This window comes from Saimiri boliviensis, chromosome X (assembly GCF_048565385.1).
Source record: "Saimiri boliviensis isolate mSaiBol1 chromosome X, mSaiBol1.pri, whole genome shotgun sequence".
Classification (NCBI taxonomy): Eukaryota; Metazoa; Chordata; class Mammalia; order Primates; family Cebidae; genus Saimiri; species Saimiri boliviensis.
The window spans coordinates 125,029,552-125,173,730 of record NC_133470.1 but is presented as its reverse complement, the minus strand read 5'-3'; the positions used below and the strand labels follow the sequence as shown (position 1 = coordinate 125,173,730).

General features: G+C 39.6%; 1 protein-coding gene and 1 non-coding gene across 2 annotated transcripts; both read right to left on the bottom strand.

The window, feature by feature from the left end:
- Positions 1-27,390: 27,390 nt before the first annotated feature.
- Positions 27,391-124,829, bottom strand: GUCY2F (guanylate cyclase 2F, retinal). The gene is made up of 20 exons (XM_003935862.2): positions 124,605-124,829; positions 118,896-119,714; positions 108,258-108,559; positions 96,590-96,944; positions 95,102-95,186; positions 91,163-91,259; positions 86,135-86,266; positions 78,100-78,189; positions 71,298-71,474; positions 66,716-66,872; positions 61,283-61,432; positions 51,669-51,817; positions 49,045-49,208; positions 48,072-48,264; positions 44,634-44,808; positions 41,191-41,289; positions 36,608-36,702; positions 30,589-30,677; positions 30,408-30,496; positions 27,391-27,484 (listed from the first exon to the last, which is right to left on the bottom strand). Exons 2-19 carry the CDS (start codon positions 119,623-119,625, stop codon positions 30,409-30,411), a joined length of 3,327 nt encoding a protein of 1,108 aa, XP_003935911.1. The 5' UTR covers positions 119,626-119,714; positions 124,605-124,829; the 3' UTR covers positions 27,391-27,484; position 30,408.
- Positions 124,830-128,307: 3,478 nt separating this feature from the next.
- On the bottom strand, positions 128,308-128,414 carry LOC120362009 (U6 spliceosomal RNA). The gene has a single exon (XR_005578015.1). It is a non-coding gene; the product is annotated as a U6 spliceosomal RNA (small nuclear RNA).
- Between the last annotated feature and the right edge of the window lie 15,765 nt (positions 128,415-144,179).

Here is a 144,179-nt window from a genome sequence, read left to right as displayed (position 1 = left end):
CCTTTGAGGGTGGATTTGATTTTAGCAAACAGCCAAAAGTCATTTGGAGCCAAGTCTATAGAATAAGGTGGGTGAACAAGCTCAGTAATAGAGTTTTTAATTTAAAAAAAAAAAAAAAACACTTTCTCTCCTTCCTCATTCCTTTCCCCACCCTACTTTCCCCTTTCTTCTCCTCTCATGTTCTCCCTTCCAACTATGACTCTGAGCCATGAAGACCAGTTTTCTTGTGTGGTTAATAAGATAGTGTAAGCATTAAATGACTACTATACAGGATCACAAGACTATGTAAGGGGTGAACTAGGATTAAACACTGTGTCTTCTGCAAATCACAGCACTAAAAACTTCAGCTAACAGGGAAACTATGATGACAAAGGAGCTTAAATAATGGAAATAGAGGAACATAGGACTATGGGTTCTTCATCTCTGAAAGTTTTGTTATATCCCTCACAGAGAACACAAGTATAGATAGCACTGCTTGATGTCAGCAGAAATGTCCCAAGACTTGGTACTTCTTTCCAGACAAATCCAAATGGGAATAGGCCAACACCTCTGAAAACTGACTTTCCAAATGGATTATAAGGATGAAACAAGAACTCTTTTCTACCCACTCCGGAAACAACAATATTGCAAGAGAGTCAGGGCTGTCCCTGGGCAAACTTGTGAAGACAGGGAAAAGTATGTCTTTGGCAACCAATTTTCCATATCTGCCTCCTCAATTGCCGTTACCACCTTCTCTTTATATCCCTATTCCCCATTTAAGGATAAGAGTTTCCAATTAGTTCATTCATGTTAAGAGGTTACATAGACAATATACATTTTAGTAGAGGGCATCGGGGCTGTGATTAATCAAAAAAAAAAAGGAAACCAGACAAGCAGAGGATCTTACCACATCAGCGAAGAGATACTTTAAGGCAAGGCCAAAGTATCCCCAAATCACACAAGTGAGGCAACATCCACCACTCCTGTGCATAACATTATCCCTAGAGTGAGTTCTACCATAGGCTTCTTTCCTTCAAGTGTTGGCCTCCATTTTAAGAGCTAGACGTTGAACCACAGAATTTCAGAGCTGCCAAAGCCCTCAAGAAGATACTATACATAATTTTAAAAATTGACGGCTATGATGGGTGCAAGGGAGAAGCAGGAAGTGTAATAGCCTGCTCCCAGATCACAAAGGAAATTAATGGCCCTACTGGGGCTAGAACCCAGGTCCCTGGCTTCCTACCACAGTGTTTTGGGTTTTTTTTCCCTCTAGACCAGCAGTGGTTTGCAGAAATGCCTGTTTCAAAGGCTTTCCAAACTGAATCACACTTCCCATGCTAGTTTCCTCTTGATACAAGAAGCTCTTGTGTTTTTCAGTGAAGGAAGGAATAAGAGAAATGTCAGAATTCTATTCCATTTCCAGAGGCCCAGCAGCTTCTCTCTTTTGAGTACAAGCAATCCCCTTGAGAACTCAGAAGTGTTGCTTTTGAATTCAAGCAGCCAGCATGCCTTTCACAGTAACTTGAGTTTGTATGTGTTATTGAATCCCCAAGATGAACTACTAGAGAACTATATTTTCATGGAGCCCAGAGCACATGGTCTTGATTAGAATGTGCAAGAGCAAAGCAGATTTCCCCTTGTGAAGGTTTGAAAGTAACTTGAAATCCAGCAATATTGTTCCAGCAGCCAATGCCTGGCTTCCAGCTGCTGCTTTGTGAAAATTCAAAACTCAAGATGGCACATGGAGTGATAGGTAGATTTGCAGAAGGCCAAGCTGGGGAAGAGAACCATAGACTGTGGTTAAAAGAGTACTAGGTTGTAACTTCCCATGGCTTCCCCTCTGTCCGAATTCCAAACCTCAACAAACTCGGGCAGAGCTGATTGCAAGCCCATCCAGTATGGAGCTCTATAGTGAGACCCATTGGACACTAGATCAACTCTTATTCCTATACAAAGCCTTTCCAGACTACTCTAGCTCACCAGAAAACCCTCATGATCTCTTAGCTCTTTCAATAAGAATATGATTACTCACTACTGAGTGCATCTTTCCAGTATTATATCCTATTTTTCAGTCTCCAGTGGATGTGTTGGATTCTTCCTTCTCGGCTATAATGCAAGACTCTTGCAATCAGAACCTATCTCTTCTTTTTTGCATATTCTATAGTACCTGACTCAATTAAGACCTTGCAGGTGACTGACCACAGGGAAGAGTTTGGGCAAGACACAAAAGCACAAATGGTCCTCTCAACTTTTGCTGACCTTTACCATCCAGGTTGCCACTCTGATCTGTACAGCTATGCTGGACATGTAAACTACAGGAAAGGCTAGCCCCTGAAGAAACCATCAGAGATAAGGCAGTGGAGGATAGGTAAGTGCTTTAGTAGAGTTAGGCAGTGAGGCCAGGAAAGTTGGATACAGGGCAGGCACTAAGAGGAGGAATGTCATTTCTTTCCCCCTTTTTATTGAGGGTTGATTACCTTGTTGGAGGAATATCTTAGAAGGAAGACTTAAGAAGAATCTAACTTCTTCTATCCTGATGCTTGTTAATTCCAGATTTGATTTGAGCCTTGTAGTTCCTTTTTTTTTTTTTTTTTAATGAGATGGAGTCTTGCTCTGTCACCCAGGCTAGAGTGCAGTGGCGCCATCTCAGCTCACTACAATCTCCACATCCCGTGTTCAGGTACTATAGCGATTTTCCTGCCTCAACCTCCTGAGTAGCTGGGATTACAGGTGCATACCACCACACCCAGCTAAATTTTTTGTATTTTTAGTAAAGATGGGGTTTCACCATGTTGGCCAGGCCAGGTCTTGAACTCCTGACCTCAGATGATCATCCTGCCTCAGCCTCCCAAAGTGCTAGGATTGCAGGGATGAGCCACTGCGCCCAGCTGAGCCTTATAGTTCTTATTTGGATACATCGAGGAGGCCAAGCTTTGCTGTTGTGGTTGTTTACGCAGCAGTGAAAGAGACTTGAGAAGGGAGTTTAGAAGAGCCAAGAAACTTATGGAAGTATGTCTGTGTGTGTCTATATGTTTGCACTCTATTTTTCACACTGTATCCTAGTGTGGATGCTACTAGACAGACACAAGCCTCTGTCACTTCTTCTCTAAAATATCACTACATGTCCCAATCCACACAGCTCCCACCACCAATAATATGGTATAATAGGTTAACTGCAGCATACTAAGTGGAAACACGTGACCTATCAAACAGGAATGAATTTTTTCCTCAAAAATTCAGAGCATTGGTAGAAAATGAACCCCAAGCTAGATGCCAAGAACTGGAAATAACTTCTCTACAAACAAGATGGAGAAAGAAGCTGGTTTCTGATTTGCTTTTGCTTTAATTGTGTCATGAATCTCTATAGCACTCAGGAAATTAGAAAAGGCTCTGACAAGTGTTTCTGTGAGATTGCTTAGAAACTATGATGGCAAATATGGTTCTGAACATTTTTTGGGGCAAGTATCACATATCTCATGGAGTTTCCTTGCTAACATTTGTTAGCCTGACCTGTCTAGGACAGCCACCTATATTATGTCATGCCCTTAGACTGCGGTTCTGAGCTGATCAAACTGCATTCAGGTACTCTATAAAGCATTATTAGAGAAGGCCACCAGAGCATGGAAGTGAGATCTATCTTTTCCTCCCTTGCATACATCATCGTGCCTCACTTAAGACTGCCCACTCATTGCAGCCAACATCACTTGCAAACCAAAAAGTAAGAGCTTGTGGAAGCGCAGTGACTAAAAGTCAGACAAAAGGGAGCATTTACAAACAATAATTAAGGGGATTTCTCAAGAAAGGTTTTAAATGAGGGTGTTGTGGCATCTGTCTGGGTGATTTAAGCTGTTTCTAAAAGTTTCTTCTTGCCCTAGGACTTCATCATCTCTAAGTTCTCCTTCTTAGAGGCCCAGATGGAAAACAACTTTCACCCAGGAGCCACGTGGCCCACTCTCACTGACTCTTCCTCTTTCACTTGGAATGTTTTGCTCCCTTCTTTAGACACATGTTTCAGCCCTGACAGCTTTGTTGAAATATGTTGGTGTTTAGGGTGCAAGGCAACAGAAGTAATTACATGTATGGGCTGGTGGGTATCCTTGTGTCAGGAATTCCTGGAGTTTGAGCCTATCTTGGTGGGCAGGATGAGCTGGGCTGAGGGCAGGGATAGAGAAACTGCCTTTGGATGAGTCTCTATATCTCTTTAGGAATCTTCCTTTGGAAAGAAATACACACACACATGCACACACCCACATACATACCCGCTTCCCAAACAGATTACAGGAAAGCTGAATGATAGACCTATACCCTTATCATTGAGGGCAAGAGGTCAAGGAAGCCAAGTCAAATATTTTCTAAATAAAGTAGTTTAAAATGACAGTACCAGTTACAGAATCTTGGGGCCAATAATGAATCTTGAAAAAAAAAAATCTATTCTAGCACCCTTGCCTGCACATCTTCAGAGAATGTGTTTATTTACTCTCTGTTCATGGAGGATGTATCTGCTGCTTTTTTTTTTTCTTTTCTTTTGGTAACAACAAAACCAATATAGTTCCTCAGATTGTTAATGAGATATTAGATCTCCACAAGCTACTGCAAGAAGGAGATTACTACTGACATGGAAGTAGAGACAGCAGTTTTGGCCAATAGGTACCACAGTGGGACGTAAGAAATCCAGCGCTCCATCTCCAGGCTGGGGCATTTAAGCTGCATGAGGAAAATTACGTAAGCACTTCTGTAAATCTACTTAGACTATACTCCTTCACATCTGCATGCTCTCTTGGAATTGCCCTAAAGTCCCTTTGGGTATGTTTAGATAGCAGAATGAGGCATCCCAGGGCAGAGAGGGCCTCTAAGTTCCTAAGTTCCTGTCATAATCCCAGTGCTCTGAATTTATCAGTTGCATACATTCTGGTTGTCTAGCTATGTGCAAGTACCATCTCAACATAGCTCATTGTCATGGCCCAGGAATACTCAAATGCAAGGTTTGCTTTCTTTCATTTCTTCTTCCTCCCTCCCTCCCTTCCTTCCTCCCAATTCCTCCCTCCTTCCCTCCTTCTTTCATTCTTTTTCTCTATTTCGACACCTCTTTTTTTAAAAAAGAGGAATTAAGCTTAATTGTATTTTTTCCATCAAAGCCAATCTTAGCCCATTTTTGTCTCTTCTTAGCTTACTGCTTCCTAGATGTCATCACATATTTGTGAAAACATAGCTTGCTTTCCATTACTGTATCATGTTTGATTTCCACTGAATTTTTACTTTCTGTGGCACTCTCTGGTCATTTCTGGACTCTTCCTGAGAGCGAAATATTTCACAATCCTAATTTACCAGATGAAATGAATCGTAAAATTGATGATATACATGAATAGTAAGTTATCTGAAAATACTTTTATTACCTAGTTTTTTTTTATAATTGTGGACTTATTTATTTATAGTTCTTTTTTATACTTTAAGTTCTGGGGTATATGTGCAGATCGTGCAGGACTGAGGATCAGAAACTGAAGCTGGTTCCTGGAAGTCTGTGGTGCACTTAGCATGGCTGGGTAGACATAAATGTGCTAACTTGTCAGGTCAGGGAAGCCCTGCTGTTCTTGCACTCTGCCCGCCATTGCTCTGGCTCAGCTTAACGCAGAGCACAGTGGCTGACCTTGTGTACTTTGGCAAGGCAACACTGTTGTAATAGGCCAGGATGAGGTTTTCCTCAAGCCACTGTACAGTCCCCTGGGAGACTGTGGATGGCTCAACCTAGCTGAAAATTCACTTCCTCTTAAGACTTCATAAAAAATTGTAAAAGGTTCAATGACTGCCTTAGAGATTGGAAAGAATACAACTGCTGTCAGGCCTCGAATACTGACCAAGGGAGGCTTTCCAAAAAGGGAAGCGTTCCTAGGTTAATGACAGGAAGTTAGCTCAGTAGTCTAGGGAAGAAGCAAAGCTGGGTGGAGGCAGTTATCCAGGATGGGTTATAGGCACTCCCCATTTCTACTGACAATAGCACAAGAGAAAGTGCCCTTAAACTGCCGCATGCCAATTTAGAGGAACTTTAAGAGACTGAGATGCTGGCAAGCAATGGCCTAGGCTTAAAGGAAGACATGGACAGCAGCTTCAGAGTGGATCTTTGGCAGCTTGGGGGCTAGATGTCTATACGTTGTGTGGAATGCAAAGACCATTCTCCAATGTAACATTTAGTACCTCTGAACAAGTAGGGGCTTGAATGGGTCAGGCCATTGTGCCCATCCAGAAAAGACTTCTTTTTATCTATCCTTGAGATAGAAAACAGAAAAATCCCTTTCTGTTCAAGGAGACTAAAGGAATAATACACTAAACAATCTGCAAAATTGCTTCCATCTCAAGGAATTGCTGAATATCAGCACCCACTCAAATAGGGTACACTTAATACATGAGCCTGACCTGAGAAAATGAAAATGCTCTCTTCCAGCATTTCTTTGTCCTTCTACAGGGAGAACCAGCTTCAGCAAGAGCTAAAGATGATTTTTCTTCTTGGAAACATAGAGTACCAGGTATCTTCAGGTTGTTCTGATCATTATGCCACAAAAATCTCTGCACTGGCTTCCCACCCTATGTTCTTTCTATCCATTTTATGATTCATGTATTCCCCCATTCCCAACCTTCCAAATCATTCTCTCTGCCATCTTTCTCTTTAGAGTGCAGTACTTTCTGCTTATCCTCAGTCTCCCTATCTACGGTTTCAGTTATGCACAATCAACCTCAGTCCGAAAATATTAAATGGAAAATTCCAGAAATAAACAATTCGTAAGTTTTTTTAAATTCATGCCCTTCTGAGTCGAGTGATGAAATCTTGCACCATGTCCCTCTGTCCCAGGTGGAGTGTGAATTATCCTTTTGTCCAGCATGTCCATGTTGTAGATGTCACCTGTGCATTAGTCACTTAGCAGCCACTTCAATTATCAGATCCAAAAACAGTGTACACAGGCATACCTTGTTTCATTGCATTTCACTTTATAGTGCTTTGCAAATTGTATGTTTTTTAAAAAATTTAAGGTTTGCAGCAACCCTGTGTCGAACTAATCTATTAGTGCCGTTTTTCAAACAGCACGTGCTCACTTTTTCTGTGTCAGCCTATTTTTAGCAATAACATATTTTTTAATTAAGGTATCAACATTGTTGTTTTAGACACAATGCTATTGTACAGTTATTAGAATATAGTATAGTATAAACATAACTTTTATATGCACTGGGAAACCAAACAATTTGTGTGACTCACTTTATTACAATATTTGCTTTATTGCGATTGTCTGGAACCAAACCTGCAATATCTTTGAGGTATGCCTGTATAGGGCTTGGTACTATCTGTGGTTTTAGGGATTCTTAGAACATATCCTCTGAGTATAAGGGGGAACTACCGTATGTATATATTCCTAACTATATATGACAAGTATATGTATTAATCAGAATAATGTTACGCTATGTTACAATAACAAATAGACTTAAATCTCAGTGATGAGGCACAACTAAAGTTTCTTTCATATATACATAAAATCTGGTGAGTGTCATTGGGGGCTTTCCTCCAATTTGGGCCATTCCAGGCTCCAACCTCTTTCCATTAGGTGATGGCACTATCTCACATGAGGCCCCAAGTTCTCTATAGTAGGAAGGGAGAGGGTTAAAGACTCCTGTGAGATTTTTTTTTTTTTAAGATGGAGTTTTGTTCTTGTTACCTAGGCTGGAGTGCAATGGCACGATCTGGGTTCACCATAACCTCCACCTTCCAGGTTCAAGCCATTCTCCTGCCTCAGCCTCCCGAGTAGCTGGGATTACAGGCATGAGTCACCATGCCCAGCTAATTTTTATTTTTAGTACAGACAGGGTTTCTCCATGTTGGTCAGGCTGGTCTTGAACTCCCGACATCAGGTGATCTGCCCATCTCGGCCTTCCAAAGTGCTGGGATTACAGGCATGAACCACCACGCCTGGCCCATCCTGTGAGACATTTTAAGGGCCCATGCTAGGAAGTAGTTTACATCATTTCTTCCAGATCCCATTGGCAAGAATGTAGTCCCATGGTCCGTATATAATTGCAAGAAAGTGTGGGAAATATAAGTTTCCTATAAAACACAGAAAGAGGAAAAAACAAGACTTGATGAACATATAATATTGTCTCTTCCAGAATGTATGTCTGTGGTACTGTGCCTCCTTTTCCATCTTGGTATCAATCCCTTGAGGAAGCTTGTTACCTCCCAACACACACACAGAGAAGGATGGGTATAACGAGGTATTAGTGAACATGAACGTGAACATTATCCCTGAGCTAAAGTAATTAATAGGTAGAGCATGACACCACCAAGGCCACAGTAGCATGTGAATCTAATCTGTGCCTCTTTCTTTAACAGTAGAATGAGGATGTAATGTTTATCTTGCAGTGTTGTCAGCATTAGAAATACCACATGCCAGACACAGATAGAAAAGACACACCACAGTGAAAGGCTTCACTTTGCCCCGTGAAGATTGATGGTTGACAGGGTGGTTCCAGAAGCATTCAAGCTGGCTTCCTCAAGATGTAGTGAGGCCTGGAGCTAGTCCCTGATATGAGGGCTGAAGATGGCTGCCTGTCTGTCACTGTCAGTTTGGGTGTATATACTTCACTTTTCTGAAGAAACTTACCTGTTTTTTCTTATACCTAGCTGGGGAGACAAGCCACCTCTGCCCCAAAGGGGAGTAAGAGCTTCATTATATAGCTATAGAATTGTTTTAAAAAATTACAATAACTACCATCTATTGGACGTTTGCTATATGCTAACTACATCACATTCTTACCTAATCTGCATCAAAACTCTCCAAACTTTACAAATGGAGAAACTGGAGCTTAGAGAAGTCAAGAAAATTGCCCAAGATGGCATAGCTAATAAGCAACAGTGCAGGGCATGGATTCAGATCTGTATGGCCTCTAGTGCCCTTATGGGGGTATAGAATGAGGGAAAAGGAGTGCTTGGAAGAGTGGGCACTTCTGTTTCAACTACATTTTTCCCTTCCTCTGCTTCAGCTCCTTCCTCAGTTTGAGCTTCCCCTTCTTTCCACTCCTCTTTAAGAGCGCAGCTCCAATAATATCTAACAAAGGACAGCAATTCAGTTTAAAAGCTACCTCTGCACTATAGAAACATCCACTCAAGGAGGATTTCTGGAGCCAAAGCACTATTGTCTGTATTAAATGGACAAATTGGTCTATTTAAAAAATAGAATATAGCTGGAAAAGAATATAGCTGGAGACCATGGTACTTAATGAAGTACTCTTCGGTTCTCAGCCCACAAACCCCAGCATGAAGCACTCTTTCAGTGATATTATGCACAGCTGTAAGGGAAACACAGGCCTGAGCTGACCTTGGTGAGCTTTTAATGGGGCATGAGAAGACGAAGAACAGGGTGAGCACGACTCTGCCACTAATCCAGCAAAGACTAGATAAGAATCATGCTGGTAAACAAGGAATGGGTTGCCAGTGAAGCCTCCGTCAGCCCCAAATACACTAAAGAAATTAACTAAAGCCAGCTTGGGACAGGGGTGGGATAGAGTGGAGAGGATGTTAGAGCTACATCCTAGGGCCTACAGATAAACCTAGTTCAATTCTCTCATTATACAAGTAATGTAGGAACCCAGTGCTCAGGGAAAGGAGAAAACTTGCCAGAAATCACACTAGTGCCAGAACCAGGACTGGAACTTTGGTATTTAGACTCTAAGCAAAAGACTCTTTTCATCTTGTCAGTACATATTGCAGGCAAATAGTACTAGAAAGACAGACAGACAGAGAGAGAGAGAGAGAGAGTGTGTGTGTGTGTGTGTGTGTGTGTGTGTGTGTGTGTGTTTGGAGAGGTGGGGAAGGGACCACACTGTGGGAAGTCTTCTCATGCTACCTTGCTCTATCCAGGAGCTATACCAGATTATTACTGGAAAACCATCTATTTGCCTGTCCATAAGATATTTCTGCTTTTAGCATATCTCAGAATGATAGTAGAAAGAATGATCCTTCCATCTTCTTGCCTTCTTGTCCCAGAAGCTTCCTATCTTACGACTTCACATCTGCTATTCTGGGAAATGAACCAATGTCACCCCAGACCAGCCAGCCAGTAGGTGCCTCCATAAAGGTGAGATTGTTAGCTCTCATGTAGACCAGACCTTTCCAAAAGCCAATGTGTGTACCAGTTCCAGTTTGTGACCATGTCTCCACAGGAATTAAGTTAATGCAGTGAGTTTTTTATGAACTAAATTTACTCTAAATCTATTCTGTCCTTTCTACCTCTTTGGAGTTAAAATGTCATTTTTAAACGAAATGATAGAGATTTTTACTTGTACAGGTTTTTTGTTTGTTTGTTTCACAAAATGAATGCCAGTCACCCTATATGAGTCCCAAATTATGTGATTTTTACTCTTCTACAGAACTCCAAACTCCGAGGACAATAAATCTGCCCCCTCTCTGGGCCTTATTAATTCTACTTGCTGCTTATTTTCTCAACTTTGCTTCCTGTCGTGAAAGGCGAATGCAAAGCACATATCCAGTGTCAGGTGTTAGTGATGATAATGCTAATCACTGCTCTATCAAATGCTTAATGAAGTGCCTAGGGGAAGGCACACACATCATGCATGTTTGTTAATGGAACTAGGGGCAGCCACAGTATTATTAATAAACTAATTGCCTCATAATGTGACACTCACACACCCCTCAGGCTCATCCACCTAGTCATTAGCACAAAAAAATAATAACAATTTGTTCCACTGGGGACAACCCAAGGGAATTTTACAATGGCAAGCCAGGGGGTGGGGAAGGTTAGAAAGGTGCTCAAGTATATCAAAGCATCATGCTATATACCTTAAATATACACAATTTTAATAAATTTTTTAGAAGAAAGTTGCTTTGGGTTTTTATAACCATTGTCGTGCTCCCACCTTAACATTCTAGTCTGTATAAAAATCATTTCTTTTCATGTGAGAGTTGGAAAGCAATACAGATGCAAAACCCTTAGAACTGGAACATGAAAACTGCAAGGCAAAAAGACAATTCCCATGACCCAAAGCCATTTGATCTCTGAAAAGCCAGTGGCAGCCACAGAAAAGAATGAATGATATGCCCATGGTCTGATGAGGTAGTGGTATGTGTTCGACTATATGAGTTTTGGTCCCTTTAAGCTCTGCCATTCTGTAGGTTTATGCATTATAAGCTGCCTGTTACAATGATCTTTGATCTTTAAACCTTCTGATTAGACAAGGTCCTCCCTGAACAGATCAGCATGTTTCTTAAAACAGTGAGTTTTACAGCTTCCCGAGTTCTAAAAACCCTGAATACAACACCATTGAGTTGCATAGTGATTATCCAGTTTGGAAAAAGATGTGTGGCATTCCCTCAAGAAACATTTCCCACTGTGTATTGATTTTAAAGTAGAATGGCAAAGCTAAGAATCTTAGCTTCCTCCGGTCCTTGGTAAAATCAAATGAGAAGTGAATGAGTAAATGCATGCAAGCGCGCTAAAAATCTGACTTTCTTGAGCCCAGTTCTGAGAAGCAAAATACAGAGAATGAAACTCTTGGCTTCCACTTGCCTTTCAGTTCTTTTTCTTATTGGTGGGGTTTCCACTGTCTTTATCACAGGCCAGATATTTGACCTCCACTCTTGCGGTACTTCTTCATTGGCAACCCAAGGAAGACAACTTATGTCATAGCCTATGACACTTGTGAGGAAATGGTAAGGAAAAGGGATTGAGGGTGCAAGGCTAGGGGGTATTCTGGATGAATGAATAAATGTAAAGATCTTATACATTTTATAAATCCTTGGCTTACACACCTTTGTCCCTTCCAAACAAACTGCCTTGATTAACCACTAAGCCATGGATCCATCATGTGTGCATGCTATTTTTCTTGGTTGCATCTAGGGCTCTTCTACTATGAGCTTTTGCTTGACTAAGTTGACAAACTTGACTAAGGCTTTTTGTTTCTGGGATAGGAGCCAAAGCAAAGTAGGCAGTAGGGTAGAAAAGTACCTAGAAAAAGGTCAAAATTTCCTTAAAGACATTGGCCTTTTACCTTCACCAAGATATCTTTTCTGTTAGCCTGGCATGGATATTTGGCTTCAGCCACAACCCAGAGATCACCAAAGAAGCTAAGAATGTTCATCCTGGGATCTAGACTGCTTTAGTACACCCTGCGGGGGTATAGCATCTCACATATGTCTCACCAAGCACCCCCTTGATGGGGCAAACATGCATTGGCACCCACTAGCAGGGAGCCATGCCACCCAAGGCTTTTCCACTTACCCTAATTGTCCTATTATCTGTAGTATCTGGCATTACCAGGATTCAAAATTGACATTCCTTGGAATTTTTAATAATCTGGATGAGTTGCCTGAGCATACAATACATAGAAAATTATATGAAATGGTACATGTCAAACCATGTACAGCTTTAACCCCTGGGGTGGAGATTGGGGAATGTTTCCAGTTTTAGTTTGTACATATATGTATTGTTGAAATTTGTCAGTATGCATGTCTTTTGTAATGTCTGAATGTATATTTGGTGACAATTTAAACTGATTGAATACAGAGGGCAAGCTAAGGCCATAAGAAAACTCAGTAGGAGAGGTGCCAAGAGCACTTACACCCCAGAGTCTGGTGTTGGTGTCATTAATATGAAGCAAAGCCACGAGGCCTCCTCCCAGGGTGGGAAAAAGCTAGTAAGATCATTTTACTCCTAGAGGCATTAATGGAACCCTTTCACTATCACCACCCACCCCTAGAAACAGAAGATCAAAATGATAGGTGTCAAGGCAGAGTTGGAACGGGATGGGCTGTGAGCAGAGAGGATGAGGAAGTCTATTTTCTGCCTCTGTTCTCTAGCTTGGAACCTACTCTTAAGTTATTTTAGACTGACAGGTCTTAGGGAAGAGCGGATTCTTTAGGTATGCCTTTTTCTTTCTTCTTTATTCACAAAGCAGCCTCAGCCTCTACCCACCACCAGCCCATCACCTTTGAAGCTCAAGATCCTTCTTGCAGCATGGAATGGTCAGTCACATTGAGGGCATTAGCCAATGGCTGTGAAGTCAATTCATTTGAAACTTTGGGGAAAAAGCAGATTTGTTTTTATATTTCATCAAAGTGACAGGGGCAGAAGGTAGAGAAATTCTAGACAGAAAAGGGAGGGGTCCCTGGTGAAGCCACATCTTCAAGCCTGGAACCATGGCCCAAACTGAGAACATTCTCATTTTCCTGCTCTAATGTTGTCTTTTCCAAAACCACCCATGGCCCACCTTGCCCCATATCCTATACCCATAAATACCCCTGACCCAACTGGCAGAGAGCAGAGAAGGAGAGAAGAGAAGCAGCAGCCAGATATCAGAGAGAAGCAGCTTGACATCAGAGGAACAGAATGATGGCAGGACTTTGCCTGGCTGGACTTCAGGGGAAGATTACCTTCCCACTCCATCCCCCTTTCAGCTCTTCTTCCTACTGAGAGCCATTTGCTTTGGCAATAAAATCCTCCATATTCACCACCCTTCAATTTTTTCTTGCAACCTCATTTCTCCTGGACACCTAACAAGGACTCGGGTGCAGGTGCAAAAGGCTGTCAAACTGACCCTCCACTGAGCTGTTAACACTTAAGCTGTCCATAGATGGCAAAGCTAAAACAGTGCACTGTCATGCCCTCTGGGACTTCAGGGGTCACAGGCACAACCCTAGATGCTGCCACAGGACCGCACAGAGTTTTGTTCCTGCCAGTGCCCAAAAGTACTCACTCTGGCTCTTGCACCCACTCACCTGTGTGCTCCCTGTCCCATTAGGGGTTGAGAGCTGCTGCAGGGAAATAAGTGAGGCACCTCTGATGTGAGGCTCCCAAAGGGGTCAAGGAAAATTTCCTGTTTCAAAACTATTCCAGCCCATAATCCCTAAAGGCATGCACAGGTGATGGATGAAAAAGGAATAAGAATCTTCGTATATACAGGGCATAGCACCTTTCACATATATTTAATTCAAATATGTTACCAACAGCTTGTTGTTTAGCTGTATTGTATTTGGGCTCAGGGCTGGTGGATACTCACCAGGACATCGAGATATTTGGTGACTTCCAATTACTTGTTAGTGTATATCCGTGGCAAGCCAGAAGAGGGTAGAAAAGGATTCTAGGAAAGAGGTCAACTACTTCCATGGGTCTCATGGTCCTAGGCCATTTGAGAGACTGATGATTGACCAAATCTTGAAGGATTAAGGGGCTTGGTTCATGAGATAGCTGAACTCAATGGATCATTAGTCTGAGTCCCTGCCTCAAATATATGGCTCCTTTCCAGGACCAGCACAAGTTTTGGTGAAGAGAATCAGTTAGGATTCTGGCTTCATTTAGACTGGCTTTTTGACCTTTAGGCACACTCTGCCAGGGAATGAGATTGGCTAGGTCCATTGCCAGGTAGTTTATTTGCTTTTGGTCCCCAGGGGTTTATCTTAGTTTGAGAATATAAGAAGATAACATGATGTTACATGGGGTTAAGTCAGTGAAAATGACATCTATCAGAACACCCAGGCTCAGTGGTCTTGGTAGGAAACATGCAAATCTAGTACCTCCTTCTTTTCCAAGGACATCCCAATATATTTCTTTTGAATCTCACAACATCCGCACGAGAGAAGTAAACCAGTGAGAAAACTGAATGCCAGAAAGGTAACATGATTTGCTTCAGGCCACAGCAAGAGCTTGCAGTAAATCTGAGGTCTCCTGACTGACAAAGCTATGTTCTTTGGACTATGCAAAATTATCTTATCTTATGATGTGATTTCCTTTTTCTAAATACTTACTAAACACCTACTGCATGGCAAGCTTTATTCCAAAAAACTGGGGATAGGGCAGCAGACAAAACAGTCTTTGCTCTCGTAGAGCTTACATTCTAGTGGTAGAGTCAATAAACAAACATAAAGGTGTAATTTGTCATGGCTTTAGATGCTATAAAAAAGAAAAAGCATGATGGATTCTGTTTTAATAAGGTTATCATAGAAATCATTCTCTATTAGGGTGACATGTGAGCAGAGACCTTAAAGAAGGGACTGAACAAATTAAGTGAAGGCAAAGTATTTCAGACAGAAGGGGTATATGCAAAGACTGAGGCAGAAGTATGCATGGTATGTTTTAGGAATAGCAAAGGAAGCCAGTGAACATGTTGTACTGTCATCCACATGCATCCTATTGTATTTGAAAGCAGACAACATTCTTCCACCTTAGTCTGCTGCTCATGCTCTCTCAGAACATGGGTGGGTTTATGGGTAATGTGACCCATGGTCTTCAAGACAGTGTGGCTGAGTTGTTCAGTCAAGGCAGAGCTGGGCTCTCCAAACACAGAGAAGATCTTTAACCCTGGAGTCTCAGTGGCATCATTAATCAAGGACTGAAATTTACTGGACTGTATATCAATTCCATTCACATTTAATATTAAGATTATTTTGAAGTTTTGTGTTAGTTTGGATTCAATCACTTTAGAAAACAAACAACATTGCCTCCTGTTTGAATCAATTCACTGTATGTTAAGAAAAAAGCAACCATAAATAGCAAACATTGGTTAAGCCAGTGAGAATTTGCAGTTTGAGTGCTGAAATGAGAATATTAAGTAAGTTCAGTAAGAATATTTGGCTTCAGTTGGTCTGGGGATTAGCAATAGAGTGTGGCTACTTCCTGTAGTTTGGAACGTGATTGGGTTCCATTCAAACTCGAGTCAATATTCAATATCCCCCAGAGACCTGTCTGTAGGCAGAGGTAGACCTTCCTGAAGCACTGATGGTATCGGTGATGTGAAACTTTTATTTAAAAAAAATTAATTCAGTGGTTTTCCTTCTGTCAAATGTTTTAAAACAAAACTTCTTTAAAAGGCTAAAACTCTAGTTAACAGAAATATTTGGTTTTGTTCATTTCATTTTAAAATCTGAGAAAACTTATTTCCACCTACCAGGTCAGACAAAACCAAGAGAGTACATGCTGTGACTCTGGTTGTTGAATGTGCTTGCCCCACCCCCGCCTTTTGACGTTCTCCTGCAGCTGCCTCATCCATCAAGTATCTGTTGAACTAAGCCTCAAAGCTGGGAAACTGTTCCCTCAAGTGGGAAATAAATTCAGAATTCTAAATAGTCCAATGCCTTGCAAAGTCTGCAGTGAAAATGTTATTTTGGTCTCCTTGGATAATTTCATATCATGTGAGTATAGTAGAATGAGAATGAGCCTTGGAATCAAAATGGGTCTGGGTTTGATTTTGCTGGTCACTTATCACCTCCTTGCCCTTGAACAATTTGCTTAACTCCTCTGAGCCTTAGTTTTTTCATTTGTAAATTGAGGTTGATAATAATACATAACTCCCTGGGATGTTGTGAAGATTAGAAGACATCACACATGTAGTTTTTGATACATAGTAGGTATATAGTGATAGCTGTAAGCATGATGATGATATTTTCTGCTAAAGGGAACAGATTAGCAATTTTCTGATTTAAAACTGACATGTTGTTAACTGGCTCTTCAGAAAATTAATGGTGCCTGGAGTGAATAACTATAGTTGATGTTTACTCCAAGAATGAGCTTAAAAGGAAGTAAAGATTTGGAAATTCCACAGTTATTTGATTTCTCATAGATAATCCAGATCATTTCAGCACCCAAACTGCAATTAAAAACCCACTTTGGAGACAATTTATCTGGTTTGGCTGTTCATCTGGATCGATTAAGAAGGCTTTTGCCAGATCTCCTTGGCATATGTGTCAACCTTGTCTTGATTCCTTGGCTCTGACGTGGGATTGGAAGACAAGCAGAAAAGAAACTCCAAGTCTTGCCCATCTGGCACTACCTCTTTGACATTGTGATTTAAAATAAGACAGGAGAAACTTCCAAGCACATGCCAAGGACTGACAGGCTGTATGAATACCCAGCTGATCTTCATATAGCCTAGCAGGACACAGATTAGCCAATGAGTTACTCCAATGAACAACACCTTGGACAGAATCTAGAAGATAGCCTATTCCAAATTGTCTTATTGCAGTCAGTTAGGTGGATGGTATATTAGGCCTCTAGTTAGTAGTCTGCCTCGCTGGTTGGCATTCAACATATTAAATCATCTTTCTGAAAGCTAAGCTTATCTCTATGTTACTGATGGAGAGAGAGAAACAGGTAGAACAGGTCAAAACTAAAGTTCTACTGAAGTTAATGTCTTCATTGCCTACAGTTGACTGAATACATTCAGTTTTCTCTTTCCCAAGATAGATGACACCACCCTGGTGAATGTCACAATTAAGTGAATTAGCACTCATTGATATAAACACAAGATAGAATTTTAAAATCAGTTAACCTAATACAATGAAAGCATTATTTTAAAAAGTTAACCTAAAAAGCCATTATCTAGCAGATCTGGCAGTTCTTAGTAGATACTTGTACTAATTGTAACTTTTCACAGTCAAAAGATTTAAGTCAGAGGAAAAGGAAACTAGTTGATTGATATGTGATCCTAAATTGATCCATAGGTTGGCAATTTCACGCCTTTCTCCCATGGGGGAAGAAAAAGATGAATAAATATATTATTCACGTAAGTATGTGAATAATATGCTTACTTTCTCATAAAATCTAAAGACTAAGTACATTTAGAGAATATAAGTCAGGAAATCCTTAAGAACATAGACTAAATAATCAAAAGTTGAGGTCTTTCCTTTCTACTGATGTGATATAACTAATCAACTGAGCTTGTCAAAAAAAATAGTCTGTGTGACTTTTTCAATCGATGCCAAAAAGGAAGGGATAAAGTGCAAGATCAAGGAGCAGGCTAGAAATGATACTGCCACATGAAGACCTAATTAGTCACTAATGATTAATCAGTTTCATAATGGAAAAGGTTCGGAATATATTGAACTGAAATACAGAAGTTATTAAGGAAACTTCGTGCATTTTCAATAGTGGATACTGTGCTGACAGTCAGTGTTTGAATTTAACAGCAACTATGCACCTGAAACAGGGAGGAAAGAAGTTCTAGTCCCAGCTCTGCCACTAGCCAGCTGTTTAAACTTAGAAATGGTACTTTCTTTTCTGGGATTAGTTTCCCAGTCTGTGAAATAATAAGGTTGAACCAAATGATCTTTGAAATCCCTTCCAGCTTTGAAATTCTGTGAATCTATTTATTGGGACCATAAAAGGAACGACAAGGTACAAAAACTGAATATTTAAAGGCCTATCAGCAGGACAGTTAAGTAAATGACTAAGGATGTATATAATTGTCATCAACCACTAAAATTTTCTGGCTCTCAGTCAGAATTCTTGTCAATTTAGAAGAATGGTGTGATTAGTTACTGAAATGTTTACATTTGGTCTTATAATTTGGGGTTGCATTTTTATTTGAAAAGGTGCTCCTAATACTTTGGGACTTCACACCATAAACCAGAGATAGCCATGCGTCACTTAACAATGAAAATGCATTCTGAGAAATGCATCGTTAGGCAATTTAGTCTTTATGTAAACATCGTGGAGTGTACTTACACAACTTTTGATGGTATAGCCTACTACACACCTAGACCATGAAGTATAGCCTATTGCACCTAGGCTATAAGACTGTACAGCATGTTACTGTATTGAATACTGTGGTCAACTGTAACAATGGTAAATGCAGTTGACTGTTGAACAATGTAGGGGTTAGAAGCACTGACCTCCCATGCAGTCAAAAATCCACATGTAGTTTTGACTTACCAGAAACTTAACTACTAGTAATCTACTGTTGACCAGAAGCCTTACTGATAGTATAAATGGTCTTATATATACCTATTACATAGCCACAAAATTTTTAAAATATTAAAAACAGTCAATTAACACATGTTTTGTATGTTATATGTATTATATACTTTATTATTACTATAAAGTAAGCTACAGAAAAGAAAATGTTATTAACAAAATCATAAAAAAGATAAAATATATTTACTAAGTGCCTGTGGATCATCTTAGAGGTCTTCGTACTTCTCATCTTCACATTGAACAGGCTGATGAGAAGGAGGAAGAGGAAAGGGTTGGTCTTGCTGTCTCAGGGGTGGCAGAGACAGAAGAGGTAGGGGAGGTGGAAGGGGAAGTAGGAGAGGCAGAAACACTTAATGCAACTTCTATTGAAAAAAATCCACATACAAATAGACCCATGCAGTTCAAACCTGTGTTGTTCCAGGTTCCAATGCATTTATGTAACTAACCATAGAAAAGGCACAGTAAAAATGCAGTATTATAATCTGATAGGACCACCATCTTATATGCAGACTGTCATTAACCAAGTTGTCCTTCTGCGGCACATGACTGTATGGAAGCTGCACTGTAGAGGGCAGACTTAGGATAACATTGGGAAGTCCAGCCATCCCCTTCTTGTTACCTGTCTGCATGTTGAATATGGCACTCTTAGAGTGATTTATACCACCAATCTAAGAGGAGTCACAGCCTTTCCACCAGGCTTGCTATCTTTCCTAACCATGTTTAACATAAGGTTTTGCCATAATTAACTATTTGTTTCCAAATATCTTTATTTCTAATTATTGTGGGAAAGCCTCATTTGTAAGATGGAGTAAAAAAGAAAAGAAATTGTGTTAATAACAAAACGGGCTTGAAATTGAGTGATTCTGATAATTCTTCTGTCCAAAGAACAAACTAAACTTCTATGTCACAGTGTGCTGGAATGAAAGTTACAAGTGTGTATATGTTTACAGCCTTTTCCCTGTCCCAGTGCATCAAGGAGAGGTTTGCTTTTGTTTCTTCAGACTCTCACAATTCCAACCACTCCCTCCTATCGTGGGCAAAATTGATTCTTGACCTCTTGGGTACAGAATCAAGAAGAGAGAACAAGAACACATGAGAGGCAGGGGTGAAAGATTTAAGCTACAATCTAAGTCAATACACATAATAAAGTGTTCAGAGAAAAGGGAATATTGAGAAAAGCAATTGTTCAACCTGAAGGTACAGGAAAAGTTGAAGGGTGGTGATGAATTGAAGAGAGAGGCACTAGAAACCCTTGGTGTACGATGAAAAAAAAAAAAAAGATAAAGGAGATTTTAATGGGTTCTTCATGGCTTTTGCTTAATGCAAAATTTTGAATTGTTTTAAAATTACTTTCGGTTGCTAGCCTAGCCTATGTCTTTGATCAAGGCACTACTCTGACACTTGTCAAGAAGGGTCCTGACTCCATAAAACATTTATTAATTTCATAAATTCATCTCTCTCTGAAGTTGAGTGCCTTGCCCCTGTAGATATGCAATGACACTTCATAGCAGATCTGGCAAATTGGCTTTTCCCAACAGCTAACCACCGAAGCCCTCCCTGAGGCTTGAGCCCTGGTGAGATGCAGTCTGGTGGCAATAGCACTATCCCTCATCCCTGACATTTGGTTAGAAATTGTAACTTTCTCCAATGTGTTGGCATCGATTTTCTCTTCTTCCATTCTCATGGCATTCTTACAAGGTAGGTGGGACCAGGATGCATATTTCTATTGTTCTTTGCCAGCAAGTAATTGGCAGAGAACACACATTCTCCTTGAGGCAACCCTCAGGGATTCAAAAATAAACTTTCTGTGATCCGAGAGGGCTGATAAGGGTCATGTTAACTGTCTATTCTTGTAGGTTCTCTGTGCCAGGTCCCTATATTAAGCCAGGTCAACAGAAAACAACTTACCGGAGCCATAATACCTTAGCTTTCTGGGGTGGGGGAAAGACCTTTAAGGGCTTAAGATTTGACATTTTACAGCCTTTTGTTTATTTCTGAAGGGGAAGAAAAAATATTTCCATTTGAAGATTGTGTCTATATTTTTTATAAAACCATATTATAATAAAAATATCTATTATACAGGATTCACATGATAAATTCCTCCTGGAATTCAGTGGCAGGAAAAAGAAATCTCTTTAGGCAGATGAACTCACAGGCATTTTTGTTTTGTTTTGTTTTGTTTTGTTTTGTTTTTACTTGATAGAGAAACATGTGACTCAATTTTGTTGTTTTCTTCCGTTTTTGCTTTAACTGCCAAGAAAGAGTGAGATTTAGTGGGCAAATACAGTGATTTATCATGGAGCTGTCTGAAGCTTCTAGTTATGCTTCTTATAACTGTTTCTGGTTTTGGGGTTTGAATTGATCTGTTTTCATGTTTTCTTAAGACTTGAAAACCACTTACATCTGTTTTAGGAAGGTGTGTCAAGGAATCGTAGAACCAAAAACTCACAGAGGGAATGGAACTTGAAATATCATTTATCCCAACTCCCATACAATGCTCAAAATATCATCTTCTCACTTCTAATTACATGATCATTTAATTTCTGTTTGAATATCCCTAATGACAGAGAACTCACCATCTCTGAGGCTCTAGCATTCATTTTCAGATAGCTCTGACTACTAGAAAGTTCTGCCTTATGTTGATTTTATGTCCCCAGCATCCATCATTTGATCCAGATTCTATATTCTGAAGCAGCCTAAAACCAAATAAAATCCTGTTCCCCATGGTATCTCTTCATATCTATTAAAAGAGCTATCATTCATGCCCCTTCTTTGTCTCTTAGTGTCCATTTCTCTTGGCTAAGTATTACAATTCATAAAATTGACTACTCTCAATGCCACAAATAAAAACCATAGTAAACAATAACTAGATTCTTTTCAATGTACAAATGAGGAATGTTTTCACTATCAAAGGTTAGTGGTCCTCAAGAAAAAAAAGTTAACCAACTATGACATACTAAAAATGTGACTCAGTTTAGCTCTTTAGTATTTTATGAAGAAAATATAAAAACATTCTACCGCTTTTTAGATAAAGAGCAAGGTATCTAACCCCTAATAAACACAAGAAATACAAAATATACTTTGTTTTTAAATAATACCTATGAAGTTACGTGTGTGTGTGTGTGTGTGTGTGTGTGTGTGTGTGTGTGTGTCTGTCTGTCTGTCTCCACAGGTGGTGAGAGAGAGGGTGATGGTGAGAGAGAGGGTGATAGAGAGATGGATGGGAACACAAGAAAAAATTAGATAAAAAAAGAATGAGTGAAAGTGCACAGAAAAAAATACATAGAAAGACATAGAAATATTCATTTATTTATTTAACATCTATTTAATGAGTGCCTATTATATGTATCAGGCACTGTGGAGAGTACAAAGATGAATTAAACATAGTTCCTGCCTTCAAGAAGCTTGCAACATTTTTGAAAATCTAGGTTAAATATAGTCAGGACAAGAAGACAAGTATACAAACAACTGTAAAATAAGTTAATGTTACATAATCATTAAAGAAGTATAGGTAGGAATTCCGAAATGGAGACATAGTTATGGTGAACAAGGAAGACTTTTGGTGGCAAGGGATATTTGACTAGACTTTTAAGAATGGGTAGAATTTGCACATGAGGTGGTAGGAGACAGAGAAGGAATTTTAGGTAGAAGAAACAGCATGAATAACGGCATAGAATCAGAAAAGTTCAGGGAAAAGAGCTAATAATAGATTTTGACTAGAGAATAAACTACAAGAAGAAGGGTAGAGAAAGCTAGGTTGGAAACTAACTGAGGAATTTACAAAACTAGAGGAACACTGAAGTTTCTGGAGCAGGAAAATTACAAGAGGTGAACTGTGTTCCCAGAAAAATACAGTTAAACATAGAAAAGATACACATACAGAAGGAAAAGAATTCGTTCTCTGGAGTAACATAATCATCTTACAATATACTTCTGGAATACTGTCACTAAAAACCATTAAAATAGTGTTGTACTTTCAAATTATAGGCATAAGTGGGGATATTTCGTATTAATGTTTGTCGTGTGGGGTCATTGACTAAGTCAACCCAAGTCTGACCAATGAGGCAGGTTCTGCAGTCTCACAACTATCCAGAAAACAATCTGACCCTATATTCCTTCTGGGCCAAGGGATGCCCCACAAAACAAGCTGGACTTATTTTTAAACCACATCAAAGATGACCCAATGAAGTTAAAACACTGCCACTAATAGTGAGCCAAAGTGAGTATATAGATTAATGGTCACCTCTACCTCCAGTGTCTTTTTGAAAGATTCACTATTGCTTGGACTACAGCAAATCCAAACTAGCTCCATCAGCTAGTCCCCAAGAGGGCTCATTCGTATTACCAATGCTACTTGAGCAATTGCTGTTCCTATGATCTCTCATTCCAGGAGGCCATGCTCATGAGAAGTTCACCTATGTCTGTTTCCCATGATGAGCTCAATCACCCCTGAAGTAAAGTCCTTCTTTGGCTAGTCTATATGCAGTGGATACACAAGTGTGCCCACAACTCAGGAAATCTCCTGGCTCTGGAAGAGAAAGGTGGTGTCGACAAGTAGTAATCCAATTCCATTCTCATCTTGCTTTAAAGTTTGCATGTTTAGTTCTCCCCTGACTTCCCTCACTATATATAGGAGCTACCATTTGGATACTGCACAGATTGAATACATTTTTGGTGTCCTCCAAAGTCAGGCATCTCCTCGTGTATTCCTGAGACTTTAGTTCCATAGGACTTGAGTTCTGTGCTAAAAGCTACAAATGAATCCACAGAGCCAGGCAGAATTAGAGATTTATTCACCATCCACTTGGGTCAGATCATCTTAGATAGGGACATATATGGCTATGGATGAGATCCTGTCTGCATAGTACAGCTGATTTAGTGATAAGGAATCTGCTGTCTTCTTTCTGTACTCTATTTCTTTCTGGATTGTGATGTCAGAAGTCACCTAGCTCAAAACACCCCAAACCAGAGTATTCCTGCCAAGCCCATGCTTGTACATACACAGTTAGGGATCTTACCTCCAGAAAGTCTAAGAAGTATTCCTAAGGATCAGAGATTTTCCTTAATAATTCAGATCTATTTTTGACTTGGTAAAGCAATTTCTTATATATTAACTAGATGGTAACTTTAAAAGGAAAACTTCTCCTCTCAGAATCTTCATATTCTCCTTCATACTATAACAGAGTTCATAGATTCCAAAGGCTCTGCCAGCTATATAATTCTACGTGTATATTCATTTGGTTGGAATTAGTCACTTTTGAAAAATCTTTAGTGGCATCTAGAGCCACTCTAATTTGTAGTGAGCCAAAGTTAATGCATAGAGTATCGGTCACTTCTGCTTCACTCTTTGAAAGCGAATCATTATTGCTTGGCCTATAGCAAATCCAAACTATAAATTAAGTAAGATTGCAGGGCTTTTACAAACCACTCCAGGAGAACCACAAAAAGACACAAATAACAGACATTAAATGTCTTATAAAAGGTAACTTGTGTCCATGTCTATGGTCTACTCATCAATTATCTTGACCTGAGAAGAAGGCATGGACCACAGAAGAGGTGAAAGAGAATTTTATTGCACAGACTCCACTATTTTAATGGGCTATAATTAACCAGTCAAATGGGAAATGCATTGATTAGGTCCACCAGCTTTGGCTGGAGAATGATCAATCCCCTGTGGCCTTTTGGCTAATTAATGCTTACTTGATTCAATTGAGTGTTTAAGTTACAATCAATTATTTGATGTCACATAGATGTGACCACCCAGTGCATGAAGTATGACTGTTTGGCTGTTTGCCACCTCCTAATCCTTGCAAGTTGATTCTAGTTGGATTAAGGACAAGAATGTGATTAAATGAGTAGTTTGGTAATAAAGTTGTTTATACTACGTCTAAGACAAGGTAGGAAAAATGAAATTCCTTGCAACAATACTTCTTGTTAGAGTAGTTTTATGTAGTAAACCAAGTTATGGCCCTCTGGTGAAGTAGCCATCTGCTCTTCTTCTTCTTTACTATGCCAAGTGCAAGAAAGAACAACTGGATCACTTGAAAGCTGCCCAAAATGTAAACAGATTCACCCTCTACCATCAAAAATATGAACAACATTGCCAACAATAAAAATAAAAGCAAAGTGGGTTAATTTGAAAATAAGCTGAGTTCAGGTATTCTTTGGCTGGGTAGATGCTATAATAACATGCAATACTCTGTGAAGTGAAGCCAAATAGGGAAGACAGAATAAAAGATCTAAAGGAATTTTGAACAATCCTAACTTCCTGTGTGCCTTTCTGTGTTTTTCTAAATTTTCTACAATGAACATATATTGCTGTTGAGATCGATAAGGGGGAAAAAAACTCTAAAGAAAAGGACTTATGTAATTCCCCATGGGATGAACATTTTGTTAAATTATATTGTAAAGTACAGTAAAACCTCAAATAAGCAAAACCTAACTTGCAGTTCATTCACATTTGCTTTCTTCTTCCAATAATCTATTTTTAAAAGATAAATCACAAGAAAGCAAGCAAATATGAAGGACGTGATAAAACAAATTTAAATTTGTTTGAAAACTTTATTTAAATTGTTTTCTAAATATTTTATTTTATACAAGGAATATAGGATAATTAGGAAAACAACTGTGAAAAAATTTTTGCTCCCTCTTAATGACCAACCCAAGCCAGTGTGTTAGTAGCAACAGGCAAATAGAGAAATAATCAGTTGTATGTGAGAATCAGGCTGTACCTCACTAAATAAATCAAATAGTACATGAGAGTAGGGAATGGTTTTTCTTCTGACCAAATAATTAAAGCACTAAGAAAAATTGAAGAAAATTTAGTTTTGGTCAACGCTGAAGGCCTTAATAAAAAATAATCTAAAGATGGATGGAATGGTTTTACAAAGGGCCTCATGATAAAATCAAGCAAAGGAAGATGTGATCATGAACAAGACAGAATTAGTAGGCTAGATAAGATAAGCTTGTTTGGCATGCTGGACTAGATAAATATTAGAGAGGGCAGTAGGGGATAGGATCAGATACGGAGTTAGGAATCATTCTCAGTGGGTTTCGTTGCTTAATAAAAAGTTTTGGCTAGGCAGTGTTCATTTTTCAAGCCCACCGTGGAGCTATAGCTCCTAGGGCTAAAGAATTGAACTGTGTTTGGGAGAATACAAATTCATAGAGGCTCTGGAGCTGTAGCCCCACTCCCACTCCCTTGCCTTCAATTCTCCTTCCATATGTATACTGCAGGACAGTGTTATCATCTCTGGAAGAAGTGAAGGCCTGTTTCTTTGAAACTTCCCTTAGGGTCTTGCCTCTCTCTAGAAGTTAGGTCTTAAAAGCTCAGCTTTTGACTGAGACCTTGATAAAAATAGAGTATGATATTTTATATCTCCTTCTCTGACATGTCTGGAAAAAGGAATTAGAAACTCAGCTCAAGGAAGTTGAAAGGCAACTTAAACCTTTTCTGCATCCTCTTGAACAGCTTTGGCATAGTAAATAGACCACCTGAGGCTGGGAGAAGTTGGATTCTGTTAAAAGATAAGTATTCCAATGGGCTTTGACTGAAGGTTGAAGGAAAACTGCCGAGAAGAGCTTTTGACTGTAAGCTCAGATTCAGGGTGAGTTGATAGTGGAAAAATTAAATATTCGTGAGAAAGGTATCGAATTATACATTAGGCATTTATTTCTTTAAAAAAGGTTTTGATAAAAAAAATTAACTGCTTTACTGGCTGATATGTTTGGGTTCAGCTGTTTTAATAAAGAGTTTTTTTATATATAATAAACAAGAGGAAAAGCTTGCTTAACTATTTTAAACATGCCTGTGACTTAAGCCTTATTGCTTTGGTCCACGTGACTGTGGCAAGCCACTACCAATAACCCCTTGAGTGGAACCTGGAAAACTAAAAGCATAAAGTAAAAACAAATGTTCAAGGGAATTTATTTTAGAAGGGGTAGAGTGTTGAAAGTCAGGGTGGGCAGGAAAAGGAAGGGAAAGTACAAAACTTTAAGGGACTCGCTCAATTCTATGATTTTTATGTATTTTGCCCAGATAATATCTCTTACATTTATTCTGTCATGTTCAGAATACTACCGTCAGCCCCAGTGAAATACTCATCTAGCAAGGACAATCCAATTATGTTGCCTAACTTAGGAAAAGAGACCATGACAGTTTTGGAAAGATTTTGAAAAACAAGCAATAAGAAAACAAAGAAACTTCTTAGCCTTCAGTCATCTAAACAACACAATTAACCAGACTCTTCTCCTTCCTTCTTCCTTAAGCATTCCAGCCAATTGAGGTCACAGTAGACTGGGATTCAGATGTAACTTTGCTGGAAGATTTTTTTTTCCTGGCACTAATCTCATAGTATCTGAGTTATAAATTATGTTCATTAAATACTTTCTAGAGATTCAAATGAAATAAAAAAGAAAACATAGTGCCTCCTACTTTTTTTTCTTGAAAATAGAGAGCTTCTCATCTTAATCCAAGTTGGGCTTGCTATTTTGGAATGACTAAACTTGGAGGTGGCTCTCTACTCTTCCTTCAGGTTCACATCTGTTGCAGTTTACATTCATATGGCCTTGCTGGTGATGGCTGGGTACTGAGCAAAACTTTTGAAAGTTACTTCCCAGCGTCCTGCTCACACCAGAATTAGGTCGTCCACAGAGGTGTAGTCATTCTCAAGTATAATTTCTTGCCCAGGCAGAACAATTTGTTGAACTGGAGTGAGCTTTCCCATTGCCTCACCAAGAGAAGATTCAAATCTTGGAGCCCTTTGCTCCTGGGCAGGAGAAAGAGAAAACAGTAAGCATATCTTATATATCCTATATATCCTAGGCCTTTCACGCTTTCCTAGGGTTTCAATAGGAATGATTCCAAGCCCCTTACCACTACTGTATTCCATAAACAGCTTGCAAATTGCTAAACTTACCTGGATTGTTAAACAAATAAACATTATTACATGTCAGGTCTGCATAATTAAACATTGCTATTTACAAGGGTTTTACAAATTTAACAAAAGAGAGGGCATGTTAATATACAGGTGGTCTTCAGCTTACTAATGATGTATGTTCTACACATTTGTAAGTTGATGATGTGGAACTTGGAATGCCTTCTTCTGTAGTAACAGTGCTATATGTGTGGTGGTCAGTTTTCTGGCCAGTCCACAAAGGCTGATTTAGCACACATGGAGCAGAGTAATATCAAAGCTCTTGTGGGGATCCTGGGTCCTGATAGCAGAAGGAAAATGTACTTTGTTTCCAGTCTTTGAGTCCAATAAAGACTCAAAATATCTAAAAGAGGTGGAATGTAAGCTAACTTTTCCACCTTCATACTTGTTTGCACCCTTCTCCTGTTTCCCAGGGATCCACTGCTTTTCTGTTTTCCCAAGCCTGCCACTGTTACCCTCCATTCTTTGAAACTGCCAACTTCCCCATTTCTCCTTGTCCTAATCAAAATGAAACTGCCAAGTCCTCCTCCTGAACAGCTAGCTCAGTTCACCTTCATTATGATACAGGTGATTGTTTCTCACCCTCAAAAGAGCACATCTATGATTAAAAGAGGGGCTTGTCAGCCCAAAATTAACCCCAGTTGGTGAAATTTCATGGAAAGCAACCAGATGATACAAAAATCAGGCTTGAGAAGCAGTGGATATTTGGGGACACAAGATAAGAGTTACCAAGTGAAGAGAAGGGCCCTGCCTGAGAGGCAGCCCCCTGTAACCACTTCACCAAAGCTGTGACCCTGTATGCTCCCATTCTTCTTCCCTATCTGACCTCACAGGGCCCTCTTAAATGTTTCAAGTTTCTCTCACGATGGTGGCAGAAGGTCAGTGGCATTCATAGGTATCATAGGTCTTTTGTAAGTTGCATCTATCCTAGTAAGTGTCAGCCTGTAAATTCACAGAAAGTTGGAAACATTCTGGAATAGGTGATGGTAGCAAGTAACAGCAACATAGAAGTGCTTGGATTTAGGACAAGCCTTGTGAAGTTTGTCAGGGGTGACTTTCTTGGGGATTTTTGTGATTTATGTAGGCCACCAAGGCCATGTGGTCAATTAGCATGCTGATTGAAGCACATGTGTTAACAAGGCCAGGACCAGAGGTAGAATCCTCTCTTGAGCCAGTGGCTTCAATCTGCTCCATATATCTACATTACACAGAAGCTGGCCCTCTGTCAAAAAGGTCCAGATGAGTGAATTTACAAATGACCTAAGCAACATTCATCTGCATGTCAGGAACGTACTACCAAGCACATAGCCAATGATGGTAAGTCAGTTGCAGTATTTTCTGCTGTAATTTCCAACACATTCTTAGGAATGAATGGGTTCTTGTACAGTGCCTATAATGCCACACTACCCTTCCAGAGGGATAAATCCTTCAAGAGCTACCAACCACTTTCCTTTCCTGCAGCGAGAGAGAGAGAGAGAGAGAGAGAGAGAGAGAGAGAGAGAGAGAGAGAGGCTAGAGAGTATATGTCTGGATCTGTGTGTGTTTCTGTCTGTGTCCGAGGTTGTTCCTGGTTTCCCTACTCACAGGAAAGAATGTTTCTGGAAACTGCAAGACTGGAGAACAAATCCCAGCCCTAGGTGTCAGGGAGTCAGAGGGTGATGCAGGAGGCTGCAGAAGAGCCACATACTTAATACAGAAGTCTTTTTGATGCATAAATGTTTATGACTAGTTCAGCGTACCTGTTATTGTTGCAGAGATGAAAATGCAATGGGGTTTCCTTAGGACAGAAACAGTCACAAAGAATTGACAAAGTCATCAGAGGACAGTAGGAGAATATGAAAGTATGTGGATGCCTTTGGTAGTTGCTGCTTGAAATGTGATTATTCTGGGACATGTTAGAGAATAAGGGAGCAGGAGTATGTGGAGATGCCTTAATGTTTACCTTAGAATCTTGTGATTTCCAAGGAGATGTGGAGGGAGCAAAGTGATCCCAGATCAAAGTTTCCATTGAAGAAAGAATAAGAAAGCAATATTTTTAAAAAGAAAAAAAAAAGCACAATAAAGAAGAGATACTGAGAAGAGCCCAAGAACACAATGAATTCCTCAGAGATAAATATGGCTAAACAATGTGGAGAGAATTCTTGTCAATTAGGTGGTTGCTGCTGCTTCAGAATTATACTATCCTGGAGTGGAGGAAGGATGGGAGAAATTGTCCAGAATACAAATCAGGCAGTCAAAGAGTAGACACCCTTATTTTGGTTGGCAAGGCCAACCTTGAAAGGGATCAGGCAGTGCCTCTGGAGGAAATGACATAAACATCCCCTCCAAGATGGTCTTGCCAAAAAATCCCAGGAATAGCAGGTGGTCCTATTCCTATTGCCTAGACAGATGTAAGTTTCTAAAGACCTGATGTGACTCACCATGTGGCCCAGGTGCTCATCAATAAAAGAGACAGGTGCACCTGCCTGATAACTAGAGAGCAAGGCCAGACTTGTTAACATTCAAATATGTGATCAGGGCAAGAGGCAAGGGTCTCACTTAGGCCAGGGCAGACAATTTCACTGAGGAGCAGCTCACGCTGCAGCAGGCCTCTACACAACAAGGTTTTCACTCATTTTAGTAGAGCTTGGAAATTCTCCAGCTCCATCACACTATATCAATAGAGAGTAGGCTGACACTGGCATGCATGCCAAAGGAAACCCCAGGTTTGAAAATTTGGCAAGCTGCTGTGCTCTGTTTTTCTCCTGGCCATTACCTTATGGCTTGTTTCTCACCAACTGCCTTTCTGCTTTTCTTCTTTGGAAGGCTGCAATCTCCACTGGTTGCAGGCCATGGCCCACTTGCCTGTAGGGCAGGGGAGACATCAAAATAGGTAGTGAAGAGAGTGTGGCAGAGTATGGCATAGGAAGACTCTAGTTAAATGTGAACTCACTTACCCATCTTTGCCCACTGGTGGGGGCACAGGAAGGGGCTTTGTGAAGCCTTTTTTCCCAATCAGCCAGAATGTCTCCTCTGTGCCTTTGCCCTTATTATAGAAAACATGAAAAATCTTAAGCATGCTATAATCAATTTTCCGAAAGGTTGCAAGCATTCAGGTTGGCTCAGAAATTGCCTCACCACACTCTGGAGTCTTCCTCCCTACGGGGCTATACCAGAACAGCCAAATGAAAAGTGAACACCATATATAGCTGTCATCCAGATGTTTTGTCTACTGCCACCATACAGCTTCATCACTGGGAATGTGTGGATGTTTGGCTTCACAGTAGCCAAAATGTCTGGCTGCTCAATTAAGGATTTTGTTTACCATTTGTGCCCTGATCTTTTGGCATCAGCCAAGGCATGGTCTTTTGGATCTAGAGTGCATATATTCAGATTCTACCTAGCTCCTTACCCGATCATTCAGTGGCTCTCACAAAACCCAAAAAGAGAGGATAAATGGAAAACAGCCTGTTAAATTTTAAGCCTAAATTATCCTGGCTGTTTTGAAAGGTCTACATTTCTGCAGTGTTCTTTTCTTCCAGCCAAGGGACTCTTAACAGGTAGGGCAAGACCCCAAGTTGGCCTCCATCTGTAGCTCAATTGCTTGGTTGACAAGAACCATAGGTCTGAGAAGTGTAAAGGAGTATAAACTCAAGCTAGTCACCCCAGGACCTGAGTGATGAGCTCAGAAGAGCCGAATTTTCTGCCTCTGTTTTGTGTTCCTCTCTTTTCAATAAACCTTCCTCTCAATATGCTTCTCTCTCCTTTCCATTCTCTTTCATCTGTTCTCTCATTTCCTCTAATCCATAAGAAAAAAATGTGTTTACCAAGACTGAAAAAAGTAATGGGATGTGTTTCCAACTCGTTAATCTGAAATATGGTCTCACTCTCAGCAGCTCTCACTTGGAGCAGTTCTAAATTGTTTAACTTAAAAACTCCAATTAGGTTTGCTCTCTTTAAATATTAAATCCAGCATTTCCTAATTTATATCACATATATTTATCCCTTAATAATAATGACAACAACCATAATAATTAGCACATTTAATTTGAGAATCTCAAGCATTTTGCAAATATTTGATTCAAGGCTTAAACAAGCCTTCTATGAGGCAAGTAGAAACTGCCAACCACTATAGTCCAACCTCCATTAACTGGCAGCAGATTCTCCCTAAGCCTCAAATTATTCAAATAATTGAAATATTTGAGCCCACTCTGTTTTCAGAAGAGGTAAGCAACTTGAAAATATATTCCATCACTCATTCTTGCATTTATTCCACTCCTCCTATACTAGGCCTGGGAATACAGAGATGGCTCTGTCCTTAAGGGGCTCACAGTACAGTTAAACACAACCATTAGGGCATGTTTTAGGTTCTAAACACACTAAGCCCAACTCCTCTGGTTCCAAAGCTTTTTCTTTTTACACAGAACCTAGTGCAGTGTCTTATACAAAGAGTTGCCCTGTAAATAATCAAACTGTTTCATTAATTAGAACTCTCAACCCTTGTGCACTTGGAATACTCAAGGTGCCATTAGATCTCGTTTTGTAAAAACATACTATTAAAGCTCAAACTCAAGGGCCCCCCACCCTCAGCCATATTTGACTGTTTGTCTTGAGATTTAGAGGCTATCAGGAGAGCATGCCAATCCCCAAAGGAGCTTTGTAGATGCCAGGATTTTCCAGAGATTTGGATGGGTCTTGGGACACACTGGGATGCCAAAATTAATGGTGACAAAAGAGGATGGAAGTGTTATGGACTCAGGAAAGCTTCCAAATCAAAGAGTATGCAGGGGCTCTCGGAGATTTTGGAGCCCATCCAAAAGAATTCTTAGAATCCTAGCTCTCTGTTTACCTGTCTGACTTCCACAATTTTGCTAAAGGGAGAGAAAGAAGGAAAACAAGTATGACAACAACTAAAGCTTGAAGCAAATTCTTTGACCCAATATCAATTCATAAGCAGTCCCAGAGATCCCCCAAATAATAGCATCTTACTTTGCCAAGATGCTTATAAGACATTTTGGTATCTCCTGTCTTATTTAATCCTCACAAAAATCTAAAATGTAGGTTGATTATTAATCTCATTCTGTGAATGGGGACACTGAGGTTCCTGGAAATTAAATGACTTGTCAATAAGCAGGCACAGCTGTGACTTGAACCCAGCTCTACTAGACTGCAAATTTTAAATGCTCTTCCTTCCATACCACAAAGCTTCTCCAACATACTGGAGTCAAAAGGCAGATCTAGAGGCCAAAAAGCAACTATTGGGAAATTCGAAGTGTGTGAGATCAATGAGCTTCCTGATAACCACAAATCAGATGAGCCCTCTATGTGGACAAACAAAAGCATGGAGGGAGAATAAAATCATTTGCCTCATGTCAGACATTAAGTCAGTGATGGGGCAAGAATTTGAGGCCAAACTTTCTGACATTCATGGATCTGTCAGTACAGTCTCACTATTTCTTATTTCATTTGCTGGTGTGTGTGCATGTGTATGCTCATATGCACACACAACTGCTTGTGTGTATAGCTATGGGTTGGGGTATGAGTGGAAAAGACTGGAGAAGATAAAATAAATACTAATGCTTAGGAGCCTGAGAAGCAAATATTGTTTAATCCCAGAATTCAAAGACAAGTTCAGAAAGTGCCCACCTCTAGAATGTAAATTAGTACAGCCATTATGGAAAACAGCATGGAAATTCCTCCAAAGTTAAAGTAGAAATACCATATGATTTAGCAATTCCACTTCTGGGTATTTACTCAAAGTATTGGAATCAGTCTAGCAAAAAGATATCTGCACTCCTAGGTTCATTGCAGCACTAGGCACAATAGCCAAGTACTGGAATCAACCTAAGTGTTTATCAACAGATGAATGGATAACAAAATGTTGTATATACACACAATGGAATACTATTCAGCCTTTAAAAAGAAAGAATTCTATCACTTGTGACAATGTGAATGGAATTGAAGAATACTTGCTACGTGAAATAAACCAGGCACAGAAAGGCAAATACTACATGTTCTCACTTATATGTAGAATCTAAAACAATTGAACTCATAGAAGCACAGGGTAGAATGGTGGTTACAGAAGCTGAAAGTGGGTGAAATGAAGAGGTAATGGTGTAAAAACACAAAATCTGTTCAGTTAGAAGGAATATGTGTGATTTTTTCAGCTCTATTGCATATCGTGGTGAATATAGTTAACAATATTGTACATTTCAAAATCACTAAGCAAATAGATTTCAAATGTTCTCACCACAAAGTAAAATTTTAAGTATTTGAGGTGATGGATATGTTAACTAGTGAGATTGAATTATTCCACATTATATTAGTAAATCGTAACATTACTTTGTACCCCATAAAATATGCAATTATAAGTTGTCAATTTACAATAAAAAATTATGAAATATTTTTTAAATGTCTGCCTCTGGCAACAACAACATAAACTGGCTGAAGAGCAATCATTTGAAAAAGTCTCCCCAGAATGTAAATCTACCTAAAAGTTTCTGGTAAATACACAGCTCTATGTACCTAAACATATACAAAAATCTCTGTAAGGAGCTCCACATTTATCAAGAAAACAGGGACTGAAACAGGATTCATGTATGAGAAGAGGTAATACAGTAATATCACTAGCACATCAGGAGAGAAATATTGTAAAAGCAGAACTGGCCAGTTAGGCATTGATAATTTGTTGCCAATATACTACAAGAGGGGGTTGAAGTGGGCCAAGCTTCTCATCTCTAAATGAGTCCTCCTACAAGCTACTTCAGCTTCCTCACTTCAGTCTCTTTCTTTGTAACCTCAACCCAGCCAATTAATCAACTGCCCTATGTTCTCCTCCTTCACCCAATTAATCCATGTTCTTTATTCGACTAAGGGAAATAATGTAAAGTGTCATCACCCCAGTGAAGGAGATGGAATGGAGGGAAAAATGTTCTTACTGGATACAAACCTTGAGCCCAAGAGAAAAGGCTGTAATGGAGGAATTTCAAGCATCAGCCAGCTGGAAGGAAAAGACATTTCTATCCATCAACGGTGAAATCACACCTGGCTCGCCATCAAATGTGATCTTTCTGCCCCATGTACTGGAGCAACTCTTGCTTCCAGTAACACAGAGTAGATGAGGAATGAAAATGTTGAATCAGAACTTCTGAAATATGCTGGTGACATGGTCTTATTAGGGGTATATTGCATGTCTCCAGTGGACCAGAAACCACATGTCCCTCAGCCACTATGATGCAATGTACAACACCTGCTTCTGGTGGCGAGGTAGAGGGTACAGACATAGAAAGGATCTCTCCTCCTCTCCTGACTTTTCCTTGGACCTTACTTCCTGTCCTCTTTCTTCTTCTCCTTGTGCCTTCCTTTCCTCTGAGGCTCTCTCTTCTCTTCCCTCTTAATATATCCTCCTCATAAGGACCCTGCCACCACAATAACCTAGGCCCAAAGTGGCATCAGGGAAAGGTTCTTCTTCCAACTTGCTGCAAAATGTTTCCAAATTCCCTGGTGTTGGGGAAACCATGACGCTGCAAAGGGCACTTTTGAAGTGAGTCCTGGTTTTATACTTGAAACCCCCAAAGATGTGAGTGCTCCTGAATTGAATTTGTGGGACAATTAAAAACCATAGGAGCAGGAACGTGTTTTCATTTTTCAGTTTCAAAAGTGACAACTCTTAAGCTTTTAAATGAGGAATCTCTGCCCAGCAATAAAGAGGAAAAGGTCTTCTCTGCTGAAAAACCACAGAATGTATAGAGGGATCACAAAAGTTTTGGACAATTAGATTCGTTGCTCAGGTAATATCCCTGTCCCCGTCATTTCACTGTCTAAGTTCTCTGCAAGACGTGGGAAAGGAGCCTCTGCCTCCTTGTAAGTGAGTCATCCAACCTACTGGAAGATACTAATGACCTATTGGAAGGAAAAAACTAGGACTAGCCATAAGAGGAAGTTATCAACTAGAATTAGACCTTCCAAACTTTAATGTCTAAACTCTAGCTACATGTAACTTGCCACCATTTAGAAAAGGAATGCCAAAGTCAGAAGCTAATTGTGTATCCCTTAGTGCCCTGCTCTTGCTTTGCACAACAGTAATCACTAAGAAAATCATCTTCAACCAGCATGGTGTCATGAAAAGTTCACTAAAAAGAAAGTCAGACTTCCTGAGTCTTGACCTGATTCTGCTATTAGTTGACTGTGTGACCCTGCTCAAACTACTTCACCTCTCTGGGCCTTGGTTCTTCATCTGAAAATGAGGGAGTCAGATTATTAGACAACTCAGGTATCTAACAACTGGGTCAGCCAGTGGTCTTTGGGTCATTCAGAAATAAATAAATAGAAGGTAGTGGAAATGGCAAAAAAAAAAAAAAGTAAAGAAAAAGAAAAAAAGAAAAGAAAACTAAAATTATCCTAATCCTGTATCTCAGGTCAAATAACAACTCTAACAGGGGAAAAGGTGCTACAAAGTGTTTGCCTGTCATGTCAACTGACTTTGTTCCTCCTGATTTCTTAGGGAAAGGAAAAGTTGCTCTATAAATAGTTTGCCAATGGGTGCCTTCCACCCAGGAAGGGTGGTCACTGAAAAATTGGGCAGAAAATCCAAAGTCACAAATACTGTGGCTTATTGAACAATGTCCTGCACTGCCAAAGAGTGGGAAAAAAATGTAGGTTTGAAAATGTGAATAATAGTGCAGCTTATCGGAAAGCCAAATTCTATGCAGTTCTTTAAAAGAGAAAGATACAACCTGCAGTCTGAAAAATGCAGAAGGAATCTCAATATTCCTCCCCACTATGCCCATATTTTAAAGAGAAGAAAACAGGTGAAATAGAACAATCTTTTGGGAACCCCAAATGGAGCTGAAGATTCTGCCCGAATTGTAGCTGTGAGTCTCAGACTCCCAGGTAAACTCTTTCAACAAACCATGACGCCTCCAGAAGTAGGTGTTTCCAAGTAATCTGGCTCAAAAAAATAACATGACCTTATACCTTGAGCTCTGTTCTTCCTCGAAGCTCCACTTCATAGCCCTCACTCAGATTTCGAAGAATTGTAACAGTGCTGAGACTGACATGAATGCGGTAAGCTGTAAAAGAAAGGGATACATGATTTTGCCTCCTTTCTCATTGGTAAAATTAAAGAGAAAATATCAATGTAGTAAATGTCTTCACTTGTAAGTGAACTAGACCATTAGCAATGTCCTGAGAGAGGTTTACTTAGGGTTTCACAGGAGGAGGACGGGGAGTGATGGCTTTCCTCACCAGGACCAAGTAAGGCATTCGTTGTAGCACCTATCAGCCTCCTAGAAATTATCTCAGATGAAAGGCCAGCATCCACTGTACTCTCAGCTGAAACGTGACCTCATTTGAAGAAAGTTTGACTTCAGCAGCTGATTTCACTGGTTGCTGCTATGGCCGAACTCTCATGCTTTACATATCTTTTTTTAAAAAAATTTTTAATTGCATTTTAGGTTTGGGGGTACATGAGAAGAACATGCAAGATTGTTGCATAGGTGCACACATGGCAGTGTGATTTGCTGCCTTCCTCCCCATCACCTATATCTGGCATTTCTCCCCATGCTACCTCTCCCCAACTTCCCACCCCCTATCTGTCCCTCCCCTATTTCCCCCTGAAAGATACCAGTGTGTGATGCTCCCCTCCCTGTGTCCATGTATTCTCATTGTTCAACACCTGCCTATGAGTGAGAACATCTGGTGTTTGATTTTCTGTTCTTGTGTCAGTTTGCTGAGAATGATGGTTTCCAGGTTCATCCATGTCCCTACAAAGGACACGAACTCATCATTTTTGACAGCTTCATAATATTCCATGGTGTGTATGTGCCACATTTTCCCTGTCCAGTCTATCATTGATGGGCATTTGGGTTGGTTCCAAGTCTTTGCTATTGTAAACAGTGCTGCACAATGAACATTCATGTGCATGTGTCTTTATAGTAGAATGATTTATAATCCTTTGGATATATGCCCAGTAATGGGATTGCTGGGTCAAATGGAATTTCTATTTCTAGGTCCTTGAGGAATCGCCACACTGTCTTTCACAATGGTTGAACTAATTGACACTCCCACCAACAGTGTAAAAGTGTTCTTATTTCTCCACATCCTCTCCAGCATCTGTTGTCTCCAGATTTTTTCATGATCGCCATTCTAGCTGGCGTGAGATGGTATCTCACTGTGGTTTTGATTTGCATTTCTCTAATGACCAGTGATGATGAGCATTTTTTCATGTGTCTTTTGGCCTCATATATGTCTTCTTTTGTAAAGTATCTGTTCATATTCTTTGCCCACTTTTGAATGGGCTTGTTTGTTTTTTTTCTTGTAAATCTGTTTTAGTTCTTTGTAGATTCTGGATATTAGCCCTTTGTCAGATTTGTAGATTGCAAAAAATTTTCCTATTCTGTTGGTTGCCAATTCACTCTAACGACTGTTTCTTTTGCTGTGCAGAAGCTGTGGAGTTTGATTAGGTCCATTTGTCTGTTTTGGCTTTTATTGCCAATACTTTTGGTGTTTTGGTCATGAAGTCCTTACCTATGCCTATGTCCTCAATGGTTTTGCCTAGATTTTCCTCTAGGGTTTTTATGGTGTTAGGTCTTATGTTTAAGTCTTTAATCCATCTGGAGTTAATTTTAGCATAAGGTGTCAGGAACGGGTCCAGTTTCTGCTTTCTGCACATGACTAGCCAGTTTTCCCAACACCATTTATTAAACAGGGAATCCTTTCCCCATTGCTTATTTTTGACAGGTTTGTCAAAGATAGGATGGTTGTAGATGTGTGGTGTTGCCTCCGAGGCCTCTGTTCTGTTCCATTGGTCTATGTCTCTGTTTTGGTATGAGTACCCTGCTGTTTTGATTACTGTAGCCTTGTAGTATAGTTTGAAGTCAGGTAGTGTGATGCCTCCAGCTTTGTTCTTTTTGCTTAGAATTAACTTGGCTATGCAGGCTCTCTTTTGGTTCTATATGAAATTTAAAGTGGTTTTTACATATCTTAAGAGGCTAAAGGATGTCTTTTCCATATGCATTATTACAACTATATCTCAATATTACTGTACTTAAAAATAAAACATCAGTGAGAAATATCCCAAGAACTCTTTCAACAAATATTTTGTGAAGACTGTACATTTATAGCTGACCTGTGGGTGAAGGCACCTAGCTGTGTATACACATAAATGTCCTATTTTCCAAGCAATGATCTCAATCTGGAATAAGAGGTCTATGTGGGGAACTACCATGTTAAAATTCTATTTAGAACCTAAGAGTAATTATTTGATGAAGAATAATCACTTATTAACTCAGGTAAGATCCTTGACCTTTCTAAAAACTGTCACCCTATGAAGTGAAAACTTGTCGAGGTTGAGTCTTAAATAAAGTCCAAGACTAATTTTCACATATGCTTGAGAAAATCTTTTTTTTTTTTTTTAATGCTGATTACAACCTAAGTAGGATGGAATGGCTGGAGAGAACTGCAAGAAGTTTCTTCTGTGTATACTGACAATGACTTTCTTTCTCTCAACAGCTGGGTACTGTTGTTTGTTTCTGTCTTCCTCATTAACCCATGGTCACCCAAAGCCCTTATTCAAAAGGGTTGTACTCTTTCTAAAATACACATGCCCAGCCAGTATATTCCTAGTCAGTCCTACGTGTGCATCCCACAAGCATCTGGTATCCAGGAAGCCTTTCAGTAGAGTAATCCTGATGGTAGGGAACACACAGCTTAAAAGAGAGATAGCTCATTCCAGCCACCATCCATTTGTATGGTAAGGAGAATCACTCCAGGACTGGATCATGAGTCACTTCCATTCCAGAGTCTCAGTGGTTTCAAATGGGCACAAAGGAGATATTTATTAAATAATTTTTTAATTAGTAGATATGTGACATGTCCTGATTTCATATCCAATGTGAGGAGAGGCTACCTCTCTACAGATCTCCATTCATTGTAGAATTTAATGTCATATTTGGGTCATAGTCATTAGCTTTTAGAAAATTACGTAAACTAGCTCCTTTAGCACAGAGATAACGTGTGTGCACTTCTTTGTATGCTTCACAATAACTTCCTTGAACAGTCAGTGCTTAATAAACACTTGCTGTGGGTGATTTACTACATTTTCTTCTTCCTAGCTGATCATTGGACAAGGTGCTGTCTAAATCTCAAAATTTAATTTCTGCTCTCAACTTTGTATTTCCAATGTGAAATGTGTGGAGTTTTGCCTGGTTCAGATCAGAATATGACTTCAGCCTTCTACAAGCTTACATCAGTCCAGAGTACAGTGCCAAATCTGCATTGCAGTTCCATGATCAATTTCACTTCATCTTGGGTTGCACTTCAAGAGCAAAGTCATATGCAAAGTCATATTCATGCAGCAATTCCTGGATGAGTACTTTCATGGCCTCTGCTATATCTAAGGAGTTTGAAGACTTTACCAGATGTCAGAAAATTTATTCTGACAACAGCTTCTAAGTTCCGTACTGCCTCCTTAATCATGGCTGCACAGGCTAGATTGACTAAGACTGGACCCATTGTGTAAGCCTGTTTCTACACATGAGTGATGGGGAGTGGGGTCAGACAGGGCACCACCCACTGTGATACAGGCCACCATAACATCAGGGACTAGTTTGAGTATATTGCTGAAGTTTGGAAAGAACTTGTCTTGCCAGAGCCAGAGCTTCTAAGGGCTTAAGTGTTTTTTTCCCTTCTTTTGTTGTAAAATCCATGAAAACCACACATAGAATTTCATGTAATTCTCTATGTTTTTCCTATAATAGCATTAAAGAATGCTTTGCTCAACCATGATATAAGCAAAAGGCACATTGTGATTCTGTAGTGGCAGTAAATAACCAAGAAAGAGTTGAGCCAGCATCGTACAAACAACAGACAAATGGCATATGGTTTGCATAGTTTTCTTCCCAAAGAAGCAGAGAATGAATGGTATCTCTGATACTATGTGTATTTTAATAGAAGCTAAGGGATTTATATACAGGGAAGTTGCAATAAATTATTTCAGAATTCCAAGTTCCTTGGATTGAGGGATTATTGCTAGCTAAGTTCTAGCGGGCTATTTGATGAAGCCAGAACTGCTGGTGTCCTAAGTGGTTCAAAAAGGGGACTGCAACAGCAAACAGCAACCAACTGGGAGGCAGCTGGCTTCAGTGTGTCTCCTCACACTAGTGGAAAACGGAGAATGTCAGTCCCTTCTGTAGTTTTTTTCTCAACATGACTCCCACAAACCCACAAGCCCAGCCAATTTTTGTCTTTACACAAAATATTATTTTAGTTGTTTTTTTTTTTTTTTTCAAATTGACTGACTGTTTTGGTATCACTAAGCTACAGCTTCATTTCTAGAATGAGAAAGGTACATGTTCAGTCCAACATCACCCCCTACTGGTTTGCCAATAGAGACCAGGAAAATGTGTGATAAATCGTACTGATCTTCTCAAATCATGTTTTATTTTTCTTTAAAACATTAAAACATTAGGTATCCTGCTCTATTTCACCTCTCTGAAGAAGAGTCACCTTCTCAATAGTAGGATGGTGCCATTCTATCCATCCCTCTATTAGGTACTCACGTAAGCCTGTTGATTCCATCCGAGAAGCTGTGTTCACAGTGTCTCCAAACAAGCAGTATCTGGGCATGGTGAGGCCCACCACTCCAGCAACAACTGGCCCTATAGAGTAGTAGGGGGTTGGAATTACAGTCAATAGGTGTGCACCCAATGCTAATAGAGGAATGCTGCAAAGAGGAAGGAATATATCTTTGTAAAAGAATAAAAGTTGCCATCATATACCTCTGGGAATCTGAAGGAAGATATAATGAGTAATGAACTCTTTGCCCTACAAGAAAGCAAATTAGTAACAATGCAGACATGACTACCCTTCTCATTTATATCTTCTTCCAAGTAACAGTTACACCAGAGGTGCTTATATTTGTCAACAGGGACAAATAAGTATCAAACCCAAACCAGAAAATCCTAGGCAGGGACTCAGGGTCCAAACATGTTTGCTGTAAGGAAAAAATGGGACTCTTTCTTGTGCCTTAAGATTGGAAGAAAGGTTTTTCATGAGTTTATCTGGCTCCCAAACTGTGTCTATAAAGAGAATTATTCTAAAACATTTCAAAAAATCTGAAAACAAATACAGTTGGCTTTCAGTTATCTGTGTTGGGGCATGGAAAAGCAGTATGTATAAATAATCAAAGAATATTTTGCTTTTAGAATTTTTTTGTTCTTACATTTTAATATGGTTGTTTTACGTGTTCAAGGTAATTGAGAAAACTTCAGTGGTCATACTGAAAAGTCAGTTTGGGACTAGCCAGAAAGTTCTTCACCTTAACCTTTCTGGTTTCTGCTCTGATTTTTTTTTTCCCTAAAAAGAGATGGGAGTCTCACTATATTGCCCAGGCTGGTATTGAACTCCTGAACTCAAGTGATCCTCCCACCTCAGCCTCCCAAAGTACTGGGATTACAGGCATGAGCCATTGTGCCTGGCCTTTTGCTCTGTTTTTACAGATAAATTTTCAGAACTATCTTTTTGCTGTTTCCTCAGTTAAAGAAAGCAAGTGTTTTGCTTCCAAAGTTTTTTACTGCTGCAAAAAAAAATAAATAAATAAACGAGAAATATAAAACTTATATTTCTCATTTTAATTCACTTCTCGCTCATTCGGAAGCATCAGTTGAGCACTGAGCTAGGCACCAAGGGGAATAAAAAGTAAATTTAACACATAGTCTTAGTTCTCCAGGAATTTATACCTAATTGAAAATAAGATACTATCAAAGAGGAAGCAACTAAGCAGTAACCCAAGACAACATATGGCTGAGGGATGATAAATAGCACAGACAGAGTGCTATAATAATTTAGAAAACGGGAGGAGGTGCTTATTAGGACCTTACACAATCAAGAAGGGTCAATTGGAGAAGGTAGGATTTAATCAAGGTCTTGATGAGTGAGTAGAATTTGAATAGTTGAAAAGGGACATAAATCAAAGGCTTGTGGTTGGTACTGAACATGGAATTTAAGAAAGCTCTTAAAGTGAACAGTCTGCCTAGTTCACATGGCTGGGGAGAAACTGGAGACAAGGTTGGATTAAGTGAGTTGTACAAGATGGAGGATCTTAAACCACTAGAGAATATTGAGGAAGGAATTATATGATCTTTTTTTTCAGATCAGTATATAAAATGCATTGAAAGAGGAAAAAGTAAAACCATGGAAACCCTTTAGATGGCTGCTGCAGTAATCCAAGCACAAGGTACTGAGAAGGAGGTGATGATAGGGAATGGATGGCCATGAAGAAATAATAACAGACATAAAAAAGAACCAACAGACTTGTTGGCTCTCCAATTGACAACCATGAGAAAATTGGCATGGGCTTGTGAGTTTATGCTGATTTGTGGGAAAAGATGACTTGAAGTTTAAAATATGTTAAATTTGAAATAATAGTGAATCCTTCAAGAAGAGGTACGCTGAGGGGAGTTGGAAATGTGAAACTGAAGCACAAATGACAGATGAGGGCTTTTCTGTAAAAGAAAAAAATCAAACACCTGCTATGTGCTAAGAACTCTGACTATAAACATGAGTAAGATATGGTTCCTGCCACTAAGGAGCTTAAAGTCTAATGGAAGGAGAGACAAGGGAACACAGATTTCTCTGATGACTATGAGAAAGATGGATGGTAAAATGCAAGAGCAAGAAGATGGTAATGCAGTGATTCAGGCAAAAGATGTGGTGTTCCAGGCTTGGATTGTGAGAATGAAGAAGATACAAGAGAGATCAATAAATATTTAAAAGGTAAAGCGTTCAAGACTTAGTAATTAGTTGAATGTTAAAGGTCAGAGTAGGGAAAACTCAGAGTATGACTCCCAAGACTAACTGGAGTAACTAGGTCCATGGTGGTACCACTAACTGAAATAGAGAATAAATATAAGAATAATAGGAAGTTTGTATGGGTAAAAAATACTCTGTTTTAGATGTGTCGAGCCTAAGGTCCATGTGGAACATTCAGGTAGACATATCAGCAGGAAGTTTGATATATAAGGCTGAAGCTTAAGGGAGAAGACTGCACTAAAGCTGTGGAGTTGGAAGTCATCACCATGCAAGAGGTAGTTAAACCACAGACATGAATGAGATCACCCATGAGAGTACGTAGGAGGAGAAAAACAGTGAATCATGACAGAACATTGGGGAATACCAATATAAGGGACAAATAGAGACAAAAGGAATGATCAGACAATGAACGGTGGCTGTGGGTTGAGTAATAAATTAGAGGTGAGACATGCAGACAGCAAAGAGATCACAAGACCGAGAGCTTTAAAGAAAATGTTAGACAACAGGAAGAGTCAAGAGAACCATTAAATAAAGTGAAAAGAGGCATTCACAGAGTGAGGAGCATGTCTTAAAAGCCAGTTAAAGAACGTTGTAGGGAGGCTTGTCATGAATGCCAGATGCTGGACTGGGGAAAGTGGCGAGAACTGAAATCAGATTGCAAAGGAGCTAAGGAGGGAGTGGACAGTGAAGAAATGGCACAGTAGATGTCATTCATTTTTAAAAGAAGTTTGATAGGAAAGGGGTGAAAAGGATAAAGGAAGAAAAGCAGCCTAGAAGAGCAGAGGAAGAGAAAAAGGTGGGGAGTGGATACAGAAGCAAGAGAAGCTAGTAGTTAATGAATGTAGAAGAAAAATGGTTCAGAAATTAGGATTTTAACTAATTAAATGAATTATCCTAATTATAACATACACCTGTTGATCTTGTAGCATAGTCAAAGATGGAAATATTGGCTCTAACCAAAATGGTAGACTAAAAGGGTTTAGTGCCTGGAACGAGGAACTGCTGCCCACTGCGTTAGTGCAGGTACTGGAAAGACAGTAAACTTGGGTAGGCATAAAGGACACTGCATGCAGCCTGGACACCTGGATAATCCATTGGCCAGGAATCAGGAGAGAGCTACCTTTTTCCCTTGCTTTTTTAGTCTTCCTAGACGCGCATAAGAATGTTTCCTCTTGCTTTAACTGGTTATTACCTGAGTGCAGGCCAATTCGAATTCGGACGGGCACCTCTGGCATGTGCCGCATCTTGAAAGTGCCCACAGAGCTCAGGATATCTAAGGACATGTTTGCAATCTCAGCTGCATGCCTACTGCCATTCCTCTTTGGGAGGCCTGAGGCCACCATGTAAGCATCTCCAATGGTCTCTACCTGGGAATTAGGAAAAACAGAATTAGCAAGCAACTTATTTGTGCTTTTTGTTTTTTTTTCTTCACAGAGCTGTAAGGGTATGATGGAGGCCAGGTGGTCTTCTTGTAAAGTGAGAAAGGCAGAGGGGGCTATCAGTGGTCCAGAAGTCTGGCTGCATGTTAGAATTGCTTAAGGAGCTTTAAAAATACTGAAGTCTAGACCCCACGCCAAGAGATTCTGAAATAAGTGTAGCTATCTCACAGGCACATGATTGACCTTAGAAAAATATCAGGCTCGGAGACATTTGTGGGGAAGAGAAAGGGGAGATTTCTGGGACTGTCCCTAGGGTGTCCATAGGGGAGCATCTTAGGAGAAGGTGCCTATGATGCTCCCCAGCAAACATTTCTATAGATTAATTGGGGTAAATAAGCTAGGGCAGCCTTAAGGCAAATATAGAGAAAGGAGAAGGAAGAACAAGCCTGTTGCCTCTGCTTTTCCTTGCCAATATGATGAAGTCAGTTTTGCAGGCCTATTGGATATGAGAACTGAGTCTTTTCCCACCAGTTACATCCTCCTCTCCTACTGCTGTCTCCCTGAGGAGCAGCAGTACTGGCCTTCAACTGCTTTGCAGGGAATGATTAGAGCTAGACACTTGGAAATGAAGGCAAACCTATGCTCCTCACCTTCCCCACAGAAGTGTGCTCATTCTTTTAGATAACTAGTAAGTTGAAACTTTTCTGGTAAATCCAAAAGATAACTAAGCTGAAAGAACTTTTGATGAAATGTGCCAGTCAGACTGTGCTACTACAAGTTTGAATCCAGTTTAAACTCATGTTTTCCTAGAGAACTGCACTTGCAGAATACAACAGCTAAGAACATGAAACTCTGGTTATACTATCTTGGTTGGCATCTAAGATTCAACACTTACAAACTGTGTGGCCACGGGCAAATCACTTAATGTCTCTGTACTTCAGTATCCTTATCTGTAAGATAGTGATAATGATAGTAAAAACTTCATAGGGTTTTCAAGGACTAAATAATTCAATATATGTCAAAGCATTTAAAACCTAGCTATTGGATGATAATATATATTTAGTTCAAGCTACCACCATCATCATCATCATCATCAAATAGGTACATTTTGAAACCACCCTTGGAACTGTGGGTATGATTCAGCTCCAGAGAAAGAAGTTTAGCAATCAGCAATAGGCTCCTCATCATGAATTTCTATAGCCAATAACAATGATCCTATCAATATATAGGACTGTCTGCTTCAGCATGTTTCCGACCAAGTTCTCCCTTACCGTGTGCAATTTGAGGAAAGGATCCCTGCCCTCAGATAGGCATGCCAGCCTGCACACAGGAAGGAAATCACAATGCAAATGCTATACGGAAGGGGAAAGTCAGTGGCTGGACATTATCAGAGATTAGTGGCTGACCCTTTAGCTTTTATGAGTCAGTCAACCCAGGAGTCCCTAAGGATATGGATGAGAAGATTAGAAGAGCAGGGAGCATGGGCATGCATGTTTGTGTGTGCAGACTGCTGTGGAAAATTGTGAGTTTTATCAACCAACATAAGGATGCTGAAAGGGAAAAGGAGGTTTAGAAAGTGGTGCAGCTGAGATGCAGGTAGTGGCAGAAGAACTGAAACTAAATCACTATCTTCATAATTCTACAGTAGCCTTCTCACTTCCATTTCAGATTATCAAGTACCAGAGGAGGTGATTCACATTTTACAGGTAAAGGAAATGAAAATACAAATAAGTTGGGTCATTTGCTGCTGGTTCAATTTTTATTTCCTTTGCTCTGTGTTGTTTTTAATAAACAGGGATGAAAAAATAAATTTCACTTTTGGATTTATATAGCCCTGCTCTGTTCTGAGAACAGCCCATTAACTACCTACTGCAACCATTACTACCAAAATATCTAATGGCCTTATTACTAAGACCTTCAACAATTGTCTGAACAGAATCAGCTGGATTGATTAAACCAATATCTGTGTTACAGCCCACGCTGAATCATCTTTGATTTTAGTTTCAACTGAATTAGCTTTCAGTGATTTGTTTTTCTCTTCAGGCTTCTTGACTTCAACAAGTTAAGACAGGTACTCTGATTCCATGGATTTTTCCTGCACCGTGGTTTCCATGTGTGCTTCTTGATTAGCTTGCAGCTCCTGCTGATTGACAGGTATGATGTTTATTTGTGAGCCCTATTTCAGTGGCTTGGCCTAGCCCCGAGGCTCTCTACCTGACCTGAAAGGGCCCTGTCTAATCTGAGATAAACACACTTTCTTGTGTGTGATTTGAGAGCTAGAACATTTCAGACTACTGTGAAAGATCCAATGAATGGAGCTACTCATTCTCCAGCTCTACTTTGGTCCTAGGACAAAGAAGCTGTCTAAAGTTTAGGTTGCCTGGGGCATCTTTCTCCATCAATGAGACAAGTATACATGATGCAGACAACGTAGAAATGTCCCTGCACAGCTATGAGATTCTTAGTCATTTTTTGCCTAGAGACAAGATAACATATATAAACAAAGGAAAGGAAGCATGGCACCAAAATGAGTCAATGTAGTCATTTTGCAAACTCTAATAGAAACAGTAAAAATTCACAGGTTGGAGGAGTGAGAGACGGTGGGAACAGGGGCTTAAAACTCTACAATTAAACAGGGGCTTAAAACTCTACAATTAATCGCTTCCCTAGACCTCAGGCCATAGGCAGGCTTTCGGTTACCCTGTAGCAATCACAAAAAGCCTTAAGTCTAATATTCCCCTGCTGTAATGCCAAGTTCCCTCCTGGATAAAACAGTACCCAAAGGAGGAGAGCAAATTTTTATAGCATGTATTAGATCTACACAAACCTTCCCAAGATGAACTCTGTAGCAGTCACCAACTATGGGCAAAACACCAATACTTCTTCTTTAGCCCTTTCAGTGCCTAGTATAGTACTGCCTACCCTATGAGTACTCAGCCACTGATGTGCAATAACTCTCTTGGTCCCAACATCTTCTTAGTCTCAATTCTAGAAAAAAAGCTCAGAAGAAATCTGACTGGCAATCTTTTGTTGGGTTGAAAGTTGTTATTTTGTAAACTGGGAAATTACATGCATTCTATCTGGCCTTCATTTCCAATGACATACCAACAGAAGGGGTGTACTATTTAAATCTTTATTCCTAAAAAACAACATTCCATAAATTATATATTTTTTTCAGTTTTAAAATATACATGGATGGGCCTCATATAAAAATTTCACTATGGAATATATTTTTCTGCTAATTAACCTACCTTGTAGACATCATGACTGCCAATTATCGCATCAAAGAGTGTGTACAGGTCATTCAGAAGATCCACCACCTCAATCGGCTCACTCATGGCTGAAATGGTTGTGAAGCCCACAATGTCGCTGAAGTACAAGGTGACCAGGTCAAAGCCCTCAGGTTCAACTGTGCAGCCCTTTTTGAGAGATTCAGCAACTGATCTGAAAAGCAGACATAGCTATTCCTAAGAGGACACTGGCCTCCCTTCATGCCACATACACCTGCTAAAAATACACCACATAAATCTCTAAAAATCACTGCTAATAAATGATGAGGAAAAAAGTGTGACATGGCTGAAAATATTAATTTGCTAATTTATTCTACAAATACGTATTAAGTGCTTACAATGGGTCAGGAACTGTGCCGGGTGCTGGAATACAGCACTGGACAGACCTGGTCTGTGACTTAGTGTGGAGTGTTTTCAGCTCTCTATACTTCTAACTCATCCCCCTGGGGAATGCTCCCAGGTGATTGCTTTTTCATGCGGCTAGTTTCCTCAATTATCTCCTAGAAGATGATGTCATAACATAATAAGGAGCGTACCCTGGAAAATTTGGAAATTACAGCAACATATAAGGTTTTCAACTAAGAGAGAAAAGACCTGATAAAACGACCTTGCTACTTTCCTCTAGGAGCTCAAAGATCTGCTTTCTTTTAATTGGTCAACCTCCTAGCAAAGTCACGAAGTGACATACAGAAACACCAAGGCACAAAAACTTAAATGACCAGCATGATCTACAGGTAGTGGAAAATTAGAATGTGTGCTCTTCTCCCTTGGTTTCCAATTCTACTTTGATTTGAAGGTGTGACTCAAGCCCACTAGGAGGAGAGAGGGTGCAGGACAAGGGGAGGAAGCAGTTAGTTGGTGGGTAATTTTTTTCTTTTTTTTTAATAGAACACACTGTTATAGGGATTCACACTCCTCAGGTGTTCTCACATACGGTGGTAGCATCTGTGTCAGAAGCTTTTCCGTTTTCTGTTTTTCAATTTCTAGCTCTTCAGTCCGCTCCCGAATCAAATCTTCCAAGTTGCTAGAATATTGCTCCAACATCCGAAGCATAGAATCAATGATATTGGTCTTCTTCCCTTTATTAAAAGTTTTAAACTGGAAGTAAAATAGAAAAGGCAATCAGAAAATGCTTATTCCTCGAACGCAGAGATGATCGGGCAGGTCCCCTTATCACAAATCCATTTCACTAAGATGCCAGAACAAGAAAGGTGAAACCAGATAAAAATAGGAAAAGTCACCACCCACTCTCACTGTCACCCTGACCCATATACAGAGTACTGCACCCCTGCCCCTACCCCACCACCCCCATACCAGTAGTTTTTCCCCTACCCTTCTGGTTCTTTCAAGTCTGAGCAAAGGTGCTCTGAGCAGGCTCCTTCAGTTCTGAGATGCTATCACATGAATAATAGCCACTTAAAAGGCAAAGGATTTGGTATTGAACCTAGGCGAATTGTGTGTGAGGGAAGGGGTAAGAGGGCCAAAAGTGCCATTTTACTCTTCTGGATCATCAGTCTGCTAAATCATCCTTATCCTCAAGTGCTACTCTGTTGCCAGTTTTTGAACAGTGAGAGGTTCCTTGACCTCTTACAGAGGGCTCAAGATCAACATGATAACATCAACCCCTATTTCTTACCATGGAGTCCAAGAATAGTAGTGTCTTCTAGCACCTGTCCTGCGAGTCAGTTTGAGTCATGTAAAATTCAACTGATTTTGCCCCCATTCTATCCCCTGATGCCTTAGAGTTGTCTGCATGTCACAAATTTTCAATATGTCCTTTTAGGACCTTGTCTATCTACAGTAACAGGGAGCCAGGCATAGCATTAGAATCATGAGGGGTAGCCCCTCTGTACTGCTATAGTCAACATGCACATGGCCTTGTTCACAACAACAAAAAATAGGTGGAGGTTTGGCTAACCAGAAATCTAGGGCTCTGTCCCAATGAACCTCTTATATATAGCTGGTCCGTACATGCTCCACCTAGCACCCAATGCCCCAATGCCAACACTAGGAGCTTCCCTTCTGAGCCTGGTTCATATCTGCACGTCCACCAAAGTCCTGGTGATAACCTCCTAGCCAGTTTAGATGCTTTGGGCTCCCCCTATTGCCTAACCCAGGAAACCTCCCTCTCCTCCTCCTCCCATTTAAGTTCTATTAACTGCAGGAAGTTAGGAGGGTAGCCTTGTCATCAGACAGTCTAAACTTCCACTGAAGCATTTTAGTGAGGGCAGCTCTAGCAATGTCTTGTTTGAAAGTCTCGTGATGTGCCCTCCCCCCGTCTTTCACTGGCTTCTCTGCTGCCTTCTGAAATAACATCTCTAGCATCAACACAGGGGCAAATGCTCTTTCTTCTGCCTTATGGTGAGGTTTTAGAAATTTGACCTTCATGGTTCTTCGCCTTTTCCATACTATTGAACACCTGTTTGAGTGTCCTCAAGAAACTCAGCCAGACTAATGGAGGCATTGTTAGCTGGGGACACGGATGACTTCATATGCAGGGCCCCTCAGGCTTTCAATCCAACTCTTTCTTTCTTTCCGCCTCAGATACCTGCCACTCATAAAGCATCTCGGTGCTGTACTCCAGCCAGGCACAAAAACCTCTCTGCCAGAGCTGACACAGCACTTATGGAGAGCACCCTCAGTTTTGGTGTCCTATAATTTCAAGAAAGCCTAAACTGCATGCTCCAACATTGGACTTGCACCTCAGCTTCGGTAACAGGGCTCACCCTGTCCTTTCCTTCACTCCCCTTCCCTCCTGGTTGCTGGACCGTGAACTCCACTTCCAGTGGAACATCTGCTATATACCAGTAATGTGCTGAACACTTTGCATGCATTATTTCACTGGATTCTCACATACAAATGGGTAAGATAGGCATACTTATTTTAATTTTATAGCTAGGGAAACTGAGATATAAAGAGATTAAGTAGCTCCTTTTATGATTCTACCTCTAGGGAAAGAATCACACTCTTTAGAAATTCAGTATCTTAAGTAGAATGGTTATCACTTTTCATGTACCCCATCGCCTGGGAACTTAAGGAATCTCCTGCTTTTCCACACCACATTTGCACGTTCTCTTTCCTTCATCTTGAACACCCTTTCAAACACTCATATTTTTCCTGACCTTTCAAAAACAACCTGAAATTGCCTAATTGGTACACTCATCAAAGTTCTCTGGGATCTCCAAAGTAAACATGGCTCTGTGAGGAGCCTCAGCTCTTCCATGATACCCATCATCTAATAGTTTCAATGTCATTGCCTTAAAAATACCTGATGATTCAATTCCATCTCTAAAAGGTTGATTAGGGATGTGGATGGTCTTGCACAGAGATTCAGATGCAGAAGAAAACTAGAGCCAATCTTTGGGCTCTTGGAGGATGTGCTGATGACACTCCAGCATTAAGGGCCTCAAAGTTGCCACTCCCAGGCTGTTTCTTCAAGAGGAATGCCCCTACGTCTTGCAAGAGGTTAATTCCACAATATGACAAGGACCGAAGGAGTTAGCCTTGTGTAGACTGACTTTAGGATGGCTCCTGGGCAATAAGATTCAGAGTTTTTACCTGGTTAAATATTTCATCAAAAGTTGGCCGTTGTTCTGCAGCCTCAGCCCAGCACTGCTTCATCAGCTGGAGACATTCTGGAGGGGCATGCTCAGGAGGAACTACTGGTCTGTACACAGGAGGAGGCTTCTTAAGTCTGTTTATGATTTCTGTCCAGATGCAAGAAGAGTAAATTTACAAATCATGGGGAAAAGCACTAAGATTTGGCAAAGGTAACTGACTTTTAGCCATGAAGGAGATGGTTAGGAGATAACACAGAAGGGCCACCTCATTTGCTCTCTCTTAGGTGGCCTGAATATAGATTATATTTGAGCAAAATCTACATGAGGCAATGAGGGAGGGGTGAGAAATTAATCAATTGGATGCTTGGTATTATTTAGACACAACTTTATTCTGCTTTTGCTAGGTTTTAGATACTGCCTATGTGATATCAATTCTAATGCTGTAACTTCAGTGACCTGGCTCCCCTCACCCATCCCCAATCATCTAAGCCTTCCAATCCCCACAATAGACCCACTTACCTCTTCTTACAAAGCCAGGCCCAGCCCAGGTCCAGATCTCTACCTAGTGTCTAGGCAAAGTGAATTAAGAACTGCAGTCAACAGTTCAAGGCCTCATCAAGATCCTCCTGGTTGCTGGACTGAGCTCCACTTCCGTGGAACATTTACTATGTACCAGTAATGTGCTGAATTCGTTGCATGCATTATTTCACTGGATTCTCACATAAAAACAGGTGAGGTAGGCACTCTTATTTTAATTTTATAGCTTGGGAAACTGAGACATGAAGAGAGTTATTTACTTCATTTACTAGGTCACATGGCTAGTAAGTGACAGAGTTGAAATTTGAACCCAGGCAATCTCAATCTGTTACACTGTCCCGCTTCCAAATGTCTCAGACTTCAACTGGGAATTCTTAGACTCCCTACTTAGACCCAACAGCCATTAGTGACAAAAGGCCTAGATCAGTCAGACTGACCTTTTTACAAAAAGAAAAACTCCCTGGCAGCAGGAAAAAAAAAAAAAATCGTTATCGCTCAATATCCCCAGCAACCCACAGGGGGCCTCAAACTAATCTCTCGGCTTTCAGCCTACCCTTCTCCAAACCTTTTCTAAAACACAGATCTGGCCCTGTCACTTTCTTACTCAGAAGCCTTTTATGACTCCCCATCACCCGCAGAGTAAAATCCAGGCACTTGCCCCTATCTCTTCAGGCTCATTTCTCATCTTTAGTCCCCTCCCCACCAGCTCCGATTCTAATCACCACATCAGGAACCAAGCTTTAGTTGCCCCACCAGTATGCCCTTCCCACCCCTGAATTGGCTATAACACTCCAACAGTGCTGCTTTATACCCTAATATGAGCCCCTTGCCTCCATAAAAGAATTTCAGCAGTTGCCTCTGACTTCTCAGCTCCTTGTAACATCACACGTTCTGTTCCTTTAACCCAGGTCAGGCTGTAACAGTAATGGTTTCTCCGTTACAGCATCTTGTTCTCAGTACAACGGATTCCATGAGAATGTACTCCCTGAAACTTGACTGCCCCATTCATTCTCTGGCAGATGGAGTCTTTGTCCCTTTCTCAGAACACCATCAAATTGAATGGGTCACCTCTCTGCTTAGGCACAGCATGATTCATGCCCTTGAGGATCTCACAGTCCAATTGCCATAAACACTGGCAAACAATATAAGTGCTCTAGCTGAGATAGGCACTTGTGAGTACGGAAAAGGCACCTGACCCATGCTAAAGAAGTCATAGAGGGTTTGCCAGAGAAGATGACATGAGTTGGATGAGGCAAGGTTGGGAAGAGGTAGGAAAATTCCAAATGTTGTGAATAGTATGTGAAAACGCACAGAGATGGGAGAGACCATGATACTTGCAGGGCCCTGCCAGTCATGTGGTTTAGCTGGGATATGGAGAGTGACAGAAGATAAACCTCAAGAGGTAGCTAAGGGGCAGATGTGAATGACCTTGTATTTCATGGGAGGAGTCTCACCTTCATTTAACAAGTGATGAGGAACACTTGGAGGTCTTTAAGTAGAGGAATGATGTAGGACCCTGAGTGGGACAAAGGCTAGCTAAGTGGTTTTAGTTTTTTTCTTTTTTTTTTTTTATTTTTAAAAGATTTTATCTTTAAATTTAAACTTCCAGAAAAGTTGTGAAAATAGTACAATCACCTGTACACCTTCATTCAGCTTCCCCTATTGTTAATAACTTACAGAACTATTGTACAAAGGAAATTAACATTTATACAATAATATTACCAGGGTTTTTATTTGAATTTCATCAGTTTTCCCTTCATGTCCTTTTTCTGTTCCACAATCCAGTTCAAGATCCCATATTTCATGTAATTGTTGTGTCTTTGTCTCTTTCAGTCTGTGATAGTTCTTCATTCTTTTCCTGTCTTTCATGACTTAGATACTTTGGATTCATCCTAGCCAGTTATTTTGTAGAATGTCTCTCAGCTGGGGTTTGTCTAAAGTTTTCTTATTATTTTCTCATTATCAGATTGAGGTTATGTATTTTTTTAATCAGGAATAACACTGAGGTGACATTGTGCCCTTCTTAGTGTATCATGTCAAGGCGTACATAACATGGATGTGCCGTATTACTGGTAATAGGTTTTTTTTTTTAATTTTATTTTAGGTTCTGAGGTACATGTGCAGGTCATGCAGAGTTGCTGCATAGGTGCACACATAACCAGATGGTTTGCTGCCTCTATTCCCCCTTCATCTATATACAGCATTTCTCCCCATGTTATCCCTCCCCACCCTCCCACTGCCCACTGTCCTTCCCCTAACCCTGCCCAACTGCCCCCGGTATGTGATGCTCCTCTCCCTGAGTTCACATGTTCTCATTGTTCAACACCAGCCTATGAGTGAGAACATGTGGTGTTTGGTTTTCTATTCTTGTGTCAGTTTGCTGAGAATGATGGTTTCCAGATTCATCCAAGCTCCTACAAAGGACACAAACTCATCATTTTTTATGGCTGCATAGTATTCCATGGGGTATATGTACCACATTTTCCCTGTCCAGTCTATCACCGATGGGCATTTGGGTTGGTTCCAGGTCTTTGCTATTGTACACAGGGCCACATTGAACACACATGTGCATATGTATTTATAATAGAACGCTTTATAGTCCTTTGGGTATATACCCAGTAATGGGATTGCTGGGTCAAATGGAATTTCTATTTCTAGATCCTTGAGGAATGGCCACACTGTCTTCCACAATGGTTGAACTAATTTACACTCCCATCAACAGTGTAAAAGTGTTCCTATTTCTCCACATCCTCTCCAGCATCTGTTGTCTTCAGATTTTTTCATGATTGCCATTCTAACTGGCGTGAGATGATATCTCATTGTGGTTTTGATTTGCATTTCTCTAGTGACCAGTGATGATGAGCATTTTTTCATGTGTTCATTGGCCTCACATATGTCTTCTTTTGAGAAGTGTCTGTTCATATCCTTTGCCCACTTTTGAATGGGTTTTTCTGTTGTTGTTTTTTTGTTTTTTCTTGCAAATCTGTTTTAGTTCTTTGTAAATTCTGGATATCAGCCCTTTGTCAGATGGGTAGATTGCAAAAATGTTTTCCCATTCTGTTGGTTGCTGGTTCGCTCTAATGATTCTTTCTTTTGCTGTACAGAAGCTCTGAAGTTTAATTAGATCCCATTTATCTATCTTGGCTTTTGTTGCCAATGCTTTTGGTGTTTTAGTCATGAAGTTCTCGACTATGCCTATGTCCTGGATGGTTTTGCCTACATTTTCTTCTAGGGTTTTTATGGTGTTAGGTTTTATATATAAATCTTTAATCCATCTGGAGTTAATTTTAGTGTAAGGTGACAGGAAGGGGTCCAGTTTCTGCTTTCTGCACATTGCTAGCCAGTTTTCCCAACACCATTTATTAAACATGGAGTCCTTTCCCATTGCTTGTTTTTTTGTCAGGTTTGTCAAAGATCAGATGGTTGTAGATGTGTGGTGTTGCTTCCAAGGCCTCTGTTCTGTTCCATTGGTCTATGTCTCTGTTTTGATACCAGTACCATGCTGTTTTGATTACTGTAGCCTTGTAGTATAGTTTGAAGTCTGGCAGTGTGATGCCTCTGGCTTTGTTCTGTTTGCTTAGAACTTTTTTGGCTATGTGGGCTCTCTTGTGGTTCCACATGAAGCTTAAAGTGGTTTTTTTCAAGGTCTGTGAAGAAGGTCATTGGTAGCTTGATAGGAATAGCATTGAATCTATAAATTACTTAGGGTAACATTGCCATTTTCATGATATTGATTATTCCTAACCATCAGCATGGAGTGTTTTTCCATCTGTTTGTGTCCTCTATTATTTCCTTGAGCAGTGGTTTGTAGCTCTCCTTGCAAAGGTCCTTTACATCCTTTGTTAGTTGTATTCCTAGGTATTTTATTCTCTTTTTAGCAATTGTGTATGGGAGTTCGTTCTTGATTTGGCTCTCTTTAAGTCTGTTATTGGTATATAGGAGTGCTTGTGATTTCTGCACATTTATTTTGTTTCCTGAGACTTTGCTGAAGTTGCTTATCAGTTTGAGGAGATTTTGGGCTGAGATGATGGGGTCTTCTAAATATACAATCATGTCGTCTGCAAATAGAGACAGTTTGACTTCCTCCTTTCCTAATTGAATAACCTTTATTTATTTTTCTTGTCTGATTGCTCTGGCTAGAACTTCCAATAGTATATTGAACAGGAGTGGTGAGAGAGGGCATCCTTGCCTCGGGCCTGATTTCAAAGGGAATGCTTCCAGCTTTTGCCCGTTCAATATGATATTGGCTGTAGGTTTGTCATAAATAGCTTTTATTATTTGATGATATGTTCTGTTGATACCTAGTTTATTGAGAGTTTTTAGCATGAAGGGCTGTTGAATTTTGTCAAAGGCCTTCTCTGCATCTATTGAGATAATCATGTGATTTTTGTCTTTGGTTCTTTTAAAGTGATGGATTACATTTATGGATTTGCATATATTGAAACAGCCTTGCATCCTGGGATGAAGCCTACTTGATAGTGATGAATAATCTTTTTGATGTGCTGTTGCATTCAGTTTGCCAGTATTTTATTGAAGATTTTTGCATCTGTGTTTATCATGGATATTGGCCTGAAGTTTTCTTTTTTAGTTGAGTCCCTGCCTGGTTTTGGTATTAGGATGATATTGGTCTCATAAAACGAGTTAGGGAGGATTCCCTCTTTTTGTATTGTTTGGTATAGCTTCAGAAGGAATGGAACCAGCTCCTCTTTGTATGTCTAGTAGAATTCAGCCTGTGAACCCTTCTGGACCTAGACTTTTTTGGCTGGTAGGCTATTGATTGCTGCCTCAACTTCAGCCCTTGTTATTGGTCTATTCAAGGTTTCAACTTCTTCCTGGTTTAGTCTTGGTAGAGTACAAGTGTCGAGAAATTTATCCATTTCTTTCAGATTTACTGGTTGTGTGCATAAAGTCATTTTTAGTAATCTCTGCTGGTAGTTCGTATTTCTGTAGAATTGGTGGTGATAACCCCTTTATCATTTTTTATTGCATCTATTTGATTATTCTCTCTTTTCTTTTTTATTAATCTGGCCAGCAGTCTGTCTACTTTGTTGATATTTTCAAAAAACCAGCTCCTGGATTTATTTTTTTTTTGAAGGGTTTTTTGTGTCTTTATCTCCTTCAGTTTGGCTCTGATCTTAGTTATTTCTCGTCTTCTGCTAACTTTTGAGTTATTTTCATCTTGTTCCTCCAGCTCTTTCAATTTTGATGATAGAGTGTTGATTTTAGATCTTTCCTCGTTTCTTATGTGGGCATTTATTGCTATAAATTTCCCTCTAGACACTACTTTAAAGGTGTCTCAGAGATTCTGATAAGTTGTGTCTTCATTCTGATTGATTTTGGAGAACTTTATTTCTGCCTTCATTTCATTGTTTATCCAGTCGACACTCAGAACTAAGTTGTCCAATTTCTATGTAGTTGTGAGTTTTAAACTCAAGTTTTATTTGAGTGAGTTTCTTAATCCTGAACTCTAATCTGATTGTGCTGTGATCTGTTAGACTGTTTGTTATGATTTCTATTCTTTTGCATTTGCTGAGGAGTGATTTGCTTACAATTATGTGGTCAGTTTTACAGGAAGTGCAATGTGGTGCTGAGGAGAATGTATATTCTTTGGATTTGGGGTGGAGCATTCTGTATGTGTCTGTTAGGTCCGCTTGGTCCAGCTCTGTATTCGAGTCCTAGATGTCCTTGCTAATTTTCTATCTTGTTGATCTGTCTAATATTGCCAGTGGAGTTTTGAAATCCCTCACTATCATTGTGTGGGAATCTAAATCTCCTTTTAGGTTGTTAAGAACTTTCTTTATGTATCTGGGTGCTCATGTGTTGGGTGCATATATATTTAGGATAGTTAGCTCTTCTTGTTGGCTTGATCCTTTTACCATTATGTATTGCCCTTCTTTGTCTCTTTTGATCTTTATTGGTTTGAAGTCCATTTTATCAGAGACTAAGATTGCCACCCCTTCTTTTTGTTGTTGTTGTTCTCCATTTGCTTGGTAAATCTTCTTTCATCCCTTTATTTTGAGTCTATGTGTATCTTTGTACATGAGATGGGTTTCCTGAATACAGCGCACCAATGGGTCTTGACTTTTTATCTAGTTTGCCAGTCTGTGTCTTTTGATTGGGGAGTTTAGGCTGTTTACATTCAATATTAATATTGCTATGTGTGAGTATGAGCCTGCCATTTTGTTACTGGCTGGTTTTCTTGCCCGTTAGTTGACTCAGTTTCTTCATTGCATTTTTTGTCTTTGCCATTTGGTGTGCTTTTGCAGTGGCTGGTACTTGTTCCTTTCCATGTTTAGTGTTTCTTTCAGGAGCTCTTGTAAGGCAGGTCTGGTGGTGATGAAATCTCTCAGTAATTGCTTGTCTGTAACGGATTTTATTTCTCCTTCACTATTGAAGCTTAGTTTGGCTGGATATGAGATTCTGGGTTGAAAGTTCTTTTCTTTCAGGATGTTGAATATTGGCCCCCACTCTCTTCTGGCTTGTAGGGTTTCAGCTGAGAGATCTTCTGTAAGTCTGATTGGCTTCCCTCTGTGGGTGACCTGACCTATCTCTCTGCTGCCCTTAGCATTTTTCCTTCATTTTAACTCTGATGAATCTGACAATTATGTGCCTTGAGGTTGCTCTTCTTGAGGAATATTTTTGCAGAGTTTTTTATTTCTTGGATTTGAATGTTGGACTATCTTGCTAGGCTGGGGAAGTTCTCCTGGATAATATCCTGGAACATGTTTTCCAACTTGGATTCATTCTCCTTGTCATATTCAGGTACACAAATCAAGTGTAGGTTAGGTCTTTTCACCTATATTTCTTGGAGGCTTTGTTCATTTCTTTTCACTCTTTTTTCTCTTGTCTGGCCTTCTCTTTTTATTTCATTGAGTTGATCTTCAATCTCTGATATCCTTTCTTCTGCTTGATCAATTCGGCTATTAAAACTTGTGTTTGCTTCACGTGGTTTTCATGCTGTATTTTTCAACTCCAGCAAGTTGTTTATGTTCTTCTCTAAGCTGGTTATTCTAGTTAGCATTTCATCTAACTTTTTTACAAGGTTTTTAGTTTCTTTGCATTGGGTTAGAACGTGCTCCTTTAGCTCAGAAAAGTTTGCTATTACCCACCTTCTGAAGCCTGTTTCTGTCAATTTGTCACACTCTTTCTTGGTCATGTTGTGTTCCTGTATTGATGAGGAGTTGTGATCCCTTGAAGGAGAACAGGCATTCTGGTCTTTGATGGTTTCATCTTTTTTGCACTGTTTTTTTCCCTTCTTTGTGGTTTTACCTGGCTCTGATCTCAGGGAGGTCGCTTGTCTGCCTGTCGAGGTGCTACTGGGTTTCCAGGGACTCCTTAAGGTTACCAGGTAGCCTTCTTGTGTGTTTTTTGTTTACACTGGGAGATTAAGCCCGCCTCTTCCACTGACCTGGAGGTGCTGCTGGGTGGTCAAGAACACCCGTCCCGTTGCTATGTAGGCTTCCTGTGCTTTGTGTTAAGACATGAAGCCTAGCCATGCCTCTTTAATGGTGGGTTGCGCCTTTTCTCCACGGAACTGGATCATTCAGGGTTCAGCTCAGACTGAGGCACTGGCTGTGTAACCCACTTGAGTTAGTGCTTCAGCCCTCTGGGGTTTGTGGGGTAGGGTGGAGACCCACCCAGCCACACCGTCTGTCTCACTGCTTTCAGCTCCCTCTCTCTCTAGTCATGGGGGAGGGGCCTGCCTCTCTGCTCCATCTGTCTTCCCACTTTCAGCTCCCTCTCTCCAGGCAGGGGGAGGGGGTGATAGCTCGGTCCACAGTATCTCCCGGTTGGCTTATGGGCTTATGCGCTTGCTTAGATATGTGCAACAATCCGGAACACTGTCCTGGATTATTATTCAACTCTGCACTTGTAATTCCCGCACTTGACTGGCAAAAATCTCCTGTTCTGTGGATTGCTGAGGCTTTGGGGAAAGTACTGTATCTGGACTGGGGTGCCGAGGGGGAGCCTCCAACTCACCAGTCAGATGCACTTTCTGGGTGAAGCAGCACCCCTCCCCACCTCCATCTGCCCTGGCTGGGCTTTGCTTACCATCTGACCAGACCCATTGAAATGCACCTGGTACCTCAGTTGGAGCTAGGAGATCTCTCAATTTCTGCGTCTCTCTTGCTGGGTGTTGCACACCGGAGTTGTGTCTATTTGGCCATCTTGTTCCACTCTTTGGTAATAGCTTATTATTGGTAATCTTGATTGCTTGGTTAAGGTGGTATCTACAGGATCCTCTACTTGTAAACTCTATTTTTTCCATTTGCAATTTGTAAGTATCTTGTGGGTTCATAGTTTGAGAATATATATATCCTGTTTCCCCTCAAGCATTTGTCTACTGATTTTGCCATTATTGATGGATAGCCTAATAGCCAAGTGTCTTGGTGGGAGATTAGGATGGAACCCTGGGGCATGTCACAGGGAAAAAGTGGTAAGGCCTTGACATCCAGGAGCATCACGAGGGATACTAAAATACTTGGCAGGGAGTGTCTCAAAGGAGTAGAGGGGACTGTGAAATTCAAAAGAAAAACAAAAAAGCATTGACATCAGTCCACTAAGCCACTGATCTATGTCATAGTCTGAAAAAGGACCAGCTTCTTGGGTGGGAAAATTTCTTCCAGATGCCTAAAGCTCTCTGGCTATAAGTCCCACCTGTACATAAGTTGGGCTGCTTGCAGACTAACAAGCTCTTAGCACTAACACTCTGCTCTGTTGCCCAGGCTGGAGTGCAGTGGCACAATCTCCCCTCGCTGCAACCTCCACCTCCCAGGTTCAAGCAATTCTCTGCCTCAGTCTCCCAAGTAGCTGGGACTACAGGCACCTGCCACCACACCTGGCTAATTTTTGTATTTTTAGTAGAGACGGGATTTCACCACCTCGGCTAGGCCACTCTTGAGCTCCTAACCTAGTGATCCACCCACCTCAGCCTCCCAAAGTGCTGGGATTACAGATATGAGCCACTGCACCAGGCTGCACTAACACTCTTCTGGAAAATCATGACAGCCTGAGTTGGTCTGATGATCTCAATCATGGTGGACCCCTGGGGCCCTTTTCTCACCTTGCACTTACCTTGAGCAGGCAAATCCATCATGCAGAATGGGGTACCCCGGACCATCACTTCTTGCATGATGATGGCAAAGCTATAGACATCTCCTGCAAACGAACCTAGCCTGCTGCCTCTTGGGACTCTCAATAGTTCAGGGGCAGTCCACAGCAACTCTAAAAAGAAAGCATTGTGTGATGAATGCAGGGAGGATTAACTGACAACATCTGGAATGCCCTCAAGGGCTCTGAGCATGCTGCTTTATTGACTGCCTTATATTTTTATTAGACAGACTGCCATGCTAGTGCCCCCCACTCCCCTGGGATCTGAATCTATCCTTCTAAGGAATTATGAACAGAGAAAACATACTATTCTCTAAACCCCAGGACCATGCAGGCAGAGATAGCAGCAATGTGGGGAAGGGCACAGAAGCTCAGAGTATAGAAACTCTCTGGTGTTTGCTTTCTTGAGCCTGCAAGTAGCAGTTGGCAGGTTTCCAGGGAAAGGCAAGTATGCTACCACACTGGTTTCCATGGATTTGCTGTTTGCTGAGATCTATATGTGTTTGATAATTAGATTGTGCTGGGACTAAGAGATTCACAAGTTGCTTTCTCTAGGTCTCCCCTAAAAGGATTAGAAGAACCCCAGCCTTCCTGTTCCTTGCAGTGCAAAAGGTGCAACAATTCCTTCAACTCAGTTCTGCAAATATTTATTGAGGGTCTACTATCTCCCAGGCACTGTGCTGGGTGCAGAGGTGGTGCCAGAGATGAATCAAACTTGAGGAGTTCACAAACCATTAGGAAAGACAGACATATGTGCCCCTAACTGCAATAAAAGAGAGACAGGGATGAGGGCCACTATACACTAAAGGGAAATGAATCAATTAAAGGCCAAAGTTAAACACCCATTGTGTGCTCTGCTGCATTTCATGCCCCATGGGGGGCAAAAGATTATTTCTGCTTTCAGAGTTTATGGCAGTGACAATGTCAGAAACTTTTCTTGGGGGGAGGCACTGTAAGCAATATATAAAGAAATATATTTTAACAATATAAATACAGTATTCAAAAGCTAGAAGAAGAGTGTTTTAGATTGAATTATATAAAGTTGCCATTTCTGTGAATCAAAAACAGGTAGATGTCAGCCATTTTTCGGTTGCAAACTAATAAAGAAAAAACTGAGCTGATTAAATTAATCCAAGAAGACTTCCTGAAAAAGTTAAATTTTAAATGTGCTTGTTAGGAAGGTCAAGGATGCAACTTTCTGGAGCTGAGAAGGTAAGGGCTTTGCAGGGAGAAAGAACAGTATGTACAAAAGAACAAGAGGCAGAAAGGAGCAAATTGTGGGTGGGGGGGTGTAAGCTGATTAACTTGGCTAAAGAGAAGGGCTCTGTTAAGGAATAATGAGAAATGAGAAATGAGGTTGATGAAGTGGGGGAGGGCGGGTGGCTAGAAGAATGGGAGCAGAAGGTGAGAGGCCCTGAGAGCCAAATGAAGGCATTTGGAGTGAATACAAAAGGCAGTAGGGGTGCTGGAGCTGGAGAGGGAATTGATGAAAGCCCTGTTCAGGAAAATTAATCTGGCAACCTGCACAAGCTGGATTGAAGGAGAAAGGCTACAGTCAGGGAGACCGCTAGGAAGTTATTGCAGTAAGAGTGGGTAGTGAGGGGAGGGGCCTAAATGGGGGTGGCGGTAGCAGCAGCAACGTAGGGACCCAGATACATTGGAAGGCTACAATGGAGAAGGAAGTGACAGGGCTAGGGATAGGCTCCCTGTGCCTCGAGAAGGAGAGGAGTTGGAGTAAATCACAAGGTGACATCCAGATAGTGAGTTTGGAGACAAATGTCTGCTATGGGTGACGGTATCAGGGGGAAAGTGATGGCTAACTTTTCATCCTGTTAAATTTGGGGTATTGGGAAGAGAGCCCGAAACAATGTCCTATGAAATAGGAAGGAGGGTGAAAGGTGTGAGATTATTTTGATTTGTTAGTGAAACCCAGGAAAGAGAAATCCACCATGGAAATTCTTATTTTCAGCCACTCTTAATCAAAATGGTGAAATAAGAAATTCCAGCTTCACCCTCAATCATGTACCCATCTTCTCTCTTTGCTCTTTAAGTGTCCCCAGCCTTTGTCTCTCCACCAGGCCCCTCTGAGCTTCCACCCACCATCCACCACTCTCCCACACCCATGAAAGTCTCCAGCACACTCACATAGTGATTGTGTCCCTATGTCTCCCTGCCTAGGGCGATTGATATTTACAAATAAAATGGAAAACAATGAATGATACTTGAGTGACTGAATGTCAAAGGAACACATTTACAGTCATGGGATTTTAGGCGCCATGGTTTTGGAGAGGAGTGCAAGAGTGAATATTTGAGGAGAAAAAATGGCATGTGGCTGCTTCTTTTGGTATCCTTTCTCCCTGCAAATTTAAAAGCACAAAAAGGAAAAAGAGGGCAAAATTCTCTGGTAAAAAGCTGGGTGATTAAATAGAATCATTACCAAATAGTATTTTCAAAGAGCACTTACATGTATGTTGTTAATGGCTAAAATGAGGCTTTTCTGCACTATACTTATATAATTGAGAGTGGACAGTAATGAATATACTTACAACCCACCCCCATTTCCTCACCTCCACTTAGAACCAAGTAACAACCACTAACTACCATTAGTGTTGAACTCTCCGGAAAACTAGAGAAATTACTTTGGCTTGTTTTTTTTATCTGCTGGAGCTAGAACTAACTCAGCTTTGCGAGGGTGATCGAATGGACTTTGGAGAGCCACTGCAGTATAGTATAAAAGAACACAGAACTGGAAGTCCAGAGACCTGGGTTCAAAATCGTAGCTTGGCCACTAAGTAGCTCACCTTTCTGAACCTTGGCTTCCCTATCTATAAAATGGAAGTTGAGCCAGATGACATCCAATGGCCTTTCAGTTATAAGATTATTTTAGCATTATCATCTAAGGTAGGGAGACAAGTTCCTTTATTTCATTTTTTTTTTTTTTGGTTCATTTGTTGATTCAACAAATATTCTGTCAGGAACTGTGAAAGGCATTGAGAGAGGCAAAGCTGTTTCCTGCCTTCACAGAGCTTCACCTCTGCTTGGGTGGGGGCAGAGACGGCTAATTGAATGAGTGATACTAATGACATATGGTATCACAACAAAGTTAAGGGCCCTGAAGGATCATAAAGAGGGCAACTTAGCCCAGCATAGGGGTTCTGGAAAGCCTCGTGAGGCAATGGTACTTAAGTTGAACCCTGAAGAAGGAGTAGAATTCAGCCAGACCCAGTTGGGTATATGAAAGAATGGGAAGAAAACAGTGTTCCAGGCAGAAGACGTAGCTTGTGTGGAGATTTGTTAGCAAGAGACAGCCTGTTGTAAGTAAACGCTAGAAGGAGTTCATCATAGCCAGAACATAAAGACAGAGGCGGGAGTGTGGTTAGCATAAGAGGTCAGCAAGTACCAGGCCATGCAGGGCTCAGCTCCTAAGCCATGTAAAGGAATTTGAACTTTATCCTTAGAGCAATGGGAAGCCATTCAATAGAGTTAGGCACAGCTGTTACATGATCAGATTTGCAGTTTAGAAAGCTCCCTCTGGCTGCAGTGTGTGAAGAATGGACTGACCAGCCATACTGCTGCTACGATTTGGAGAATGGAGTGAAATGATAAGACTGACATAGTCCCTCCAAAATCACAAAACCAGAAAAGAGAGCCCACCCTAAGACTAGATTTTCTTAAGTTTCAAAGCTGCCAATCTGGAAACTAAATGGAACTCTTGAGAAGCTAGGAATTGCATTTTATAGAGAATTGATTTTGACAGAATGATAAGTACTCGCCATCTGTACAGGATAAGGGCTAGACTTCAGAAAACCTGAATTTGAAGCCTTAGAACTGCTGCTAAGTCACTGCAGATTTGGAGCAAATCATGAGCTCCAATTGTCCCATCTATAAAAGGAGACAACTGACTAGATGATTCCCTAAATTTAATAATTCCCAAGTCTTATAAAGAGCAAACATTATGCCACCAGTGACTGGACTGTCTGTCTATGCATGTGTCTCTCTCTGTGTGTCTTTCATTCTTTTTTCTTTTATGTAGAAAATTCATCAGTTTTAAAATGCATGTCAAAGATCATTTTAAGAATATGGATATATGATGTAGTTTTGCATCTCTCTCTCTCTCTCTCTTTTGGGCTGTTTGTTTCTCTGTCTTATTATGTCACTATCTCTCTTTATGCTTGCAATATTGGTTAAAACATTTAATGCCCACATTTCCTATATGTATTTCACTATATTTGTTCCCTCTCCGTTTTTTCTGTCTCTTTCATCTATCAGCTCATTCTTCCCTGGTTCTCACGCCACGCACCCCCAATCTCAGATTTCTCCTATTTATTTGATCTGTTATGCCTCCTACAAGCATTGTTTAGTGCTATCATTGGTGTACTAGATAGAAGACAAAAACACAAAATGGACATTGTTGGTGTGAAAATTGATGATATGAATTGGAGTTATCTTGTTATATCCAATTGAATTGGAGTCCACAGACCACAGGAGAAAAAGAAAAGTACTTGGGGCACAAGTGCCTGCCCAAGGATAATCATGCAAGCCACATGCCAAAATGACCTTCTATAATCTTAAGATCAATTTTACCTAGTAGCTGCTGAAACAAACTGTCGTAATCCTCAGACTAGTTTTACCTATGGCCATCACTTACCAATCAGAGCTTTCCTGCTCCCAAAAATTTTGGTAGTACCATTGAGTTTTCTTTAAAAAACAATATATATCATTTTACATTTCAATAAAACCCCCAACCTTTCTGTGCTCTTTGGACATACCAAGGGCCACCCTGGTCTGTATGCATGCCACAAATTGAAATTCTGTTTTCCCAAATAAAATGTTTCATTTAAAGATTTCTCTCTATATTTTTATTTGATTTTGACACAGCCATGCCCATTTATTAGCTAAAAGGCCATAGGTCTGCCTGAAGCCTTCCCACGTAACTAACCCATAGAGCATTTATTTGCTGAGAGATCACTCCTCGCTTCTTCCTCCCTGACGGAGACAGTGCTGGTATGCTGTAGTGACATCCCATTCTAAAATGTACCTTGTGGGGGTCCAGTTTCCAAATTACCCTCTATTCAACTTGACAAGTATTTATTGAGCACCTACTGTGTGCCTAGCGCTCAGCAAGTTTTTCCAGGGACTGCTGGGGTCTCCAAACAATACAGCCTAATCCTGCCACAGCAGGAACTGAACATTATTACACTGGCTTTGTTCAGAAAGCTGGGCTGGGCCGAGGTTACAGCAGGCCTACTTCATTCAAGTCCCTTGGCTTGGAAATGAGACTAGATTTTCAACAAAAGTGAAGAGTCGAAATCAGCCTAAGGCTTTAATTCAGTGCATATTTTCATTTGAACTTTGGAGTTACTTTGTGTGCATCAGAAGGTACAATTCATTGCTTACCTTCCACAGAAGATTCCTCTTCAGAGAGTCTCAGCATTTCTAAGATGTCGTTAAAGCCATAATCTGTCACTTTTAGTACAAAACGCCCATCTACCACACAGTTTCGAGACTTTAGCCTCCCATGAACAAACTCTCTGTGGTGTAAGTACTTCATGCCCTGTAAATGACAAAACAGGATTTATTTAGCAACTAATTTAACTTTTTATGCCTTTAACACCACTTTCTGAGATTGTTAATGGCATGTACTATTATGATCCAGAACTCAGCTTTTTGCTCTTCTATGCTGACAAAGTAAATATTTGACAACATGAATCCGTTTTCAGATCCTTTTTAGCTCTAAAATTTTATGCTTTGATGAAGAATGACATCTTGTGTGTGCAGAGAATTATGTGTCATTAGGAGATTTATTAACATTCCAGATACAGAATGGATCCATGTACATATAATTGCCAGGAATGGAGATTTTGATTTTCCCCAAAAGGTTTAACCCACTCTCATCCACTATTGGCAAGAATGGAAACTGGGACAAACTTGTGCATGGGCAATTTGGAAATAGCTATCAAAATGTAAACTATGTGTACTCTATGATCCAGGGATTCTACCTTTCCCCCAGAGAAATGCTTGCATGTATACACAAAGGGACAAAAAAAGAATGCTTGTTGTAGCTTTGTTTTTATAATAGTATATAACTGGAAATGCACTAAATATCAATAAGGGACTGGCTAGAGTGTGGCACCTTCACACTAGGGAATATTCTGCAGCACTTAAAGAGAATAAGACAGATCTGCACGTAGCTGACATAGAAACAACTCTAAGCCATAAATTAAGTGAAATATAGTCATTGCAGAACTATGTGATAGCATGTATATTTAAAAAACAAAAATGTCATCTATAATGCGTATAAATACACATGAAATTAATTACAAGGTTGGTTACCAGATTGTTAGCAGTAGTTAACTTTGGGAGGAAGTATGAAGAAAGAGGGTTGAGTAAATGTCATTAAAAATCATTTGATTTTTAAACTTAATATATTATTTTTGTAATTAAAAATAGGCAACCAAAAAGAAGAAAGCTGTCTAGTACTGATCACTTGCTTGGCAGCCTTCCTATGGTGTTCAAATGTGACCAGGACTCTCGTTCAGATGGGTTTAATCATTCTGCATATACATACATTCATATTCTAGTACAATCATTTCAGAACTTTGTTTCCTACAAGTCCTTTTAAGTATCTGGCTCTTTTGCAGTGGTACACCCCTTTGTACTTGGATGCTTTTCACTCTGTGCTCTTGGATAGTCTGCACTCTTCAGTACTTCTAAGCAGAGTCTACAGTGGGCAAGATTTCCCCCATGTTGTCTAACAGTTGCTTTTCGTTCATCATGGCACTGAGAGCCTTGTCATTTAGAAATCCCTTAACTCACTGGGCTTATCTTATAGTGTGAGCAGAAAAAGTACTAGATTAAGAATCAGAAGATTTGGATTTTATTATCAGCCCTGCCACTTAATAGTTGGCTGAGAAATAGTTATTGAGTACCTACTATATGTGCCAGACACTATATAACAACATGTACCTCATTTAGCTTCCCTGAGCCTTTGTAAAAGGAAGCTAATCACACCTATCTTAAAGAGAATTGGAATGAGAGAATGTCTTTCCCTTTCAAGGTCTGTGAAAAAGGAATAGGCTAGCAGAAAAAGGTCAAGACTTTGATCAATAAGCAAGAAGCCCAAAAAGTCATTGAGTATGCAGATCAGCCCTGTAAAAAAATGCATATGTACAGAATTTGCATATCATTCCATGGCATTCATGGGATCCTCAGAAGTTCATCCATGGACTAATCTATGAACCCTACCTTGGCTGTTAGGAGTCTTTGGCTCAGACAATGAAGGTGATGCCTGATAGATCCACTGGTCTTTTGGTTTTCCAGTGGCGCTGAGTTCCATGTATACATCTGTGGTATGTAAAGACCTATCACCTAGTTCTAGACTGAGCCAGCTTTTAAAAGGGTGAAAACTAGGAGGTAGGGCTAAGCAGCACCAAATGATCTGGGAATGAGCACTTTCTCACATCTACAAAGCAGAGAAATTGGATGAAAGAAAGACTGGCTAAAGCCAGAAGCGTGCTCAATGGCAATAGGAAGGAAAGAAAAATCTGGACCTCAAATTGGGGAGAGGACAGGCAAACCTTTTCTGTAATTGTATCATATAACACATATGGACAAAAGGAGTGTGAGGAGGGTGGTCGGGGCAAAATGGGAAGCAAAGTGATATAGTTTAGTTGTGTCCCCACCCAAATCTCAACTTGAATTGTATCTCCCAGAATTCCCATGTGTGTGGGAGGGACCCAGGGGAGGTAATTGAATCATGGGGGGTGGTTCCTCCATGGTATTCTCATGATAGTGAATAAGTCTCACGAGATCGTATGGGATTATCAAAAGTTTCTGCTTTTGCTTCTTCCTTATTTTCTCTTCCCGCTGCCATGTAAGAAGTGCCTTTTGTCTCCCACCATGATTCTGAGAGCTCTACAGCCATGTGGAACTATAAGTCTAATTAAACCTTTTTCTTTTCCCAGTCTTGGGTATGTCTTTATGAGCAGAATGAAAATGGACTAATATAGTAAATTGGTACTGGGAGTTGGGTGTTGCTGCAAAAATACTTGAAAATGTGGAAGCTACTTTGGAACTGGGAAACAGCCAGAGGTTGGAATAGTTTGGAGGGCTCAGAAAAAGACAGGAAAACATGGGAAAGTTTGGAACCTCCTAGAAACTTGTTGAATGGTTTTGACCAAAATGCTGATAATGCTATGGACAATAAGGTCCAGGCTGAGGTAGTCTCAGATGGAGATGAGGAAGTTGGGAACTGGAGCAAAGGTGACTCTTGCTATGTTTTAGCAAAGAAACTGGTGGCATTTGGCTCCTGCCCTAAAGATTTGTGAAACTTTGAACTTGAGAGAGATGATTTAGGGTATCAGGCAGGAGAAATTTCTAAGCAGCAAAGCATTCAAAAAGTGATTTTGATGCTGTTAAATGTATTCTGTTTTAAAAGGGAAACAGAGCTTAAAAGTTAGAAAATTTGCAGCCTGACAATGCAGTAGAAAAGAAAAATCTACTTTTTCAGGAGAAATTCAAGCTGGCTGCAGAAATTTGCATACATAGCAAGGAGTTTAATGTTAATCTCCAAGACCATGGGTAATATGTCTCCAGGCCATGTCAGAGACCTTCTTAACAGCCCTTTCCATCACAGACTTGAAGGCCCAGGAGGAAAAAGTGATTTCATGGGCCAGACTCAGTGTCCCTGTGTTGTGTGCAGCCTAGGGACTTGGTGCCCTGTGCCCCAGCTGCTCTAGCCACAGCTAAAAGGAGCCATCATAAGGCTTGGGGTTTGGCTTTAGAGGGTGGAATCCCCAAATATTGGCAGCTTCCATGTGGTGTTGAGCCTGAGGGTGCACAGAAGTCAGTAACTGAGGTTTGGGAACCTCCACCTAGATTTCAGAAGATGTATGAACCTTTGCTAGGGCACTGTGGAAGAAAAATGGGAGGTCAGAGCCTCCACACAGAGTCCCTGCTGGGGCACTACCTAGAGGAGCTGTGAGAAGAGAGTCACCATCCTCCAGATCCCTGAATGGTAGACCTACCGACAGCTTGCATTGGGCACCTGGAAAAGCCATAGACAAAATGCCAGCCTGTGAAGGTAGCCAGGAGGGAGGCTGTAGCCTGCAAAGTCATAGGGGCAGAGCTGCCCAAGACCACAGGAACCCACCTCTTGCATCAGTGTGACCTGGATGTGAGATCTGGAGTCAAATGAGATCATTTTGGAGCTTTAAAATTTGACTTCCCCAGTGGATTTCAGACTTGCATGGGCCCTGTAACTCCTTTGTATTGGCTGATTTCTCCAATTTAGAACAGCTGTATTTACCCAATACCTGTACCCCCATTGTATCTAGGAAGTAACTAGCTTGCTTTTGATTTTGCAGGCTCATAGGCAGAAAGGACTCGCTTTGTCTCAGATGAGACTTTGGACTATGGGCTTTTGGGTTAATGCTGCAGACTTTGAGGGACTGTTGGGAAGGCATGATTGGTTTTGAAATGTGAGGATATGAGATTTGGAGGGTTCAGGGTGGAATTATGTGATTTGGCTGTGTCCCCACCCAAATCTCAACTTGAATTGTATCTCCCAGAATTTGCATGTGCTGTGGGAGGGACCCAGGGAGAGGTAATTGAATCATGGGGAGCTGGCCTTTCTGTGCTATTTTCATGATAGTTAATAAGTCTCACGAAGTCTGGTGGGTTTGTCAGGGGTTTCCACTTTTGCTTCTTCCTCATTTTCTCTTGCCACTACCATGTAAGAAGTGCCTTTCACCTCCTGCCATGATTCTGAGGCCTCCCCAGCCATGTGGAACCGTAAGTCCAATTAAACCTCGTTTTCATCTCAGTCTCAGGTATGTCTTTATCAGCAGCGTGAAAACAGACTAATACAGAAAGTAAGGAGTGAAATGATCACAATGATCTGAGGAATATAAAATATCCCAAAATATTAAAGTTCTAATCTACAGAGAAAATCCAAGATTTCCTCAGTCTTCCCATTAACCTTGATGAGATCCAGCAGGAGTGATGATTTAAACATCCAGTCAAGTTTCACATCTTGATTTGTCAGTATGTCTTCTAGGCTCCCTCGGGAACAGAATTCTGTCACAATGGCAAACATCCCCGAATCATAGAAGAAACCCAATAAAGGGTTAATATTCTCATGACGCAAGTCCTTCATCTGGAAATAGGAGGGAAAAATAAGAATGCTCAAAATCAAGGATCTCTGTTTCTCACTAAGATGCTAGAGAAATATGAATGAATTAAACCAAAAATAAGCAGAAAGGAGGAAATAATAACAATAAGGGCAGAGATCATTTAGAAAAACAGACAAAATGTAGAGAAAATTAACAAAATTGAAATGTTTTTCTTTAAAAAAAGTAATAAAATTAATAAATCTCTAAGAAGACTGATCAAGAAAAAAGTAAAAAGTATTAATATCTAGAATGAAAAATCTAGTATCACTACAGATCATACAGATATCAGTAAGATGAAAAAGGAATTTATAAAAACTTTATGCTAATAAAGTCAATAACAAATTTGACATTTCTTGAAAAACACAACTTATTAAACTTACCACAATATGAAATAATAATCCTAGTAGCCCTATATTTAGCAAAGAAATTGAATTTGTTTTCAAAAACATCCCACAAAGAAAATCCAAAGACCAAATGATTTTATTGATGAAATTTATTAAAAATTTAAATAATAAATAATATCAGTATTACACAAAATCTTTTAGAAAAAGAGAAAGACTTCCAAACTTGTTTTGTGAAGCCAAACATAACCCTGACTGACTTTAAAAGTACAGACTAATTCTTCTTAAAAACACAGATGCAAAAATTCTTTTAAAAAATTAGCAAATATCATGCATTTCTCCCAGTGCCTGATGTAGGTGACAGGGGAAATGGAGACAGCAAACCACCAAGGCATGTGTGTACCTATGCAACAATCCTGCAATATCTGCACATGCATCCCAGAACTTAAAGTACGATAAAAAATAAAAATTAGCAAATATCATCTAGCAATATATTAAAAAGATAACATATGATGACCAAGTGGAATTCACCTTGGGAATATCAAGATGTGTTTAATACTTCTTTTAAAAACTATGTGAATTATTTGTTAATAAGTTTAATAAATCTCTAAGTTAACAGAATAAAAGAGCAAAATCATAGAATAATTGCATTAGGTAGCAATATAAATATAAAACCTATTTATGATTAATAAATCATAAAAACTCAGAAATGTGAAAACCTTCAGGTAACATCAAACTTAAAAATAAAACATTGATTTCTTTTCCTCTAAGGCCAGGAACAAGGAAAAGATGTCTGCTCTCACTGTTTCTATTCAACATGTATAATAGCATCAAAACTTTGATAAGAAAAAATAAAGATAACTTAAATAAATGGTGACATATACCATATTAGTGGACTGGAAGACTCGGTATTGTTAGGATGTCCATTTTACCTAAATGTCTCTATAAATTCATTGGAATCCCCATCAAAAATTACAGAAAGCCTTGTGGAAGTAACAAGCTGACTTCAAAATTTACTTAAAATTTAAATGACTTACAGTGTCCAAAACAATCTTGAAAAAAAAAGTTGGAGGCTTACACCACTTGACTTTAAGATGTACTCTATAGTTATGATAACCAAGGGAGTGTGATATTGGCATTATGATTACACCAGTGAGTGAACGAGACAGAACACAGATTCCAAAACTCCATGCACACATATTTATTCAGTTAATTTTTCACCAAGTTACAACACTAATTGAATGGAAAGCTTTTTAAAGACAATTGTTACTGGAACCCTGGGTATCTGTATGCAAAAATGAACCTTGATCATTGTCTCAGTCGGTACATGAAAAGTAATTCAAAATGAATCATGGGCCTAGACCCAGAAGCTTGAACTAGACAAGGATTTCTCAGACAGGCCACCAAAAAAAAAAAAAAAAAGGAGAAAGGAAAGAAAGACAAAAGAAAGAAGAAAGAAAGAAAGAAGAAAGGAAGGAGGGGAGGAAAGGAAGAAGGAGAAAAAAAGAGAAACAAGAAGAGAAAGAGGGAGGACAAAGGAAGAGAGGGGGGAAACTGAGGAGGGTTGGAGGGAGAAATAAAATGATAAATTGGACAATTAGACTTCCTTGAAACAAAATGTTGCTCAACAGAAGACATCATAGACAAGTCACAAATTGATAAAAATAATTACAAAATAAATAGTTCAGCAAAGACTATCCAGGATATATAAAGGGTGTCTATAATTAAAAAAAAAAATTCCCAATGTTTAAGAATGGGCAAAAATATGAACAGACTCTTCACACAAGAAGATATACAAGTGAACTGTAAACACATTAAAAGGGTGCTCAGCAACTTAGTCATCAGGAAAATGCAAATTAAATTATAAGTTGCCATTTCAAGCACACTATAAAGGCAAATATCAGACAAATGTTGCTAAAATTTAGAGCAACTGGAACATTTCCAATGGGAATGTAAAATGTCTTAACTGATTTGGAGAACAGTTTGGATGTTTCATATAAAGTTACACATAAAACTACTCTATTTTATGTGTATTTTATGACCTGGTTCTATTCTTATGTATCTACTCAAGAGAAGTGAAAATATATGTTCACAAAAGACATATGTAAAAATCCTTATAGTTTTCTATGAAAAGATGGCCAACACTACTAATTAATAGAGAAATGCAGATCAAAACCTCTTAGAGATATCACCTTAAACATATTATGATGGCTACAGGAAATAAGTGTTGTCAAAGATATGGAGAAATTGGAACACTTGTGCACTGTTGGTGGGATTGTAAAATGGTGCAACTGCTATAGAAAACAGTATGGAAGTATATAGAAAATATTAAAAATGGAACCATGATATTAGCCAGCCATCTAACTTCAGTTATATATACAAAAGAATTAATAGCAGAGTATCAAAGAGGTATTTCTATACCCATGTTCCTAGCAGCACTATTCACGTTAGCCAAGAGGTGGATGTAACCCAAACATTTATCAATGAACAAATGGATAACGTACAATGGACTATTAGCCTTAAAAATGAAGGAAATCCTGTCACATGCTACAACATGAATGAACCTGAGCACGTTGGGATCATACAGAACTAGAGTTTTGCAAGTGTGTCTGGCCAAAAAGACAGAAATATTAATAAAAATGTGTTCAAATGATAGATTATAGGATCTGAATTGGATAGTAAAGTAAACAAAACAGAGACTTGTGAGTTTGGAGAAAGCAGAGGTCAGTAGACTGGAAGACCTGATATAGTCAAATATGGGCATGGTTGGGATAAAAGGAGGTTGAATTCAGAGAGTGTGATGAATTTATAATTTTGAAGGTGAAGCATTTTTAGTAGCAGTTATAGATGATGGAAAAGCACAAGGTATTAATATAATGGTAGCAATATTTGGCCAAACTAGAACGGAAGAGAAGATTATTAAGATGATATGGCAAAGAATGAAATAGTCAAAATACATAGTTGTCCGCAGTCCATTGTTGTCCAATTGATGTCACCAACATAACATCAGGTCTTGGAGTAGAGAGGAGGGCCATGATCCATATCTCAAAATATTCAGTAAATTAGGGGTTGTGAATAGGGAGAATAGATGGAAGTAATAGGAGATGCAGAAGATGCTAAAACAGAGTGGCATTTGCCTCAAAAGCTTGTGAGTGTGTATTTAAAAAAGGGAAGAGAATCATTGTTTGGGAAATGTCATCAGTAAGCAAGGGGTACAATTTCACCACATGATCATGATCCTTAGATACTGAGGCATAATAACAACCACCACTGGAGAAGAAATGGCTCCAGAGAAGATAATATTCTCAATAGAGGCTCTAGAATGGCCTCCTTTTTTTTTTTCCCCCCACAAAGTAAATACTTTGTTTCACAGCAACTGCAATTTCTTCCTCTTCACATTTTTTAAAGAAAGAGAATCTCTAACAACTGAGAATTTTCCAAAAAGAACTACAGGATACTTTCCATTTGCCTTTAAAGGAGTACAGGGAATATGCCAATCTGTTCCACATTATGGGGAAGAACACGAGACTAAGAGATACAGCCTAATTTTCATGCACATGCTTTTGCAGAAGTTGTGATCTTAAAAGATGTTCAAAATTATCAGTTCTGTGGCCTTCTGACTCTGGCTATTTGTTTTTGAAGGACATCCATCCCATTATGCACTGCTCCTTTCTGTATCTGGCTCACGAGGATCTACTTTCCATCTGGATCCTGGTACCCAACCGTAATGTTTTAAGGTCATAAATACACATAAGTAGTCAAGGCAGTGCTGGACTCAGTGATAATATGATCAGATCCACTTTCAGCTTCATAAAAGCCTTCAACTAAAAAGCATTAGAACACTTCTACATGGCAAATTCTAGAAAATCCTGGCTTTCTCTCTAAATTTGAGTTACACTCTGTACCTGACGTCATCACACAAGTCAGCAAAGGGAACACATAAATAGATGTCATGAGGATAATGGGAGGGCAATTTTTCACTGTCGGAGAAGAAAATTACAAATATGGAAAAGTTAAAAAAAAAAAAAAAAGAATTAACCCTGTGTCACTGGATTAGAATTAGAGAGTTTAGTATGAATTTATATCACTATAAATCAGGCGTCCCCAAACTTTTTACACAGGGGGCCAGTTCACTGTCCCTCAGACCGTTGGAGGGCCGCCACATACTGTGCTCCTCTCACTGATCACCAATGAAAGAGGTGCCCCTTCCTGAAGTGCGGCGGGGGTGCGGATAAATGGCCTCAGGGGGCCGCATGCGGCCCACGGGGCCGTAGTTTGGGGACGCCTGGTAAATGAATGAATGAATGAGGAAGAGAAGATTCTTTCTTACAATAAAATCTCAACTAGTAAATGTACAAAGAATGATGGAATACGACATTTATCAATGCATGCCAAAATTATTGGGTAAAACTTTGATGAAGAACAGGATATTTACATAGATTCAAAGTATCTCTCCCAAAATTATATATTAATTAAAATGAGATAAAAACAGTAACTCTCCAGTAGAGGAACTTGGCAGACACTACCTAAATTAAGTAGTCAAGTTAACATAACCAATAGTGGGATGATCAATATCATCCTGATAAAGTGCCTCCTCATAAAGTGCACTGAAAAAGACACCTAACTTCTGTAGTAATCTGGCTGAAGATGCATAGTTTAAATGAATCTTGAGGGACACAGGCAAACTGAGATTGAGGAACAGTTCATCAAATAATTGATCTGAATTCTTCAAAAATATCAAGATGAAGAAAAACAAAGAAAGTCTGAGAAATTATTACAGATTAAGAGGAACTAAAGAGATATCACAGCAACTAAATGTGTGAGTCTGGATTGGAAACTGGCCTGGGGGAATATAAACTGTATCATACAAGACCATTAGTAAAATTAGAATATGGGAAGTAGTTTAGATAATAGTATTGTAGCAACGTTACATTTTCTGATTTCGATCATTATACTGTAGCATTTTTAGGAAATACACACTGATGTATTTAGAGGTAAAAGGGCACAGGGTCTACAACTTACTCTCAAATGGCTTAGAAAAATAATGTAGATAAATAATAGATAATAAAAAACAACCAGGCAAAATGTAAAGAATTGCTGAATCTTTGAATTATTCTTGAAGCTTTTCTGTAGGTTTGACATTATGTCAAAATTAAAAGCTATCCAAAAAAGGATGTCATTAATACAGTCTACCTTGGGTCAATACCTATCTTATTATTTTCATACTTTTAGTGTATCAGCTGTCCCAGGTTTGGCCTATTTTGGCTCCATAATTTGGATCTAGACTTCTGTTCAGCATCTGGATTACCAAACCAGTGTAGAATTGTCTATTTTAGTTCTGACCTTGATCCCCCTTCTGGACTCATGTCTCATTATCTTACCTTCATCTCCAGGCATTACAATCACATGTAAGAAAAATACCAAATCATGACATCTCATCCTGACCTCTAGGGCATGTCCTATCTTCCACAGGCCACACATCTTTCATTTCCTTTGTTTTCTCACTTGTTCAGTGCTTGCCTCATTCAGATTTGTTGGAATGATTTGAAATTGCCTGCTCCACAAAAGTAGAGCAATTTATAATTGTCTTTTAAAACCCCACTTTCAAGAGTCTGAAGGAACCCAAGACAGCATTCATAAGTCTTGTATGGACTCAGTTCAAGGAGGAGCCAATATTTTACAATGATTTAGGAAGGAACATCAATATCCCTGCCTTACCTACAGGCTGCTTTCCTAAGCAAATCACTCAAGGACTCCTTGAACATAATTAGTGGGATTAGAAAAAAAAAACAAAATGCTTTTTAAATAGAAATTACAAGGTGACTTGAAAATTAAGATTTGGAATGATTATGGGATATTTACTTGATAATAATCATAATAGCTACCACTTGATAAAGAAGCTGTGCACCAGGAAATGTGCAAAATGGTTTACATGTATTGTCTCTTTAAATCTTCATCCAACCTGGAGGATAGACATGAATATAACCCTTTTACAAATAAGGAAACTAAGGCTGAGGAAATTTATATGACTTGCCCAAGTTAATACCGCTCTTAAGTGGTAGAACTGAGATTTGAGTGCTTCACGTCTCTTTGACTCCAGAGCACATATCTTTGCCATTGCATGATATGATCATACCAAGCCAGTAACAACCCTGCGGTTGCCCTGCACTGATTTGTTAAGGTGTCTTCCTAAACAGCTCTGATGTTAGTTACTCTGGAGAACAGATTGATTTTAGTGGGAATTTACATAAATGAAGGTTTCTCATACCATTTCGAACACATCACTTGCACTTGATTTGATGGACTTAACGTCTCCAAAGTCTCCAGAGGGGAGCTTTTTCAGCCACACCCAATCACCCTAGAAAGAAAAAAAGAAAATGAGTAGTGATGAAACTTAGTTGCCAGCAGTTTTAAAACAATGTCCCTTCCACATAAAGGGTTTATAGCTATACCACCAATCCAAATAGACATTTTCCTTCTCTCCCACCCTCCACCTCACAGACATTCTGCATTCTGAACTGAAATGAGGTCATGCACAGAAGTTAAATTTTTAAATTACAGTTACTCAAGACAGGGAAACAATTGCAAGTATGTAGACTCCAGAAAAGGAATGATACCACTCTTTACAAAGCCTCTTAACTAACTGCAGAAAGTGCTAGGTCATTTCACTTTTTCATAGCTAAGTGATGTAGCACCAGGTTCTCCGCGATTAATGGTGTTGGTCAGTGGTTGCAATTCCCACTGCCTTGAGGCGTCTGTGAAGGGAAATGTAGGGTGGGAGATGTAGTGCAGCAAATGTTTCCTGCATTTACCTTGATCCATTTTTCTCTTGTGAGACAGGCCATTTGTGTGTGTGTATGGAGGAGGGGGTTGTCTTACGCTTTAGTCATAAACCAATTGGCTTAAATCTAGATTAAACTTTTTTTTATTTGAACGCTCAATGTACTACCATAGTAATGTGAGTAATCTAGAGTCTTCCAAAAGTATATTTCTGACTTATTAAGTTAAAAACTGCTATTTTAAGGCTTTTGTCATGTTAAAAAAACAATTATTTTATTGTTTCACTTCATCACCAGCGCCTGATAGTTTTCTTCTATGTGCATAGCCTTAAGGATTCATCAGTCATCAAGCCCTATTTAGTTTCTGTCCAACCCAAATTTTTTTAAAAACAATACAAATATAGATTCTTTTTTCTCCATAATAGTAATAATGCCTTACATTTGCACAGTGCTCTCTACTCTTCAAAGTGCTTTCACATCCATTACCTATAGCCTGGAGATTCCATTTCAGGCTGCACCAACTTGTCATCAAGTAGAGATAATAAAGCAGAGAGCTCTGTGCAGTCAAATTCCAAAAATAAGAGAGTGTAACCACTCTCTTATTAAAGAATATTTCCAGCTATGGCACTGCATCTGGAAATCTGCCAGAGGCAAAGGCTAATGGAAGCTGCAGGCTTCTGAGTTACTTGCCAATACTTTGTATTAGCATTTACTAGCCAAGGAGCTCAAAGCCCTTTAACTAGGAAATGGTCCTCAGAGACCTTCAGCAGCTGAAAAAAAATACTTCACTGGCGAGCCTCAGTGCCCAGAGAGTTCAGAAGGGTAGTCCTGGATCAGTGCCTGCCTGCAGCAGAATGGTCAAAGCATTTGATCCAGTAAATCTCCAAGTGTGGTCCCTGGACCAGCTGCATTAGCATCACCTGGAAACTGGTTAGAAAGGCCAATTCTCAAGTCCCACCCAGCACTTAGAAAATCAGAAATCATAGGATGAGGTCCAGCAATCTCTTTTTAACAAGTCCTCCATGTGACTCTAATACATGTGAAAGTTTGTGACCCACCATCCGAGCCTTTGCCTTTTCCTCACATTTGTGGTACTCTCCTCATACTCTCTTCACTTACTTCTCAGTTTCTTTCATCAAAATCTGCTCTCAGTCAGGGAAGCCTTCCCCGCACCTTGCAGCTATGTTACTGGGCCCATGGTCATTGCTGGCCACTATGGCACCTTTGTGCTGGTTTCAAGGGGTATTTTCTCTCAAATTTGAAAAACCTTAACTTTGCAAGTATATTACCACACAGGCTGTGGCAGCCCTGTGATGTTAGGCAGCACACCCTGGCTGTATACATACACGTACCATACTCTGATTTATGGACACATCCCCCAGACACCAGGGAGCACATTCTACTAGCAGCATGGATGCTCTGCATATCACCAAACTATCTTCCCAGTGAAGCCTCTTTGTCAGTTTTGGAGTCAGGCTTTAGGAGTGGGAGTGAGAATTCGAAATTGGGCCTCTGAGAATATTAGGCAGGAGAGAAAAGCAACCTGAAGAAAGTTCTGGAGCACAGTCGAGATAGCACATACATACCCAGCTACACATGGGTTTAACAGTGATCATATACGTGCATAGCTGGGAGTGCCACTATAGATGCAGATATGAGAAGGCTCTTCCACCACCTCATTCCAGAACTAGGTTGGGAAGCCAGAATCTCTGTGCCCACTTTGGTACCACTCACACATCAGTTGGTATATGTCTGCAATGTGAATATTGCCCTCTTAGATGTAGTTCCCTTTTGCAGTACACAAACTGAACATCAGAACTTGCAGTCCTGGTGCCTGGTAACTGATACCTCCTTCGTAGAGCCAACCCTATTGCAAATGCGGGCTAGCCTTCTGTCTGGCTTATTAACTGCCACGAGCAGCTAAGCAGAGCTTTTTCCTGCCAAATCAACAAATATGAGAGGTAAAAAGGGTCATAGGTATCACTAACCTAAGCCATTCATATTTTGATAAAGAATCTGAAGACTTAAGAGATTAAGTGACTTTCCCAAGGTTAGAAAACTAGGTAGTAACAGAGCCACAAACTGATCCAACGTCTTCCATCTCCCACTTTGCTGCTCTTTCCTCTTGTTGGGCTTTCTTTGGTTTGGGAGATTTGTGTGTGTTTGTTTTAAGATTTAAATAATTCTCACAAACTTTGTAAGCAAATTTTTATTGAGTCTGTGTGCATTCTACTTCATGGATAATGAGAAAAAGGGAGAAAATGGGCAAGTTTTATCTTCACCACACATGCACTATTTGTTTTGCTTTTTTCTTTTAAGAGAGAATGATAAAATACTTCACTCATCACTCACTTTTTAATTAAGAGCAAGAAACATCAAACGCTATTCACTAAACTTTTTAGAAGTAATTTAAAGTCCATCAGTGTTAAACTAAAGCCATAGTGTATTAACTAAGGGGAGAGAGCACTAGATTCTAGACCTGGCTCTGCTTCAAACTCAAGGGTGGCCTTAGACAAGCCGCTTAATCTGCCTGAGCCTCAGTTTCCTCACTGACAAAGCTGGACTTATTAGATGACTTCTTAGGACTTACTAGATGATTTCTGGACTTACTAGATTATTTTTTTTAGCTCTGATGATCTGCACTTCTGTGATTAAAAAGAAAATATGGTTGACGAAAGAGGGGGAGAGCTCTAAGGGACATAGAAAGTAAGAAAATAGAAAAAAATGCTCTAGGAAAGAGAGATGAATGGAGAGAGAGAAAGATAAGACAAAGAGGAAAACATAGGGAGAAGCAAAGAGGAAGAAGGAGTCAGAAAATGAAGAGGGAAGATGAGTTCAATTGGTTCTCTCTGAATGTGTCAGGGTTACACTTCCGCCCACCACACCCCATCTCACCCAGACTATAGCTATTAGAGCAGATCATGACACGTCGCCACTGCATCTGCCATTCACAGTTATTTCGGCCTGGAAGCCAGCTCATCTGGATTTCCTTTCACATTTCAAAGGTTATCTGTGAAATAAGGGCTGGTTTTCCCATACAGTTTCAGAGGTTATGCATCTGTGTGTACAATAAAAATGTGAATTTGTGTAAATGTAGTACAATGTGATGGCATGTCCTAGGGAAACCTGTCTTTTGCTATTAGGTATCTGCTACTCCAGGCACATTATCTGGAAATTTCCGGTCTTCCATTGATAATTTTTATGAAAATTTGATTTATTTTAAACAGAAACTAGACAATGAGTCTTCTTTAAAACATTCTTAATAGAAGACTGTTTCAGAGGACACACAACATCTTTGTTTCATCTGCTAATTTGATTGGCTTGTGTTTCCTCCTAGAGTCCACTTTAACCTCTTTAATCAGTCCTGTTTAGTCAGGCCAGTTTTCTAGCCTCGGCTGCCTTTCTTCACACCCTGCCATCAGCCTAATATTGACTTCACCTTGTAGGTATTATTCTCATAACACCCTCCTTTTGTAAAAATAAAGGCCCCATTTGGCCTACACCATTTAGAAATACTCAAGATCTGACTAACAATAGTCATTCTGGGAACTAACTCACCTCTCTGCCTCCTTCCAAAATGAGAAAATATCTGACAGACTCTTAAAGGCCAGATACATATGGATGTTTATTTTTTTCCTTTTCTCAATTTTACACTATAACCTCACCAAATAAAAATACCACAATTTAACACATACATTATTCCATAGAATCAGAGAATGATAGCATATTCAGCCAGAAAAGGCCTTAGAGATCTGTTAGACCAGCAATTCTCAATCCAGGCTGCACATATCAGAAAACATTTAAAAAATACCAATACCTGGCCCTACCTCATGCCAACTGAATCAGAATTGCTGTGAGTAGCGCCTGGGAGCAGTGATTTCTTAAACTTCCCAAGGAGATTCCAATAAGCAAGCAAGATTGAGAACTTAGTTCAACCCTTCATTTTACAGATGAAAACCAAGATTATTGAGATTTACTTCAGAATCCCAGAGGTATCAATATATTTCTAAAGCCATCAGCTCATTCCATTTGACATTCAAAAGCCATCTGACTACCCTATCTTAGGTCTTTGAGAGAGTAGAACTGACAATTCCCCAATACCTCCAGTTTACATTTGAAAAAGATCTCCTCTTTGATTGAATTAAGTCCAAGGCAAGATATAGAGACTTCCTGCCACTAATTTAAGTCAAAGCCCTCATGTAGACTGAACAAACATATGCCATGCCAAAGTTGGTGTTGAAGGCCTGTAGTCCATTTGTGCTGCTATAACAGAGTACCTATGACTGGGTAATTTATAAAGAGAGGAATATATTTTCCACAGTTCTGGAGGCTGGAATGTCCAATATCAAGGTACCAGCAGGTATTGTTGTCTGGAAAGGTCTGCTCTCTGCTTTCAGGATGATGCCTTGTTGCTGCATCCTCCCAAGAGTAGGAACACTATGTCTTCACATGACAGAATACAGCATAGCAAGCTAGCTGAAGACTGTATGAAGCCTCTTTTATAAGAGCCTTAATATCATTCACAAAGGAGAAGCCTTTGTGGCCTAATTACCTCTTAAGGTCCTCACATCTTAATATCATCACATCAATCTGTGAAATCAAAGAAATCATGTGTTAAATACAATGGTGAAATATGCACAAGATACACGTTTCTTTTCCAAAAGTGAGAAACAGGCAAAAAGAAAGAGGTAACAGGTCCAAAGTAAGTCCAAAATCCAACAAAACAAACAACATTAAGTAAGTCTGAAGAATAATCTTTGACTCCATGTTCCAACTCCCGAACACACGGGGGTAGGGGTGGGGGTGGGGACCCCTACAGCCCAAATGGATTCCACTTTCATGGCTTAACTGGGTGCAACCCATGCCACAGCTCTCACAGATTGGAGTCAGTATGACTGCAGCTCTCCCAGACTGGCATTGCATTCTGGTGGCTTTACAGGTCTGGGGTGTCAAGGGTGGCCATGGCCCAAAGCCCCACTGAGCATTATGCTAGTGGGGGATTTTTGTGGTGGCCCTGACTCCACAGTTTTCCTGAGTGTTGTCTTAGTAAGGACTCTTTGTGGTGGCCCAGACCCACAGTTTCACTGGGTATTGTTCCAGTGTGGATTCTCTACAGTGGCCCTGCCCCTGTGCCAAGTCTCTGCCTGGGTCCTGAGGCTATCCAAGACATCCTTTGAAATCTAAATGGACGTAGCCATGCCTCCATACCACTTGCACTCTGAGAGCCTGCAAAGTTGGCACCACGTGTTTGCTACCAAGATTTATGGCTTGCATCTTCCAGAGCAGTAGGCCAAGCCACACCTTGGCCAACCTGAGCCACAACTGGGAATACCAAAGAGCCCTGCACTGAAATATGGGAAGCAGAGATTTGAGTCAGCTCCAGAAGGCAAGCCATGGGATCTCACAGGTGACCTGGACTGCATCAGTGTCCTGGGCCTCTCCTTTGAAACCAGTTCAACCCTCAAGGCCCTGGCACTCTGGGCCTGTAATGGGCATGACAGCCTTGAAGATCTCCAAAATGCCTTTGGGGTCATTCTCCCATTCTCCCATCGTCTTGATGAATAGCATCTGGCTTCCTTCTATCCATACAAACTTGCTTATCAAACGATTTTTTTTTTTTTGTCACACTCTTGGTTTTCTCTCCTAAACATGCTTTTTCTTTCTTCACATGGCCAGGCTGAGAATTTTACAAATCTATACGTTCTGTTTCCCTTGTTTTTTAAAATAAATTCTATCTTTAAGCCATTTCTCACATTTTTCATCTTACCATAAGCAGTTAAGAAAAGCCATGCAGCACCCTGAATGCTTTGCTGCTCAGAGATTTCTTCCACCAAAAATCCTCATTCATTGCTCACAAATTCTACCTTTCACAGAGTCCTAGAACATGGACATAATTCAGCCAAGTTCTTTGCCAATTTATAACAGGAATGGCTTCTTTTCCAACTTTGTTCCTCATTTCCATCTAAGACTTCCTCAAAATGTACATATTTTTATCAGTGTGGTCGTTCTGTTCACAACCACTTAAGTAATTTCTAAGAAGAACCAAGCTTTCCATACAGTTTATCTCTTCCTCCAAATCCTCACCAGAATTGCCCTTAACACTTCATTCACAGAAATCAAGACTTTTTCCAGCATTCCCTTCAAAAGTGTTCCAGCCTCTACCCATTACCCAATTCCAAAGCCAATTCCACAGTTTTAGGTATTTTTTGTAACAACCCACTGCTCTGGTACCAATTTCTGTCTTAGTCTGCTAGTATTGGGTAATTTATAAAGAACAGAACATTATTTCTTACAGTTCTGAAGGATGGGATGTCCAAAATCAAGGCACCAACAGGTTTGGTTGTCTAGTGAGGGCTGCTCTCTGCTACCAAGAATGTTGCCTTGCTGCTGCACCCTCCAGAAGGGAGGAATGCTGTGTCCTCCCAGGGCAGAACGTGGAAGGACAAATTAGCCAAACACTGCGTGAAACCTCTTTTATAAGGGCCTTAATTCCATTGATGAAAGAGGAGCCTTCATAGCCTAATCACCCTCTAAAGGCCCCATCTCTTTAAACCATGACCTTGACCATTAAGTTTCAACACCTGAATTTTGAGAGGGACACATTCAAACCATAGCAAGGTTCCTTGTTAATTATTTAGTTAATGGAGGAGAGTATTCACTTGAAAAATCCAATGTGGACAACAATCTGAAAACTCATTCTGTCCTGTTTCGGACTTTCTTTGTAGTTACTCTTGAAGTTGAGAGTGTTTGCTGCTCTTGGGGGTATCTTCAAACAAAACAAGGAAACCACACTGAGAAGGCCTCACTTAGAAGGAACAGAAAGGCAATCTAGTTTCCCTTTCACCCCCTGCTTAACTCTTTCCTGCTGAGAAGAAACAGTTCATCTCTCTGATGCAAGATTTGTTCTGGTTGCCAAATCCCAGTATCTTAGATCAAGTGGTACAGAGTGGCCTCTTAAAGCTGGAAAGACAGAAACCACGGTGGAATAAAAAAGAATGTCTATTTTCAGCAGTAGAAAGTAACTTTTTACTCCTAGAGGCAGAATGGGTGGAGAAAAATAAATAACTGAATAATTTTTAAAGTTTCAACATCAGAAGATAACAAGTGTAGGAAGAACAACTAGAATTTGAAGAGAAATGTACCCCAAACCCTGCCCTGCACAAGCATGTCTCTAGACATCTCATTACAAACAATAGACTCAGGGAATCATTCCTTCTATTATTATCTATATATCTTCTGGAATGAATGACATATTTAAGTGTTTGGGTCTCAAGAACTTTTTTCTACATCCATAGGAAATACATGGAGTTGAAAGATCAGCGAAGTTATAAATAAGTAGATTTGTTGCGGAGGAAAATAATTGCCAAGAATATCAACCAAACAAATCCATAAGCGGACACAGACACCAAACTGAAAAGTCTTGCCAAAAGCCCCAGTATTTTTACCCAAAGACTAATTACTAAATCATAGCCTCATTTTAAAATCCAAGAAAGCAGGAGATTAGACAGCCATTAAATGTCTTACCTCATAAATCGCTATGTTGGAGTTTTCATATGTAGCTGGAGTTAGACTCCCTGAAGAAAATGAGAGTCTTGGGGACCTCCCGCTTTGGACCTCTGAGGTAATCTGGAAGCTTACACTGGCACGACTTCCCCTCTGTGAGAGGATTAGGAAAGCAAAGTTAGGAACAAAATACTCACGATTTGGCACAGAGCTTATGTGAATTTTCTTTTTTATTCCTAAGAAAGTAACTATATGAGTTATCCCTATAAACATGAGATTGATTAACGTTCCCTATCCTTCTTAACTTTTTTTTTAGTTCAGGATTGGTGCCTTGTTTAACCACCATGAACCACCAAAAAATATAAAGGCTCTTCCATCTCCTAGAGAGGATTAGAATTATAGATGGGGGCAAGAAAGAAAGCCAGTCATAATTTAATCTGGGACCCTCACTTTACAGACAAAAAAGTAAGACCAAAAAAAGATGAAATAAGTTTCCTAATACCCTACAGAGAGTCAATTATTTAGTTACAGGAATTGTTGTTTATACAAATTTAACATTTTTTAAAAAATCAACAGCAGACCTAGGACAGCATCCCACCTTGCTGAGTGAGTCTCAGGAGTGGCTCTTTTTGTGATACTATCCAGAATGGCATCCTTCTATGTGCAGCTAAGATTAATGGCAGAGGGTATCCCAGAAAGCAATAATGGTAGAGAGGTAGCAGATCACATGCCTATATATAATTTATTAGTTTGATGCTTAAATAGGTCAAATCTCTCTTCCTTTATTTTTCACTTGCACACATAAGTCTGGTAGGAAAGGGCTGGGAACCGCACAGTTGAATGACAAGAGGAAGAGTTATCTGCAATCTGTGTTAACCTTTAAAATTGAACTTCTATATCTCCAGTTGAACCAGTAGACTTATTTCACATGGAGACATATAAATCAACAGGTTCCTCATATTCTCCATACCCACAAATGTGCCTTTCTTAGAATTATAGCAATCCAGAGCTAGTAGTTACATTTTGGTATTTTCTAGGACTGCCCCCATCCTCAACTCCAACATCCTTATTTTATAATTAGGAAACAAAGACCTACAGAGGTGCACAAGGACGGGGACAAGAATCATGGTATTATATTTTCTGGTCCTGTTGTCTTTCTACAACTACATTATGCTTTATTTTACTTTGCTTGCCAATAAAAAATAATCTTAAGTAATTCCCAATACTCTACCCCTTAAAAGTCTTTGATTAACTAAAGGTTACAGTTGAGTTAGCCCAGAGTTAAGCTTCTTCCATGAAGATTATCACGATCAAAGTTCCAAGACAGTGGTAAACTCTATCCAGTCCCCAATGTGCTGAAATCTCAACAGCTCAAAATTCAGACAAGATGTAAAACTTGACCCTTCACATAACCCTTGCAGCAACCTGAACTCTCCCCAACAGAGCAAGGTCTGGGAGGAATCTACTTCCCTTTCATTCTTTATTTTCATATCTCAGCAGGAGCACCTAGATTTGTATACTGAGATATAGACCTCTCCATGAAGGGCAAAGGAGAAACAAGAGAATTGCCAAAATCTACATACATTTAGACTTCAGCTTTATTTTCTTCCAAAAACTTCCTTTCCTAACCTGACTTCTCCTGACCTGCCAATTTTTCTAGACTGAATTAATTTTATGTTCACTAAGAGTTTACACTTTCAGACATTCCATTTGGATGGAATTCTTGGCTTGGCTTCTTGACTGATTAGGCACAGCCAGCTGCAAGTTTGTGACTACACAGCAATTAAGGAAAATGTATGCTTCCCCTGTCTTTTCCCATCAGAATCTCTGATACAAGCCAAATGCCAAAAGGGATCTGGAGGCCAAGAGCTATGTTCTTCTAGGGGTAATGCCATCCTTTTCCAACTGGGACAAAATAATAAAAATAAAATAAAACAAAATAATTAATTTAATTTTTTTTCATTTGCAAAAGAACATTCCCTACTATAAGGCTACCATTCCTTTATAGCAGTATACCAATTCCTTAGTAATAGCCCTGCTACTATTCATTTTTCTCACTCATATGGTAAAAAGTGATTATTTTTTATTCTCGTGTCAAAATTTATGCACAAGTGAAAAAAAATCTATCATGATGAGCAAGATTTTAAAACCCTAGGTACTTTGTTTACCTGAAGGTAGCACTACTCAGCTATTTATGGTAATTTTGTGAGTGCTGGTATGCTTTAGTCACCTAAATATGGTTTATGTCTCAGTACAAATGAGAGGAGGCATAGGTGGAGATCTTATAGACTACACTGAACTATTGCAAAACCTGTACAAAAAAAAAGGTTCAGTCAGTCTAAAATTGATCTATGTATATTATTTTGATACATTAGAGCTAAAACATCTAGGCAACTTATATGAACTGTCATTTTGACATGGATACCACCAAAGAAGTAGGGATTTTACAAATAGGTTAATTGCTTTTGACTGAAACTTTAGTATTTTTGCTACATTAGACAATAACTTCTAGTTATCTACTTTTACTACTGAACATCCATTTTTTGATAAAACGTCTTGTCACAAAAGTGAATACTTTTTTTATTAGTATTGGGTTATGTATTAGGACTGCTTCAGAGCTTGTACTTCAACATCTATGCTTTCTACTTCAGGCTGGAAATTTTATACAAGACATATTGAGTATGACAAATCCAGACAAATTCCACTACCATGAGTCCTAGGGTCCTTTGGTGGCTCCAAAAATGGAGACTAATATCAATAAGTTTTTATGCCACAAGGGTTGAGTGTAGCCTTCATCCACAGTGGCAGTTTTGGCTTTCAGTAATACATTTCCAGGAAGACAATATCAAACTTACAAAAAGATCTGATGATTTAAATAAATAAAAATTCTGATTATAATTGAGAATTAAATGAAACAGTTGAACAATTAATTTGACTACAACTGCTTAGGGTAGTACTATGTAAATCCATTCTCACCCAACTAACTAATTAAATATCTTTCAATTTCATATTCAGGAAAACAACCATTTTGGTCACTGAGATAACAATTAATTCTCCAACCTGGTACAGTTTTGTATGCCTCCTCTCATTTTTACTGCAAAACTTGTTCATATCAGTTGCCTAGACGTTTTAGCTCTGACATATTAAAATAATATACATAGCTCAATTTTGGACTGAATGAGCCTTTTATTTGTATAGGTTTTGCAATGGTCCAGTGTAGTCTATAAGATCTCCACCTATGCCTCCTCTCATTTGTACTGAGACATAAACCGTATTTGGATGACTAAAACATACCAACCCTCACAAAATTGCCATAAATAGCTGAGTAGTGCTACCTTCAGGTTAACAATGTACCTAGGGTTTTAAAATCTTGCATAGTAAGAGTAAATTCCACATGAAAACAATATAACATGTTTGTATACTCTTCCTACATCCACTACCATAATATAAATTACAGACTAGTGTCTTTACTCTGGTGACATATACTCGCACAAGGAAACACACTAGCTAGCTTTGACAGTACTCTTCCCCACATATTCTCTTCTCCAAGCTTCTGTTTATGCTGTTTCCTCTGCCTAGGACGCCTATGGGGTCAGACAGGTAATATAAAGAGGTGAAATATGTTGAGTATAAGTCAATGTAGAGTGGTGGGAATTGTATCAAACTGCAGAGTATGCCTTTTCCACAAAATGTAACTACTACTGAGTTATAGCCAATAGTCATGATGAGATCCAAGATTGACAGATATTCCAACTTTTAAAGAAAACTCAGAAATCCAAATTTTTATATGTAATTTTACAATTTCAAACTTCTGGCTAATTTTTTTAAATAAGTGTGAGGGTGAAACAAAAGTGGTTACCAGTTTGTGACCTGTGACTTAAACCCTATCCTTCCTTCGTTAAGACTCAGCTTTTGTGCTGAGTTTCTGAAAAGCCTCCCTCCACTTATCTGCCTACTCTGAAGTCCTACCACATTTCTAGTTTCTTTGTACATCATGGTATTGACTGTCTCACTTATGTGGTATGATTTGTCTCTCTAACTTATCTGTAATCCTCTTGAAATCTGGGACTATATGTCATCTTTCACAAAGCCTGGCCCCAGGGGTAGGACATAGTGGCAGGTCTTCAATGAAGATCACCAATTCTATTATAATCACAACCAGAGAAGATCTTTTGGTGCAATTCAACTCTCTTTCACTCATTGATTAATTCACCAAACTTTTACAAGCACCTACTATATTATAAGCATTATGTCAGGCTAACATTTAAAAAAATATATTGCTTCCCTTGAAGAACTAACCATCAAATATTGACTCCAAATATACAAAGAGCTACAAAAAGCAAAAGCTAAACTATAGCTCAAAGTGCACTGCATTTACTTCCACAACACTCTTCTAAGGCTGTACTATTTAATAAAAACGTAACATGAGGCCGGGCGCGGTGGCTCAAGCCTGTAATCCCAGCACTTTGGGAGGCCGAGGCGGGTGGATAACAAGGTCGAGAGATCGAGACCAACCTGGTCAACATGGCGAAACCCCGTCTCTACTAAAAATACTAAAGATTAGCTGGGCATGGTGGCGCGTGCCTATAATCCCAGCTACTCAGGAGGTTGAGGCAGGAGAATTGCCTGAACCCAGGAGGCGGAGGTTGCGGTGAGCCGAGATCGCGCCATCGCACTCCAGCCTGGGTAACAAGAGTGAAACTCCGTCTCAAAAAAAAAAAAAAAAATGTAACATGAACCATATATGTAATTTTAAGTTTTCTAGTAGTCGCAATTAATAAACAAAAAGAAACAGGTAAAATTAACTTTAATAATACACTTTAACTAGATATATCTAAAATATTTAATTTTGACATTTAATTAATATTTTTATTTTTCAAATATTTTTAAAATTAATATTTTACGTTTTTTACTGTCTTCTAAACCCACTGAGTATTTTACTCTTACAGCACATCATAATTCAGACTAGCCACATGTCAAGTGCTCAATATTACTGTGGCTTCTGGCTACCATATTGGACAGGGCAGCAAAAGAAGGTGATATCCTTACCTTACTGCCAAAGTGGGGATTGATAAACGTTACATCGTCCAAAGTCAGTAGAATTCTGTTGGGTCCTTTGATCAACTGGATTTTATTTATACGACGCCTAAAACAAACATGAAATCAGAGGGACTCAATGTTTTGGCAAAGCCAGGGTTAATTTCCCCTAAGACAGTACTTAAAGAATATATAAGGTAATTGGGAGTATAATCACACATGGTTCTTTACCATAGTACTCACAGGAAATGAATGAAGCAACCCTGGCCCTCACAACTTGCAATTGCAAAGACCAAAAGAAAAAAATTAAAATGCTCTTAAGAGGCATCAAAAGAGCAGTGTGAAGGCACTGCATCGAATGGTTTCTCAAACTAATAAAATGATGATCCCACATCAAGGGCACATTCAAAACATCTCTGAATATATTTAAGGAGCTCATCACCCTTTCTTATATGCCATAGTATTTATACTAATAATATCAGGGCCAAGAATTATTAATATCCATTTTATAGACAAAAACACATTAGAGAAACAAAACAAAATTGACCAAATTGGCATGAGATCCCCTAGCCTGAGGCAGAGCTGGGACTTGAATCCTTGCTCCTTGGCTGTGGGCCCAGATTTCTGCCCGTAAGACCACTTGTCTTGTAAAGTTGCATCTATGTGTTGCCAAAGCAACAGTTTGAAAAGTGGAAAAATTCAATCAGTTGGTTGCTTTGTCTACATGATTCCAAACAAGTAGGCTGACTGAGTTTTCTTCTTTTACTGAATTGCTCTCTTGTCTGAGCATTACAGACACAGTTTAAAACTGATTCTCTCTAAACATGCCCATTAATTTGCAGTGAATGTAATTATTTTCTGCAAATCAATTAATAGACACATAGGAGTTTATGATGTCTACTCACACAGTCAGGTAGGTCTGACTGGGCAACTTGAAGACCTGGAGGGAACCTTGATTAGTCGGTACACTTGTTTTGTTGTTTTGTCTTGGGGGCTCTGACAGCTACAGTTTGGCTTCGCTTTTTCTGTAACCCCATAATGGTTACTATGCGGAATGTATTAAAGCCAGGAGCCATGGTGGAGAAAACAACCACTGAATCAAAATGCTTTGTCAAGTTGCTCTAAGGAGAAGTTTACGATGTCCCTGTAACTTTAAGTATCAGCAACTCAGTTTTTTCTCAGTGATTCCACTGGTTTGTAAATAAACAATGTGTTTGTAACTGGTTTGTAAATAAACAATTAATGTGTTTCTAATTGTCTGCCAACAAATATGTCCCTTATCACTGTGGGAGCTGCTGCTCTGCAGTGAAAATTAAAAGAGCCCTGTAGTGGATTATTGGTTAGAGCACATGAATCTTTTGACAAAGTAAAACATTACTCCCTAACTTACCTGTTTCATATGTGTGGCAAATTGTCTTAAAACAGGCACACCTGTACAAATAATCATGCTACAGAATACACTGTAGTAGAAAGCAAACTGGACTCCAAATCCAGAGACTTGGGGTGCAGTGCAGATTCTGTCATTAATTAGCCAGCTCCAAGTGACCTTGGATAAATAATTTAGCCTCTTCATGGCTCAGTGTCCTCATCTATCTAGCAGAATAATAGCCCTTGCATTACACACTTTAAGGAGTTGTTTTGAAAATCAAATCTGATAATGTATGTGAAAGTGCTCTGAAAAGCATGAAGCACTACGAAAGTATCAGGGCTCATTATTATCATTATCATCATTAGTATAACAAAGCATGGGAGAGCTTCATAGAAAGGCAATGCAATCTGGTTCTGGAGGAGTAGGAAGAAAGGAAGAGTTCAAAGGATCCTTTGTTTTGAGGTGGTTGCGTTCTTTGCATCTTTCTTTCTGAAAAAAAAAAAAACCTTAAACAATCAAAACATACAAAAAAGAAAGGAACAGAGAGTTACTCTCCTGCAAGTAATCACCATCTATTACAGAATCTCATCAGCCGCTCAGCTCTTCTGATTGCAGCCGTGGTGGGCAAAGAGAGGGAGAAAGGCAGCAAAGAGGGGGCATCTTTTGTGCTTTGTTAGCTGAAGAACCAAGGACCAAGGGAGTCTGGGAAATGATGTACCTCTTTCCCATCTCTCCGTTTTCTGTGACCACTTGAAGTATGAATTGTCTCAAACTCATTTTCCTCTCCAATTATTTTCTTCGCTAATCATGTCCCTCTCCAATCGTTTTCCTCTCCAATCTCTGCCCTTCAGCCCACAGGCTTCAAACAAACCCTTCCCCACTGTGTTTTTTTTCTTTTTTCCTTCCTTTTCCAACAAGTGCACACTAGGCTCCCTCGAAGCCCAAAGAATCGGTCCGTATAGTGGGAAAGGCCAGTGAGAACTGTCATTTGGGGGTTGACAAGTAACATAAACAACTGAACGACTCCATTTTCCACATTGCCATGGGATGTTTTAGCGTTAGGTAGTCTGTTACTCCTCACATCTCTCTAGAGAGGAAAGCTTTTGGATTGGATAGAGTTTCTTTTTGCTAAGAATCTAATGATGTTAATGAAATACTTTATTATTTGGCAGCAGCTACGTTAAAGGTATTAAATTTCTGTTCTTATCAGGAATATGTCACATTTACAGAAATCAAAAGAAAAACTTCCTTTCAACTGGTGTCTTTATCAAGTGTGTTTTAACAATTTATAAGCTATCTACCATTTTGTGTGGCTTTATCAAATTTCTAATACTGGAGCAATTGGATAATAGAAGTTTTTCACAGCTATGCCAACATTTTAAACACTAAGAGTAACACCTGTTATGGTTTTGATCCAGTATTTCACAGACTTATTAAAATATTAGAGCCGGAAGGACTGTTAAACATCATCTAATCCAATTTCTTCATTGTGCAAATGAGAAAATTCTGGCCAAGAAAGGTTAAGTGGTTTGCCCATGATCACACAGCAATTTAATACACTATAGAATTTCTTTCTTAGAACTCACCAAAATAGCCTCACTCCATTCCCTACCAATCCATGCCATATTGTTGTCAGGACCACCCTTACTAAGAGGTGACAAAGATGTGGGAAAGTGGGATAATTACAATGTATTTCATTTTTCACTTTCCTCCAATTGTTCTAGTGTGGAAAGGGTCCAAATGCTAAAATGCAAGGTTTATAAGAAAGAGGTGTCATGTTAAGCCATCTTCAGTCACTTTTCCCTGATTGTGAAATAACTCATTGGATTATTTAGTCATTTACTAAGGGATCTGAGGGAGGAAGACAAAACTTGATAACAATAAACATGTTGATGATTAGACAGGATAACTTTTGTCCAAGCAAGCAAGATGGTAGAAATCTGGAATGTGATACCCTGGACAAAAGGCTTGAGTATCAAAGTGAACATCCTGGGCTTCCAACAATCAACAGGAGAGTTCCTTGTGCCTGAAAAGGGGTTCAGATTTTACCATTTATTGAGTGCCTCCTACGAGCCACATGCAGTTCTAGGTGCATTACTTACTTTAGTTTACTTAATCCCTATTATAATCCTATAAATTCATACCATTATTCCTAGAGCTTGGATTCTAGCAAAGTCTGCCCAATTCTTGGAATTCATTAAAATATCTCAACTCCATTCCCTATCCTCACACATCATCTGGGCAAGGGGATGGTTATAGGAGACTCTGCTAGCGGGAAAGAGAACAAAGATAGGGAGTAGACTGGCCCTGAAGTACTAGTTCTCTTATTTCACCATTGTGTTCAGGGCCAAATTTATTCACCGGCAACAACATTAACAACACAGCTGAGGAAGTTATTCTTGGCATCATGAAAACACTTCACTTTAAATGGGGCCTGTAGGAATGGTAAACTACTATGGAAAAAAGAAAATCAGTGGGTCATGTAATGAGGCAATTGTACTGAAACGACTTCCTGGAAATCAATATTAACAAGGCTATTATGGGCTTGTATTTTTTATATACAAAAAGAACAAAAAATGTACCTTATAAAGTAAGCAAATCCATTAATAGACAGCAGGGCTATAAGCAAAGTAAGGCAGACCATCATGGCAAAGGCAGGGTCGATGCCTGCAGAGAGCGAGAGGAAGAGGAAGAATGGCATTATCAGAGAGAGGCAGTAAATAAAGGGCACCACAGAGTGACTCCTCATGCTTTCTGGTGACTCTAAAATCAAGCCACATCTACCTAACCTAATTCCATTTTATCTCAGCACAGTCTGTCTTGTTGACTTTATGGACACAGAAAGCAATTTTACTGTTCTGAAACAAAACCACTCACCATTGTGACAATAACAAATCACATGAATTAAGGCTGACCAGAGTGTTTCTTTGGAGGAAAACGTCCACGAATGGAAAATTTTGAGTACCTTAATTTAAGTTGGACAGCAATAGAGTTCTTAAGAATAAATATGTTATCTTACCTGTGAAGGGTAAGTACTATGTTGCCTTCATAAAATAAAAGGCCTTTTTAATTCACCTGAGTCCATAGACCTTGTAAGTTGTAGATGAAAAACATAGTACTTCTCCTTCAAGGTGGGGGTAAGTCTGGTTTTGATAATTAGTGTTTTCATCTGAATGTAAATTAGCTTCGATAAAATCTAAATATTTGGATAGATTAATAAGATTTTTGAGAGAAATATTATGTGAGTGAAGACGTAGTTGGGCATATCATGCTAAAGCAAAATAGAAATCAAAGCCCCTTTCAAATAGATTCATTTGGTTTTAAAAGAGATACAATGTAAAAGGTATACAATTGCATAATAATAATATGGGTCCTTCCAAAGTTCCCCTCTGGCTTTCAGAGATTTGACAAAGTTTCCCCTCTTCCACAAGCTAGAGGAGTTCCATGAGTCAATCAAACTGTAAGTATTTACTGGATGCCTACCGTGTTGGGCAGCATAAGAATTATTAGCTATGGTCCCTACCCTTAAGGAGCAATATATTTGGGAGTGGGGGTGAAGACACAATCAGTACACAAGAAACAATTGAAAAGCAATTTTGTGCTAAGCTGTGAGGTATAGACTTTTATTTCAATGGGAGTTTAGAGAGGAGAGAGTATAGGTATGATATTTCTGTGGTGGGACCTGATTGGCAAGATTAGGAAACATGAAGGGATGGATAGGTGGCCTTAAAAGCAGGAGAAACGATCATAGATCATAGCCTACAAAAGAGCAAGAAGAAGGCAAATGTCTTCCTCTTTTTAGAGTAACCTCTTTGGGAAAGAGTGAGATTTATTTTTAAAAGAGTAGTGGGGAGGCTTTTAAATTGTGGATGATAATTCAAGGCTGAAAAGTACCTCTCATTGTTCTTATTTTAAATTAACTAAATAGAGTGCCAGAAATGTGTCTGTCACCCTAATGCAAATGACTGATTTTATGAGTGTTTCAATATTAAAATATGCCTTCTCCTAAAGAGGTTCCCTTGTAACCCAAGCTGAGCCACATTGACTACTAGTGATTTTCCATTCCTTACCTCCATGGCAGATCTTCCCTTCTGCAAACCAGCATTTTGCATCTGCTCTAGGGGGCCTGCCACCAGGGAAGTGAATAGGGGTTCCTCCGAAACGTAGCAGCTCCGTTTCCATGTCCACTGTGTAGGTGCTATGGAGTTCCCATTCTTTCCAGTTGGTGTCCAGGATTACATATTCTGAAATGCCATTTCCATTTGAATCTGTCCTGATCAACTGGTTGAATCCATAGAACTGCATGTTTCTGGAATGCTGAACCAGGCTGGCAGCACCAGCCTGTCCATTTTCTTTCATAGCATTATTCATGGCTTTTGCGATAAAGTAAATTGAATTGTAGATGGTTCCAAACAACGGTGAAACCTATTTTTAAAAATTACAATTATCTTGAGCCCTGGTCACCCTAGAGCGATCTCAGAGTATATTCCAAGCCTGTGTTCATTACTATGGGCTGCACGTTTGAGTGGAGTGGAGCTATGAAGACCCAGAGGAAAAAAATTGTTTCTAAGGACTTGCTTGGTTTCTCCCCTGAATTTTTCTGTTTTTCTCCCCCAGGCTGTCACATCTTTAAAGATATCAAATATGACAAGTTTATGAGCAAACCAAGTCATACACAATATATTTTTATGCTCCTAAACTAAGAAAATGATTTAGAATTATAAAGGGCATTTAAGAAAACAAGTATAGAATAGACAAAAGGAGTTCAAAGGAAATATACCAGGTTAATTACTGGTGCATTGTGCATGGTAAAATCATTTTGATGGCACTACTAGAGTGGTAGGTGTGTGTGGAGAGACTGTAAATAATGCGTCTCCACAGTCCATGTCTGTATCCTGTCTTAGCTCAAAATGGCTATTTTTCTAGACACACGCTCCCCAGAGAAAGCAAACATTAGAATTCACTTTTAAATACATACTTACACATACACACTCACAGGTATGCACACGCAGACATCCACCCTGACACATATGCACCCAACTATCTAGAGCCAAAAGTTTCTAGAGTATAGAGAATGTGATTTTTAATCAGAAAACCTATTGGTATACAAAGTGCCAAAGCTCCAACAGGAAGCCACTGTAAAACAGTAAGACTGCTAGGGTGGATAGCATAATTATGCGTGCTAAATAAATATGGTAAAAGCAACAATGTTCTTGTACACTACACCAGAAGTACTTGCTTATTAACCTTGTAGGTTTATTTTTGGAACAAATCTTGTATCTTTTTTCCAAAAAGGTAGAGAGGATGAGCAAACAATTCCTCCCTTCTCTGTACCTCCCCCCACCTGGCCCCTCACACACGCGGCCATGGCTTCATGGTTTTCCATGTCACTTCACTTCTAGGGTGGAGTTCAAGAAAGCTATGGTCATGCCATTTTACTGAGCATCAGGGAAAGCTGATACTTGTTACTTTGGTTTCACAAGGTCTAGAAAGCTAAGCTCCTGTAACAACCTTCATGTGAAAAAAAAAGGCTTAAAACTGAGTGAATCATTTTTTGTTGGAAATAGAAGTCAAGATGCAGAGAGGTGTAGCAGCTAGCTGGACACTGCCATGTCTTGTAAATGTAGAGTGGGGGTTTTCAACTCCAGCTGCACATTAGAATTACCTGAAGAGTGTCAAAAATAGCAGTGCCAAACCCAACCAAGACCAACAAAAAGAGGTGCATTTAGTTTGAGATCCCAGCAATCCGCATTATTAAAAGCTCCCCATAGATTCTAATACTCATGCATGGTTTTAAGACATCAGTAGAGAAGAAGGTATCCTGTCCTATAATTAGTGCCCAATGCCAGAATGTTTGAGAAAGTCACTTATCACCTTTCTCTGTGCTTCAGTTTCTTCCTCTGTGAAATGAGAATACAGAATCATAATGTCTAAACCTTATAAGTCATCTTGTCTATGTAACTTTATAGGTAGAAAGGGAGATGCAGAGAAGTTACATGACCTGTCGAGTTCACCGACCTGAGCATAAAATAAGGAGTAAAATCCAAATCTCCTGTTTCTTGGTCTAGCATTCTTGATTGAAATATATGTCCCCTGTGGTCCATTCTGGATCTGAGCTCCTGTGGAAATTCCTAACACTTGGTCTATTCCAGGGGCCAAATTTAGCTTGTAGACACTTTTATAGCCTGTATAAGGGTTCTCCTTCATCTCGCTGACCTCTCTCTTCATGTTGAAGTGCCCCACAGCTCAGTCCTTGGTCCTCTTCTCTGTGCACACTAAGTTCCTTGGTGATCTCTTTTGTTCACATGGCTTTAAGTACTATATAAATCTATCCCATAACTCTCAGATTTATACTTCCAATTCAGCCCTCTATCCTAAATTCTGGAATTGTATAGGCAATGGCCTACTTTTATATCTCTACTGGGATGTTAAAAATTAACATATCCAATGTTGAACTCATGATCTTCAACCCAAATCCTTCTGAACCATCTACAATGTCTCAGTCTATGTTAATAGCTACTCCATTCTTCTAGTTGTTCAGGCCAAAAACCTTGCCCCCCATAACAGAGCTAACTACTAGCAGAGCAGAAATCAATACCTCAGTCTCCAGAGAGTTTTATTTCAATGATCTTTCTTCATCACCCTGTCTCAAGATGTACTCTGTAGAAATAGATCATGAGTGGATGACACGTGCTGCCAAGGTATCCACACTTAGTTACCTAGCACACGCTGAGCTCCCTTAAGAGGTTTTCATTATTTCCCCTCCTGACATTCTCAGATGTTCCATATGATTGTCTTTGGAATTTCTGCAGGACCCTGAGTGTTTTCTGGGGGCTTTGGTAGGTTATGACAGTAAGTGAAGGATGGAAAGTGGAGTATAAAATCAATACAAGTAAAACAAATAAGTGAAAAAAAAAAAAAAAAAACAGGGCAGCAAGCTCCTAAAAGCAGACAGAATGCTAGTGTTCTATTTTGAAAGGCACAGAACCTTCTGGGAAAGAAACTGCATCTACCTGCAGCCAAAAGTGAAGATTTAAACTCGAAAACAACACTCCCACCTCTGAGTTGATCCAGCACACTGGGTTTTCAGCTGGCCAGGCTGTCCTGGCCTTTGTGCTCTCAGATTGACCCATTGGAGCTGACTGACAGAAACTCCCCAAGATGACAGAAACCTGAAGGCTGTTCTTCAGGATTATCTCGCCTAGACAACACATGTACTCACAGCCATAAAAGTATGGTAGAGACGAAAAGAGCATAGCTATAGCAACAGCATTCACTTGCAAAAGAGGGGCTGTCACAATAGCCCACTGTCACTTCCAGGACTTAGAGTGTACTGTAATTGGTTTGAGTTCCTGTTTCACCCATTGTGCCCTCAGCAAAGGGAACGACCTCTTCCCATACGTGGAGGGCACAATCTGTTAGCATCACTCACAAAAAGTCTCTAGTTGCACTTGCCACAAATAATGAGAAAGAGAAAAGGTAAAGGTTGGAACACAGGAAGAAGAGGCATTCTCTACAGGCCTCTATCCCAGCTTCTCACTACTGCTCCAAAAAGGTAAGACAGAATTGGCAGAAACTTCTGTCAGACAGGTGACCTTGTTGACATCACAGTCCAAAATGGTGAGACCACTGATGACTAAGCCCATTGTTTTTACCTACCGTATAGACCTGAACCTGAAAGAATGAATTATGAATGATAATTAAAACGTATCACTGATTTTTATTCTGTGACTTTAGATAGTTCTACCCTAGGCTTTCAAAGTTTTTATCCAAGAGAATAAAGTCTGGATCAGGAGCAGTAGTATCTGAATTTGTTCAGTATAATGGTTCATGCTGCTGTTAAGTTGACTATCATCAGTTCAGATTTACTGTGTCTGAGAAGACACAAACCTGGCTCCCAAATAATTTTGTGCTCACAAGTGTACATTAAAACGTGCCCAGCTTGAAAAGCCATCACTTAAAGGACAAAATGGCAACATCAATTTTGAACAAAAAGTCAGGCACCGGCACAAATCAAGAAACCAAAGGGTAATTGAATTCTTGGTATTAAAGGTAGTACCTCCAACAATGCATGATCTCAACCCTTGGGCTTAGTCAAGAGATGGATAACAGACCAATGTATTTGATTTGAGGCACACAAACACAATACCCTTATTTTGTGCAGAATGGGGTAGAACAATCTTCGCCACTGTGAGCTGCAGACCACCTTTGCTAATAGCCTTGTTTGGTGCGCCCCATTCTAGAATGTTCCCGTCCTAACCATATCTGCTGCAGCCTAGCATCTGCCTGCCAGGTACCCATATTTAGGGCAATGCAAAACAATAGCTATAAGGAGCATAAGGTCCCCAAGCTTGCTAAGAAATCCAGCGGATTTCCTTTGCTTAATCAAATAAGGGTACATTTGGAAAAATGTGCAAAATGTATGTTCCAGCCATTATACATTTGTGGCCAATGGAATTTAACTGAAAACAAGCATTGCGTATACAATGAAAAGGAAGAATCCAGGTGTCAAACCCTAATTCAGAAGTCTAATGTGTGCCAAAATATAAAGGTACAAAGTTATAATTCTTGCCCAATAATCCTGAGACCATATGAAGATGTTCATCACTGGTGTCCCCACCCCTTGAGTCTCTCTGTTCTGATTTATTATTCTCTTTTCACAGGTCCTCATAAGGGCCTAGTACCTCCTACATTACAGGAAAACAATAAATCTATTTGAATCAAATTATTAGTCACTTAGCAATTTTACTTTGCTTGAGTAAACATTGGCATTAGATATTATTAGCACAGTGGAATAAAACACAACAAGCCTAATGTGTGGTTAAATTGTCAGGTTCTTGTGGCAGACTTGGACTGAAATCCCAGCTTTACTACTTGCCGGCTGTATGACCTTGAGCAAGTTACCTTGAGCCTTAGTTTTCTCAACCATAAAATGCAGATATCAGTATCTAATTTGTAGGCTTCATCTGAGGATTCCATTGGATCATTTATGTTAACTACCTGGTACAGAGTAAACACTGAATATACAACAGCAGCTATTGTTTGCATTTCAGAAGAGGAGTGCAGGGCTCTGGTAACACCATCTTGGAAGTACAGTGTTCAAGTCCCTCGTCCTAGTCTTGAACTGCTGACCAAGAAGTACGAGAGTCCCAATTTTAGATCCAATTTCCTTAGCACCTAAAATGGAAAATCTGTTCTCCTTCATTTGGGGAAATATCTCTTTTCTATTTTAATCTCTATTATTACCCCTGCAGAGTGCCTGACCCACAATAATAATAACAATAACAAGTTTAATAATAATAATAACGGCTAACATTTGTTAAGCGGTTATCAAGTTCCAGGCAAATGATTTAGTGTGTTAATTTATTTAATCCTTACAAGAACCCTGTTAGGTAGGTACTATTGTTATTTTCAATTTTTAAAATGAGGAAAAGAAGACATGGAGAGCTTAAGTAAACTTATGGCAATCTGCCTTCAAAGCCCACGCTCTTAACCTTTATATTACATCTGAGCTTTATAAACAGTTACTAACTTAATTAATAGGCTTTGGTAAACCCTTTTGTGACTTAGTTTTTCTTCAAGACTTTTCAGATTTCCTGATTAAAGATAATGCAATCAAGATCTTTTTTTTTTTTTTTTTTACTTCACTCTCTTTCTCCTCTCAAACATCACTCTCAAAGAGAACAAGGAAGAGGAACACTAAATCTCCATAGGTAATGGTATTAGGAAACATCTGTAACCCTGTACCATGGAATCTGAAAATGAAAAGTTGCTACAAACATGGCAACTAATTTAGCCAAGTCGAGAACAGTCAAAACTAAGTGCCTGCAGAGGGAATTACTGATAAGCAACAAGTCAATGTGCCCCGTAAGAATCCTGGAAAATCTTAGTGATTACAACCACCATGTACTGTAGAAGTGAGGGTGAAGCCAAACACTAAAAGAGGGAGAGCTCTTTGAATGTTAAGGAACAGGTAGACATGTCCCAAACCCACCTCTCCCTAGGAGGAACAGATGTCTATAGGAAACAGATTACATTGATTCAGAGCAGCTCCAGAGCTGGGATACTAGACAAAAGGGAAGTTGGAAATGAAGTGGAGCACAAAAAGCGATGATGACGTTAAAGTCTTCATGCTTAACGGTGAGAATCCCAGTCTCCTTCTCCCAACATTGCTTCTGGAATACTGACACCTATGATTATGACTACCAAGAAGATTATAAGACTCTTCTCTGAAGAAAAAGACTAGCTCAAGAGCCAATGCCTACAGATATTAACCAAAAGAGACAAACAAAAATAACTGGTTAGCTAATTGCCCTATACTGAAGCCCACTTGTCAACATACCCATCATGAACATAAACCTTCAAATCTGCAGACATCTATGGAAAACCTCCAACATGAAAGTGCAACATGAAAAATTAGGAACTGTAGAAAAAACAGAGATGAAATAGAGAACAGAAGAAAACTTCAAAAAAACTATAATGAATACCTCAGGGTAATAGGAAAAATACTATATTGATAAAACAGAACCAGAATGCTATTAAAATAATCAAACAAGAATGAACTATTGGAAATTAAAAATATAACCAAATCATTCTTAAGAATTAATAAAAGTGGGCCAGACATGGCAGCTCATGCCTATAATCCCAGCACTTTGGGAGGCCAAGGCAGGAGGATCACCTGAGGTCAAGAGATCAAGACCATCCTGGTCAACATGTTGAAACCCCGACTCTACTAAAAATACAAAAATTAGCTGGGCATGGTGACACGTGCCTGTAATCCCAGCTACTTGGGAGGCTGAGGGAGGAGAATTGCTTGAACCCAGGAGGCAGAGGTTGCGGTGAGCCGAGATCGTGCCACTGCACTCCAGCCTGGGTAACAAGAGCGAAACTCTGTCTCAAAAAAAAAAAAAAAAAGGAAAAATAAAAGAATTAGTCAAAGTGTTAGAACACAAAGATGAGAAACTCTCCCAGGAAGGAAAACTAAAAACAAAAATATGGACCATGTAAGATAAATAATAAGGCAATTAAAAGATCAACCCAGGAAATCTTATATACAATATATTGTATAATATTTCCAGAGAGAAGAAGGACAATGTTGTTGAAGAAATTATCAGATAAACAATAGAAGAAAATTTCTCAAAGGAATCAGCTTCTAGATTGAAAGCCTCCACCAATACAGCATATTATTTGTCAGAGATTCATGTATCATCATGAAATTTCATAGCGTCAGAAATAAAGAGAACATCTTAAAAGTTTCTGAGGGCATAAAGAGGAATGAAAATAGGTTGTATCAAAAGATTAGGAATAAGAATAACATTAGTGTTCTCAACATCAACAGTGGAAATTGGAAGACAATGTGCCATGTCTTCAAAGTACTGAGGGAAAATGATTTCTACCCTAGATTTATGTACTCATTCATAATATCAATCAGTAGTGAAGATGAAATAATGACTTTTTTGACATGCAAAATCTCAAAAATGTACCTCCTGTAAAAGCTACTACAAGATGTGCTCCACAAAAATGACAAATTAAACCAAGAAAACAGATCATAAGATTCATAAAACAGTAGACCCTGCACAGAAGAGAAAGAAAGAGACTTTTAAGAATGACGAAAATAGAGAACTAGCATAATATTTATATTTGTGCAGCAGCCTTAGGGGGCAACATGTTTAGATGGGAATGAGAAAACAGAGAGCCCCAGGAAAAAAAAGAATGAAATTGATAAAGGATTTAACAGGCTTTACTATGTATAAAATTGTTTTGAGGGGATTTTACAGCCGTATCAAAAAGTGTGGAAAGACTTAGACATTCAAATTAAGGTACCAAATTAAAAAATAAAACAATAACCCCAGTAAAAATCAAAAGTTACATGTGACAAGAATTACAACCATAGCATATCACGTGGATCAGTAATAAATGATATTTATGTAGGTACTACGTTAAAAATACTAAATATAGATTTAACTAAAAATTGTGATATACGCATATATAATAGGAATGTGGCAAATAATGCTCAAAATTGATTAATCAAGAGTCACCAGTAGCAGCACAGCATTTAGGAACACACAAGTAAATACCAGCATAAAGAGCTTTAAAAAATGAAAGTGGTTGCTTCTGACGAAGGGAAGAAGGAAGGTCTTACGGGCTGCTTTGTTATTGATATAAACCTTTTAGCATTTCTTGACTTTTAAAACTATGTGTAAGTATCACTTTCATAGCTTTCTGTTCATTTCATTTTTTACTTGTTAAAGAAACAATGGTATAAATTAAAAGATGTTGCAAACCACTGCTATAGACAATGTTCCTTATATATATAAATTTCTGTTGGAAAGTTATTGGGCAAAGGAGAAATATTGCCATCTTGTTAATGCATTTGCTTAACCATATATTATCTGTCTCTCTCACTAAAAATTAAGGTCTATAAGGGTGGCAACAAGTGATGTGCTAGCAAATGTTTGAAAACAGCTGTATAAAAGGGGGAAAAGCTCTCATTTGTAGCATTTGTCCATTTCTTTGGTGTAACTACTACTATCATGCCTGATTTCAAGCTACCAATTGATGTCACTGAATGCAGAGCTGGGAAAAGATGCACAGAATCAGATTTTCTGGACTGGCTCTAACATACCATTGCTAGAAACCCTGTCCATCTTGCTTAGTGTTCAACACAGTGCCTAGCACAACACAGGTGCTCAATAAATAGTTGTTGACCTGTTCATCAAATAGGGAAAAAATAACAGAAGCCCAGGGATAGACAAATATCAAACCACATAATTTGATCTAAGAATATACCATTCATAATTTTGAAAGCTGGAAATACTGAGAGCCTCTCTGCCAGTAGTCATAAAACTTCAGTAGAGTAGGAAGCTAAAGTCAGATTGTAACTTAGATGCCAGGCCATCACCAATCAATAAGGTTATCCTAATCTCAAAGGAGAAAAAGTGGAAAGGTAACTGTGAGCCAGGCACTCTGATAGTCACTTTTTACATGTTACTTTGTTCAATTTTCATGGTAGTTCTAGAAGATATAGCTCACTAACACATTTTACACGTGGAGAAACTGAGACTCAAATATCTACATAACTTGCCCAAGGGCACACAGCTAGTAAAAGTGAGAGCTGGGATGTAAACCCACGCTTATCTAACACCTTATCATATGCAGTTTCTGCTATACCGGCTACCTTCTAAAGTACCTTTGAACAAGATAATTTAGGGAAAGTGGGGGTTTTGTTTATCAGAGACAGGAACATAATTATCTCATCCTTTTATCATTCTTCAGTTATGAAGGTCCAGACTGAGCACATACGAAGTGAGGGGAACAAATGCATCCAAACAGGCTTTTTCAGAAGCTCTGTGTTCTTTGTTGTAGCTCTTCTCTCTATTTCCTTGTTTAAAGCAGAGTGCAGGCTGCCTAGCAACCAAGCTAATGGCATCTTTTTTTTGCCTTAATTACCTTATGTTTTCCACAAGCTCAAAGGGATTGACGCAAATATCAAGAGAAGGTCTGAGTTTTTATGTGAAAATACCTGTTCATATATATATGTGTGTGTGTGTGTGTGTGTGAACAACACACATACACATACATACATGTGCACACATATACCCTCTCCTTCCTTTGATCCTTTGATTAAAATAGAAAAATTACTTCCATTGTATATATGTGATGCCATATCACTGGCTAAAAAGTACAAAAATTCACCATCTGGTTGCTTGCCTGTAAACACATCAAACAACTGGTTTGACTAACAATTCTGAGCAATTTGAGGAGTTCTTGCAGTTCTTGACTAAACTGACCAGTTGTTTTTAGCTGTGTGTGTGTGTGTGTGTGTGTGTGTGCGTGCGCGCATGCATGCATGCGTGTGTGTCTCGTAAAAGGGAGTAATACTTACTATAAACTTATCAGTAACAATAAAGTCCAAATCTAGTATTGTTAATATCTCCGTTATTAATTTTTTTATTAGAACAAGAATCAGCAAAATCTTTGCTATTACTCCTCCAGGCAGAAAGATACATAAACCTAAGTTTCATTTGAATCACTATTCAGACAGAGAAGCAGCCCACAGGATAAAGAAATAAAGGACCGATGAAAAAGAATATGAATATCAGACACAATCAACTGCCTACCTAACAGCCTTCTTTCTTGCTAACAGAATCTCAATTTTGTTCACATTTTGCCAGCAGCTATATATTTTGTTCACATTTTTCAATCATGGTGGTCACATTCCTTCTTCTAGGTTATTGGTTTAGACATGGGCATAGGACAGAAACGTGACAAAGAAAGTATGGGAAGAATTCTGCTTGGTGAGATTCTGAGAAAAATTTCTTCAGTCTTAAAAAGAGACACAAGAGAAAGACAGTCTCTACTTTCACCTCTGGACATTTCTACCTGTATGTGATGTCTGGAACTGTGGCAGCCACCTTGGGACCATAAGAGGAACCGGCTCATTAGGGCAAGCTTAGCATGCTGTAGCTTGTAAAGTGGAAAAATGAAAATAACCGGGTTCGTTGATTACATTATTGACTGCTGAATTAACCAACCCTGGGGCCCTCCTATCTTCAAATTTTGAAAAAGAATTATTATGTAAACCATTTTGTATTGAGCTATTACTTACAGCCAGAAGCAATATGACTAATACAGTATTCTAGCAAATGCCAGAGTTTTAAACTTATGTACATGATGTTCTAAGTACTTTTGAAAATGCCTGCTTTCTATATCTGATCTCCAGTGCAGAGAAATCTCCCTTTGTATTTTTTCCAATCTAAATGGCTTCTTTTGCCTCCCCATCTTCCTCTCATATTCCTTGTCTTCATTTTATTCTTCCTGTTTGTTTTTTTCTTTGTTTTCCTTTCTTTTCTCTACTTTCTTATCTTCCTTACTCCTTTTTCTTTCTCTAAGCCTTCAGTGGCTATGATTGGAATCTGAAATATGTCTATACACACATTTATGTACACATATATAAATACTATGTCTTGTATAGCAGAAGGGAGATCTTCTCCCCCATTCCAACTGGCCTGCCTTCACCCACTTACTCATTCCTCCCCACAAAGGAGAAGTTATTTAATCTGGCTGGTTAGTTTGGAAGGAGAACTAAGATTGTATAGCTCAGCCCCTCCTGTCTTCTTTCTTTTGGGAGCAGACTACCTAAAGGAAGCATATGCTCTGCTGTTCTTCTCCAGACTATACATTTTACAAAAGGCCTGCTCTCATGGGGCAGGACTGCAGTGGTCCAGCAATGCGATTGACTAGATGGAGAAGTTTGTTGAATCCTTGGGTTCAGTATTGGGAAGTTCAAATGCTTACAGGTAGAAGCCACATTGTCCAATACCAGTGTTATCAATAATAAAAGTAACAGTTTCTTATATACTAGCTCTTTTGCCTAATTGTTAAATTGGTTCAGACCTTACATCACAAACAGGGCTTCTTTTCATTAGGCTCCCTTGAGCAGCACCAGTATATATTAAAGTTTTGTTTTTCTGTTCTTAAATGTATTTATTCTCCCTGACTATATAATGTCATCGTGGGCTGCTTAAAGATTAAAAAAAAAAAAAAAAAAAAAAAAAAACTCCAACAATGTGCCTTTGTTTTACAAATGTTTTCAGCAAACTAAAGATGTTTTTAATTTGTCAGTGGTTGCCTGCCATTGATTGGGTTTCTTATGGAATTGAAATTTGGTATGAAAGTAATTTACCATGCTGATGTTTTAGGTTCTCAGCTTATGATAACTCACTAATGTGCACTTACTTGATCGAACTCCAACTTCTCAGGAATTTCACCTCTTACTGCTGCCTCTGTAAAGGCTTGATAGAAGGTTTTTTCTTGGGACTCCACTGTAATGGTCAACACTGCATCATAGGCTTCCCGGAGCTTTGGGTTGTTCCTTAGGACCTGGTAGGGGGTGTGCTTATAAGGTAAACTGTAGAGCAGGGCATCATAGGGAACAAAGACGTAGGTTCCATCAGTCATTTTCAGATCATGAGCACATTCCAAGAGATGCATCTGAGTCTCTCCCCCAATCAAAGCTGAATGCATACACATGATGATTACTGAAACCAACAAAGCAAGGAGGTTACGGCAGCAATCTGTTAGTAAAATATAGTACCAAAAACTACAGATAGGAAAAATAAATGTGTTCTAACCAATTTGTAAATGGTTTCTTCTGGCTCTAAGATAAGCAAGATGTTGTCCTGAGCTGAGGCTGAGGAATGTTCATGGACTCTGGATTAGGGATAGTGACAAGAGAGACACGCCCACAGGCTGCAGAGCCTAATACTAGACAGGAACAAGAACCAGCATAATAAATAGGAAATAGCATAAAAAGAGGTTTTAAGGTGGGAAAAATTAGCTTTACATCCTAACACCACCAGTTTTAACTGTGTATCCTTTGTTAAATTATTTAACCTCTAGCTGTCTTGTCCATAAAATGGAGGCAACAATACGTACTTACGGAGGGGTAGTGATGATTGAAGAAAGGAGACAAGTCATCTACTTAGTACCTAGCACATAATAAATAGTGGCTACTATACACCTAAGAATTAGAAGAGAAAGTAATAAGAGAGGATGGGAGATGTTACCACAGCCTCTATTGCTTTTTATTGTCCATCTCCTATACACATGTACTCTAACAGATTTTAACCAACTGTTCTCATCCTTACCAAGGTCATTATAGACAATGAATAGCACTAACTCACTCACCTCTAAATGTTACTGCAAGTTGAGTACTCCCTATACAAACTATTTAGGACCAGAAGTGTTTCAGCTTTCAGACTTTTCCTTTATTTGGGGTATTAAGTATAATATTTGCATTATACTTACCTGTTGAACATGCCTAATCCAAAAATCTGAAACACTTCAATGAGTATTTCCTTTGAGTGCCATGTTGGTGCTCAGAAGTGTTCAATTTTGGAACATTATTTCAGATTTGCAGATTAAGGATATACTGTCTGTAGTATTATGGGTGAGAAGTTGAACTTTTTAAAATCTAACTTCCCTGTAATTGGAATTACTATGCATTCAATTTAATTCTTCCTAGACTTATGAAATTATGTTATTTGGCAAGGTTATGCTAGAATGGAGTGGATTCAAGGGGACCACGGTTGAAAAATGGCAGCTAGATCATGAGACTGAAAGTCTTATATCCAATTTTGCCCTTGGCATGCTAAATAAGTTTAGTTTAAGCCCACTTGTGCTTCAGTGCTCACATCTTTAAAATTTAGATTCCAATGAATTTTACAGGTACATTGAGTAGTTTAATTAGATAATGCCTGGCAAGTATTCTGAGCTCCTTGAAGAAAGGCAAAGACTCTATTGCTACTGGTAAATATTAATTATACATGTTTACACTGAACCTTTAATCTCAGAAACTTAAGTGTGCTTAACTACATTCAATGACTTGTCTTTGGCATTTTACATATTGTTTCAACTATTTTCAAACACCATTTTTACACTTGCTAAGCACCCTAAAGAGTTTCCCTTTGAGATAGAGCTGATATGTTTCTTTTTTAAAGTGTAACTAATAACTTACAAAGTTGATTTAAACATACCATATACATAAGCACACACCACAGCATAACATGAGTTTTCAAATGACCATTAGTAACTCCTTTAAAATAATTACAATAAGGGGTGCTGCGTGTATTCCGATGTTCACACTTTTTTTAGAATTCTTGAAGGATATCTTTGGAGGCTAGTTCATGAGCCACACAAGGAATTCAGCCTCACTTGTTTATAATCACACATTGTATAATGGGAAAATGGAGTGCCAGAGAGGTTTGACAATGCAAGAGTTGGATTTAGAGAAAGTAGAACTGAAGACCTCTCACTGTCTACCTTTGGCTGCAACATTAAAAATAAATTAGTTTGGTCAAATTAGTTTAGTCACAGGTCCATTGAGTCGGGGGAAATGAGTTTAGTCAGGGGTTTCAGTTGACCAGTTTGTCCAACTGTATCCTCGTCAAGTAGATCAGTATTAGCATCTCTCTTCTGCAAATCAAAGATTGAATGATTTCTTCAAGGTTATTCAACAATGATACAATTTGATTGAATTTACTTAAAGGGATATTAAAGTGACTTTACTGCATGGAAAATGTTCAATAGAAATAGTGTTTGGTGCTGATTGCAATGCAGCAAATACTTTAACATATATTACATGTAGTAGATGCTATTATGATGTGCCATCAAGATACACACTTCAGTACTGAAGCACTCATTCCACTCGCTGCTGGATGTGTTAGCAGCTGATAGCTGATTTTTCTCTGAGAGTTGATCTCAGCTAAGGAAAGGCACCTCTCTCAAGGTTACATCCTCTCAGTAGTGTGCTGGGGTTCACTTTTGCTGGTTTAATTTTCGGAGATTTTGTGAGCCAGTTAACATCATATTATTAGCTTGATATTGACCATTGTGGGAATTATTACACTATGGAAATCAGCAAACACTACAAATCAGAAATTTTTTCCCTCTAAATATCTGACTGTTAAACAATTATTATTACACACTGTGCCCCTTTCCATGGGTGAGACTGAAACTAATGACTGTTCCGCATGGAGGTAGAACAGCCTAGACTCCTCATCTTAACTCTGGACAATACTAAAGGGTCATACCAGCTCTAGAGCTCCTCCTAAGACTGGTTGAGGCCTTTGCTGACTGCGCTGCAGTTATTAATTCTTTCTGCACAATCCTACTGTCTTCTCTCCCTCACAGTTGTTCTCCTTGAAAATACTCATCCAAAAAGCTTCCAACACTCAAAGCTCCATCTGACAGACTGTTATCCAGGGAAACTGACTTCTGACACTGTATTAGAACCCCCACCTTCCCCTGACTTGACTTCTACCCTGGCACTTACAAGATTTATTGCTCTTATTTACCTATATCAGCTTCCACTACCAAACTGTGAGCTCTTTGAGGTCAGGAACTGTGTCTTATTTATTTCCGTATCCTTGTACATATTATGCACACAATGATGTTGTTTAGATGAATTTTGTAAACTAACAGCTTCTTCAGGAGGCGAGCATGTATACTTGGGTATTTTTTGTGGGTTTCTTGAGATATGAGACGTGGGCATATTTTGATTGTTAGGATGGAGGAACGATTGAAAGTGATATTTGCTTCCAATTGTAGGTAGACACTTCCATGCCTGTTGTTCATGCCTACTGTCATTAACTAGGCCCAGTACCTTACCCTCAACCCTGAATCTCTCGTCTTTATTTTTCTTTCATTGACCCACACTGACAATATTTCAAAGGGTCCAATTTTTATAACTGAAAAGACCCTTTGAGACCAAGTAGGCCAACCCATCACCATCATTTTATAGATGAAGAAATAGGAACCAAGAGGGAAAAATCACAGACTCCTCTTTTTTTGCATGGCAATATCTTGCTGTTGAACATGATTAAAGCAGAAAGCATAAATACTGAATTCAAACAACAGCATCTTAATTTAATAGATTGAGTGCTTCGTGAACAGGGATTTGTAGATACATCTGTTCTACAAGATAATTTTACTAAATAGTTTTATTATGTTAAAATTACATTCATTAAAATGGGATTTGACCTGTAAGTTGTTGTCAGGAAAGGATTAGTTTACAGAAACCTTACATCCTAAACAAGGCCCGGGTCAACAGGTGGTCACTGAATAATACTAATTTGTAAGTTTCCATCCTGTCAAGCTACTTTATAGTCAAAACAAGGACCAGGAAATATACCGTTCTGAGATCGCATCTCACCACTGTATGACACTAGCACTTTATCTGAGCTACTTGAGCTGTCTAGTGGCTATGTGTTCATATTGTGGCACCAAACATAGCAGGCTGTCTAGGACCCTTTCTTTCACCCTCGATGCTAGCATCAGGAAATGTCATGAATCTCTGGGAGAAGCCAATTTCCATGTCACTCAAAATTCCTATTTCTCTTCCTAAATTAGAATATTCTATCAAATGTTTTCTTGAGGAATATGAACTGTGTTTCTGAAAAGGCAAAGGTCACTTTACTTTCTAAAGTGACCTTTATTAAATCAAAATAGTCTATTAAATCTTTTCTTGAGAGAGAAGAACTATGTTTTTGAAAAGGCAAAGGTCACTTTATTTCTCTCAGATTACTGGCTATGATGTCCTCCATGAAGGAAACTGGGCCTAGTTTCACACCTTGCGAGATGAAAATGAGTCCACTTGCTGCTGTTAAAGAAGTTCTTAGGAGCCGTATTCATATTCGTGATCCATTGATATTGCTCGCAATCCACAGAAACATCCCCCCATTCTATTGTCTTCACTCTTTATTTTAACTGCTTTGTGATATTTCCTGCCATTGACATTCATTTTAACAGTTGCTAAGAGGGCAGGGAGGGGAGGCAGAGCAGAGGAGGCGGGCAGCATGAAGATTTATCCCAAGTCTTACCTTCTCTCAGGATTCTTTCCTATCTGGCCATATTGTAAAGTAAGTAGATTCCTACCCTCTCCCTCTCAGTTTTCTCCCACCCAGCCTAATAAATGGCGGAGTAAGAAGGTGGGAGGCTCTGGAACGTGCATGTTTCCCAGGCCCCATCCCCAAGTGTGATTCAGTGCAGGAGGCCCTCAAAGTACACTTTTAGAGCACTACACGAGGTGATGTGTGGCTATCTCTATCAGCTAAGGATATCCAACACATTTTTGGCCATAAGTCCAGAAGTTACCACTTACTTAACTGCCACTGGTGTTGAACTGGTCCAAGTAGCTCAGCATGATGGCAGATAAACATTACATTCAATGACCATTCCATCCACATCGGATCATGATTTTTTTACAGACTCAGTTAAACTTCTATTGGAATTGAATTTGTTGCCTTAACATTCCTGCCCAGCTTGAGATAAGTTTTTGTATTTCTCCACACCTTGAAACATATGCTTTCTCCTGCTTTTTCTAAACGGCCATGTACATAAGTCCTCTTAAATGCAAGAACTCTAGATGTTTAGAGATTTCCTCTTGTATCAAGTCTTCAATAATTCGATCATTAGTGATCATTTGCCATTCATGAAAGCATGTTGTCCTCTTGCCATTTATATTTACTTACATTTAGTGTTACATTATACCAAATCCTACAACAAATTCCCTATTAGCACTAAGGCTCTTGGTCATAGTATTATCAGTATCACTGTTGTTATTACTACGGGAAAACAGGATTGACACCTGGTATGTTGAGGCACATAAAATAATTTTATCTATGGGTCCAAAAGTTAAGAAAGGAAGATGGCAGAGCTGAATTATACGCCATATACAGAACACAGGATCTCAAGTGAGTATGCTTTAGGTGCATACCACAAGTGGACAGGAGGTAGTATAAATTGGTCTATCATTGGACCAGTGGTTTTCAGTGTGGTCCCTGGATGAGCAGCATCAGTATCACCTGAGAATGTGCAGTATTAGAAATGCAAATTCTGGAGCCCCACCTCAGTGTTCCTGAACCAGAAACTCTGGAGGAGGAACCCAACAATCTGTTTCAATAAGTCCTCCAGGGGATTCTGGTGTCCACTGAGATTTGAGAGCCACTGCTAAAGACTACTCTGAATATATATTCTGGCTTACTCATTCACTAGCTGTGTGACATTGGGTAAGTTATTTAACCCCTTTTAGCTTCAGAAGTCTTATTCATAAAGTAGATAAACAATAATTGTCCTTACTTAATAGGGGTGATGCAATAATTGGATGACATAGTCCATACAAAGCCCTTGAAAAATTACTAGCACATAGAAACCTCCCAATAAATACTATTACCATCATTTTTATTGCTATCTTTTTCTTATATACAAGAATCTTCAATAAATGAGAAGCACTCATTCTGTCCCAGGCAATAAGATAGCAATCAGATATCTAATTTTGGAAGAACATGAGAAGGCTATTCCAATGGTGTCATATCTACTTAACTTCATATTGTAATGAAGCATTCCCAATTTGGAAGGATTGAAAGGAAATCCCAAATGCTCCAGCATCCCAGTAAGCTTAAATTTAAAGACTTACACAATCAGCCCAGCACAGGCCTGATCAGCAAGAAGATGAGGAGAAGAAGGGAAGGCTTAGAATAGACATTTGGAAAGATCTCTAAAGAGCTGCAGGTAAGACCTCCGGTTATCCTTCACAGGAATTAGAAGAGGAACTCCTTCTGAGTGAATGCAATCCCACAGGTACTATGCTTGGTCAGTATATGCCCTTTTGTGCCATTGGACAAAATCTTCCAACAGGGCTCATGATTTGAGGAGCAGAGATTAGGCTGAATTTTGGCCCTCAAGCCCAATCAGGTAGGTTTCCTTGTGCAGGGCACAACCTACATAACCACACACAGCAGCCCTGATTATAAATTAGGGCCTTTGTCTTTGATTAATATCTATCCTATTTGACTTTGTCAGAAGAAAAGATAATTGGTAGTTGTTCCCAAGGCTTAAGATAATTGAGTTAAGAATCTGGGAAAGACTGAATCCTCCTACTCTGAGACTTTATTTATTCCTTCTTTGGTGTTGATAGTGCTTACACCTACCTACTTATTGCTGTGAGACTCACAGGTATTATAAAACTTGAAAGAAAATGTCTATCTCCTGGATACTCCTGAGAATTAAATGAGATCCATCTGCAAATGCCTTTTAAAATGTAGAGAGCTGTTTCCACATAAGGTAATAGTATGGTTGCTTTTATTGTTTCGATGGCAGCATGTAGTAACACCTCTGCTGTTTTCCCACCCAAGAGCTCATGACTAGTATTATCGCTATTATTAACGACTATTAAATATATTATTGCATTGATATGTAAATGCAACTTAGACCTCTTTCTGAGAAAGATGCTTTCTCTAACTCCAGTAAGGTGCCAATGATAGTTACTAATTGGAAATATTAATTTATAAGAATCAGCAGTGTCATACCAGCCAGTAATAGGCTGCTCCTCTCTCCCTTTTCACCACACTACCACCATCACTATGACCACCACGGCCACTGTCACGTGGCAATGCCATCACTGCTTTTGCAAATAGATCAGAAAAAAAAAACAACCTTCCAATTATTTCTACTACTACTACTAAATATTTCTAAGCCCCTCCAAAAGAAGGGGTCCCTTTCCACCATCTTTTGTACATCACAAAGTGTCCTCTCTGAAGGTTTGCTTGAGGGTCCAGTGTTAAAAAGTAGCCTCATATCCAGCAAAATAGGGAAGAGGTCAGGTTCTGCCTTCCTCAGCCCTTCTCAGCTGAGGTCACACAAAAAGTTTGCAAGGTCTTTTGAACTGACTGCAGAAGTCAAGCCATGGTGACCCCTGTCACCTGCGCATACACCTCCAGATGGACTCCTGGAGCCAGAAAATCTGAGTCAACCTTGTGACTCTGGACTCTTTGGCCTGATTAACTGACCTTGTAACATTCTACCATTGTTCCTGCCTCAACCATTCCCGCCTCAACTGATAAGCCAACTTTGTGACACTGGACCTTGGACCTTGTGACACCCTGCTCTGGCAACACTCCCCCAGCTTGCAAAAATCTGCCCTGAACTGTAACTTCTGTAACTTTCCACTGCCTACCCCAAACCTATAAAACCAACTTCTATCCCACTGCCCTCCACTGACTCTCTTTATGAACTCAGCCCACTCGCACCCTGTTGAATAAACAGCCTTGTTGCTCACACAAAGCCTATTTAGGTGATCTCTTCATTCAGAGCCTGCCTAACAAAGTTTAGCATCTTTTTAGTTCTTCTCAGTCCAGATAGATAACAGCCAGAAACACTTAGCAGCCTCAGTTCCAGTAGTTGAAGGGGCTGGAAAATTAGCTAAAGATTTGATCTGGTATGTGCTACCTGTGGTGTGTTGCAGTCTTCCTCACTGCTATGCTGACCCAATCTGTACTCATTGGCTTCTGGCTCAGTTTCTCACCAAATCTCCAATTTTCTAATGGGACCAAAGATGTGCCCTGAACCTTAGGCGACTTGGCTAAAATTCTGATAATCTATTTTTGTTCATTCTCTGGATCCTGCTTTACATGTTCCCATGGGCTGGGACATTGTTTTCAACAAATGATCAAGTGGACAACAAGGGCAATGTCTATCTTACTTTAACAGTCATTCCTCTTCCACCATTCCCATGGTCACACCTCACCCACCAGCTGGCATGCCCTCAGATACAGATACGTGGCTGTACCAAATATGGGTACTACACACCCCTTTGAACAAAGCACAATGAGCTGCCTGAGGTTGTAATCAGGCCACAACCCAACCAATGACTCAGTTCCTCTGCCCCCACTCCATCCCATTGTGACTCACGTCACTGAGATCCCAGCATGCCTCATCTGAATCTGCCTATGTTTTGTCAAAAAACAGAGAGAAAATCCTGGAGTGCAAAGCTTTTGTCGTCACTCTCTTTTATCTCTCTTTCTGAATCCCTCCTCCACTTCCTGTTGCTGTCCTCGCTATTAAAGGTCTTCCTTTGCTCCATAACCATTCTCTGTAGGTTTTGTTTCCCCCAATCTCAACGTTTTCATTACCTTGGTGGGCAGATCTGTACTGTAATAAAGAAGACAATCTCACTAAGAGAAGTCACATTAAAACAATGACTGGGATCTTAAAGTGAGAAATAGTTATTTGCATTATTATTAAATTAAAACAGCATTTCTCAACTCTGGCTGCACATTACAAGCACCTGGGAAGATATTTAAAATATCTTTGTTGGGCCCCACCACAGACCAATTCTAGTAGCATTTCTGGAGGTGGCATTGTGGTACCAGTAGTCTTGAAAAGATGTCCAGGTAATTCTAGCGAGCAGCCAGACTGAGAACCCTTGAACTAAAAGAATCTCTAATTATAAGGCAATAATATGTGCATTTGCTTCCTCTGTGCCTCAAAGAGGTTGTGGATGGTTAGCATTAATCCTAATTCTTCTCAGTCTGACAGCCCAAAGAGCGTCAGGGCCTGGATTTATTTAACATTTTATGGTAGAGGCCAAAATGTCATTTCAAAGTATACAAATGGGTGGGATGCGAAACATTCATGGAATATAAACTTGTGGGAGACATTGGGCATCATTAAGATTTGTAACATATTACAAAGTTATAATACTAAATATATTAACCTGTTTCTGGCATGGCTTCCTGGAAATGGTTTTATATCTTTCAAAGTAATTCTATGCTCTGCTTTGAAAGTATCGAGCTCTATTATGAAGCAATAAGAGCCACACTAATTGCTTAACATCATGGAATGTTGTACACTGGAGCTGGAAGCAGATTACCGTAGTTCTCGAACTAAAAACTACTCTTGCCCTTATCCTCTTTTAATGATCATAATTAAGGGTTCAATACTGAAGGCACCTGAAAATTTAAAACAGGCTTCTGGTTATAGGCCAGGCCTTAGTTGGACCACTCTGTAACAAACTCATTGTTAAGGGAATGACTGGGACAAGGACTAATACTTGAAGGAATCAGTTTGTCAAATAGTTTCTGAGATATCCATCCTAAAGTGGTGGAGTGGCTGCAATGGGCGAATGAGAAGCGTTCACATGAATTATAGCCATCTGCAGAGGAAGGTAAAATGGAGATTAAAAAAGTGGAATAAAAAAAAAGTCAAAACCATGTGTCACAAGTGCTTGCAATACATGTAAGTAAAAGAGATCTGATTCAAGAGCACCAGGAAGGGCCCCTTTTTTCCAAAACCCACCAAACTAACTTTGAGAATGATAGCTTTAGTGGATCAAGTCCTTTGCTTCACATTTGTGAATTGTCTCTGCAAGAATCATTTTTGAACATTAACCTTCCAGAGGAAGAGGAAATTGTTAAAATTTAAACAGTCTTCTTATTTCAATATACCTTCATTCTTCAGCTAGGTGCCCTCCATAGCAACTAGCTGTGTGGTACAGAAAGAAAAGCCCTGCTTTGAGAAGAGGCAGAGGTATGGACATTTTGGAGTCCAGAGAAGACAGATCCTAAATGAGTGTCCCATACGGACACTGGGTACCTTTGAAGGAAAGTACCCAGAAAGGAGTCAAAAGTAAATCTCTCCTCAGTGACTAGAACAAACAAAAATGAAGCCATAAGAAGACCCTCACCTCCCCACCCTATTTTTGACAGGTCTGAAGCTACGGGGGTCCTAAGGGCAGAAAGAAAGGATATATGGATACATTGCTCTTGAAACCATTCTTCTCCACTCGGGTGCTGAGAGCGGGCACTAGCATCCCCAGGCATTTGAATCACAGAGGGTTTTGTACCTTTATTCAGTTCATAAAATAGACTCTGCTGAAGCAGGGCAGTCTTGGGACCTGAGTGTGATTGAAAGAGGGCAAATGTTTAAAGGAGTGGGAAGGAATGTGCTACCCTAGGGTACGAGGGGAGGAAACCTTTTGGAGGTTTTAATCTCTTTCCCTGAAGTCACGTTTAAATTTCAACCGTAAAAAGCACTCACTGCGAATTCTGTCTGCCTGGTGAATCCTCTGGAGGGCTTTCCGAATGCTTTGGCTGTCTTGTCCTGTGGTCAGGACGACCCCTACAGGTAAGCCGTGGCTCCGAAGAGCACTTGCGACTCGATTGGCTGTATGCACCCAAATATCTTCATCTGAGGAAATGACTCCAGCATGAGCCCACTGGAAATATTTCATGACAGTTACGAGCACCCGGATGGGAGAAGGGAGTATCCGAGAAAAGGTCGGGTAGCTATTTTTATTGTCTAATTCATAATTCACACAGGACCAAGAGAAAATCCCTTTGTCCCAGCTGTTTCCCAGGAGCGAGGCTGCCTCGCAGTAGCCAGGGTTTGTAGGTCCAATAAATCCTGAGGCCATCTGGTGGTGGGAAATAAAACTGGAGAGCGCCCTCGAAGTCTGGCAGTCTTCATTGAGAATCACATATTCAAAAGAGTAACTCAGGTCAAAAGATGGGTCCCGGTTTATTCGCTCAATGGCTAATTGCGCAGCAACCTCAGGCAGGGCCTTTGAAAACAGTGAATCACAAGCCCAAGGGCCCACCACCCCTATCTTGTAGGGGAGTGTCCACACCTGCCGAGGAAGGGATATGACAGCTAGGAGGCACAAGCACCACAGGAACTTAGAGGATGCAAGGCCATGGTGTCCCAGCAGTTTCCTGAAAGCCGCAAACCGGAATACAAGGCGAGAAAAACTACAGAATCCCAGGAACATAGCCCTCCTGCTTCCAGCAAGCTAATGACGAGATACTGGAGAGTTAGTTATTCTGCTCTCCCAAGATGGACAGTGGTGTTTCCAAATGCCTGTCAATCAGAGGAAAACGTTTGTTACCAACATTATTTCTGAAGCTTCCGGAAATAATCAGTCGTGAAAGAATAGCAAAGGAACGGTAGCGCCCAACCCCTCTTCCTGTATCCCTTATCTCCATACATGGCACATCCATCCACTGTTTGCCCACTTGATTCTTTCAGAAAGCTGGAAATCACTGAGAATCCTTCTTCTCTTCCCCCACATTCAATCCATCACCAATTCCTATTGGTTCAGCTTCAGTAATAGCTGCCCACCTTACAGTGTTGTGAAAATTACATGAGTTAACACAAAATAAGTGCTTATAACAGAGACTGGCAAGTCATTAGCATTATACTAGGCATAGCATTATCATTATTACAGTTTTAAATATGTCCGTTTTTCTCTCCCATACCATTCTCTTGGAGGGAAATAGATGTAAACAGATGATGGCAATGCAGAGTAAAAAGTGCTTATGATTGAGGTAGCTCAGAGAGAAAAAGAGGATCACCAAAACCCAGATTTCAGGGAAGGAGAGGAGGGAGGAAGAGTACTCTCTCTGCGTTGAGTACTGAAAAAAAGTTAGCCAGGTGAATGGGGTTGCAGGAGTAGTTTGGTACTAAGATACTAAGAGCCTTCCAAACAGAAGGAACAACATGCAGAAAGACTCAGAGGTAAAGGACACATAGATACATAGATAGATAGGTAGATAGATAGATAGGTAATAGATTTTATATATATATATACATATAAATATACATATATATATATATACATACACATATATATGGATTCTTAGAATTCTAAAGCATTTGTTCTGCTTGAGTTTGTAATGTCAGTGAAGGCAAGGGCCGGATCGCCAAGATATGCCATGATTTAATCGTGTAGGCAATGGCTTTAAGCAGAGAAATGGTATTATCAGATTTCCATTTTAAAGGATCACTCTCGCAACAATGTGGAGAATTAGTTGGAAGAAAGCAAGACTGGAGGCAAAGAGACCAACCAGTATGGAGTCTGTCATAATAACCATAGGAGAAATGACGACAGACCAAGAGAGCGGTAGTGAAGACATAGAGGAATAGGATCATTTTCTCCAAGGTTAAAAATATCAAGGAGATTTAAAAAATGGAAATAACCAGAACTTGCTGACTGACAAGATGTAGAAGGTAAGTGAAAAAAAAGGAGGACTCTAAGATGATTTTGAGCTTTTCAGACCCAGGGAACTATTTGGAAAATGGCACAAGTCTCTGAGATAGGGGACATTGGAGGAAGGGGGTGGGAGAGACAATACATTCTTATAGAGATGTTGAATTGGTCAACAAGTAGCAATATCCAGTAGATAATATCACATACTGGAGCTCTTAATAGAAAGCTGGAAAAGAGTTATAAATTGGAGTGTAATCAGTTGATAGAGGGTAATTTAAAACAAGCCTTTTGTGGAGTAAAAAAAGAAGACAAAGGGCAAAACCCTGAGACCCCACAACACTTAAAGGTAGGTCAGAGAGATGTTAATAAAGTGAATCCTTAGTAAATCCTTAGTTCTTATCAAAGATCAAAATAATGGCATGGCTTTCTTCAGGGCTGATAATCAGCACTGGTGTGCATCAGTCAGGCCCAACCGGTTGTTTATGGGCAGCAACAATTCTCTGTGCCAACCCTATTGGTTATTATCTTGACTCTCACTTCTAATTTTATGAGAAAACTTGACTCCTGAAGAGACCAATCTGAGGCATATCTAGTGGATCTTAAAGCCCTTTCACAAATAATATGCCCCAACACTCTTATATTGGTGAAAGTTGGTTTAAATGAGAGTCAAGAAAGTCTTCGGGTAACCAACAGCTCACAAAACAACATGAGCCAGTGGCTGAGGCTTGTGTGGGATGGGAGACGACTTCCAGTGTGTCTTTGGGAACAGTGGAAAGATGGTTCTGGGCTGATTATATGCATAAAACCTCCAATTTATTCCTAGGCCCTCAAAGATAATCTAGTCTAACCTGCCTCCAAAAAAATAGATCTGTTCTGTGCACTATGTCGAATGTATGAGAATGAGATACAGGATGGATAAAACGTGAGGTGTTGACCCAGGCTTCAAAGGGATCCCAACCCAGAACTATAGGCTGAGTGAGCTCTAGCCGAGAGCCACATGCTTCTCTTCCCACCTTCTTCCAGTCTCCCTCTTTTCTCTTCCATGTCAAAATTTGGGAGCCAGGACACTGTAGGAGCCATGCCTTATCTGGAGTCACATGGGAAGGATCTCTTTTTCTGGTCTGTATTGTGACAAGGATATTGAACTATCTGATATCTCCGTCCTTATAGGCCTCACTCTTTTGACCATTAGAAATGGTCAACAGTTGAGGACAGCTCTATATGGGAAACAGAACCCTATTCACAGCCACAGGGAAAGAAAGCTGACATACTGCCTCTTCTTCCCCAAACACATTCATTTCCTGGTTTCTTTCCCAGTATCTGTGCGTTTAATCCAGAAATCAGCACTTATAATAACAAAGTCTAAGATTTACTGAGGTCTTGCTATGTGTAAAACTCTAGGCTACACCCTTTCCCTGTATTGTCTCATTTTGAAAGCTGAATTTAAAAAACTCATCACAGTCCTTTGAAGTAGGTATTATTAGCATTACTATTTACAGATAATGAAACTGAGGCTCAGAAAGGGTAAGTAACTTGTCTAAGGGCATACCATAGTAGAATAAAGATTTGCGCTCCAGTTGATTAAGCACTGTGCTAGATAAAAGTCCTGTAGATAACCCTTCATCTATGAAGTCAATGAGACCACCATTATCATACCTTCTATATTACTCAAACTGAATGTGAATCATTCATTTTCAGTTTAAAGAAGTTCCTGGGTCCCCCATGAAAGAATAAATTAGGTAGAATTGGGGAAGGGCAGAGTAAATTGGGAGGAGCCATCAGACATTCATTATCCAACCAGAAGTAATTTGCCACGAGTGTTCAAGCCTAGCCCTGGGACTGCCCACTTACTCCTCACTCCGGGCACAATGCTGCAGAGCTGGGGGTGGGGAGCACCAGTTCCATTATATTCTATATAATGTTTGTTGAATGAATACTGAAGAGGAAATATGGAGCACGAATAAAATGTTTTGTATTACTATGTTCTTTAAAATGCTCTATTTTAGGCCTTAATCAGGACCCACCTTTGGCAAAATTATCCAGGGGTAAAGTTTGTCTTCAAACCTCTAGCACAGTACTGCCCTCTCATTAATGGAGAGAAAAACAACTCCAGAGAAAGAAACTCTTTAAACAATTTGCACTAATATGTAAATGAATGATAATATCAGACACTTTCCCCTATTCCTCCTCAAGTAGTGGTGGTTTGTTTTCTCATTAGGAGTGGGGACAAGTTTATGCCAAAATAATTGATCTCTAATAATATAATGTCTACTTTAAGCATCAGTGGCAGGTAGGCAAAAGAGGATGGACCACTTTTTGAGTAAAAAAAAATGAAAAGACTTTTGCTGCCCCTCAGATCAAAGTAATTAACTGTCCATTCTAGGTTAAAGGCTGGCATTTTGTGTTATAATGCAGATCACTCACTCCTAAGCACGATACCCACCCCGAATTCTAAAAAGTTGGCTTTTTTATATCATTTCTCAAATGTGTACATTTACAACACAGGTCCCTCCTCAGGCCACATGCCAGAAAGTGCTCCTTGCCATTCGTTCTCAGTTGTTGTTGCTCTTTTCCCTTCGTTAACTGCAAGATAAACTGTCCCCTTACACTTTTTTCTGGTATCTATGTCATGCATTTGGTGATACTTCTAACTCTGTTGATTGCCTGGACAACCAGAAAGTTTTAGGTTGCTGTAGGATTTAGTCTTGATCCCCCAATTTAAGATTGTAGAGAAGGAAACTTATTCTTTAAAAAAAACAAAAACAAAAACAAAGAAGGAAAGGAAGGAAGGACGGAGAGAAGGAAGAAAGGAAGGAAGGAAGGAGGGAGGGGGGAGAGAAGGAAGGAAAAGAGGAAGGAGGAGGAAGGGAGAGGGAAGGAGGGAAGAAGAGAAAGAAAGAAGGAAAGAGGGGGAGGGAGGAACAGAGGGAAGGAGGAAGGAAGGAAGGAGGGAGGGAGGGAGGGTGGAAGGAAGGAAGGAAGGGAAGGAAGAAAGAAAGGAAGGAAGAAGGGAGGGAGGGAGGGAGGGAGGAGGGAGGGAAAGAAAGGGGCAGGAGAGGCGGAGGATGCCCTAAGCCTCCACCTGCTGATTTAGGTTTAAGGAAAAACTTAGCTCACTAAAGGCTTTCTAGGGTCAATGGAAAATGTGGATATAACTAAAACAAAGTGTGTGAGGTGTGAAATTTTGGAGATAGAATACTACTGACACACAGTTATTCTGGGGCCCTTGCCTAGGTTACTCAGGTATGAACACCTGCATGGGATCAGGTTTCCATGGGAAGCAGGTTTCCATAGGGATGCGTCATTTCATTTCAGGTAGTTTTCACAATCTGTTGGGAAGCCTGGCTTCACACAGAAAACCACTGTTCTTTAAACATGTACAAAGAAACACTATGACAAATATGTCTGAAGGAAATGGTTCCTCATACTAGCTTGTCAAACCAAGGACTTCAAGGAATGATTGATTGGTGTTTCTAGTTACAGCCTGAATCAAGTTAACAGCTGGTATAAGACAACATCAGGATGAAATAAAGAATCATGAGAAAAACTAAACGAAAGCGTGGGTGAGAGCCTTTGCGCTCCAATCTTGACTTAAAGTATCTCAAAGGCTCTCTTTACCCCTTCTTTCCTTCATTCTTTAATTGTTTTACTACATATTGCAGTAAATTTAATGTAACTCAGGGTCTCAGCTCACAGGTGGGCTGTGATATTTTTTTCCCCAATACAATCTTTCTTATAAACGAGAGCTGTCAACTACTCACCAAGTAATTCACCGTTCAAATGTCTTCAGTTTACTGCCTGCGCATGCAGACCACTGGCATAGCTACCTCAGGGTGTCTGTCCATTTCTTTGCATCCTCTACGCATTCATAATCCTGTCAAGGACTCCAGTCTGTTGATAAATTCTATTAATATGGTAAATAATTGAAAACGTTAGTAAACGTTTTGAAAATCACTATTCAGCATCCGCAGACCAAGACTTGGATTAGGATTTAGAGTGACACTTCTAATCCTTTAAATTGATCCCACCTGTAGCAGAGTTAATGCTGACCTAAATGCAATGACCCAGAGATTAACAAACAATTAGAGTCCTGTGGATAAATCCGTGCTCCACAGACTATTGCCTTCTTTTACCTTTCAAAGTCAGAAACGAACTCTCAGATTTTGCCTCTGTGTTTTTCCTTTTTCCATTCTGTCTAATAACCAGCAATCGCCCTTTCTCCAAGACAGTTCTAAATGCCAAAACATTCATCAGCTGTGATTCCAGCTCAGCATATAAAAGGTGATGCAGGCTGGCTCCCTGCAAAATTCAAAGTAGGTGAATTTTGTCTCCTTCTCTTATTCCCCTTAAGTGCCTTCACTGCCTTTCCTTCCAAGAGAGACTCTCTACTCCCCTCTACACCTTTGAACAGAGACATCATTTCCCCCATACTTTAGATGCATTCCTTAATCAGTCCTTCTCTGTCCTGGGCATCATTCACTCAGGGCACTGTTCTCAATTCCCGAGGTGACAGCTGAGGTGTTAAGGGCTAAAAATGACTTACATTAAATGAGAAATGTGTTTTAATAATAGTTTTATTGAGATATAATTTATCTACCAAAAAAGTATACAATTTAGGGGTTTTTTTAAGTACATTCCAAAGCTTATGCAACCACCACCACTTTCGAATTCCAGAATATTTTCATTATCTCCACAAAGAGATTTAAAAATTCTTGTTTAAAAGTCACTCCCCATTTCTCTCCTGCTCCTAGCCCCAGGCCACCACTAATTTACTTTCTCTATGGATTTTCCTATTCTGGACATTTCATATAAATGAAATCATACAATATGTGATCTTTAGTAAGTGGCTTCTTCCACTTAGCATATCGTTTTCAAGGTTCATGCATGTTCTAGCATGTATCAGTACTTCATTTCTTTTGCAGCCAAATAATATTCCACTTTATTGGATATGCCACATTTTATCTATCAGTTGATGGAAATTTAGGTTGTTTCCACCTTGGGCTATTGTGAATATTGCTTTTATTACCTTTGTGTAAAAGTTTTTATATGGACATATTGTTTTTATTTCTCTTTGGCATATACCTAGGAAATGGCTGTGTCATATAATAACTCTATATTTAACATTTTTTGAATCAGCAAACTGTTTTCCAATGTATATGCACCATTTTGCATTCTCATCAGCAACATATGAGGGTTCTTTTTACCTACATTCTTGTCAACACGGGTTATTATCTATCAGTCTTTTTATTTTTAGTATGATAGGCATTTTATATGTACGTTATCGTATTTTATATTTATAACAACCATGAAATAATATGTTATATTACCCATTATATTACATATTCTTTCCATTTTGTAAATGAGATATTACCCATTCTTTCCATTTTGTAAATGAGAATGCCAAGACAGAGATTAAATTAGGCAATAATAATATTTACTAAGTATCGTATTACAATAATAATGAGATGATATGACACGCGTTTCTGGAAGCCCTATCTCCTTTGATCTTCACAGTGACCCCATGAGATGTCCAGAGAGGTTAAAGTAACTTACCAAAAATCACACAGCCACTGGTCAGTAGAGACAGAATTTGAACTCAGACATTCTGATTCTAGTATTTAATAGAGCCAAAAAGTTTAAACCTAAGACTATTTGGCATCAAGGAAGCTCACGTTTATCCTTGATATATTCCACTAATGCACCTCTTCTGCTACCCCTCCAAAGACTACTTGCACTTTAATAGGGTTTCCAGAAACACACCATGACTACCCAAAGGGAACAATCCCTAATTGTAGAATTTCGGGTGACCTGATGGAAATACTGGTGCAAGTAGGGGCCGGTTACCATCCTCTATCTACTACTGCATGGTGCCATGGTGTAAAATACATGTACCTAGCATGTATTTGTAAGAAGGTTCAGATGAGGACTAGGATGTTCAAGTGACCACCATTCAATGAATGCTCCAAAATCCTGAATAGACATGAGATTCTAAATGTATAGGTAGAAGTCACTGGGAATTAGCACATAAATAAAATTTCTAAAGTGAATTTGCTTCTTTTGATTAGAGTTCCACAAACACTTGTTGCTCTATGGGCTTTCCATATACTAACTCAATGGATCATCACAACTGTCCCATGGGGCAGGTGTTAGTATTATTATCATCCATATTTTATAGATGAAAAACGGAGGCACAAAAGGATTAAGTAACTTGCCCAAAAGCATACAGCTAGTTTGTGGTGGAGCCAGCTATGAAAATAAGCAGTCTAGCTTTAGAGTCAGTGCTCTTAACCACTGCCTTTTAAAAGAAATCTCAGTATGAGCTCATTGGATTTATCCATACATTCAAAAATTCCCACTGGATCTCTAAGTTTTAGTTACAGTATAATTAAAGATGAGTTTAGAACAGAAATCTAAAACCATTTGGGGTCCTTATGAATCTAAAATTATACAGATACTTCAAATCCATTCATGAGTACAAATGTAAAAATTATTCCTACACACCTTTTGGAACTGCTATGTCAGAAACATCAGCACACTGTATGATTAGGTGGTGACCTCAGTGTTATCATGAACTTACAGCACCAGAATGTTCATGGATTCTACTAGATGTTGTTGGAACTCGTATCAGTTCCTGTCTATGTTACCAGTATTGAAGCCTAACAATTTACAGAATTTCAGCATCTCTGGATGATCCTTACTTCCTAAGGCGCCATGAAATGAAAGAATCCAAAATAGTAACCTCTCCCTCCACAAAACTGTGAAGGCAGACGCATCACTTTAGCTTCCCTCTTACCATTAGCTGCAAAGAAAAAATAATATAGCCCTTTTGCATTTAATGATTTTTTTACTACTGAACACTACAAGGAACTCGTAATTACATGCATCATGGGAAAGGGCCTTACATAATATTAGCCTAGGATCCTTGTATTCCTTTGGAGACTAAGATGCATGGCTGGGGCGTGAGCTATAAAAATAGGTTCAGAATGGTGTGCTTCTAGTCAATCATCCAGCATAAGGCTTGGACAAGTAGATCCTTGCAGCCAAGAAATCACATGAGAACCTGGGAAACAGGCGGGGTGTTGGACGAAGATAAATTAGAATGAGACAGGAAAACTACAAGAAAGGATATGAAACAAACTTACATATTTTGCTTGATTCCAAGGAGGGTTCTGAACTGTGATTCTCCACCTTCCTTTATACTTTTTACCTAACCCTATCTGACAGGACGTTCTTTTTCTAATTCAGTAGTAAGAACAAAATTCTCTGTCTGTTTATAGTACTCGACAAGCAGTTATAGTACTCCACAAGACATATATTGGTTCATAAAAGTAGAATAGCTTTGGGCAACAGGCAAAATGATAATTTCCAATTATTGAGCATCTCCTTTCAATTGGCACTGTTAGCATTACTTCAGTTATTTCTCATAGCATCCCTAAGAGGTAGGGAAAATTCTTTTTTTAAGGAAAAAAAAAAGAATGCTTCACGAATTTTCGTCTCATCCTTGCTCAGGGACCGTGCTAATCCTCTCTGCATTGTTCCAATTTTAGTATATGTGCTGCCAAAGCGAGCACGGTAGGGAAAATTCTTATTTTCACTTTAGAGATAGAGAAAGAAAACAAAGCACAGGGAGTTTACGTGCTTTGGCCAGAGTCACACAGATGATAAATGGTGGACCCGTGATGCAAATTCAGGTAGTATGGTTTGGTTCCACGGCCTGACGCTGAATAACTTTGCTATACAACTTTAGGACGCAAAGTAGTTATTTAAGTGTATTATGCTTGTATATTTACAGTATACGTTATTTCGTTTACGTGTGTGTGTGTGTGTGTATTTATGGCATTATAAATGGGTTTGCTTTTCTTCAGTTTAGACTGGAGAGGTGACCCAGCTTTCTGCCACATTTAGCCCGGAAAACGTGACCAGAATAAAGCTCGGTGCTGCCCTCTAGTAGTCAGCTCCCACACTGAAATTAAAGCCACGGCTGTAATGACACTACATGGCCGCAGGATGTCGGTATTTTACCATTATTGTCAAACTCCTCCACGATCAAATTTTTTTTTTTTTTTTTTTTTTATTTTAGACGTTAATACGGGTTGCTTAATTGTTGTAAAAATACGTTAGAAAATTCAGAACAGTGAAAAATAGAAAAACGTTTTGTTTTTATTAAATATTGTGTTTTTCCAAAGTTATATTCAAACCAGTCATACAATTTTGTAAACTTTTTTTTTTAATTTGACATTAAAACATACCTATGTTCTCACAAAGGGCACAGGACTTGGAGTCAAACTGACCTGCTTTCAAACCCCATATCCATCTTCTCTAGCTATGTGACCTGAGGTTAATTAATTTTCCTAAAGCCTTAGGTTTCCTCAAATGAAAGAAATTATGATAAACAGAACTATTTCCCAGCACTGTTGTGGGGATTAAAAAGAATGATGCATACTAAGTGTCTCACACAGTGGGTGCTCAAAACATGGCATTTCTTTAGACCATGCTAATCTCATGGCACTCTTGTTTTTGGAGGCTCCACTCTACATTTTATCACATATACTTTGACATCTACAGTCATATCCTATGTTCAATAAATATATTTTTTGCTAAAAATTTGAGACGATTTTAAAATTTCACCTTTGAAATTTATTATCAGCTAAGCTTCTTAGCAGAGATTATATATACTAAAGAATTCTTACAAACTGATACAATCTAACCAGCCATTTTTCCAATGTGTCAAAATTGTTCTGAATACAAAATACAATAATCTATAAAAAGTGATGAGTTACATTTTTGACATTTACTTAAAAATTATAGACTTTGATTTTACAGTTATTTTCATATTTTGAAGGAATAACTTTTCTCAAGCTTCAAACCCCTTTGGCAGATCCTTGAGAAGTTCATAGGCCTTAGGCATTGTGCTTGTAGTGTGCAATGGATTAAAATAAAAGAATCTGGTTAAAATTATTATCATTTCACTTATACATTATTTTATGGTTACAGAATATTTAATTTTGTATATGTTCCAACATGTACTCAATTGTTCCCCTAGAATTATATATTTAGGTTGTTTACAAATTTTTCCTATTATAAATGGTGCTGCAAAGCATATCTTCAAATACAAACCTCTTTTCAGCATATTGGGATTATTAATTTAGGATAGATTCCCAGAAGTAAAATGACTGAGTCAGAGTATACGAATATCAGTAATGTTCTTAACATATATTGTCCAATTACTTTCCAAAATATTGTGACCAATTTATGCTCTTACCAATGGTCAATAAAGTAAAAGTTTCCATTTTATTACCCTGTCACCAGCAAGTTGTCTCAAATTTACATTTATCAATTGTAAAAAAAAAAGATATTTGGTATTAACATCTATTTTTCTATTACTATTGGTTATTTAAAAATTATTTTCTCATAATTTTATATAAGTCATACGCATTTTCTGCTTTGTAAATCTTCTCTTTGTCTCTTTCCCTGCTTCTAAGGTCCAGTGGTAGACAGAGGATCCCCCAAAATTAGTGTTTTGCACATCTTATGCAAAAGCAGGTAGTTAATAATACTGAACAGTGCTTATAAACTATGCTAATACTATGGATTGGCTTACTTCACTTCCATTCCACCCTGGAATCTTCTGTAACTTCGATTTGGCATGTGGATTAGATGTCACCAAATAGATGTACTTATATGAAGTTTGGCCATTAAAATTGGGCTGAAAAACTAGAAAGAGTAGTCCTATCTGGATATATGAGGTTTTCTACAGTGTTCATTTTCCACCTTCCTAGGTATCAAGAGGAAGTGAGGTGCTTCCTCTACCAAAGTCAACAACAGCAGCATCCTGATCTGGTTTCTAATCGCTTGGTCACACCTATTGCATTGTCAGAAACAGCTGCAGCAGCTGCAGAGGTGAAAAGAGCAGGTTCTTGATTCTGGCAGAGCTCTACAGGTGACATCAAAGGTAATAATCCCTTAAAGTTTCAGTTCTGTGTTTTTCTGGAACAATGCTTGTGAAATAGACCTTTAGACCTTCCAGCAATCCTGTAAGTACTCAGTACCCTCTTTTAAATTCCTTCCCATAAATTGTTAGGAACTTTTTGGAACATATTCTAACAGCATATATTACAACATAAAAATATGTATACACTTTGATCTAGCAATTATACTTGCAAAATTCTCTTGCACAGAAATAAAGTATTAGCATGCATTGTCACCAAGATATTTACTGCAATTGTTATTTTAGTGGCAGAAAACAACCTAGAGAAAACCGGAATGCTCACCAATAGGGGGTGTGGTTACATTCATTACAGAACATCCATGCTACGGCATACTATATAGATCAAACTAAAAAGTAAAAAAATTAAAAAAAAAAAACAGAAAATGTTATCCATTCATTAATCTGAAAGTATGCCATGATACATTTAAGGAAATGATCTGTATAATTCCATTTTTGTCATTAAAGAGGTGAGGGCATTTCTTTCTGCTTAAGAAACTTAGAGTGGTTTCTGTTTTTGCCCTGAACCCTGACTGATACACACACTCTCATCATCATCATCATCGTCAGTAAACATTATATATCTGAGGTGGTGCAAACAGCTGGTTTCTAATCCAGTTATGAATCTCATAAATAAATATACAGGAAAATTCTTGGAGGCCCAATACTTATTAAAATATTGTACCACACAAGGGGCGTCTGCTTTAAGATAGAGCAACTTGTAGCAAACTAATGCTGTTGCTGAGAACAACTAGAAAAATTGAGTGAAATACTCCCCCAAAAGTTCCTTTTTGAAGGCATCAGAGAGCCAGGGCTTGAGAGGTAAGAACCCAGAAAGAAGGGAAGCTCATCAAAATAGCACAACTTTCTGCATGTTGTTTTGCTCTTGAGGTATTTCTCAATTCTTGGTCCAGAAACTGGGTAGACAATCCCTCCCATGAGGCAGAGAAGTCAACAGACCTTTAGATAATATCACAGGACTCAGAGTACAAAAATTGGAGTTTAAGGTCAGCCAAGGCCAGCCAGGATTTGAACAGTCATGAAACTGCAGAGAGAAGCAGGACAGACAAGTGAGCCTGACATGTAGCACAAGTTTTCCACTCCAGGAAATTGCCAATTAAGTTGCACAGGGCAAAAGATTAGAAGCCCTGCAGAGTGGCTAAAAAGTAGACTGGAGTTTCGGGAGGATTCACAGAGCTGAAGAGACAATAATTGGAATTCATAACTTCTCAAGGAGGAGTGTCCTTGGGAAACATCTATCCCTGGTTCTCATTTGGGACCCCTGGAGAGCTATATCTTAGCAATGGAGTAAACTAGAAATAGGTTGAGTCTAGCAAATACTGCAAACCAGCCTCAGGTAAGCTCAGTGGCTGAAAGGATTAAGATAATTTATCCTTCCACTGCCTAGCAAAAAACCGGGTGAATCACCTCTGGAGCACATAAGATCATCTAGAGTCTATATACTTTTTTTGGCACAAAGTCTGGCACTCAGTAAAAAATTAACTAATGTACCAACAAACAGCACCAAGAAGAAGAAGAAAAAAAAAGCAGGCAACAGGAATAGACTTAATGACCAAGTTATTGTGGTTATATGACATGGACTATAAATATTCAAGAAAATGAAGGGCAATGTGGAGAATTTCACCAGAAAATTAGAATCTGTAAAAAATAACCACATGAAAATTCTGAAAATGAAAAATACAATAAATGAAATTAATAATTCAATAGTGGGCCACACAAAGTATAAGGTTCACCGCTACTTTGTAGGATATTCTAAGTACCTGCTATGTTATTCCCTCTAGAAGACTTCCTTCCTCCACTGTTCGTAGCATTTGGGGACTGCCAATCAATATGCCCTCCGCTCCTCTGATCAGGAAAGTGGCGGGCACTAGATCGAAATCAAGACAATTGGATTCACCTAAGAATTTGAATCTTGAACTAAGCAATGCAAAGATGAAAAACACAGCTGATTCATAGTGCCAATGGCGCCCTGGTGATATGGTTTGGCTATGTGTCCCCACCCAAATTTCAACCTTGAATTGTAATAATCCCTACGTGTCAATGGTGGGACCAGGTGGAAGTAATTGGATCATGGGGGTTGTTTTCCCTATGCTGTTCTCTTGATAATGAGTGAGTTTCATGAGATCTGATGGTTTTATAAGCGTCTGGTATTTCCCCTGTTTGCTGTCATTCTCTGTCCTGCCCCCCTGTGAAGACGTGCCTTCTGCCATGATTGCAACTTACCTGAGGCCTCCCAAGCCATGTAGAACTGTGAGTTAATTAAACTTCTTTTCTTAATTAAACCTTTTTACTCACATTAGTAATGTGAGAAGGGCCTAATGCACCTGGAAAAGGAGCTCAATAGTTCCCTCCATATAGATCCTGGATGATGTCATGATTTCCATCTTTTTTGAGGCCTGCTGGTTTAATTATTCCTTCCACAAGCTAACTCGTTGTCTTCCACATAAATTCCTTGGCTAGCCAGTGTATTAATTTGTGTAAGTAATACATCAACCCCCAAATTTCAGTGGCTTTAAAATATAAGTCTATTTCCCATTCATGTCCTACCCAGAGCGAGTCAGCAGTAGCACCATATTCCAGAGTTACTCAGGGACCCAGGCTCTTTCTATTCATTGGCTCTGCTCTCTTCTAGGTCTTAGAAATACTCTGCATTCAAATGACAGGATAAAATGTGGGAGATGTTTATGGAAAATGGCACATATCAATTCTGCTCACATTCCATTGCCCAGAATTTAGATACATGACCATACCTTGGTGCACGGTAGACAGGAAATGTAATCTAGATGGGTGTCCAAACAGAAGAGAACATAATGTGTAAGAGCACCTGCAGTCTACATACCACAGCCAAGGTCAGTTCTGTTACTTGCTAACAAAGGACCATAATCAATACAGATAGATAGGATTTTAACAAAGCTTAAAGAGGAGAGCAACTCAGAGAGAGGAACTGGTGTAAACAAAGAGAATGGAGCATCATGTGGTTTGGCTGGAATGTTGAGTGCATGATTCGGAGCAGTGGGAGACCAGTGTAAGAGATAGATAGGGTCTTGAATGCCAAACTGAATTCTGTAGGTCAGGAGTTGACAAACTATGGTCTGTGGGAGAAACCTAACCTGATCCCTGTTTCTGCAAGTAACATTTTGTGGGAACACATGCACACTCATTTATTTATGTATTGTCTATAGATGATATTCCTATACAATGGCAAGATTGAGTAGTTGTGATAGAGAATATATGGCCCACAAAGCCTACGAATACTTACTATCTGGACTTTTACCTAAAAAGTGTGTCAACCTCTACTGCAGGCAATTGGGAACCACTAAAGGAAATTGATGAGATGAATAGTATGTAAGATTACAATGGCACCACTGCATAGAGGTAAACTGGAAAGTGTGAACCAATTGTTTGGTTTGGGGTAAAGGATCAGAGAGAGGGGTCACATAGTCAGGAAACTATTACAACAGTCTAAGAAGTAACAATTGTAGTTCCTATTAATTGAGTGGCTACTACTTGACAAGATTGTGATCTGTGTTTTGCAAGCATTATAAAATTTTGTCTTCACAAGAACCCCGTGAACCACACACGCTCATTTCCATTTTACAGATAAGAAACCCGAAAGTCATACAGATTGCATCACTTCTCAGTCTCTTTTGCTGGCTCTTCTTCCTCTCCCTCCTCTTGGGAGGGCAGCATTCTGCATGGTAATTAAGAACAGGGATTCCAAAACAAGGCTGCCTATGTCCAAACCTCAGTTTTACCATTTGTTTTCTATATGACCTTGGGCAGTTACTTAACCTCTTTGTGCCTCAGTTTCCTTATTAGTATAATGGTGGTAAAGATCAAAATGATACCTCCTAAGGTTTTGGTAAAGGATTCAATGCATTACTGTACCTCATGCACTTAGTACAGTGCCTGGCACTTAGTAAGGCCTGTAACACATTTGCTGTTATTTTTCCTAAACTGAATATTGGCATATCCCAGGGTCTGGTCCAGGACACTTTTTTCTTCTCTAGCCACACTTCCATCATGACTTTGTCTAAGGTTTCCGTCTCCCAGGACACTTACTTTTCCACTACTCTGTTTTGTTTTCAATGGGGCACAATCTGAAATTATCTTATTACCTTGTTAACATATTTATAATCTATCTCCCCAACTTGAATGTAAGCTTCATGAAGGCAGAGACTTATTCTTGTTCATTGCTGTATCCTTAGGGCCTAGAACAGTACCTGGTGCTGTTGATGCCCAATAAGTATTCATTGAATGAGGAAATGAACTTATCCAAGTAAGTGGCAGATACAGAATTGAAACCCAGGTCTGACTGAGGCCAATGCCTATGCCCTTCATCACCATCCTATATCGTATAGTAACCATAAAAACAGGAGGAGGTGGATTAGAGAATTGTTTAAGAGGTAGAACTGAAGTAACTGTAACTGATTTGATGGCAGTGGAAGTGGGAGTGGAAGAGGATTGCAAGTCAAATATGTTATTGAGATTTAGACCTGGATGACAGTGACAGTGGTGTTTTAAAATGCCTTTTCTCTGAGTATAATTGACTTTTACTCATGAGCAGAAGACCCTTATCCATGAAATATCTTAGAACTGAGTTAGGAACACAGTGAGAGGCACACGGGCTTGGGGAGATGGGGACAAATTTCATCTTTGGAAATGTTAACTTTAAAGCGGTATAATAGGGAGATGCAAAGGCAGAGTTGAAGCTGAGAAGAGAAATCCAGACTATAGCTATAGATTAGGATTTCATCAGCTTAAAGGTAATATTGAAATCTTAGTAATGGACTTTAGGTAAGCACCTACAGTTAAGTGAATCAGAGGAGGAAAGGGGCAACATAGAGAGGAAACAACCAAAAGGGACATGTTAGGGTCCCAGCAGGAAACAGATGACATATTCAAAATAGGAAAATTCAAGAATGGCTTAGTAGAGAAATTGTTTACAAAGGTGTGCACAGAGTGCAGCAAAACCACAAGGGATAATACTGTATACTGGAGATATTAAAACACTTAGGCTGGAAGGACTGAAGGAAGGGAGTAATTACCAGACCTCAAAAAGTCATGTAGAAAGGACCAGTGGTCCCCATGGACAAACCAAAATAGAAACTAACTAAAGGAAAGGAAGCCTGTTAATATAATCCATAAAGATCAGCCTTTCAGGGATGAGAGCAGAACTCTTTTAAAAAGGCAGAGAGTGGATCTGGAGGAGTAAGTGATACATATCTAACATAATACAACCCTTTTGCCCCTCAGTGTCCACTGCTGTCATTCACCTAGGTGAAGAGTTTCTTTCCTTTGAACAGGATAACACCAAGACCCACAGCTACTGTATGATCAAAGGATGATATCGAGTTGCATTCCCACCTGAAACCTAAAACAACAATCACCACTAGTGCTCTTCATATAACACAGAGGGTATAAAAATAGGACTTTTTAAACTAACATAAAACATAGATGCTGTAGTATCTGTTTTTGTAACTTGCTTAAGTAATCAAAGCTATCTTCTTCCACCACCCACTTCATAATTACCTTACCTTCTGCCAGCATCCGGGCTCGATAGGGCTCTTAAACTGGTGGGAAAAACAAACTCTTTATATTAGTAGCATATGAGTGTGGTCATACCTATATAATTGGGTTTCCCCATTTTCAATTTGACCAATACTATGGGGCAAAGAAGTGTAGCGAATATGCTGGGCTCCCAATGAATACTCTGGGTTCCAAGCATAGTCTTCTTTTTCCCATATGTAGCAGGAACCCAATTTTCCCCTAGTAATTGGGATTAGTCACCCCAGCCAATACACTAACCCTTCCTCTGCTTGTTGGTTCAATAGCACGGTGTGGCCAAAATGACCACAGCTCCCAATTAATTGGAAACATCCTGACCATGTATCCTGATATAAGCAATCCTCCCTTAGCACCTTAGCTCCCTTGGTGACTCCAGACACACCAAGTCCAAGCTTGCATATCCAGGAAGACAACATTCTTTAAGTGAATTATTGGATATTGTACTGAGAAGTGCCACTCCTAATTCCACTCCCTGGTTATCATACCTATACATTCTGGCCATGGGTTGCTTTTAAGCATAAACCGTCCTGCAGGATGACATCCCAAGCTCACAAAGTGCAGTCTCCCAGATGCTGCCATAAATGAGCCTTCAGCAGGCTGTTATACATTTTATGAAGACAGCTATTTCTGGATAAAGGAGTACACGATAAGACAATGAATTCCATGGGTATGAGCCCACTGTGTTACTTTTTTTTGCCATACAGTGAATTTCTGGTTAAAGAAATGTTGGCTGGGTATATTAGTCAGGGTTTTCTAGAGAAACTGAATCAACAGGATGTATATACCTAGAGAGGGAAAGGTTTATTTTAAGGAATGGGTTCATGTGATTGTGAAGATACAAGTCCAAAATCCGCAGGGTAGGCCAGCAAACTGAATACCCAGAGAGTATTTACAGTCCAAGTTTAATGGCAGTCTACAGGCAGAATTCCTTATTGCTTGGGGTAGAATAGTCTTGTTTTATTAAGGCTAACTAAATTTGGTTCACTCATACTATGGAGAGTAGTCTGCTTTACTCAAAGTCCCCCAATTTAAATGTAGAATCTTATCCAAAAACATATTTCACCAGAAACATCCAAAATAATATTTGACCAACTATCTGAGCAGCATGGCCCAGGCAAGTTGATACAAAATTGTCTTAATTTTTTATTTATGTGGGTACGTATTTTTTTAATTTTTAATTTTTGTGGGTGTCTATATTTATGTAGTACATGAGATATTTTAATACTAGTATGCAATAACCACATCATGGAAAATGATGTATCCATCCCCTTGATAATTTATCCTTTGTGTTACAAACAATCCAATATATTCTTTGAATTATTTTTACATGTACAATTAAATTATTATTGAATATGCTTACTCATTTTACTATCAAATAGTAGGTCTTACTATTTTTTATACCCATTAACCATCCCCATTTCCCCTTCCACACACATTTTCCCCCACTACATTTTCCAGCCTCTGGTAACTATTATTTTACTTTCGAGCTCTATCAGTTCAATTGTTTTAATTTTTAGCTTCCACAAATCAATGAGTACATGCAAGGTTTGTCTTTTTTTGCCTGACTTATTTCACTTAACAAAATGACCTCTAGTCCCATTCATGTTCTTGCAGATGACAGAATCTCATTCCTTTTTGTGGTTGAATAGTACTCCATTATGCATATATATGTACCACATTTTCTTTATCCATTCATCTGTTGGTGAACATTCAGGTTGCTTCCAAATCTTGGCTATTATGAATAGTGCTGTAGTAAACATGGGAGTGCACATAGCTTTTTGATATCCCAATTTCCTTTCTTTTGGGTATATATCTAGCAGTGGGATTCCTAGATCATATGATAGATCTATTTACAGTTTTGTGAAGAACTTCCAAACTGTTCTTCATATTGGTTGTACTAATTTACATTCCCACCAAGAGTATATAAAGGTTCCCTTTTCTCCTCAACTTCTCCACCATTTGTTATTGCCTGTCTCTTTGATAAAAGCCATTTTAACTGGAGTGAGATCATTTCTCATTGTAGTTTTGATTTGCATTTCTCTGATAATCAGTGATGTTGAGCACCTTTTCATATGCTTGTTTGCCATCTGTATGTCTTCTAAGAAATGTCTATTCAGATCATTTGCCCATTTTTAAATTGGATTATTAGATTTTTTCCTCTAGAGTTGTTTGAGCTCTTTAGACATTCTGATTATTAATCCCTTGTCAGATGGGTAGTTTGAAAATATTTTCTCCCTTTCTGTGAGTTGTTGCTTCACTTTGTTGATTGTCTGTTTCACTGTGTAGGCGCTTTTTTAACTTGATGAGATACCGTTTGTCCATTTTTGATTTGGTTGCCTGTGCTTGTGAGATATTGCTCAAGAAATCTTTACCCAGACCAATGTCCTGGAGTGTTTCCCCAAATTAGCAGATTCATAGTTTGAAGTCTTAGATGTAAGTCTTTTTTTTTTTTTTTTTTTTGGATGGGATCTCTCTCTGTCGGCCAGACTGGAGTTCAGGGGCACAGTTTTGGCTCACTCCAAACTCCACCTCCTGGGTTCAAGCGATTCTCCTGCCTCAGCTCCTGAGTAGCTGGGACTACAGGCACGTGCCACCACGCCCAGCTAATTTTTGTATTTTTAGTAGAAGCAGGGTTTCACCATGTTGATCAGGCAGATCTCGAACTCCTAACCTTGTGATCCACCTGCCTCAGCCTCCCAAAGTGCTGGGATTACAGGCATGAGCCACCGTGCCTGGCCGTGAGCCACGATGCTGGGCAGATGTAAGTCTTTAATCCATTTGGATTTGATTTTTGTATATGGTGAGAGATAGGAGTCTAGTTTCAGTCTTCTGCATATGGATATCCAGTTTTCCCAGTACCATATATTGAAGAGACTCTCTTTTCCCCAAAGTATGTTCTTGGAAATTTTGTCAAAAATGAGTTCACTGTAGATCTATGGATTTATTCTGGGTCCTCTAGTTTGTTCCATTGGTCTATGTGTCTGTTTTTATGTTAGTACCATGCTATTTGGTTACTATAACTCTGTAGTAAAATTTAAAGTGAGGTCTTATGATTTATCCAGTTTCACTCTTTTTGATCAGGATAGCTTTGGCTAATTTGGGTCTTTTGTAGTTCCACATAAATTTTAGGTTTCCATATAAAATTTAGGAATAAGGCCTACTATTTAAGACCTATAATGTGAAGCCAGCACGTATCCAAGTTTCACACAAGGCCCGTAACATTACTCCCTGGGCATTCCTGTTGGTTATTCAGGGCCCAAGGACACTTTAGTCAGCAGATGATGAATCCTACCTGGACTGGGTCTTTCCCTTCAAGGCAGTGGGTTCCTTTCTGACCAGGGTGTGTCTAGAAATGTCACCCGGGAGCTAGAGCCTGGGATGGGGGTCTCACAACTCTGTCCAGTGCCATCTTCTACTGTGATTGTACAGGTATCCAGGATGCAAGACAAAGTCCTCTTTGATATTCCCTTTCCTCTCCTTAGGCAGAAGGAAGTACTGAGTTTTGTTGCTGTGAGCTGTGCTGCCTGGCACTGGGAGAGGGGTAATATAGGCACTCCCCCAGCCATACCATCTGGTGTCTCCCTAGGTCACGTGCAGCCCCAGTACACTGGCTCTAAGCCCAGCATAGCATCTGTACTTGCCTAAGAATTGCAGTCCTTGTGTCCTAGACTGCCTTTGAAGGTCACTTAGGACCCTGTGATGGTTAATATGGAGTGTCAACTTGATTGGATTGAAAGACACAAAGTACTGATCCAGGTCTGTCTGTGAGGGTGTTGCCAAGAAGATTAACATTTGAGTCAGTGGGCTGGGAAAGGCAGACCCACCCTTAACCTGGGTGGGCACAATCTATCAGCACCAGCATGGCTAGAATATAAGCAGGCAGAAAAACGTGGCATGAGAGACTGGCCTGGCCTCCCAGCCTACATCTTTCTCCTGTGCTGAATGGGTCCTGGCCTCCAACGTTGAACTCAGGTTCTTCAGTTTTGGAACTCAGATTGGTTCTCCTTGCTCCTCAGCCTGCAGACAGCCTATTGTAGGACCTTGTGATTGTGCAAGTTGATACTTAATAAATTCATATGTGTGTGTGTGTATAATATATTCCATTGTATAAATAATATATATTATTTTATATATTAATGGAATATATTATATATATTATATTATATAATGGAATATATATATGGAATAATATGTATTCCATATACATATTATTCCATATATATATATTCCATATATGGAATAATGGAATATATTACATATATTCCATTAGTTCTGTCCCTCTAAAAATCCCTGACTAATACAGACGCCAAAGCACTTTATCCCATGGTGACAAGGCTTGCAAGAAACTCATGTTCTGACCACTGGGATGGGCACTTCCCCTCTAGCTAAATGTGGTCCAAATGCTCCCTCTGTGGGTTGGCACTGGCTGAGTACAGCATGGTTTTGCTTTCCACTGAGACACAGCAGCACTGATTTCAATGCAGAGTCCTACAATTTCTGCATTCCCCTTCCCCAAGTGCACAGATTCTCTCTCTGCAGCATATAGCTGCTGATGGGAGTTGGAAGAGGTGTGGCATCTGTGATTCAAGACTCTTTCCGACCCTCTTCAGTGCCTCCTTCACCAATACGAAGTTAAAACCAGATACTGTGATTGATCACCTTATTTTTGGTTTTTATAAAGGTGCTTTTCTGTGTGCAGATAGTTGTTAAAATTTACTGTTTTTGTGGAGGAGGACGATTGATGGAGATTTCTATTTGGCCATCTTGCTCCATTCTTGACACATGGTTTACCATCACAACTGGTTACTCTGGCATAGACTAATCATTCTCTAAATCTATGAATGATGGTGACTGGGAAGAAGCCTTGTGAACATTAAGGAGAAATCTCTACCAGAATATGTCTATCCATGTGAAGACCAAGTACTGTCCCTTTCATAACGAAAAAAGTCTGATGTTATCAACCTGCCACCAGGTAGCTAGCTGGTCCTCCCAGGGAGTAGTGCCATATCAGGAGCTCAACACTGGCTTATGCTGTTGGGAGAAAGGCCACCCAGTAGTAACCAGAATCAGCCTTAATGAGTTTCATGCTGCTGAGTACAGACTCAACCTCAATCCCTGCATGCATGTCTGTTCTGATCATGGGGCTATTATACAATCACTGGAGTGGAAGAAGAAAGAGTCTAGCTGACTTCCACAGTCGGGGTCATCTTTCTCACATGATCATTGAGAATTCCTCTGGACTAAGTGGCCTCTGGTGAGCATTTATGTAGGGCATAACTATCTTCACGCTCTGGGCCCATTCCAAGAAATCCATCTACACATCTTTCCCTTAGATCTCCTGTCATCAATTGTCGAATTACGTTCTTTCCAAGTCCCTGACCAACAAATACATACCTCAGGCCATCTCTTCTTCCACATGAAATGGACAACTAGATGCTCCTGAAGTTCACTTCACTAAGAGGAAATTCTTTTTCCACTGTCTTTCAGAACCATCCAGAGGGGCTTGCAGTGCAAAGGCCATCCACTTCCGACTAGTGATGGCCTATAGTGCAGATGCATGCCTAATCAGCAGTACCTGTCTCCTTTCTCCCTTAACGGCTGTCTTAGTCCATTTTGTGCTGCTGTCACACAGACTGGGTAATTTATAAAGAACAGAAATGCATTATCTCACAGTTCTGGGGACTGAGAAGTTCAATATCAAGACACCAGCAGGTAAGAACCTGTTGTCTCTGCTTCCAAGATGGCAACTTGAAAGCTGCATCCTCTAGAGAAGAGAAACACCATGTCTTCACCTGGCAGAAAAGCAGAAGAGAGCACACCTGCTTTCTTAAGCCCTTTTTTTTTTTTTTTTTTTTTTTTGAGATGAGGTCTCACTCTGTCTCCCAGGCTGGAGTGCAATGCTGCTCTCTTGACTCACTTCAGCCTCTACCTTCTGCACTCAAGTAATCCTCTGACCTCTGCCTCTCAAGTAGCCAAGACTACCAGCACATGCCACCACACCATTAATTTTTGTGCTGCTTTTATATTAAGAGACAGTTTTGCCACATTTCCCAGGCTGGTCTCCAACTCCTGGGCTCAAGCAGTCCACCTCCCTTGGCCTCCCAAAGTGAGGAATTACAGGTGTGAGCCACTGCCCTGGCCTCACCAACTCTTTTTACAGCAGTGTTAATTCATTCATGTGGGTGGAGCCCTCATGACCTAAATATATCCTATTGGGCCCCACTTCCAAACACTGTTGCATTGGGGATTAAGTTTCCAACACATGAGTTCTAGAGAGGACAAAAACATTCAGGCCAGGTGCAGTGGCACTTGCCTGTAATCCCAGCTACTTGGGATGCTGAGGTGGGAAGATCGCTTGAGCCCAGGATTTTAAGTCTAGCTTGGGCAACATGGTGAGATTCCACCCCCTGCCCCAACTTCTAAAAAAAATTTGAACCATAGTATTCTACCCCGGCCCTTTAAAATTCATATCCTTGTTATATTCAAAGAAATTAATTCCATTGCAATAGCCCCAAAGCTCTTAACTTGTTCTAACATCAACCCAAAAGTCTAAAATTCAGAGTTTCATCTAAATCAGATATGAATGAGACTCAAAGCACTCTGAGGCAAATTTCAGATATGAATGAGGCAAATTCACTCTGAGGCAAATCTCCCTCCAACTGTGAGCCTGTTAAATCAAACAAATCGTGTGCTTCCAAAATACAGTGGTAGGATAGGCATAGGATGGACACTCGCATTCCAAAAGGGAGCAGAAGAAAAGAAAGAAGGAGCAAAAGGTCCCAAGTAAGTTCAAAACCCCATGGAGCAAACAATATTAAATCTTAAGGCTTGTTTCTTTGACTCTGCACCCTGCCATCCAGACACACTAGGGTGGGAAATGAACCCTCAATGCTCCTTAGTGTTCCCACTCCCAACAGTTAGCTGGGGGCAGCCTGCATTACTCTCATGGGTTAAAGTCAGGTGCCTGCAGTTTTCCCAGGCTGATGTTGTACACTGGTGGCTCTACAGTTGTTATCTTACTGAACCTGGGTCTGCTTGCCCAGTGCACAGCAAAGCCAAATACTGATACCGCGATTTGCAGCACGAGAAAGTAAGACATTTATTGCAGGGTACCAAGCAAGGAAAACGGGAAAGTAATGCTTGATACCTGAATTCCCTAATGTCTTACAGGCAAGGGTTTTTAAGGCAGGGATGGAGAGATTTCCAAAGTGAGTTAAGGGCTGAGGAATTTCTAGAACTTCCTTATACATTTTCGTGTTTCAGTCTGTCTGATCTCTATGTGACAGTGGTTGGCATTTTCCATCTGGTGGAGGTTCTGGCTTCTGAAAACTCAAGGGCATATGTCAATACATTCTCTTTAGTTTCTATAGGGGATGAAACATCTTGTGACTCTGACTTACTTGGGTGACTATTGTTTATGCTATTATTACCTTCCTGCTTAGCAAGTTCTTCATTGACTTCTCTAATTGCTGGTTGCAGTGCTAGCTAGGTGCCTGGAATTTCCCTTGAAGGGACTCAAATCTTTCTTTACTTCCATCCCTTTAAGGCAGTCGTGGGTAGGGGGGACCCAGAAGGCCCCTAAGAAGGGTCCCTGCTCTGTCTCACAGTCATGAGTCTCAGAGGCAGCCTTGACCCCACAACTCCACTAGGTATTGCCCTAATGGGTATTCTCTGTGGTGGTTCTGCCAGCCACTATGGTCTTTACAGTGGTCCCAAGGCTGTTTGAGACATTCTTTGAATTCTGGGTTGAGGAGGCCATGTC

Coding starts and splice junctions, on each gene's coding strand:
- GUCY2F (XM_003935862.2), bottom strand. CDS start 119,625: ATGTTCCTGGGATTCTGTAGTTTTTCTCGCCTTGTATTCCGGTTTGCG. Junction 78,190..86,134: donor CCAACATAGCGATTTATGAG/GTAAGACATTTA, acceptor TTTTCTTTCTAG/GGTGATTGGGTGTGGCTGAA. Junction 66,873..71,297: donor TCCTGCTGGATCTCATCAAG/GTTAATGGGAAG, acceptor TGTCATTTACAG/GGCATGAAGTACTTACACCA.